The following is a 142,975-nucleotide window of genomic DNA, read 5'->3' as shown; positions in this document are numbered from 1 at the left end:
AGCACATTGATGGCTCACTCCAAGGTCTTTCTCCATGTTTTCCAGATATTTTTTTCTGAAGATGTTTTCTGGCAAGCCCAGGAGGAGTCTGTGTACACTCCCTGTCTGCTTGATCCTCGGTGGGACAGGTGTCATCTACCCTCACAGCACATTGTGGCCTTTTTGCATCATATAATGGGATCAAGAGGGCAAGGGGGGAGATGGAATCAGCTGGAGGCAGTTGGGCATGTCCCACTTTGGTGTTTCCCATCCACCCCATGGAGGAGTGTCCCTTGTCAAACTCATTTTGCTAGATTTGGAGCCCCTAGTACAGGAAGGATCTGGAGAAGTTGGAAGGTGTCCAGAGAAGGGCCACGAGGATGATCAGAGAGCACCTCTCCTATGAGGACAGACTGAGAGAGTTGGGTATGTTCAGTCTAGAGAGGAGAAGGCTCCAAGGAGACCTTCTTGTGGCCTTTCAGTATCTGAAGGGGGCTACAAGGAAGCTGGGGAGGGACTTTTGAGGGTGTCAGGGAGTGATAGGACTGGGGGGAATGGAACAAAACTAGAAATGGGTAGATTCAGATTGGCTGTTAGTCAGAAGTTCTTCCCCATGAGGGTGGTGAGAGACTGGCACAGGTTGCCCAGGGAGGTGGTGGAAGCCTCATCCCTGGAGGTTTTAAGGCCAGGCTGGATGTGGCTGTGAGCAACCTACTGCAGTGTAAGGTGTCCCTGCCTACAGCAGTGGGTTTGGAACTGGCTGATCCTTGAGGTCCCTTCCAACCCCAACAGTTCTATGATTCTATGATTGTGATTGTTCAGTGGAGTAACATGAACAAAGCCCCCCCCCCCCCGAAGTTCCTTTTCAGGAGGTTACCCACCACAAGGTCAGCCTCAGGGTGAGGCTGGGAGGAACACCTCAGCTAAACATGAGAGGAATTTCTGTTAGCCAACCCAGAAAAGTGGCCAGATCTGAACTTTCTGCTTTCCACTTCGCCCTCATTTATTAGCCCAGAGCTCACGACAGAACGTTCTGGTTTATTACCCTGCCTGAGCCTAAGCTGCTAATGAGCAGGGTGTGAGATATGCACCGGGGTGCAGGGTGCTGTGAGCAGCTCTGATTGACGGTGCCGTGCAGTGATGACAGCGCTCTGTTTTGCTTTCATTTTTGGAGCCTAAGTGGCTTACATGTGGTCTCATTTAAAGGATGTCTGGATGGCAGCTGCCTTCTCCTGTGTGCTTACGAGAGGAAAATGAACTTTTCCAGCCTGAAATACGGCAAAAAGGGATTATGTAAATAGGCTGGGTGCAGCTAGTGAAGGGAGGGGGGAAGTATCCTCTCCAGACAAAGTGACTTCCTGTTTACAAGATACAGAGGATTGGGGGTTTTGTCCTTTCCAGAGCAATGTCCAGTCTGGGACCAGAATGGTTTTTATTTTGAGAACACTCTCCTCAGACAATGAGACTTCTTCTTTTGAGGCTGTACATCAGCCTCAAAACAACCCCATGCAGTGCTACAGGCTGGGGTCAGAGTGGCTGGAGAGCGGCCAGGCAGAAAGGGACCTGGGGGTACTGGTTGATAGCAGCTGAATATGAGCCAGCAGTGTGCCCAGGTGGCCAAGAAGGCCAATGGCATCCTGGCCTGTATCAGAAACAGTGTGGCCAGCAGGAGCAGGGAGGTCATTCTGCCCCTGTACACTGCACTGGTCAGGCCACACCTTTAGTCCTGTGTCCAGCTCTGGGCTCCTCAGTTCAGGAAAGATGTTGAGCTGCTGGAAGGTGTCCAGAGAAGGGCAACAAAGCTGGGGAGGGGTCTGGAGCACAGCCCTGTGAGGAGAGGCTGAGGGAGCTGGGGTTGCTTAGCCTGGAGAAGAGGAGGCTCAGGGGAGACCTTATTGCTGCCTACAACTACCTGAAGGGAGGTTGTAGCCAGGTGGGGGTTGGTCTCTTCTCCCAGGCACCCAGCACCAGAACAAGAGGACACAGTATCAAGCTGTGCCAGGGGCGGTTTAGGCTGGATGTGAGGAAGAAATTTTTCACAGAAAAAGAGATTGCCCATTGGAATGGGCTGCCCAGGGAGGTGGTGCAGTCACCATCTCTGGATGGGAGATAGGAAGAGACTTGATGGGGTGCTTGGTGCCAAATTTTAGTTGATTAGATGGTGTTGGGTGATAGGTTGGACTTGATGATTTCAAAGGTCTCTTCCAACCTTGTTAATTCCATTCCATTCCATTCCATTCCATTCCATTCCATTCTATTCTATTCTATTCTATTCTATTCTATTCTATTCTATTCTATTCTATTCTATTCTATTCCATTCCATTCCATTCCATTCCATTCCATTCCATTCCATTCCATTCTATTCTATTTCCCAAATTTCAATCTCCCTCTTTAAACATGGAGACCTCATGTTTAGGTCTCACCTTCCAGAGGTGGGGAACCCATTGCTCTTGTCTGAGAGGCAGCCATACAGCTGTGACTTTTTTTCTGGTCCATTTTCAGGCATTTTGCACTGAAAAAAAATCAATGCAACACCAAAAAAAGATCAAACCCATCAAGACTGCGAAGAGGGGGAAAAGCTATTCTGCTTCTGAATGCAGGAGAAAAGATCAGCCCATTCAGTCTCTGGACACAAAGAGAGGAATGTCACTACTCTGGGAAATGTGAACAGCCATAGTTGTCCCATGAAATGCCTCTTTTCATCAGGGTAAACAGATATTGATCTCTATTCCTGTGTATGGGTGTCCTGAACCCCATGTGGAAGCCAATGGTGGGAGCTATGAACTCTCTACACAGTTCTTCCTGCAGCTGGGTCATGGCAATCTCAGGCACTGATATAGGCTGGGCAGGGCCTGGCTTGAGAGTAGCCCTGAAGAAAAGGACTTGGGGGTGCTGGGGGATGAGAAGCTCATCATGAACCAGCAGTGTGCACCTGCAGCCCAGAAAGCAAACCAGATCCTGGGCTGCATCAAGAGAAGTGTGGCCAGCAGGTTGAGGGAGGTGAATCTCCCCCTCTGCTCTGCTGAGATCCCACCTGGAGTACTGTGTCCAGTTCTGGATCCCCTAGTACAGGAAGGATCTGGAGATGCTGGAAGGTGTCCAGAGAAGGGCCACGAGGACGAGCAGAGGGCTGGAGCTCAACTGCTATGAGGACAGACTGAGGGAGTTGGGGCTGTTCAGTTTGGAGAAGAGAAGGCTCCAAGGAGACCTATTTGTGGTCTTCCAGTATCTGAAGAGGGCTACAGGAATGCTGGGCAGGGACATTTTAGGGTGTCAGGGAGTGATAGGACTGGGGGGGAATGGAGCAAAACTAGAAATTGATAGATTGAGAATGGATGTTAGGAAGTTCTTCCCCATGAGGGTGGTGAGACACTGGAACAGATTGCCCAGGGAGGTGTTGGAAGCCTCACCCCTGGAGGTTTTTCAGGCCAGGCTGGATGTGGCTGTGAGCAACCTGTTCTATGTAGTGTGAGGTGTCTGGAACTGGATGATCCTTGAGGTCCCTTCCAACTCTAACAATTCTATGATTCCTATGAGCCATGCTTGAACAGAGCCTGACACCATCTGTCTCCTTCCCTTTTCTTGGATGCTAGCAAGGGGCACTTTTTCCCCCCTTTTCCTGTTCTGTGGCATGGACTGCCCCCACATTTGCAGAGGGCAGTTGAGGAGCTCTTGCGCTTTGGCACCAAACAGCAGAGCTGAGGAGTGAGTAAGTGAATGAGCCCTGCCAAGACAAAATGGTCAGTTTAAGTAGAGTTGTGGCCTCCAGGAAAAGAGTAGAAGGAGGTTGCCAACAGAGGGCTGACCCAGCAAAATGTTGGTTTGTTTACACATTGCAGTGTATGTCAAATGTGTGCATTGTATTCTATTCCCTGAGGAGAGAGCAGTGTGGAAGGACTAAGAGGGAACTATGTGATGAAGAAATATGCTCTGTATTACACTCATGCTAGGGATGCACATAGAATCATAGAATTGTTAGGGTTGGAAGGGAACTCAAGGATCATCCAGTTCCAAACCCTCTGCCATGGGCAGGGACACTTCACACTATATTAGATTGCTGGGGTCCCTCCCAGCTTTCTTGTAGCCCCCTTCAGATACTGGAAGGCCACAATAAGGTCAGCTTGGAGCCTTCCCTTCTCCAAACTGAACAGCCCCAACTCTCTCAGTCTGTCCTCATAGGAGAGGTGTTCCAGCCCTCTAATCTGAGACCTAGACACTGATTTCCAGTAAGAAAAATCTCCCAAGGGGCACCCAGGGGCCCCTACTTCCCACTTAGGCATCCCAGTCTGACAGGAGTGAGAGCTGGTGTGCAGAGTATTTATTACATCTGGTACCCAGGGGGAGACAGGCTGTAGGCATTCCTTACATAGGCTTCGCATCCCTGGTGCTGGATGTGGGCACGAACCACCAAGCTCCTTCCTGCACCCCCTCAGGGCATCCACAGATGGACTCCACAAGGCTCTCCTCTGCAACTCCAAAGCCAAGCAGCTCTGCTGAGTCTCTCTCATCAGAGAGCACTCATATTTGGGATGAATTTCCTTCCTTTCTAAGCCACCTCTGTTGTACAGTGAGGAGGAGATAGGGAAGAAAATTTAGAATCATAGTATTACTGAAATGTTAGGGTTGGAAGGGACCTCAATGATCATCCAGTTCCAACCTGCTCCAGTGTCTCATGGTACAAAACCTGAAGTTGTTTGTATTCTTCATTCTCATCATGTGTATTTGAGGGTGCCAGAGCACTGGAGCAGGCTCCCCAGAGAGGCTGTGGAGTCTCTTTCTCTGGAGACATTCAAAACCCACCTGGATGACTTCCTGCACCACCTGCTTTAGCAGGGGGGGTGGACTGGGTGATCTTTTGAGGTCCCTTCTAACCCCTAACATTCTGTGATATGATGCACCTCAAATCCTCCTTATAGGACACAAAATTTGCTCTTTTTTATCATTTTTCTTTCCAGCAGCCATGGAGAGGAGGAGACCTCTCTCAGGCTCCTTGCTTCTGTCTGCTCCCTGAATAACACATTAATCACCCAAACAATGTAACTGAACTCCAGGCTGCTGCCTTGAAAACTTCAGTAGTATTTCTGCAATGCTAGGATCTGGCAAGCCAGGCTGTTGTTGTTGTTGTGTTTTCCTGAAGTCTGCCACAGCCTGGCAGTCCTCTCCTCTTGGGAGCGCTGGGTGCATCCCAGGGCTTGTCTGAGGAATGCTTCAAATCTTCCTGCTGATAAGCTGAGGAAGAGCACTGCAGTGCTCTGTCCTCCATCACACCTGACCGGAATGAACCTTATGTTGTGGTGTAGACCAGTCCTGGTTTGGTTCAGAGCTTTTAGCATTTCAATTGTCTTTGGGCATTTTTGACCGCCTGCCCTAGGTGACTGCAGCCTGCCCTAGGTGTCCCTGCCCGTGGCAGGGAGGCTGGCACTAGATGATCTTTGAGGTCCCTTCCAACCCTGACAATTCTGTGATCCTGCTTTGGCAGGGGGTTGGACTGGATGATCTCTGGAGGTCCTTTCCAACCACTAACATTCTGTGATTCTGTGATTTTTGTCACCCTGACCCCACTTCATTTCTACCCATGACACCATTAACACCAGGGAATTTTGAGGGTGCCAGGCAGTGATAGGACTAGGGGGAATAGAAAAAAAATATATAAATGGGTAGATTCAGATTGGATGTCAGGAAGAAGTTCTTCCCCATGAGGGTGGTGAGACACTGTCATGGGCTGCCCAGGGAGGTGGTGGAAGCCTCATCCCTGGCAGTTTTTCAGGCCAGGCTGGATGTGGCTGTGAGCAACCTGCTGTAGTGTGAGGTGATGCTGCACATAGCAGGGGGGGTTAGAACTGGATGATCCTTGGGGTCCTTCCCACCCTAACAATCCTATGATTCTATGATTAAACACTTGAGGGCACGTGAGTTTCTCAAACTGCATGAAATGTCAGGCTGAAATGAGTCCTGAATGTTCCAAGCAGAGCATTAAGCTGTGTCCAGAGAAAATCTCCTTCTCCTGACAAATCCCAGAAGCAGCCTGGTAAGGTAATTGACCCTAAAGTCAAAGCAAAGCACCGACAGTGCTTCATGGGAGGGTCTCAGCCACAGTAAAACATCATGGGGCTGAGTGAGAGGAGGAGACTCATGGCCTCGGCGCACCCCGAAGGACCTTGGTGGCCACAGACTGGCTGCAGACTGACCTGGTGAAGGGTGATCGGAGCTCCTGTGCTCCTCATAGAAGGCGCTGGAAGAGCAAAACTGAAAATGAGTTTCAAAAATCAAGCTTGCATTGAGAAGAAAACAAACAAACAAAAAAGGCAAATGGTGCAAAAAGCTGCCTACAAAATCTGTGCCCTCTAAAGCCCTGCTGGGGTCAAGGAGGCCACCTCCGTGTTGAATATCTGGTGTGGCTCTGAGCAACCTGATCTAGTGTGAAGGGTCCCTGCCCATGGCAGGGGGGTTGGAACTGGCTGATCTTTGAGGTCCTTTCCAACCCTAACAATTCTATGATTCTATGAAAAGGAGATAAAGGTAAAAAGAGAGGAGGAGGCACAGGGGAAGTCTGGAGGCAGACATCAGGCTCTCAGAGGTCCTGTTTGTTTCCAGGTGATGGAGAAGGCCACACAACTCACACCCTCCAGCTATTGGGGTTGCAAATCTTAGTTTAATGTTTAAGTGTCACAGGATGCAGAAAAGAAGAGAAGACTCTGGGAGGACATTGGAGATGCCTTCAAATACCTGATGGGAAGCTGCAGAGGGACTTTTCATCAGGGTGTCCAGAGACAGGACAAGGGGGAATGGTTTGAAGCTGAGGGAGGGCAGGGTTAGACTGGAGCTTAGGAAGAAGTTCTTCAGTAGGAGGTGGTGAGACTCTGGAATACGCTGCCCAGGATGTTCGTGGATGTCTCCTTTGTGGGGGTGTTGAAGACCAGGTTGGATGAAGCCTTGAGCAGCTGAGTCTAGTTGAGAGGTGTCCCTTGCCCATGGCAGGGGGGTTGGAGCAGATGATCTCTGAGGTCCCTTCCAACCTAAGCCATTCTATGACTCCAAGTTCTTGTGTCCTTCAGGAGTGTCCCAGGAGGCAGTTCAGGGATTCCTTGCAGTACTGGGGAGATAGCAAGAGGGTGTGCTGAGGGGAGCATACTGTTCAGATACACAAACATCTTTCAGCAGGGCTTGATTTTGGCAACAGAATCAGTACTAGTGATGAGCTGTGGAAAATCCCCCCTCCACCCTTATCTCTCTGTATTTAAATGACTGGCTGGGCACTGTTGATTTCCATGCTGCTGGTGGGGAGGATCAGGCTGGGAAGGCTGACCAGAGACCAGCAGATTCAGAGGGAGCAAGGAACAGATTTTCTTGCTCATTTCTTGCTTTTAATGCCTCCCAGCTCACTACTTCTTGTTGGAGCATGTCCAGAGAAGGACAATGGAGCTGTTTAAGGGTCTAGAGCACAAGTCTTAGAGGAGCAGCTTGTGGGAACTGTGGTTGTTTAGCCTGGAGGAAAGGAGGCTGAAGGGAGACCTTATTGCTCTTTACAATTACCTGAAAGGAGGCTGGAATGAAGTGGGTGTTGGCCTCTTCTCTCAAGTAACTAGTGACAGGACAAGAGGAAATGGCCTCAAGTTGTGCCAGAGGAAATTTAGATTGGATATTAGGAGACATTTCATAACTGAAAGAGTGGTGAAGCACTGGAACAGGCTGCCCAGGGAGATGGTGGAGTCCCCATCCTTGGGGGCTGCTCAAAACCTGTGTGGCTGTGGCACTCTGGGACATGGTTTGATGGCCATGAGGGTGTTGGACTGGATGATCTCAGAGGTCTTTTCCATCCTTAATGATTCTGTGGTTCTGTTCTATGGCTCCTTCAGCCTTGCCTGTGCTTGTGGCTGAAGCTGGCCCTGCTGAGCAATTCCACTTTGTTATTTCAAAAAGCATAATAATAATAACAATGATGATGATGGTGATGCATGAGGAAGCATGGAAGAAGCCAATCTTTTCCACATTTGATGAAAATGAGATTCTTGCTGTACCAGCAGTTGATGGGCCGGATGCTGATGCTGCTGAGAGAAGTGGGATGGTCCATGTAAGGCAGGTGACTGTGCTGGAAGCTCCTTCTGCACTTAAAATGCATTAATAACCCTCCAGAAAAGATATATATCTCTTTTTTTTTAATCCCCTGCATACTACAGCAAGATGCAATGAGCTGAGAAGAGCTTGGGGAGTATCCATGGAGTATTCACACCCCTATGGCTTTGTGCAGCCAGCTCCTCTCACTGCCAGCATTAAACTGGCAGCACTTCTTGCTTTATGGCAATGCCTGCAGACCTCCTGGTGCTGATGAGCTCGAGACCTCTTGCTGCCTTGCTGGCCAGTGTTTCCCTGCTCTTTTCCCATCTGCTGCACACAGCAGTCACACAAACAGGAATTGCTCACTCTCAGCTTACTTGCCAGCAAGGACTGATGACTGAATGCTCTTCCTGTGGTGTGGGAAGGCTGCAGAGCCACTCAAAACCACCTCTGGGAGAGCTGGAGTTGTTCAGCCTGGAGGAGAAAAGGCTCTGAGGAGACCTTATTGTGGCCTCTCAGTACTTAAAGGGGGCCTGTAAGAAAAATGGGGACAGACTTTTTAGCAGAGCCTGTTGCAACAGGAGAAGGGGTGAAAGATGGGGATAAGAAAGGGGGAAGGAGGGCGTTGGACTAGATGACCTTTAAAAGTCCTTTCCAGCTCAAATCACCCTTTGATTCTACTACTCAGCTGTACTGCTGAGCAGCTGCATGTGTTCATAGAATCATACAATCAACCATGTTGGAAAAGCCCTCAAAGATCATCAAGTCCACCCTATTACCTAACACCTCATGACAACTAAACCATGGCTCCAAGTGCCACATCCCATCCTTTTCTGAGCACCTCCAGGGATGGTGACTCCACCATCTCCCTGGGCAGCACATTCCAATGGCCAATTATTCTTTCTGGGAAGAACTTTCTCCTCACCTCCAGCCTAAACTTCCCCCTGCACAGCTTGAGACTGTGTCCTCTTGTTCTGGTGCTGCTTGCCTGGGAGAAGAGACTAACCCCCACCTGGCTACAACCTCCTTTCAGGTGGAGGTAGATAGCAATAAGGTCTCCCCCAAGCCTCCTCTTCTCCAGGCTAAACAACCCCAGCTCCCTCAGCCTCTCCTCTTAGGGTTTGTGCTCAAGGCCTCTCCCCAGCCTCGTTGCCCTTCTCTGGACACGTTCAAGGGTCTCAATGTCCTTCTTGAACTGAGAAGCCCAGAACTGGACACAGTACCCAAGGTGTGACCTAACCAGTGTTGGGCTCTCCAGCTGCAGAAGGGTAAGGATGGCATTTCCTGCCAATTGCAGGTGCTAACATTGCTTCACTGGCTTGTGTGCAGCCTCTTCTGGTCCTCAGTCCAAGTTTCAGCACAGAGGACTATCTCACATACTGGTTATTATCATCACTATGATTTTCTCTTACAAAGAAACAATGAAGCTTCCCTCAGATGAGTCACAAGATGCTGGAAGTGCAGCTTTTTCAACAGACAACTATGCAAAAATTGGCAGTCTTATCTCTTCTTAGATAACTCTGATTCCCTACAAGACTGATGTGGCTCAAGTAAAATTTCCTGGGGGGAGGAGGGGAAAAATGTACAGCTCCCCCAGTCTGGTATGGCAATGTTTCCCTCAGCTCTGAATCAGAGCCCTTGGGGACAGGGAACCGATGATAATGTCTGGAGCAACGCAATCCAAAGGCTAAGCAGCAGCTGCAGACCAAAGGCCAGCTCAGTGCTTCCAGGCAGAGCACAAGCTCACTGCAGAGCAACTTTCATCATGCTGTTCAAGGGCCAACTGAAATGGAAACAATAAGCCTCAGGGGAGCTGCTCTAGAGAGGATGGAGGGATGCTCAGAGGAAGACATGTAAGATCATTGAGTCCAACCTATCACCCAACACCATCTAATCAACTGCACCATGGCACCAAGTGCCTCATCTAGGCTCTTTTTAAACACCTCCAGTGATGGTGACTCCACCACCTTCCTGGGCAGCACATTCCAATGGCCAATCTCTCTTTCTAGGAAGAATTTCTTCCTCACATCCAGCCTAAACCTCCCCTGGCACAGCTTGAGACTGTGTCCTCTCCTCCACCTCCTTGCCCTTCCCTGGACACATTCAAGTGTCTCAATGTCTTTCTTAAATTCAGGAGCCCAGTCCAAACCCTCAGCATCTCAACATCTTTCCTAAACTGAGGGGCCCAGAACTGGACACAGGACTCAAGGTGTCGCCTAACCAGTGCTGAGTACAGGGCAGAATGACTTCTCTGCTCCTGCTGGCCATGCTATTCCTGATGCAGGCCAGGATGCCATTGGCCTTCTTGGCCACCTGGGCACACTGCTGGCTCACATTCAGCTGCTGTCAACCAGTATCCACTGCTTCATCATCTCTAGACTCTCTCAGCTGCATCCATACTAACAAAGGAAACAGCACAAGAACTGAGCATCCCAAAATGCCTACAGTAGTTTGCTCATCTCAGCTGCTCATGTGTTGCTGTTCTGCCTTCACATGGGCTACCCAATGCTCCTCCAGGAAGTTCAGCATGAGCAGAAGAAAACACAAACCGTGGAGTCTTCATCTCTAGATGAAAACTAAAGACTACCACCAGCTGAGCTGGAGCTAAGGCTGGCAGTGAGAGTTGATGTTCCCCTTTGTCCTGCAGTCCATATTGTCCTAACACCTGAAAGCCTTCCAGGAGAGGAAGGATACAGTCACAGCCACATAGTTCCTCTGGCCCATGCAAAGTCCTTGTGGGAACTTCTGGACCTTGTACAGCTTATAACAGAGTAGTTACATTTGGAGGCAAGAGGAATTTCTGTATGAGGCACATGCAGGTCTCCTCTCAGGTCCTTTTTCTCAAGCATGGATGCTCTCAGATATGTCAGTGAACACTGTGAAGCCCCACTGTGAAGAGATAAGGGATGCTTGAGATATGAAGGGATGCTGCCATGAGGCAGGTCATGGTCCCCAAGTCTTTTACACAGCTCCTAGTGAATTACTATGTTGTCTGCCAGTTACTCAGCCTTCCCCACTCAGTTTGAGCACAGAGTGCTTCTTCACCCTGAGTTGTTGCAGCTCTGCCCCCGGGCTCCCCAGTCTGTGCTCTTCATGATCAGCATTGGGATGATGATCAGAACTGCACGAGCAACCTCTACACTCCCCACTTGTTTACTCTAGATAATGACACCTTATTTGCACCCACTTTGGACTGATGTGCAGGGGAACCTACTAAATTAAGCCAAAACCCCAACAAGATACCACTTACTGTGTTACTAAAGCTCCTTAGGCAGTCCCCTGGAGGTATCAGTTTCGATCTTCTCTTTCTACCTCCTCTGGACTGAATTTAATGCTTCCCTCCAAATACATACAGCCTAGAGAAAAGAAAAGGTCATTCCTTTGAGGCCACTTGGTAGGAGGCTCTGACAAATGCTGTGATGCTAAGGAAATATAAACCAGTCCCAGGTGGTACCATGCTCTTGCCAAACCTCCTCTCTTCCCCTCCAGGAATTTTGCCACTCTGATGCTTGGAGTCAGGCAGGAGCAGATCAAAGGGACAGCCTGGCAGGCTGGCCACTGGCTGCTGTAACCAAGCACCTTCTCCTTCCAACCACTAACAGCAAGGGTGCCACAGGCTTTCCCTATCCTTCTTGCATTTCCTCTGGTTCGGTGGGGGATGACAAATAATGTTTTGAGCTCATCAAGGAAATGACCTCAGGTTTTAAGTCCTTTCCTGGGGCAGCTTTGAATATTTAAATATATGCGTGTGTGTGTGTTTCTGCTTCTCTCTTCTCTCCTACACAGCTTCCCCTCTAGAAAAGGAGCGGGGATGATATCATGGCTCAGTGCAATGCACTTGTTGCTTTACCCCTCCTCAGGTTTCTAAGGGCTCGCTCAGATTTCCCTGGAGTTGGCTCTATTTCAAAGCCTCAGATGATGATGGATCACTGGGCCAGATTTCTCCTCTCCCTTTTACCATTCCAGAGGTATATAAAAGGCAGCAAAATTAATAATGCTGTGATTTTGCTAGGGAATGTTATACTTTACCAAGCCTGCACTCTTGAATGTAGGTATGAGCCTTGGTGGCTCACTTAAGCACTTCCCTCTCTGCAAGGTCTGGGTCCCTACACTAGCTCTGTCAGGTGGAGATCAATTATTTTCTGTTTAATGGAAGGAAGGCAAAAAGCCAAATTTATCAAAGAGACAGGAGTCACCTCACCTACCCATAGCTGCCCATATTAGCTAGCTGCCCTCTCAGTCAAGAAGAGACACTGGCACCTCCATGGTGCAGATCAGAGATGTTCACAATGTGCTCTGGAGCCCTCTTCCTCTCTTCACTGCCTTAGCTAAAGGCCCATATCAAATATTTAGGGGACCAAAAGGAACTAAATCTTCATCTCCCACACCTCATGGAGTGAAGTAGAGGTGATTTTTCCCCCTCTACTCCACTCTGGTGAGACCCCACCTGGAGTACTGTGTCCAGTTCTGGAGCCCCTAGTACAGGAAGGATCTGGAGGTGCTGGAAGGTGTCCAGAGAAGGGCCATAAGGATGATCAGAAAACAAAACTAGAAATGGGTAGATTCAGATGGGATGTTAGGAAGAAGTTCTTCCCTATGAGGGTGGTGAGACACTGGCACAGGTTGCCCAGGGAGGTGGTGGAAGCCTCATCCCTGGAGGTTTTTCAGGCCAGGCTGGCTGTGGCTGTGAGCAACCTGCTGTAGTGTGAGGTGTCCCTGCCCATGGCAGGGGGGTTGGAACTGGCTGATCCTTGAGGTCCCTTCCAACCCTAACAATTCTATGATTCTATGGAGATATTCAAGGTCAGGCTCAACAAGGCTCTGAGCCAGGTGACCTAGTGGAGGATGCTGACTGCTGGAGGGTTGGACTGGCTGACCTTTGAAGGTCCCTTCCAACCCAAACCATTCCATGCTTCTATGATTCTCTGACTCTTCAGAGTCCTTGTGCTTGCCTGTGAGCTCAGCCCTACCCAAAACTCAGTAAAGACCAGATCTCTTGGCCGTCTAGAGAGAAGCTTTTGCAGAACAGAGAGTGAGGGGTAAGGCATCATGTGAATAATGATGCTCAGAATTTCACTGGAGAACAAAATCAACCACCCAGGAAAAGCTAATTTCAAGCTGAACATATTGTAGGGATGTTAGCAGAGCTGTTGGTATTCTGAGGCTCTTCTGTTGCATGAAGTAGGACTTCATTCAGCTCTGCAGTCTTTCATTAGCAGCAGCCCTCCCAGGCCAGCAAGCCAGTACTCTTTAAAGACTACTCAGCACAAACCACTTGATTTCTTCTAATCCTCTCCAAAGTTCTTCTATAAAAGTGAAGATTGTTCAAAACCTCCTTTAGGAAAGCCTGACACCCATAGTTTTCTTTTCTGGGGGGAGAAAGAAGGAAGAGTTCCAGCCCCATTATAGTTTCCCTAGTGTGATCTGCAAGTCCACCATACAACCACCAAAGTAAAAAGAGGGAGACCCACCAGGGGCTTGGTGTGCTTTGTCTCAGACATGTTGGTCCAAGCTGCATCTCAATAGATGAACTTCATTTGTGTGAAGTCTCTGAGCACCTCACACATACCAAAAAAAAACAAGAGAAAAAGACAGAATAACCCTGTTCAAGTGTGACTGTGAAGAAGATGGATCCACAGGAGTGTTAAGGAGGGTTAGGTATCAGGTTTGCATCCAAACCTCAGTCAGTGGAAAAAGGATGACATCTCCACGATTGCACTTCTCCAGGCGTTTCAGTAATCCCTTTGCCACATGGATGTAAAGTGCTGCTCCTTTCTGCCTCTGGAGAATTCAGTCATCTGGTTAGTGCACCAAGGGTGATGAAAAAAAAGTACCATTCATGTCAGGCTCGGGCTGAAGATACTTAAAGACAGGAAGACAAGCTGAGGCAGAGGCAGTTGGTTATGGGAGACTGCTAAAGGCCCACAGATGAGACAGGTCCGCTGCCTTGAGACACGGTGTGAATAATGTCTCAGGATTTGCTTGTTGGAGGTGGTTTTTCCAAGGGCTCCAGTGCACTTTTTGTGTGCTCCCTCCCACTGCTGCACTCACTGCGCCCCTGAGACGCGTTCTGAGGCTACTGAGACCTAAGAACTCATTTCTTATCCAAACCATAGCTGAGGAAGCTTTGCTGCCAAATCTCTGCAGCTGGCTCCATTTGAGTGTTTAGCCCAGGATGAATGTCAGCCCAAGGTGATGGGAATGGAAAATGAGGAGACAGACAAACTAAGAAGAGTTATGCTTAAAATGACACTGAATTATTCCAAGTCTCACTGAGCACAAATAGAGAAAAGGAAATCATATACCTGAGAACTCAAACAAAGCAAAGAGTTTCCAGCCTGCAGCTGGAGAGCCTGGTTAGTTCTGCACCATTTGGGAATTTGGAGTGCAGGAGTCGTCCTACACCTGAAAGCACACACCTGAGAATTTCTTTGAGCACAACTTTAATGAAATACTCATAGCACTGGAATCATAAATCATAGATTCATTAAGCTTGGAAAAGACCTCTGAGATCATGGGGTCCAACTGTCAACCCGACACCACCACGGCCACTCAACCATGTCCCAGGGTGCCCAGTCTCCATGGTTTTTGAACACCTCCAGCAGTGCTGACTCCACACCTCTCTAGGCAACCTGTTCTAATGCCTGACCACTCTGTCAGTAAAGACATTTTTACCTAATATCCAACCTAAGCCTCCCCTGGCACAGCTTGAGGCCATTTCCTCTTGTTCTAGTCCCAGTTACTCGGGAGAAGAAACCAACCCCTGACTAAGGAAGAAACAAACCAAGCAGAAAAGCTACAAATTAACTCTCAGCCCAGGTCAAACCAGCAAAGTCACAAGTGGAAAAGAAGAAGACAAAAAGAGCAGTAGACATCAAAGTAAGAATGATGTGATTTTTGACACACACCTGGGTGTCACTTCTCCCCACTACTCATCATCCATCACAGAATCACAGAATTGTCAGGGTTGGAAGGGACCTCGTGGATCATCTCGTTCCAACCCCCCTGCAATGGGCAGGGACACCTCACACTGGATCAGGATGCTCCCCGCCACATCCAATCTGAATCTCCCCATTTCTGGTTTTGCTCCATCCCCCCTAGTCCTGTCACTACCTGGCATCTGTGTCAGCAGGTTTACATTGGACTCCTCGAGAGCAATAGGAAAAACATGGGAACAGACCTAGTGTGCAGGGAGAGCTATCAATAACCACAGTGATCACAATCACAGAATCACTGAATCACAGAATCACAGGAGTCACTGAGTCACAGAATCACAGTCACAGAGTCACAGAATCACAGTATCACAGAGTCACAGTCACAGAGTCACAGAATCACAGTATCACAGAGTCACAGAGTCACAGTATCACAGAGTCACAGAATCACAGTCACAGAGACAGTCACAGAATCACAGAGTCACAGAATCACAGTCACAGAGACAGTCACAGAATCACAGAGTCACAGAATCACAGAATCACAGAGTCACAGAATCACAGTATCACAGAGTCACAGTATCACAGAGTCACAGAATCACAGTATCACAGAGTCACAGTATCACAGAGTCACAGAATCACAGAGTCACAGTCACAGAGTCACAGAGTCACAGAATGACAGAATCACAGTCACAGAGTCAGAATCACAGAGTCACAGCCACAGAGTCACAGAATCCTAGAATCACAGAATCACAGGTTAGGGACTGAAAGGGACCTCAAAAGATCATCCAGCCCACCCCACCCCACCCCCACCCCCCGCCAGAGCAGGATAACCTATACCAGATCACAGAGGAACACACCCAGGCAGGTTTGGGCTATCTCCAGAAAGGGAGAGCTGAGGTCCAGTGTGCTCAAACCTCGCTTTGGTCCTTTGGGTTTTGTTTCTCGGGTGAAATATCTCACCTCCTCGTTCAGGGAGGACAAGTCATTAGCCACTTTTAGGATCCCAGCTTGCTGGCGTGAGCTGACAGCCCAAGAGCCTTCTCCAAAAGTCGGGCACGACGCCAAGTGTTCATTACAACCCCCTTGTAAACCCCCAAACTGCCGTCCTGCGAGGCTCCATCTGGCAGAGGAAGCCATCTGCAATCCAACAAAACGACAACAGTGTGAAAAACTCTTTTCTCTGGTCGGCAGTGAACTGTAAAAGTAACATTTAGTAATAGCTTCTGCAGGCTCGGGGGTGACAGAATGGACATTGGCTGAGAGAGCGAGCCCCAGCCGCCAGGCCCCGCCGAGCCGCTCGCCTCTTGCCTTCACAGCCCCCTGCGACACCACAGGTCGTAGGCTATAGCCCTCGTGGGCTGGGGCTTCTCATGGCCATTTCACTGAATTATTTCACAGAATGTCATAGAATTTCCCAGAATTCACAGAAGCAAGCAGGTTGGAAGAGACCTCCAAGATCATCAAGTCCAACTGATCACCCAACCCTATCTAAGTGTGAGAACACTGAGCATTGCTCAGGCCACACCTGGAGTCCTGTGTCCAGTTCTGGGCTCCTCAGTTTAGGAAAGATGTTGAGATGCTGGAAGGTGTCCAGAGGAGGGCAAGAAAGCTGGGGAGGGGTCTGGAGCACAGCCCTGTGAGGAGAGGCTGAGGGAGCTGGGGTTGCTTAGCCTGGAGAAAAGGAGGCTCAGGGGAGACCTCGTTACCATCTACAACTACCTGAAGAGAGATTGTAGCCAGGTCTCTTCTTCTAGGCACCCAGCACCAGAACAAAAGGACACAGTCTCAAGCTGTGCCAGGGGAGGGTCAGGATGGATATAAGGAAGAAATTCTTCCCAGCAAGAGAGATTGGGCATTGGAATGTGCTGCCCAGGGAGGTGGTGGGGTCACCATCACTGGAGGTGTTTAGGAAGAGCCTGGATGAGGCACTTGGTGACATGGTTTAGTTGATCAGATGGTGCTGGGTGATAGGTTGAACTTAATGATCTCTGAGGTCTTTTCCAACCTGGTTAATTCTGTATTCTGTAATCAACCAGACTGTGGCACCAGGTGCCTCATCCAGGTTTTCCTTAAACACCTGCAGGGAAGTCATAGGATCACAGGATGTCAGGTGTTGGAAGATCATCCAGTCCAACCCCCCTGCCAGAGCAGAGCCATAGAATCTAGCACAGGTCTCACAGGAACACATCCAGATGGGGCTTGAAAGTCTCCAGAGAAAGAGACTCCACAACCTCTCTGGGCAGCCTGTTCCAGTGCTCTGTGACTCTACCACCTCGCTGGGCAGCACATTGCAATGGCCAATCTCTCTTTCTGGGAAGAACTTCTTTCTAAGATCAAGCCTAAACCTCCCCTGGCATAGCTTGAGACTGTGTCTTCTTGTTCTGTCACTGGTTGCCTGGGAGAAGAGATCAACACCCACCTGGCTGCTACCTCCCTTCAGGTAGTTGTAGACAGCAATAAGGTCTCCGCTGAGCCTCCTCTTCTCCAGGCCATGTTGACACTTCTGAGCAGTGCCTGCAAGGAAACGTCGCAGAGTTGGAGCCTCCTGGCCCCGGCCCCAGCCACAGCCACCAGGCCTCGCCAAGCCTCTCACATGGATTCACATCACCCTTCAAAAGCACAGATCATAGGCAACAGTCCTCTTGGACTCTGCTTCTCACAGCCATGTTGAGACTGCTCTCCTACAGAGCAGTGTCTGCAAGAAAATCAAGGACTTGGGCGGGCTGTTGGATGAGAAGCTCAACGTGAGCCACCAGTGTGCACTTGCAGCCCAGAGAGCCAACCAGAGCCTGGGCTGCATCAAGAGAAGTAGAGCCAGCAGGTGAAGGGAGGTGATTCTCCCCCTCTACTCTGCTCTGCTGAGACCCCACCTGGAGTACTGTGTCCAGTTCTGGAGCCCCTAGTACAGGAAGCATCTGGAGGTGCTGAAAGGTGTCCAGAGAAGGGCTACAAGGATGAGCAGAAAGCTGGAGCTCCTCTGCTATAGAGACAAACTGGTGGCTGTTCAGTGTGGTGAAGAGAAGGCTTCAAGGAGACCTTCTTGTGGCCTTCCAGTATCTGAAGGGGGCTACAAGAAAGCTGGGGAGGGACTTTTGAGGGTGTCAGGGAGTGATAGGACTGGGAGGAATGGAGCAAAACTAGAAGTGAGTAGATTGAGATTGGATGTTAGGAAGAAGTTCTTCCCCATGAGGGTGGTGAGACACTGGCACAGGTTACCCAGGGAGGTGGTGGAAGCCTCATCCCTGGAGGTTTTTCAGGCCAGGCTGGATGTGGCTGTGAGCAACCTGCTGTAGTGTGAGGTGTCCCTGCCCATGGCAGGGGGTTTGGAACTGGTTGATCCTTGAGATCCCTTCCAACCCTAACAATTCTGTGAGTGTAGGATTCACATTGCTCTTCTAAAGCACAGGGCACAGCCAACAGCCCTCTTGGTCTCCACTTCTCACTGCCGTGTTGAGACTGCTCTCCTTCTGAGCAGTGTCTTCAAGGAGATCTCACAGATTTGGAGCCTCTTGACCCCAGCCCTAGCATTAAAAATGATTAACAAAAAAATAAGTGGGGGTTAGGGGGAGGGGTCTGCTTGGTTCTCTGTAAACAAGGTCTGCATTTGCAATTGCGGTTTCACAGAGGAGCACACACTGCACCTAGTGACCTCTGACATCTCTAGCAACAATGACCTGCTGCATTGTGTTTCATGCAGAGCCCTGCTTAAGGAGCCTGGGCTCCCAGCCATCTCACACATATGTTTCTTGGATGCCTGATATTTTCATTTTGCTTCAGATGAGCTGCACTGGTAGGGGGCTCCCATTTATAGCATCTGGGATCTTTCTTTCTTTTTTTTTTTTTCCTTTTTGTTTTTTTCCAGTGGATGTTGTGCTCACCCCATCTGCAAACCTCTGTTTTGCACCCCCCCTCCTCCCTTCAACACCCATGGCTACAAAAATACAAACCCCAGCAGATGTCCATTAATTTATTTATTTATTTTTTTCAATAAATAAATTAAACAGGAAAAAAAACAAACAAAAAAGAGACACAAAAAAAGCACTGCTTTGCTCAAAATCTCTTGCTCAAGAAACTGCTCCCCCAGCTTCCCTTTGTGTTTTAAAGCTTGAGGCCCCTGCTTTGGAGAAATCCTAGAAATACCATTTAAAGGCCTCAGAGGGACTGAGAGGCAGCGAGCTTACTGATGGGGAATGTTTAGAAAAACAACACCTCATGCCACCAAGGTTTCCATTCACACCTCTCCTGTTCTACACGTTCCACAGAGAGCCTGGCTTGCAAGGCAGGAGCTTTTCCTGCGTTATTTAGACAAGTAAGTGACAAAAAAACCACCCTGCACCGTAGCCTGGACTCCTTCCTAAGTGTGTAGACCTTCCCGGTTCAGGCAGCGAGCAAGTTGGGGGTTTCATCAAGCTGAGGGAAGAGCAAAAAAGAAGGTGAAAAAGAAAACCATTTTAAAAAGAGAGAGAGCAAAGGACTCTTGGGTAGCACAAACCTGAGTGCTTGCTTTTGAGCCTCCCCTGCAGCGTGAGTGAATCCCCATCTGTGAAGATCAGAGGTAGCTCTTTGCTGAGTGACGGGCTCCAGGATGAAGGGGATGGACAAAAGAGCACTGATAATGTGCTTTTTGTGTTGTTTGAAAAACATGCCAGGGGCCAAGTGGTCAAATCCAGAGCTGCTGTCAAGGGATGGACCTCTCCAAAGTTCCTCCTACTCAAGAGTACCTGGGAGTTCAATGAAGGAAAATGTGAAAATACCAAAGCCTGCATCTGAGCTGAAGTCATAGAATGGGTGAGGTTGGAAGAGACCTTTAAATGTCCTCTAGTCCTCTGCAGGCAGCAGGGACATCTTTAACTAGATCAGGTTGCTCAGAGCCTCATCCAACCTGACCTGGAATGTTTCCAGGGACGGGGCATCAATCACCTCTCTTGGGCAACTTGGGCCCTTGTTTCACCACTCTCAGAGTAAAGGATTTCTTCCTTAGATCTAATCTAATTCTCTCCTCTTTTAGAATCATAGAATTGTTAGGGTTGGAAGGGACTTCAAGAGTCAGCCAGTTCCAACCTCCCTGCCATGGGCAGGGACACCTCACACTAGATCAGATTAGTTTAAAGCCATCACCCCTTGTCCTGATGCAACAGGTCACACTAAAATACTGTTCACATCTTTCTTATAGTAAGTAATGTAGGCAAGGAGATACTGGGAGGCTACATTAAGGTCTGCCCTGAGCCTTCTCTTCTCCAGGCTGAACCACCCCAACTCTCTCAGCCTGTCCTCACAGCAGAGGGGTTCCAGCCCTGTGGTCATTTTTGTGGCCACCTGTGGACCTGCTCCAACAAGTTCATGTCCTTCTTGTACTGAGGACCCCAGAGATGGACACAGTACTGCAGGTGAGGTCTCACCAGGGTAGAGTAGAGGGGTGGAATTCCCTCCCTCAACCTGCTGCCCATCTGTTGGTGATATTGATGGGGGTTGGTCTGGCCCATCAGATTATGCTGCTCAATGTCTTTGTGAGGTTGTCTCTGCTCCCTCTCTGAAGCTACCTCATTGCAACCCAGGTCTTTGTTCCTCTGCTTGCAAGACTCCCAGGGCCAGATTAGCAAAGAGATTTCTCCCAGCTCCATTTCTTCTGCCCTTCCCTCCTCCTGACAGCCCTGATGCCAGAGGCAGAGCCCACACAGACTGCCAGACTGACTGCACTTCCAAAGCCAGCAGTTGGAGCCCAGGTTGGGATGCTGGGAACTGCCTCTGAATATGCCCTTCTATGGCTATAGTGGCCATTGGCGCTGGCAGCTGGCGTGGTTTGAAGCTCCCACGGGCCCTCATTCTGTGGTCTCTTTCTTGTTTCACTGGCTCTTCAGCATGAGCCTTCAGGGGATGTTCATGGCCAGCTTGCTGGGTGGGAGACAGGCAGTTCATGAGCTTGCTGGAGCTTGTCTGCCAGAGCTCCCAGCTGGCAGTGCAACGCTGCTCCATGAAGGAGAGGTCAATGGTCCCTTTTCAACACCACTGCTGCAGGAGCGTTACACAAGCCTGTCATGAGGCAGGGATGGGTCCCCAGCAAAGATGCCAGGAAAACAGACTTCAGCTGACACAGTCCAAAAATAAAAGGCACCCTCTCCCCAGCACGGCCTGGAGGATGCAAGACTTGAAAGGCTCCAGTGTCTCCTCCACAGCTCCTGTTGAACAATGCCTGTGCTGCTGAGGAGGGACCAAAGCCACCATGAATGCCAGACACTCTCCTTGCCACGAGGACAGCCCAAGGACAGCATTTCTTGGTGTGCCCAGGCAAGCTTGGCGCTTTGGGGAACCACTGGCCAGATTTCTTCAGGCAATGGGGACTCGGGGCTGTCCATCCCAGAGCTGCCTTCATGGTACACCGCCAGAGACCTTTCTTAGATTTAATGTTAGCCTGCAAATCCCTGCCCAGGGAGCCCCCCCAGCCCCTCCAGATCTCACAGGCAGACTGAGAATTAATTCCATAGCCCTGTTAACGTGGGGTCGGAGCTGATTGCAAAAGGGAAAACTATGTAATGCCAGCAGGGAAACAGGCCACAGGAACAGAAACCTGGTCAAGGGTGGTCACTTCCTCCATTTGTATGAGGATTCAGGAAGCCCATTACAAAGTGCTCTATCACTGTCACTTAATTCCAGCTAGGTTACAGAAGATTAATAGTTCAGCTCCTTCTACCCGCTGTCAGCATGTTGCACGGGGTGGTGTTATCAGCCTCTCAGTGTGTGCCAGGCAGAGTTTCCCATGGCTTTGAGGAGCTTTATTTTACTCTGTAATACCTTGATCATCTGAGCCAAATCATCACAGGAGCCATTAATATCCTTCTAGGCATGCTGGTGGAGGAAACATAAAGTGGAAACAGTAGATGACCAGCATTATGTCTTTGGGAGGCAGGAATGAGGCTGTGGTATCTCTAAGTGACCTGCCTGAGCTGCCTGCAACAGGGAGCCTCTTATATTAGGTTGCTCCTCAAGCTGGTGTTAGTGTCAGTGCACATCAGAGGCCATTAATAATTCTGGGATACAGCACTGAGGTGCTAAGTGAGGCCATTACATGCTGCTTTCATGGCTTTGGCTCCAGCCTTGAGGAATTCAACCTGATCTCTAGATCATAGGATCATAGAACTGTTAGGGTTGGAAGGGACCTCAAGGATCAGCCAGTTCCAACCCCCTGCCATGGGCAGGGACACCTCACACTACAGCAGGTTGCTCACAGCCAGCCTGGCCTTAAAAGCTTCCAGGAATGGGGCTTCCACCACCTCTTTGGTAACAACTTCTTTTGCTTTTTTGTTTATCAATCTTTTTCCAGATAACCTGAGCTGGATGTGGATGAGCTTTGAGTAAGAAAGCCATATGACCAGCTACAAGCAGAAGTGGGCATTTATCAGAGCCTTAACACTTTCTCTATACATTTACACACCTTAGACCCAAGCATTGGATAGCCTGGCAGTATTAACTGAGCATCACTAAACTGGGAGGCTTGGACAGCGAGGCCTGGACAGACTGAGAGCTGGGCAGAGAGGAACCTAATGAGGTTCAACAAGGACAAGGGCAGAGTCCTGCACCTGGGAAGGAAGAACAAACTGCACCAGTACAGGTTGTGAGGTGATCTGCCAGACAGCAGCCCTGTGGAGAAGGACCTGGGAGTCCTGGTGGACAACAAGTTCTCCATGGGTCAGCAAAGTGCCCTTGTGGCCAAGAAGGTCAATGGGATCCTGGGGTGAATTAAGAGGAGTGTGTCCAGCAGATCCAGGGAGGGTCTCCTTCCCCTCTACTCTGCCCTGGTGAGACCTCACCTGGAATATTGCATCCAGTTCTGGGCTCCCCAGTTCAAGAGGGACAGGGATCTGCTGGAGAGAGTCTAATAGAGGGCTACAAGGATTATTGAGGAAATGGAGCAATGCCTTGTGAGGAGAGGCTGAGGAGAGACCTAGGGCTGTTGAATCTAGAGAGGAAAAGACTGAGAGGGGATCTAATCAATGTCTATAAACATCTGAGGGTTGGGTGTCAAGAGGGAGGGGACAAGCTCGGCTCAGTTGCACCCTGTGATAGGACAAGGGGCAATGGATATAAACTACAGCACAGGAGGTTCCACCTCAACATGAGGAGGAACTTCTTCCCTATGAGGGTCACGGAGCACTGGAGCAGGCTGCCCAGAGAGGCTGTGGAGTCTCCTTCTCTAGAGACTTTCAAGACCCATCTGGATGTGTTTCTGTGTGACCTGTGCTAGATTCTATGGTTCTGCTCTGGCAGGGGGGTTGGACTGGATGATCTTTGGAGGTCCCTTCCAACCCCTAACATCCTGTGCTGAGCCTGCTCCTGTGATGTGCCCACTGTAATTTCAGCATCTCCTCCATTGTCCCATGGGACAAGGCTACCTGCCATGCAAACTTCAGGAGGGTCTGATAGAGACATTGGCTCAAGGAGGGCAGACCCAAGTGGCTCAGCCAAATCTGCTCCTTGTCTGGGGCAGTTTTAACTACAAAGGATATCAGGAGGAGTTTCTACCATAAGTTCATCCCTCAAAATGGGGCTTTGGGAAGAGAAAGAGTGGGAGTGAGTTTAAATCTGATCAACAGTTTCCATGAAAAGAGGGAATGCTGGCTCTGGAAAATATTCCTTCGTTTCTGTCAGTGTTTCTTAAAGGCAAAAATTGGCCACAGAAAAGCTCCAACATTTCATCTCCTTGTTTGCTGAGTGTTTCAAGTGTTTCAGATCTGGTTTTCAGAGTGTTTTGGTTTCAGAACTGAACTTGAACCCAGGGAAAAGGTTATCCAAAAAGGATTATATTGCCCCCAAATGAAGGCAAAAAAAAATTCATCTCATATTTAGCCAAAAGTTTCTGACTGGTCCACTAATGAAAACTTCTAACATGATTTCTTCTATTTCAGTGCTAAAATGAGTAAGATATGATCACTGAGCTGGACCCAAACTAATGTCCTCCTCCCAATGATCAGTGGAATGAAAGGAGAAGAGAAACAAGCCAAAGAGATGTATTCTTAGTAGAGGTATCAATATTGCTGCAGTAGTAACCACTGGGCTTTGAGTGAAGGAGAAAATCTTGGTGGGAAGCTGGTGGTATCTCTCTGGCCTGGGGTCCATTGTCATGGACCTGTTTCTAACTTCTCATTCAGAACTGGGGTGACTGGGGATGCCAAAATACCTGCTGTCTCCTTGACAGTATCACAGAATGGTAGGGGTTGGAAGGGAGCTCTGGACATCACCTGGTTCTGATCCATCTGCTTGGCTCTCACACAGGGCAGCAAGAAGACAGACAATGAAAGAAAGGGTCAGAGAGCTGAGAAACCAAGTCATAGAACCACAGAAAACTAGAATGCCTGAGGTTGGAAGGCACCTCAGAGATCATCTACTCCAATCTCACCACCATGGGCAGGGTCACCTCTCAACTAGACTCAGCTGCTCAAGGCCTCATCCAAACTGGCCTTGAACACCCCCAGGCAGGAGGCATCCACAACCTCCCTGGGCAGCCTATTCCAGAGTCTCACCACCCTCCTACTGAAGAACTTCTTCCTAAGCTCCAGTCTAACCCTGCTCTCTCTCAGCTTCAAACCATTCCCTCTTGTTCTGTCTCTAGACACCCTCTGCAACATTCCTGTAGGATCCCTTCAGGTATTGGAAGGCAGCTCTAAGGTCCCCCCTGGAGTCTTCTCTTCTCCAGGATGAACAACCCCAGCTCTCTCAGCCTAGCCTCACAGCAGAGGTGCTCCAGCCCTTGGCTCATCTCTGTGGCGCTCCTCTGGCCTCACTCCAACAGCTCTGTGTCCTTCTTATGCTGGGGACACCAGAGCTGGATGCAGGCTTGGAGGTGGGGTCTCAGCAGAGCAGTGTAAAGTCACTACCAAAGACCTTGGACAGAAATTGCCTGCTGAAAGATTTGGGTGCTTCTTTCTCTTCAAGTTCACACATCATCATTTCTGTGTGCTGTCCAGCGTTTTCCTTCGTCACAATTGTCTAAATTTCAGACAAATCCATCTCAGCACTGGCTCAGAATTGTCTTAGTTCAGCCATGAATCTGGATTTTGTGGTCATAAGAAATGCAAGGATAAGCCCTGCACTGTCACGGAAGTGTTGTCCTAGAGCCCTTTTTCCCACATGCTTCTGCAAGGTTTGCCCTTAGCTCACGGCTGGCCAAAAAAAAACAACCCCAAAACACCAAAAAACCAACCCACAAAGGTGGGGTGTTTTTTTTTCTCTTTCCCTTTCTTCTTCCAGAGTTTCTTATTCCACTAAGGACATATTATTGTTTTAAACTTGATGGGAATTTAATCAGAAAGGAGTGACGCAGCGACTAGTCACCAGCTGAGCTCTGCAGAGCCCTGAGGGATGGGGGCCAAGCCCCAGCCCAGCCTGCCAGAGCTCTCTTTTTGGGTTGGAAATCATTCCTGCTGCCTCCCGTGGTCGTGGCAGCTGATACAGTAACAGGGAATTAAAACCCTTCACCTGCTGTGGCTCTTGCTCAGCTTCCCTCCAGCCAAGTGCTATCGTGGCCTGCAGGAGCCAAAGCATCTTAAAACCTTGGCAGAGGTTTAGCTTTAATAGGAGGGAAGGGCGGGGGGGAAAGGGAATCGGTGACAGGCTGTGAAGAAGAAAGGTGGGAGGAAAAAAGCAGAGTGGAATTGTCCCTTCTGCTTTAATCCCTCCATTGGCTCACCCACTGAATGAGGCTGCTGCAAGCTGCTTTATCTTATTCACAGGATCACAGAATGGCTCAGGTTGGAAGAGACCACAGAGATCATCTACTCCAACCTCCCCAACATGGGCAGGGACACCTCTCAGCTAGACTCAGCTGCTCAAGGCCTCATCCAACCTGGCCTTCAACACCCCCACAAAGGAGGCATCCACAGCCTCCCTGGGCAGCCAATTCCAGAGTCTCACCACCCTCCTACTAAAGAACTTCTAAGCTCCAGACTAACCCTGCTCTCCCTCAGCTTCAAACCATTCCCCCTTGTCCTGTCTCTGGACACCCTGATGAAAAGTCCCTTTGCAGCCTTCCTGTAGGATCCCTTCAGGTATTGGAAGGCAGCTCTAAGGTCCCCCAGGAGTCTTCTCCTCTCCAGGCTGAACAGCCCCAGCTCCCTCAGCCTATCCTCAAAGCAGAGGTGCTCCAGCCCTGCATCTTTGTGTCCTCCTCAGGACTCACTGGGGAGGGCCTGTTTAGAAGGGCTTGTGCTGGCAGGATGAGGGACAACGGTTTGAAACCGGGAGGGATGCTATGAGTGGAGAATAAGCTGGATGTATCCACTGAGTCCTTCTCACTCAGTTAGAGTTTTCCAAAACAAAAAATTAAATCATTCCAGGGGGAAAAAAAAAAAAAAAAACGCAGGAAGGTGCCAAAATTGGACACCACCACCACCCCCCCCCCCCCCCGAACTAAACTCAGCCCTGTGTTGTGCCTCATTAATATCAGCCTGATTTTCTACCCTGTTCTCACGTCTCTGAGTCCAGACTGAGACCTTGGTTTAAGTGTCTCTGAAATGTGCAGTTGTTCAGGTCAAGGGTTTTGCTTTGGCACTTGCTGTGCTTTTTTTGCTTTTGCTTTGGCTGTTCCTGTGCCACGGGAGGTCCAAGAGCGTTTCCAGGTTTATCAGCAGCATTTCTTCTGAGGGCTGCTCCTCTAACCCTGCATTTTTGTGTGTGTTGCTGATAACCCATGTCTGAATTAATGATGGGATTGTGTGCTTGGCTGGGATCCACCTGGATGGGGAAAAAAAAAATAAAGAGCACATGCCACAGAGGTCCATTTTTGCCAATTGTGTTCCCACTGAGGAGGCTTCTGAGCTCAGGAAGACATTCAAAAGTAATGAAGCAAATCATCAGTGAGCCCCCAGGGAGCTTCAGACCCAGAGTCCTGCAGCAGTGATTGGTTTTGCTGAGCATTTCTCCTCTGGTGTTCTACACCTCTCAGGTGTCTCTTTTAAGCAACAACAAACTCCACTCCTCCTCCATCCCCATCTCCTTCTCTGGAGGCATTCCAAACCCACCTGGATGTGTTCTGGGTGACCTGTCTTGGGTGATCCTGCTCTGTCAGGGGGGATGGGCTGGATGGTATTTTGAGGTCACTTCCAATCCCTAACCTTCTGTGATTCTGTGAACATCTCTGAAGATGCCCTCTGCTTCCTTCTTCACCTTTTACACTCCCAAGCCAACAGCAACATCAAAGAGATCTGCAGAACTTCTCAAGTTAGCAGCAATGGAAAGGATGCCAAGGTTGCTGTGGTATGGTAGGAAAGTTTTGTCAATCCAGTTAGAAGGAACTGTTAAATATCTGAGGGCTGGGTGTCAAGAGGGAGGGGACAGCCTCTGCTCACTTGCACCCTGTGATAGGACAAGGGGCAATGGATATAAACTACATCATAGGAGCTTCCACCTCAACATGAGAGGAATTTCTTCACCATGAGGGTGACAGAGCACTGGAACAGGCTGCCCAGAGAACATGTGGAGTCTCCTTCTCTAGTGACTTTCAAGCCCTGTGTGGATGTGTTCCTGTGTGACCTGTGCTGGATTCTCTGGTTCTGCTCTGGCAGGGGGGTTGGATTTAATCATCTCCAGAGGTCCCTTCCAATCCCTAACATCCTGTGATCCTGTGAACAAGATAAGGCTGAGCAAACCTTTGGGTGTTTCCAGTTAGAGCTTTGCTGGGGAGAAGGGCAGTGATCAATATTGCAACATCCAATTTCTTTCAGTTAGGAGGTTTTGGTGGATTTTAATGGCGTCTCTCTTAAGCCTGGGGTGGACTCTGAAGGGTGGGTACCAAATCAGAGCTCCTGGCTTTTTCTCAGAGAGAAAAGAGGCATGGGGCATGGAGCCTGTTTGTCCTTGTGTGGAAGAAGAAACTCGATGTGGAGAAAATCCACCTGCTTTTCATTTTTAGGGCATTCTTCCATTCCTGGGCAAGACTGTGGACAGTTGTGTAACCCTATAAAAGCTGATTTATTTCCCCTCCATTACATAGAAAAATAAAAGAAAATGATATGCAGGATTTGCAACTGTCCTGAGGACCAAATGTGTGAGAAGATTGAGTAACCCTCTTGTCATTCACATCTAAGTCTTTTAGCTAAGCTCTTAGTGAAAAAACTGCTGCTGTGAAGAAGCCTAAATGTGACTTGAAGCCTGATGCTCTGCTGACTTGGCAAAGACCTGAAGATGAAGTATGGAGAGGAGCTAACCTATAAAGTCTCCTGTATTTGAACAGCCTGTTTCTCCATTAAGCTCTTTTAGACATCAAGAGAACAAATCATCCTGTATTGGACGTTACATGTCTCTGCGCTGTAAAAACATTAAGGCTCTTGTCAGCTTGCTCCTTTTAACCCTTCAAGGTGCTAGTGCCTGCTGCAGCTCCAGCAAAGTCATCCTCCTCTGGCTTTTGTTGGAAAGCTGCTCTTGATTTTATGGCTGTGCAGCCACATCATCCTTTGTTTTCAAGCCTCAAGAAGATCCAGATACTGGGGGTGATTTTGTTATGGCCACTGTCATTATTTTCTGGTGACTTCCTCCCTGGACCAGGATGTTTTCAAGGTGAAGAAAAGCATAAAGGTCAAGCAACGCCACAGCAAAGGGCTATTTGCAATTTCAGCCTCAGCAGGGCAGCTTCCACAAGGCAGGCACGCCCCCCAAAAGTCTTCTGTAGACCATTAGCTGTACAGCTAAGCTCTTCCCCATGGAAAACTAAAGTAACTCAAACCGTGGCAGCAGAGGGCACAAGCAGGGATGTAGGTGCAGGTGGGGTGAGCCTGCATGCTGTGCTAAACAACAACGGGGTCTCAAGGTTTGTTCAAGGGCCAGCTGCAGGTGGACCTTGCTGCAATGCTGCTGACAAGGGTTGGTTCACAGAATCACAGAATCAACCAGGTTGGAAAAGACCTCGGAGATCATCAAGCCCAACCTATTACCTAATACCTAACACCTCCTGACAGCTAAACCATGACTCCAAGTGCCACATCCAAGCCTTTTTTGAACACCTCCAGGGACGGTGACTCCACCACCTCCCTGGGCAGCACATTCCAATGGCCAATCTCTCTTTCTGGGAAGAACTTTCTCCTCACCTCAAGTCTAAACTTCCCCTGGCACAGCTTGAGACTGTGTCCTCTTGTTCTGGTGCTGGTTGCCTGGGAGAAGACACCAACCCCCACCTGGCTACAACCTCCCTTCAGGGAGGTGTAGAGAGCAGTAAGGTCTCCCCTGAGCCTTCTCTTCTGCAGGCTAAATAACCCCAGCTCCCTCAGCCTCTCCTCGTAGGGCTTGTGCTGAAGACCTCTCCCCAGCCTTGCTGCCCTTCTCTGGACATGTTCCAGTATCTCAGTGTTGCTCTGGCCAGACGCTGAACCTCCTCTCACCAGGATTCTTGGCGCCATCTTCTCTTCTTCCTGCTTTGTTCTGACTCCCTGCGTGTCCTGCCTGACCCGGGAAGCACCGATAGCCCCGCACCAGCAGCTCCCCCTCACACAATATTCATGTTGTCCTGGTTGCTTCCTGATTGTGTGACTTTGAGATAACCCTCCACCCTCTGTGGGGATGGCCTCTTGAGCAGGTTCCCACCAGGCAGGGACGGCGCGGGCTGCTCTGCGGTGCTTGTCCCTGTGCTCACCTTCATCTACAATCAACACAACTTAACTCACTCCAGTTTCACTGACTCATGAGGACCCCCATGTCCCACTGCTGTTCCCCTGGGCCCGTCACTGGGGCAGGGCTGCCATGCTGGAGAGCCCCTCGAGCTCAATCCCACAGCTACATTAACCCCACATCACGCCTCTGAAACGCCTCTTTTCAGGCCATCGTAGCGGCTTTGCTGGCAGTGGAACAAAATCACAAACTCCTTCTAAGGGAGTGACAAACTCCTTTGCCAGGGCATAGGCCTTGCCTGTTCCTCACAGCTCCATGTTGGGCTGTGGAGGAATTATCATCATTGAAACGAATTCTCTCTTTGTCCCACCACAGACCACCTCCAAGTCCAAGCTCACAGCTTGGCTGTATAACTCAGGCAAGGTGGAGGTAAGACCACAGTGAAGGGGCAACTGTTCAAGCTGATCTTGTCTGACAACCAATTTTTCACTTCAGTCATTCACAACACCCTGCTGGGGTGAACACAGAAGGCAGAGGCAAGACCCCTTGGGTGGTGGCAACTAACCACCAACCCAACAGTTCTCAGGCTTTAGATGTTTACACTCTGAAAACCAGTCATTTGATAAAGGAAAGTGGTTAATTAATCTGTGTGAGGCAAATCATAGAATTATTCAGGTTGGAGGGGACCCTCAGGAGGTCCATATTCCAGCCTTCTGCTCCCTGAAGGGAGGTTGTAGACAGATGGATGTTGGTCTCTTCTCCCAGGCAGCCAGTACCAGAACAAGAGGACACAGTCTCAGGCTGCGCCAGGGGAGGTTTAGGCTGGGTGTTAGGAAGAAGTTCTATACAGAGAGAGTGATTGCCCATTGGAATGGGCTGCCCAGGGAGGTGGTGGAGTCGCCGTCGTTGGAGGTGTTCAAAAGGGGATTGGACGTGGCACTTGGTGCTATGGTCTAGTAGTCATGAGGTCTGTGGTGACAGGTTGGACTTGATGATCTCTGAGGTCTTTTCCAACCTTATTGATTCTATGATTTTAAGGTCCTGCTCGAAAAGGTTCCATAAAACTTTAGCTAAAAAAAAATGTTGAGACAAACTGAATGACTCCAATCATAGAATCATAGAATGGTCCAGGCCAGAAGGCACCTCCAAAGGTCATCCAGTCCAACCCCCTCTGCAGTCAGCAGGGACATCACTAACTAGACCAAGTTGCCCAGAGTGCTGTTGAGCCTCACCTTGAATATCTCCAGTGAAAGGACCTCAACCACCTCCCTGGGCAACCTGTTCCATTGTTCCACAACCCTCATAGTGAAGAACTTCTTCCTGATATCCAATCTAAATCTGCTTTTCTCTTGTTTGAAGCCATTGCCCCTTGTCCTGTCACTGCAGCCCTTTGCAAACCATCTCTCTCCACCCTTCTTGTAGCCCCATCAGGTACTGGCAGGCTGCTATTAGGTCTCCCCAGAGCCTTCTCTTCTCCAGGCTGAACCCCCCCAGCTCCCTCAGCCTGTCCTCATAGTAGAGGTGCTCCAACGCCCTGATCATTTTCATGGCCCTCCTCTGGACCCTCTCCATCAGGTCCATGTCCTTCCTATATTGAGGGCTCCAGACCTGCACAGAGTACTCCAGGTGAAGTCTCAGTGGAGCAGAGTGTCAGAATCACCTCTCTGGATCTGCTGGCAATGCATCTTAGTATTTCCTGCCAATATTTATGCCAAGCTCTTCATAAGTGAGGGGTAGCAGCTGCAAGGGTAACCAGGAAGTCACTGAGTAGCCAGCACTTGCCCAGCTTGTGGAAGGTGTCTGTGAGGAGCTGGTGACTGAGCCCCATGCCGTAGGTGGTCCTTTCCAGCCCTATGGAAAGGGCTATTGGAAAGCCCTATTGGAATGGGCTGCCCAGGGAGGTGGTGGAGTCGCCGTCCCTGGAGGTGTTCAAGGGGAGATTGGACGTGGCACTTGGTGCTATGATCTAGTTGTGAGGTCTGTTGGAACAGGTTGGACTTGATGATCCTTGGGGTCTCTTCCAACCTTAGTTACTGTGATACTGTGATACTGTGATGTGCTTGGGAACGGCTGTGGCTCTCTCCCAGGCACCACGAGCACTGAGGTGTTTATATTCCTTGCCCTGGTATGTGAAGCCCTGCCAGAGCCAACAGGTTTATACCTGGAAGTCCCCTAAGTGACTCCCACACACCTCTGAAGAATTCAATGAGCACTGAGAGAGCTCTGCCAGCACTGCCACCGTGTTGTGTGGTGAGGATCACAGGGTCACAGGCTCACAGGATGTTAGGGGGTGGAAGTGACCTCTGAAGGTCATTAAGTCCAACTGCCCTGACAGAGCAGGACCATAGAATCTAGCACAGGTTGCACAGGAATGCATCCAGATGGGTCAGGAAAGTCTCCAGAGAAGGAGATTTCACAGCCTTTCTGGGCAGCCTGTTCCAGTGCTCTGGGACCCTCCCAGTGAAGAAGTTCCTCCTCATGTTGAGGTGGAACCACCTGAGCTATAGTTTACATCCATTGCCTCGTGTCCTATCACAGGGTACAACTGAGCAGAGCCTGTCCCTTACCTCTTGACACCCAGCCCTCAGATATTCATAAACATTGATTAAATCCCCTCTCAGTCTTCTCCTCTCCAGACTAAACAGCCCCAGGGCTCTCAGCCTTTCCTCATCAGGCAGTGCTCCAGTCCCTTCATCATCCTTGTAGCCCTCCATTGGACTCTGTCCAGCAGATCCCTGTCCCTCCTGAACTGGGGCGCCCAGAACTGGATGCAATATTGCAGGTGAGGTCTCACCAGGGCAGAGTAGACGGGGAGGAGACCGTCCCTGGTTCTGCTGGACACACTCCTCTTAATGCACCCCAGGATCCCATTGGCCTTCTTGGGCAATGTGAGGAGAAACTCAGCACCAGGGCACCCCAACAGCTTACACACACCCCCCATCCCCCACCCCCTCCCCTCCCCTTTCTTGTTGGTCTTTTACTCCTGAACACACGGAAACCTCTCTTTCTGCTGGGGGAGCATTGAGCAGAGGAGTAAACAGGTCCTCCTCTCTCTCTCTTTGTGTTCAAACATGGGAGTTCACATCCTCCTCTCTTCCTCTCTGCTGCTGGCCCCCTGGAAGAGCAGAAGCACACCCCAGGGACAGCAGAGGGACGGCGAGAACAAAGAGCCCTTCAAGCCTGTGAAAAGCTTGTCCTGGAAAAGGGAGTCGATCCCAAGGCAGTACCGGTAAGGGGATTAAAAAAGCACCAGGAAAGCAGAACAAAAGGGAAGATAAGGAGGCCTCAGTGGTCTTCTGGTGCAAGGCTCAGGCTTCATGCCTACGTGGGTTTCCAAATATATGTCTTTCCAGAAGGGAAACCTGAGCCTTGTTTATAAAAGTGACAGCCTTACTTCCCACTTTAACCTCTACCCTTGCCACAGCAGCCTAAGCCCAGGGATCGCTCCCTGCAGGGCAAACGGCTCCTCTGGCTCCTTTTGGGTTTGAAAGGAGCAAGCCATTCAAGATTTTCTCACTTCCCTGCTCTCTGCTTTTGTCTCCCAGTGAGAGGCAGGAGCTTTGCAAAGAGCTTCAGGCCTGGCTGTGATTGCATCATTCCCATGCTGGCATCCATACAGCCCTTCCTTTTCCTGTTCGATTCACACTCCCAGTGCCAAGAGCCTGGTACCTACCTCTGGAATTTACCCCTGTAGCTACCTCTTGTACTTTCCCTTGCCTCCACCTCTTTCTTGTACCTTGGACCAGCCTCTGGTACTTGCCCCTGTAACTCCATCCTGTCTCTATTCTGCTCTGCTGAGACCCCACCTGCCAGAGCAGGGCCAGAGAATCTAGCACATGCCACACAGGAACACATCCTGATGGGTCTTAAAAGACTCCAGAGAAGGAGACTCCACAACTTCTCTGGGCAGCCTGTTGCAGTGCTCTGTGAAGCTCACAGTGAAGAAGTTGCTCCTCATGTTGAGGTGGAACCTCCTGTGCTGTAATTTCTATCCATTACCCCTTGTCCTATCACAGGGTGCAAGTGAGCGGAGCCTGTCCCCTCCCTCTTGACACCCAGCCCTCAGATGTTGATAGACATCCCCTCTCAGTCTTCTCTTCTCTTCTCCAGACTAAAGCAGTCCCAGGACTCCCAGCCTCTCCTCACAGGGCAGTGCTCCATTCCCTCAATCATCCTTGTAGCCTTCCAGTAGATCCCTGGCCCTCCTGAACTGGGGAGCCCAAAACCTGATGCAATATGCCAGGTGAGGTCTGTTGCATCAGAGCACCTGATAACAGAAGAATCTAACAGAAATACGAATTTGCCTGCCCTGGACGTGCTGGTTCAGCTTACATGACTCATTAAACCATTTCATTGGAGCCTGTAAATAAATTTCCCCACCTCACTTCCCCTGTCCCATCCTGTCCACCCCCCTCAGCCTCCCCCCCCTGCATTATTACTGTAATAATTCTCCTGAGATTGCAAATGTGTTTATTTTGACTCTGAGATTGTAAAACCACAGGAATAAAACAAAGTTCATGCTGCCAACTCTTTATTTAATTTCTTGTTCTCTCGCTGCAGCTCTGAGAATAACTTCTGTTTCCTGCTGCAGAAGGAAGCAGTGTTTGCCTTGACTTATGTAAATATGACTTCCCCACTCAGACATGTTCCCACTGCTGGAAATTGGCAGGAATCTTCCCAGTGCCTGAAGTTCACAGCCTGTGTATAAGACTTCCAGAATCTGAAGGGGGACTACAAGAAAGCTAGGGAGGGGCTTTTTAGGGTGTCAGGGAGTGACAGGCCTGGGGGGAATGGAGCAACACTAGAATTGGGGAGATTCAGATTGGATGTCAGGAAGAAGTTCTTCCCATTGAGGGTGGTGAGACACTGGAACAGGTTGCCCAGGGAGGTGGTGAAAGCCTCATGCCTGGAGGTCTTGAAGGCCAGGCTGGCAGTGGCTGTGAGCAACCTGCTGTAGTGTGAGGTGTCCCTGTCCATGGCAGGGGGATTGGAACTGGCTGATCCTTGAGGTCCCTTCCAACCCTAACAATTCCATGATTCTATTCCATAATTTCAGGTGGGGGCTGGTCTCTTCTCCCAGGCAACCAGCACCAGAACAAGAGGACACCATCTCAAGCTGTGCCAGGGGAGGTTCAGACTGGATGTTAGGAAGAAATTCTTCACAGAGAGAGTGATTGCCTATTGGAATGGGCTGCCCGGGGAGGTGGTGGAGTCACCATCACTGGAGGTATCACAGTATCACAGTATCACTAAGGTTGGAAGAGACCTCAAAGATCGTTGAGTCCAACCTGAAAAAGGAGCAGCCTGGATGGGGTGCTTGGTGCCATGGTTTAGTTGATTAGGTGGTGTTGGATGATGGGTTGGACATGATGACCTTGAAGGTCTCTTCCAACCTGGTCTGGTCTATTCTATTCTACTCTACTCTACTCTACTCTATTCTATTCTATTCTATTCTACTCTACTCTACTCTATTCTACTCTATTCTATTCTATTCTATTCTATTCTATTCTATTCTATTCTATTCTATTCTATTCTACTCTATTCTACTCTATTTTTTCCCTTCCACCCAATGCACCTTTGGCTGGCTCAGAGGGGTTGGGAGTACTCCTGGGTAGGGATTAAAGCCTTATGGACTCAACAGAGGTAGAGGAGGTACCCATCAGACTTCAGCAAGGATCTGCCTCCTAACCAGAGGGCTCTGACTTCATTTTGACCTCCAGGCAATACTCCTCTGTGTTCATTTTCCACCCCTCCTCTTTTTTATGATTTAAGTCATTTAGCCATAACATATAATCAAGGCTTCCCTTACCACGAAGAACTGCAGCAAGAACAGAGGGAGTAAAATACAGGCTAGGCATGGAATAGGAGCGTGTGAATATGGGGTGGGAAATGCAAAGGGGAAGAGAAGGAGGAGGAGGCAGAGATGCAGTATAAAAGCAGCACTGACACAGGGAGCTACTTCTCTGGGATGCATATAATCAGATGATAATATCCAGTTGGGAGAACGTGGTGGAGTGTTTCAAACAAAGGAAATGGCTGGTGCCTGCAGCTCCTCTGCATATTTATTACATCACCATAATGATATAGAGGAAGAAATGAGAGGCAGAGGCTGGTGTAACAAGTGGGTGAGCACTGCTGCTGCTGCATGTAGCGCCGGTGGGAACGTGCCTGGCTCAGCTTTGGTGTGGAGGCTGGGCTTGGGAGAGGAGGTACAGTGAATTGTTGAGCTTTTAGGAAAGCAGCCCTGAAAAATGATGTTTAGAAACTTGGATGAGATGAGCATCAGAGGTTCAGCCTCTCCAAGGCAAGAGGTGGGTCTGGCACAGGTGGGTGGCCCTCAAAGCAAAGAAAGGGTCTCCATCCCTGCAGATATTCAAGGTGAGGCTGTACAGGGCTCTGGGCAACCTGAGCTAGTGGAGGATGCTCCTGCTGACTGCAGAGGGGGTTTGACTGGGTGACCTTTGGAGGTCCCTTCCAACCCAGACTATTCTGTGATTCTGCAATGGCAAATCAGCCTTTCACTGAGCCTGAAGAAATGAAGCCAGGGCTGGAAGCTCAACCCAGATAAGATCAGGCCAGATGGTAGGTGGAAAGGATAAACCATTCCTAGTCATGACCTTTTGGAGCCACTGTTAAGACTGCTCAAGGTGGCAAGATGCTTCTCAGCGCATCTAGGCAGGAGCTCTTTCTCAAAGACATAGTCCAATGCAATCAGGGAATTACAGGCTTGATGCAAAGATGATATAATTTAATTATCTAGGCTCTGTTATGCAAGAGGCCAGGAAAGTTAACATTCTTGCCAGGTCTTTAATCAATGATGTGGCTGTTCACAAAAGCACTGAGTGATCTGGGGCTCCTTCCCTTTGCAGGGGTCCTGCTGTAAAGAAGCTTGGCTTTCCCAGGAGAGATACCAGCTGCTTCGAGGAATGCAAGCAGCTCCCAAGGTTTCTTCATCTATTTAGCCATTAATTAGGCCACTGAAGACTGCTGTTCACTTCTAAAAATGGTATTTCCATCATTGCACCTACAAATGAACTCCAGATCTAGAAAACTTACACCCCTAGGAACCCCTAAACCCCTCACCTTTTCCATATGGATGATCAAAGAGCTGGAGCTCTTCTCCTATGAGGACAAGCTGAGGGAGTTGGGGCTGCTCAGTCTGCAAAAGAGAAGGTTCCAATGAGATCTTATTGTGGTCTTGCAGTAAGAAAGTTGGGGAGGGACTTTTTAGGGTGTCAGGGAGTGATAGGACTGGGGGGAACGGAGCAAAACTAGAAATGGGTGGATTCAGATTGGATGTTAGGAAGAAGTTCTTCCCCATGACAGTGGTGAGACACTGGCACAGGTTGCCCAGGGAGGTGGTGGAAGCCTCATGCCTGGAGGTTTTTGCAGCCAGGCTGGATGTGGCTGTGAGCAGCCTGCTGTAGTGTGAGGTGTCCCTGCCCATGGCAGGGGGGTTGGAACTGGCTGATCCTTGAGGTCCCTTCCAACCCTGACAATTCTCTGATTCTATATGGACAACAACTTTCTTATAGCTTGGCTCTTTCACACGAAGATTTCCCAGAGTGCTGTCTCCATAAATGAGTCTTCCCTATCTGCTTTCCTACCAAGGCTGTTCCTCTTCTCACTGCACTCCCAGCTATCTCCCAGTTATTTCTCTATTTATCTCTTTTTCTTCTCCTTCTGTTGCTGCTGAGGTGATGGCAATTCCCTGTAACAATATAATCCTCTGTAATTAATCAAGATAAGTCTGTTCCACCAATGCAGTGGAGTCTCTGTTAGCAGTTTACAGACAGGGCACAAAAAAGAATCCATGTAAGCCATACAGATCATAGACAGCAGAGCAGCTAAAGAGCTGAGGGGGGAAAGCTTGCCTGCTGCAGATAATCAGTGCAGTGTATCCCTGCTGTGGTCTACTCAGAACCCTTGAAATGAGGGTTTAATTCCTGAAGCCTTGCACAAACAAAAGTGTTGCAGAGAGAAAGAGAGAGACTGGGGTGAGGGGGAGAGGAGCAGTGACCTTTGCAACTGAACTTGCAATGAAAGACTGAGGACAGACTGAGAGAATTGGGATTATTCAGTCTGGAGAAGAGAAGGCTCTGAGGAAACCTTATTGTGGCCTTCCAGTATATGAAGGGGGCTACAAGAAAGCTGGGGAGAGACTTTTTAGGGTGTCAGGGAGTGATAGGACTGGGGAGGGAAGGAAAAAAAAAACAGAAATGGGTAGATTCAGCTTGGATGTTAGGAAGAAGTTCTTCCCCATGAGGGTGGTGAGACACTGGCACAGGTTGCCCAGGGAGGTGGTGGAAGCCTCATCCCTGGAGGTTTTTCAGGCCAGGCTGGATGTGGCTGTGAGCAACCTGCTGTAGTGTGAGGTGTCCCTGCCCATGGTAGGGGGGTTGGAATTGGCTGATCCTTGAGGTCCCTTCCAACCCTAACAATTCTGTGATTCTATGTGCCTCAGCTTCAGCCTGGCTTTTTTTAATATATTTTGGGGGCGGGGGTGTTTTCTTTTCCTCAGGATGAAGTTGGCTGTTGGAAGGCCAGGAGCCCTGGGTATCAGACACCAGCCAGATCCTGTGTGCTTTGTTATTTCAGTGGTTTATCTCAGACACACTTACATTCAAGACATGACAATGGCATCACGCTCCTCATGGACTATATTGCAGGCTGGCCTCAGCAGCTTGAGGAGTTTTGACCACCCAGAGGTGGCTAAGGTGATGAGCAAGTTTTATCACCAGGGGAAACCTCACCCATGCTCACAGCCTGAGAGGTGACCTCATTCATGTTTATAACGATGTGCAGGGTGAGTGCCAAGAGGATGGAGCCAGGCTCTGCTCAGTGATGCCCAATGACAGCACAAGGGACAATGGTGGAAGGTGAGGCATAGGAAGTTCCATGGAAACAGGAGGTAAAATGTTTTCCCTGTGAGGGTGACAGAACACTGGAACAGGCTGCCCAGGGAGGTTGTGGAGTCTCCCTCTCTGGAGATATTCAAGACCCACCTGGATGTGTTCCTGTGTGATCTGCTCTAGGTGATGCTGCTCTGGCAGGTGGGTTGGACTGGATAATCTTTCTAGGTCCCTTCCAACTCCTAGCATTCTGTGATTCTGTGATCCTTGTAGAGGGCATCAATCTCTTTACAGGATCTCTTTTGTCCAGAAGGCTACAGATTTAAAGGAATAACGATGAGGAATGAGGTTGTTATGCCCCGTGTCTTATGTATATTCATATCAAACATGCAGTATTCTGATGACCACTTTTCTTCTTGATGGTGATGGTCCAGAATCATAGAATCACAAAATGTTTGGGGCTGGAAGGGACCTCAAAAGGTCATCCAGTCCAACCCCCCTGCCAGGGCAACATCACCTAGAGCAGATCACACAGGAACTCATCCAGGCAGATTTTGAGTATTTCCAGAGAGGGAGACTCCACAACCCCCCTGGGCAGCCTGTTCCAGTGCTCTGTCACCCTCACAGGGAAAATATTTTTCCTTCTGTTTCCATGGAATTTCCTATGCCTCAAATTCCACCATTGCCCCTTGTGCTGTCATTGGGCATCACTGAGAAGCACCTGGCTCCATCCTCTCGGCACAATTGATTTCAATAACCCAAATTCACTGCATCTCCTCCAGCTTCTTCCTCTTTTGTCTCCTGCTCAGGCCAATGTGCAGTGCTGTGGTGGGCCAAGGCTCCAATCTGGAGGTGGTTTCCACTTTGTTTTGCTTTTGCCATCTTCTAAAACCCCACGTTATTTCCCTCTTGGTCCCTTTTGTCTAGGCTGCCTGTCACCAGTGCCATTGCCTAAGGTCCTCCCACCTCCACAGGACAAACCACCACCATTTGCTGTTGTTGTGGTGTGAGATCCTGCACTTTGGAGAGCAAGCAGAAAACAGCCAAAGCCGTGTCTCTGGCTCCAAGCTTTTCCCCCATCAGCTGCTTGTCTCCAGTGAGAGCATTTCCATTCCATGGAGCTCCTCGGGGTAGGATAGCGAGCGCCAGGCGGACACATGGTTCCCATTACGCAACTCAGCCTGAGCACAGCCCTGGTGACAACAGAGCCTACAAAACAGCCCTGGGGGGAAAGGGGCCGCAGGTCGGCGACAGGCGCGCTCCTCAGAGGGGCAGAGTCACGGGAGGCAACCCTCTTATTGACAAAACAAGGGGAGCAGGCAGAGGGTGACAGAGAAACTTGCAGCAGAAATAGGCAAAAATGTCAATGATGGTGCTTGTGGACATCTTTGTTTGTTTGTTTGTTCTGAGAAAGGTTGGACCAGCTGACTTTTGAAGTGCCTTCTGGCCTGGGCTTTCTGTGATTCTGTGATCATTACCTTTATATAATGCTCTCCCAAGCTGGCCAGGTCTGAGGGTATGATGCTCATGGCATTTTTTCAGATATCTGCTGAATCATGGGAAGGGAAGGGAAGGGAAAAAGGGAAGGGAAGGGAAAAAGGGAAGGGAAGGGGAAAAGGGAAGGGAAGGGAAAAAGGGAAGGGAAGGGAAAAAGGGAAGGGAAGGGAAAAAGGGAAGGGAGGAGAAAAAGGGAAGGGAAGGGAAAAAGGGAAGAGAAGGGAAAAAGGGAAGGGAAGGGGGAAAGGGAAGGGAAGGGGAAAAGGGAAGGGAAGGGGAAAAGGGAAGGGAAGGGGAAAAGGGAAGGGAAGGGGAAAAGGGAAGAGAAAGAAGAGAAGAGGAGAGGAGAGGAGAGGAGAGGAGAGGAGAGGAGAGGAGAGGAGAGGAGAGGAGAGGAGAGGAGAGGAGAGGAGAGGAGAGGAGAGGAGAGGAGAGGAGAGGAGAGGAGAGGAGAGGAGAGGAGAGGAGAGGAGAGGAGAGGAGAGGAGAGGAGAGGAGAGGAGAGGAGAGGAGAGGAGAGGAGAGGAGAGGAGAGGAGAGGAGAGGAGAGGAGAGGAGAGGAGAGGAGAGGAGAGGAGAGGAGAGGAGAGGAGAGGAGAGGAGAGGAGAGGAGAGGAGAGGAGAGGAGAGGAGAGGAGAGGAGAGGAGAGGAGAGGAGAGGAGAGGAGAGGAGAGGAGAGGAGAGGAGAGGAGAGGAGAAAAGAAAAGAAAAGAAAAGAAAAGAAAAGAAAAGAAAAGAAAAGAAAAGAAAAGAAAAGAAAAGAACCCCCTCTGTTTACATAAATTACTTGATTTAACCCAAGATTCGTTCCCAGTCCTTCTCTCACATGCTGCTGTTCTGTTCCCTCACCCCTCTTGGAAACACTGCCTTGTTTCCAGGGTTGTGTTCCAGCCCCATTTGTTTCTCACTCTAAACCCAGCTCATTACGTGGCTCTTCCCATCCCTGCTGTTACAAGGCAGTGTGCAGTTCTGTACTGGCCTGGGACACAGTCCCAGCAATAGTAACATCAGGGCCGATCTGGTGTTAATCAGCTCAGTCCCCTGGAATGGGAGGGCCATTGGAACCACACTGGAGCTCTGCAAGGGTTATTCATAGCATCAGCTCCCTAATTTTTGCTGGGCTCCATTGGCAGCTGAATGACATGTTTGTTGGAACTTCTTCTGCAGTCAAAGAGAGTTATTGTAGGCATGGGCTCAATGCATTCAGCCATTCTGTTCTGCCAGCCACAGTTAAATGCCAGGCTAGGGTTGACTTGGGCTTGAATGGCCTATCTATGAAATCTCCCTTCATCAGTCACACCAAAATAGATTGGCTGGAGAGTCTACAGGCTACCAGTTTAGTGTATTAGCCCAATGCATTAGGTCTTAGCCTAATTATTAAAATAACAGCAATTATCAGAGGTACAAATGTTGCAGCCAAGCAGAGAGGGCTTGGAAAATGCAGCCCTGGAAGGGAGCAGGGTCATCAGCCAAGGAAAATAAATTCCCTTCTGCTCCCAGCACACCACTTGTAGCTAAAGCAGCTGAAATGTGTGACATCCAGGCTGCTTTTATCTCCTTGGAAGTGGAGGAGGGTTTGTGGTGCCGCTGGGTGGCAGGCAGCTATCTGGGGTGGGGGTTCACTCCTCAGCATCCTCTAGGGACGGCAATCACCTGGCAGGTCAGAAAGCCTTCTCCTCCCTGATCTGCCAGCCCTATCTCCCAAGGAAATCTGCCTCCTCTTGCTTTTTTTGTGCCCATATCAGATCCTAAAGTACTCGGTGGTTGCTTTGCATGACAGTGTGCTCTCCTGCAGCTTTGTCCCTGGCTCCCTGGGCAGCTGCTGGTGCTCCCATCCTAGCTTCCCAACCACCCCCCGAGGTCATCCGTGAAAGACATTCATTTGGGAAAGTAAAGCAACGCAAAGAACCTTTTCTTGTGCTAGTTTGTACAGCTTGAAGGTGCTCTCTCGGGGGACTGACATCTCGATGGGCTCCATCGGAAGAGAGACTCCCAACACTTTCCCACCGTGATGATTTTATTAGGCACATTAGCACCTCCATGCCGCATCCTCCTTCATCGAGGGCCAGCAGCCCCACTCGGGATGGGACTTAATCCCTCTCTCTGCCCTTGGGAGCCGTGTAAAGCAGAAAGCAACGCACGTTTCAGGTTCATTTGGGGCATGAAACTTGGTGAGTCTTGGCACAAAACTCGGTGGAGACACCAATCTGCCCTGGGATCTGCCAGCAAGCCCAGCCCTGCACACACACACACACACACACACACACACACACACGCACCCCACCCCCAGACAATCGCTGCTACACCTCGCAATAAAATGCTCTGCTGCTTCTGCAGGACATAATTCTGCCCCTGTACACTGCCCCTGTACTCAGCACTGGTTAGGCCACACCTCGAGTACTGTGTCCAGTTCTGGGCCCCTCAGTTTAGGAAGGATGTTGACTTGCTGGAACAAGTCCAGAGAAGGGCAACAAAGTTGGTGAGGGGCTTGGAACACAAGCCCTATGAGGAGAGACTGAGGGAGCTGGGGTTGCTTAGCCTGGAGAAGAGGAGACTCAGGGGTGACTTTATTGCTCTCTACAACTACCTTAAGGGAGGTTGTAGACAGGCAGAGGTTGGTCTCTTCTCCCAGGCAGCCAGCACCAGAACAAGAGGACAGTCTCAGGCTGTGCCAGGGGAGGTTTAGGCTGGAGGTTAGGAGGAAGTGTTACACAGAGAGAGTGATTGCCCATTGGAATGGGCAATGCCTGAGGAGGTGGTGGAGTCACCATCACTGGAGGTGTTCAGAAGGAGACTTGATGGGGTACTTGATGCCCTGGGTCAGTTGATTAGGTTGGATGATAGGTTGGACTCGATGATCTTGAAGGTCTCTTCCAGCCTGGTCTATTCTATTCTATTCTATTCTATTCTATTCTATTCTATTCTATTCTATTCTATTCTATTCTATTCTATTCTATAATGAGGGGGCTTCTGAGCCTCCAGGTCAGGTTTGTGAGTCGTGTCTGTGAGTCTGACACCGTTTGCCTTGCTGCAGGCCAGCTGTTTCGGGGTGACAACCCAACAGAAAAGCGAATGGGTGCAAAGCACAGAGCCGAGCGGAGCTGACAACTTGGCTTTTGTTGTGACCCGGCCCCTCCTCAAACGCTCAGCGCAATGAACATAAACCAACCTGCAACGATTAAAGCTGCGAAGTGCACCGCCTTCTTGAAAAGAACCTGGGCTGCCGCTTTTCCTTTTGCCCCTAATTTGCAAAACTCCCTCCCTTCCAGGGACTGTTCCTGCTGTAGTGAAAGAGGCCAGGGCAAACCCAGCCACCAAAGCCTCCACGGAGTCGATTCAGGCAACGGTTGAAGCGAAAGCTGGCGAAAGTTACGAGAAGCAACGTATTTCCATCTGGGAGATCTCAGGCACCAAAATGTGACTCAAAACCTGAAATAACTCGGGAGTCAGTTGGGTTTTTTTTTTGCTGAAACGCTGCACAACTGCAGGCAAAAGCCCAAAGCATTGCTGAGTGGCAACGCAAACGAGTTCATGCCTTAGGAACTGCTCCAGCTCAAGCTTCGAAGAACTGCTCAGAAAGACCCACAATGAGTGGGGCTTTGTTGTTCTGGTTTAAGATTTGCCCTCCCTCCTCTCCCCTCCCCCTCTCTCCCTACCCCCCCCTTTCCTTTTTAAGAAGGCAACATTTAATACTTTAAAAATAAATAAATAAATAAATAAATAAAATCTAAAGCTATTTTTTTCCCCCAGCCCTCAATTTAGGACTGAAACTGGAGTCTGATTAAAAGTGATGTGAGCTGAAAATGTACAATTGGATCATGCACTGCTAATGTCACAGAATCACCAAGGTTGGAAGAGACCTCAAAGATCATCGAGTCCAACCTGTCACCACAGTCCTCATGACTAAACCATGGCACCAAGTGCCACATCCAATCCCCTCTTGAGCACCTCCAGGGATGGTGTCTTCAGAGTCTAAAGCAGAAGATATTTGTCTGAAGGTTTGTTTTGGTTTACTCTTTTTTTTTTTCTCTCTCTCTGCAGCTCCCTGGTTAGAGGCAGTGAGAGCAGAAAGAGCTTCCACGAGGCTTAAATATGGGCAGGAAATTTCCCACATGAGGACGGGCAGAAAAATTTGCTGAGGCATCAAACCTTAGCCCTGCTTGCCGGGAAGTGGATGTGAGACCAACCCCTTTCAACACCCTCAGATAGGAAGAGAGCTCCTGTCTTGTCCCATGTCTGGTCACAATCAGACATTGGGGGATGCAAGCATTTTAAATACTTGCTGGGGAAATAGATAAAGCTTGAGTCTGCCTGCATGGTGAGATCATAGAATCCCTAGAATGGCTCAAGTCAGAAGGGACCTCAGAGATCACCCACTCCAATCTTACCACCATGGGCAGGGACACCTCTCAGCTAGACTCAGCTGCTCGAGGCCTCATCCAACCTGGCCTTCAACACCCCCCAGGCAGGAGGCAGCCACAACCTCCCCAGGCAGCCTATTCCAGAGTCTCACCACCCTTCTTCTCTGGAGATTCCATCTCTGGAGATTTTCCAGACCCATCTGGATGTGTTCCTGTGCGACCTGTGCTAGATTCTATGGTTCTGCTCTGGCAGGTGGGTTGGACTCAATGATCTTTGAAGGTCCCTTCCAACTCCTAACATCCTGTGATCTTATGATCCTAATGAAGAAGTTCTACCTAAGATCCAAGCTCACCCTGCTCTTGCTCAGCTTCAAACCATTCCCTCTCACCCTATCTCCAGACACCCTTATGAAAAGTCCCTCTGCAGCCTTCCTGTAGGATCCCTTCAGGTATTGGAAGGCAGCTCTAAGGTCCCCTTGGAGGTTTCTCTTCTCTAAGCTGAACAACCCCAGTTCCCTCAGCCTGTCTTCATAGCAGTGGTGTTCTGCTGGCAAAATGCTAGGTGTTTGGGATGGAAGAACCATGCTAAATATTTTTTTACAATGAGGGTGGTGAAACACTGGCACAGGCTGCCCAAAGAGCTGCCCAGGTAGATCTCTGGAAACATTAAAAATGAGGTTGGCCAGGGCTCTGAGCAGCCTGATCTATTAAAAGATGTCCCTGGTCAGAGAAGCAAGGTTTAACTAAATTACCTTTAAAGGCCCTTTCCAACCCAAACTATTCTATGATGCTGTGGTGCTTGTGAGTAGCCTGGACCACAACCAGAACGTCATTAAGGATGGAGAGATTTGGCCATGAGGTCTGCCTTTCCATATCTCCACTGAGGGCCTTTGTGGCTAAACACAGACACTTTTGGACCACAAAGTAACTTACAGTGTCAAGAACTCTTTCTTCAGGAAAACTTTGTTAGAAGAGATGGTTTCTATGAAATGAGCTTTTTGGTTGACTGGGGTTTTTTGGGGGCTTTGTTGCGGTGGTTTTAAGAAAACAAATGAAAAATAAGGAACAAAGAAGTAGTTCATCCAAAACTTCCCAGCCCCCTCCTCACCATTAGACCTTGAACAATCTCATGATAATCCATTTGGAGGAGCAGGTCAGCAGCTGTGGTTTCCACTTCCACTTCCCACAGAGCTCCTTATTCCTGCCACCCCCTCCACCTGAAGTAGTTCATCCAAAACTTCCCAGCCCCCTTCTCACCATTAGATCTTGAACAATCTCATGATAATCCATTTGGAGGAGCAGGTCAGTAGTTGTGGCTTCCCCTTTGAATGAGGTCCCACAGAGATCCTAATTCCTGCCACCCCCTCCACCTGAAGCAGTTCATCCACAATTTCCCAGCCCCTTCCTCACTGTTAGGTTTAGGTCAATCTCACGATAATCCATTTGGAGGAGCAGGTCAGCAGCTGTGGCTTCCCCTTTGAATAAGGTCCCTTGGAGTTCCCCATTCTTGCCACCCCCTCCTCGCCTGACCCCTAATTTGGGACAAATAAAGTGTTTACCTGCCCTGACCCTCAATTTCTCTGCTGGTAATAATGGGAAGTGATGATTGCTGCCTGCTTTGATGAAGCCTCCTGTGATCTGTGAATGAAAACTGCAGTGTAAAGGCAAGGAATGTAATTATTATTATCAGCAGAGGAGCTGCCTGCTGACCTCAGAGCCTGGTTTATGGATTCATCATTGGCTTTTAGATCGAAATGGGTGATGAAGCAACATGCTGGAACATGCCATTGCATTCTCACTGTCCCCAATCCAGTCTTGGGGGGCAGTAAATATTGCCAGTGTGGTTAACCTGTGTTCCAAGGCGTTGCAATATCCCTGCCTTTGCTAATCTCCTGAGCTCCAGCTGCCCCACTGCTGCTGGCATTTGGAAATTCCCAGCTGATACTCATTCTGCCCTACGAGTCAGGTTAGTTTTCAGCCTGTGTTTTGCTGCCCTGAATCGTGTGCAGACCTCAGGAATGAGAACCAAATACTGTTTGCCATGGACTGTGAGAGTATTTCATTTCAGAAAGGGCCTTTGTCTGTGGCAGAATCACACCGCACCGAAGAGCCCCTTCCAGCCTAACCACCACCACCCCCTCTGCTATTTAACGTTCTAGAATCACTTTACTCTGCCCTCAATAGTGGAGGGTGAGGATTCGAATGCTTCATCCTGTTAAAATTACAGGAGAAGCCCCTACAGACTGAAAGCCATTTTCCAACTGGGAGTTGAGCTGTAATTAAGGGTCAAACAACCCCTCTTAAGTCAAGAGTCTCCTTGCTTAACGAGGTGACACAGCATCGCTGTAGGGGCTTTGCTTTTCAGCAGGGTTTTTGGTTGGGTTTTTGGTGGTGGTGGTGTTTATTTCCCCCCCCTCCCTACCTCTCATTTATTAAACTAATCTGCCCAGAAGGAGAAAACGACACAACTGTGGGGAGGGCTATAAATCTTCCTGCTTTTGAGCACGACTCAAGCCCTAAGTAAAGAGAGGTTGGGAAGCCACTTCCTCCATCAACAGGTTGTTCCATAATTATCCTCTCCTAGGCTCTCTCCACCTTCCCCTGCAGCCTGGAGCCGGAGTCAGAGCCGAGATGCTGGTCGGGGTGGACGCACCACCAGAGCCCCTGTTTCCCAGCGTTGTGCAATGCAGTTTCTGTTATCGGGTGTGCTCAGGATCTTCCCACAGCTGAGACAAAAGGTCTGGGGTTGTTTGTAGCTGCCTGTAATTTGCTGGGTCCTCCCTTTCGTTTGATTCGGCTCTTAAATATAGGATTGGAAACTCCTGTGCGGAGTCGTCCCTCTTATTGCTTGATGTACCCAGCGTGCTGTCAAAACAAATATTCCCCTACCCTTGTTTACCGTGTTCCAGGCTTAGGCATCTCACACATCAAGCCTGGCTTCCTCCCAGCCCCTTCTAATCGCGATTGCCTAAATGGGAGCTATTCAAGGCTTTTAGCAAGCCTTTTCCTCTCAAGAAAATGGACCTGATCCCTCGGATGTGACATTTGGCTTCTTTTTGTGGAAAAGGAAAAAAAAACTGTGGTTAGGAATCCACTTACCTACGTGGTAACATCAGGATCATCTGTCATTAGCTTCTAGCCTGTCCCCCTGTAGCCAAACTGGCTCCTGGCTGGTTTCCTCCTCGAGTATTTAAGGACTATCAGAGTATTTATCTCTCCTTCCTTTGCTATTTTTGTGCTAGATCCTCGGGCCTGTGTTTCATCACCCTTTGCATCTCTGTCCCCCTGTTTCAGCAACAGGCAGTGCATGTTCCCAAGATCGTGGGTAGGAGACCTGTGCATGAGTTGTGCTTGGCAGGACTGGGACTGTCCCATCTTGCAACTGCATGGGACCTTGGGGTCCCATGAGGAGGCTCAGAGGAGACCTTATTGCTATTTACAACTACCTGAAGGGAGGTTGTAGTCAGGTGGGGGTTGGTCTCTTCTCCCAGGCAACCTGTGACAGAACAAGAAGACACAGTCTCAAGCTGTGCAGGGGGAAGTTTAGGCTTGATCTTAGAAAGAAGTTCTTCACAGAGAGATTGGACATTGGAATGGGCTGCCCAGGGAGGTGGTGGGGTCAAGGTCCCTGGAGGTGTTTAAGAAAAGCCTGGATGAGGCACTTAGTGCTGTGGTCTAGTTGATTGGTTAGGACTGGGTGACCTTGATAATCTTGGAAGTCTCTTCCAACCCGGTTGATTCTGTAAGGTGAGGCTGGGGTTTCCCACAGCTCCAGCCTGCAGGCCTGGCCACTAGACTAGAGTTCAACCTCTGTGATGGAAACTGCTGAGCTTAGGCTGAGCATTTCCCTCCTTTAGGACCACAGGCTGCTCTGGACTGGTGAGCTGCAAGGGGACAAAGCTGATGATTTACCCACTAAGCCACACAGGCCCCTCAAACAGCTCCTTAATGTGAACCATGTGCTGCAGTTAGTTCTCACTTCAGCTTAGCCCCTGCTTGCTCAAACCCGAGCACGTTCAGACACCAGGGATTTTGGGGTAAGGAAAGCAGCATTCCTGGGAGTCCCTTGCTGTAAGAAAGCTCCTTCTCTTCTGACATTTGTTTTGACTGTGGTCTGAGTTATTTACAGAAGGTGAAGGACATTCCAATTGGCTTTTATCTAGCTGTGATGGGCTTGTGCAGATTAAGCACTATATGACTTAAGTTACTTCTGGCAGGCATCATGGGTCAGTAGCAGAGCATGGGTGCAGGAGGCAGGGTTCACACTCAGGACTTGGAGGTCCTTACATCAAAGATGCCTTAGACCCCTTGCTCCCAGTTAACACCAGCTGCTGTTATATTCTCCAGGAGCAAGGCACTTAAACAACCTTGCATCGAGATCTGTGGAGACCTTGAATGGAATCATTAAAGTTGGAAAAGACCTCTAAGATCATCAGCTCCAGCCATCAACCCCATCTTGCCAGGACCACTGAACCATGTCCCCAGGTGCCATGTCTACACAATTTTTGAGCACCTGCAGGGTGCTAGAATAGAATAGAATAGAATAGAATAGAATAGAATAGAATAGAATAGAATAGAATAGAATAGAATAGAATAGAATTAACCAGGTTGGAAAAGACCTTTGAGATCATCGAGTCCAACCTATCATCCAACACTACCTAATCAACTCAACCATGGCACCAAGCACCCCATCAAGTCTCTTCCTAAACACCTCCAGTGATGGTGACTCCACCTCCTCCCTGGGCAGCCTGTGCCAATGCCTGAGCACTCTTCCAGTAAAGGAAATTTTCTTCATTTTCCTGAGAGAGCTAGGGCTGTTCAGTCTGCAGAAGAGAAGGCTTCCAGGAGACCTTCTTGTGGCCTCCCAGTATCTGAAGGGGGCTACAAGAAAGCTGGGGAGGGACTTTTGAGGGTGCGAGGGAGTGATAGGACTGGGGGGAATGGAACAAAACTAGAAATGGGTAGCTTCAGATTGGATGTTAGGAAGAAGTTCTTCCCCATGAGGGTGGTGAGACACTGGCACAGGTTGCCCAGGGAGGTGGTGGAAGCCTCATCCCTGGAGGTTTTTGCAGCCAGGCTGGATGTGGCTGTGAGCAACCTGCTGTAGTGTGAGGTGTCCCTGCCCATGGCAGGGGGGTTGGAACTGGATGATGCTGAGGTCCCTTCCAACCCTAACAATTCTGTGATTCTGTAGTATCCAATCTAATATCCAGTCAGGTCCTTGGCAGGTGCAGCACAATAAAGTGCCTGGGCAACCAGGTGTCGCTGGAGTCATTTTAACCCTCCTCACTTCATTATGGTTGGCACATTAACTCCCATTTCCCCTCCCTGCATTGCCCTAGGCAGAGGAACTGGGTCGTTGCAACAAGGATCACCTTCCCCGGGAGGCTTTAGCACAGGGATGGCTGCTTTGTGTTTAGCATCCACTAAGCCCTCAGGAACGATTAGCTCAAGGTGCCTGCAGAGCATGGTGCAGGGAAGGAGACAGCTAGCCTCTGCCGAGCAACCCGGCAGCTATGCCAGGAGGGCTAAGTTTTACTGAGCTCAGGAGCAAGGCTGCAGGCAATACCTCACAAGCTGGCAAGAAAATGCACCTACACAGATGCTGCCTCACCGCACTTCTGCCACCCTAGCTGCTGAGCTGCCCGAAAACAAGCCTTGCCACTATACTTCCTTCAAAACAATAAAGCTGCTTTTGCTGCTTGTAGCACGTCTTGAAACACTAAAGGAAAGGAAAACAGAGTCCCTGAATGCTTGGAACTTGTAAGTGATGTTGGAGTCAAGGATGCAGAGGGCTGGAGCATCTCTCCTATAAGGGCAGACTGAGAGAGTTGGGGCTGTTCAGTCTGGAGAAGAGGAGGCTCTGAGGTAGACCTTCTTGTGACCTTCCAGTATCTGAAGGGGGCTACAAGAAAGCTGGGGAGGGACTTCTGAGGGTGTCAGGGAGTGATAGGACTGGGAGGAATGGAGCAAAACTAGAAGTGAGTAGATTGAGATTGGATGTTAGGAAGAAGTTCTTCCCCATGAGGGTGGTGAGACACTGGCACAGGTTGCCCAGGGAGGTGGTGGAAGCCTCATCCCTGGAGATTTTTTAAGGCCCGGCTGGCTGTAGCTGTGAGCAACCTGCTGTAGTGTGAGGTGTCCCTGCCCATGGCAGGGGGGTTGGAATGAGATGATCCTTGAGGTCCCTTCCAACCCTGACAACTGGATGATTCTCTGATTCTTTGGGTGCCTGCAGCTATGTGGGGCTGCACTGTAGAGGGGCTGATAGGTTTTGCACAAACTTTTCCTAGTGAGGGTTGTTTGGAATTTCCCATTCCATGGGGGGAAAAAAAAAAGGACCAAAAAAAAAGAAAAAAGAAAAAGAAAGTAAGTTAATATTTTGCTTTTCTTTGTTCCTAAGGAAAACACACAGTAAAATACTGGCATTTCTCAAGGGAAAGCCCAAAGTCAAAGCTGCCTTAAGAAAGTGAGGAACAGCCAGGAGAAACCCCAAATATTTTTGGTAACTAGAAATACCAGCAGATCAGCTTCCTCTGCATCAGCTTACCTACCTTGGCTGATAGTGGAGATAGGGACAAATACCACAGAGATGTCCCTTGAGGTTACACTTCCCTTCTGATTCCAGCCACTTGCCTTGGTTTTCCTGGAGTACCTAAATCCAACCATCACAGATTTTATTTCCATGGGCAGAGCAGGGTGGACAGAGCAGGGTGGTGAGACACTGGCACAGGTTGCCCAGGGAGGTGGTGGAAGCCTCATCCCTGGAGGTTTTTCAGGCCAGGCTGTATGTGGCTGTGAGCAACCTGCTGTAGTGTGAGGTGTCCCTGCCCGTGGCAGGGGGGTTGGAATTGGCTGATCCTTGAGGTCCCTTCCAACCCTAACAATTCTATGACTGCCTTCTTTAGAGCCAAACCCATCTCCGTGCCCCCAACTTCACCCCACTCCTTTCCCCCTTGGCACCATACCACCAGTTTTACCTCTCCTTGAGCTCATTTTGTGTTTAATAACCCCCTTGAGCTGCCTGGCTTTTATCTGAATAAATAAATAAATATATAAATTTATATATTTCCCCCCTCCTAACAAAAAACAAAGTGCCACAGCTGACGTATGAGCATAAACCAGTCCAAAAGGTCTCCCCTTGCAGTGGTGAGTGCAGGGCTATGTGGAGCTCAATCCATGCCATTTTTTTTATGCCCCCCCCCCCCATACTTAAGTAAAAGTAGCTGCTCATAAATACAACCAAATTGGGGGAAAACATCCTGAGGCAAACTAGAAGCTCATTACGGGTGCTGTGCTGGAAATGTTTGTGTTAGCTTTAAAGCCATTAAAGCACAATGTGTATTTTAAGGGAGGTTGGCTACAGGCAGCCTGTTCCCTCCCGAAGGCTCTGGCTCCTTGCGGAGGTGCCAGCCTGTCCCGGGCTGGACCGATAGGTGCTAATATCTTCTCCCGGAGAGGTCTGAGGGGTGGTTCATTAGCCCCAGCGCTAATTCCTGCTGCCTTCTACTTATTTGTAGGGAGACCTGCTCTGCAGGAAAGCTGCTTTCCATGCCCCTTTCTTCTGAACAGTTAATTCACCTGCTCCGGCGGGGAGCTGCTCCCTTCCTTGCAAGATAGAGCACGCATGACTTAATGCCTCTGGTAAGCTTGCCTGCTGCATTCGGCTCCTCCTGGCAGGGCTCAGACAGGCAACTGCCTTCCTCTTTGCAGTGCCACAAAGGGCAAACACGCAGCTATTTGAATGTTTTGCCCTGAATGATAAAACTGAAGAGCAAACCTAGCATCCCTCCTCTTGCCCCTCCGACCTGTTAACACGCAGTGGGTGGCAAGCCTTCTGCAGCCTTTGGTTCAGCTCACCTTCCCTGGTGTCTCTGCAGTTAGCAGTTATCAACCCTGAGAGCTGCTGTTTACTTCCAGCAAGGTCACATCTGCATTTGGCTTTGCTCTGGCTCTACTGGTAGGTCAGCTGCAGTGCAAGAATTTAGCACAGAGGTAACTGCTGGTTCCTTTGTAGCTCCTTCAGAAAGCTTTGAAATGGTTGTAGTTAGTTGTGCTGTGTGGATTTTAAGGTAGGTGTCATTCATAGAATCATGGAACTGTTAGGGTTGGAAGGGGCCTCAGGGATCAGCCAGTTCCAACCCCCCTGCCATGGGCAGGGACACCTCACACTACAGCAGGCTGCTCACAGCCACATCCAGCTTGGCCTGAAAAACCTCCAGGGATGAGGCTTCCACCACCTCCCTGGGCAACCTCTTTGGGTGTCTCACCACCCTCATGGGGAAGAATCAATTTCTAGTTTTGTTCCATTCCCTCAAGTCCTATCACTGACACCCTAAAAAGTCCCTCCCCAGCTTTCTTGTGGCCACCTTCAGATACTGGAAGGTCACAAGGAGGTGTTCTCGGAGCCTTCTCTTCTCCGCACTGAACAGCCCCAACTCCCTCAGTCTATCTCCATAGCAGAGGAGCTCCAGCCCTCTGCTCATCCTTGTGGCCATTCTCTGGACACTTTCCAGCACCTCCAGATCCTTCTTGTAATAGGAGCTCCAGAACTGGATGCAGTACTCCAAGTAGGCTCTCACCAGAGTGAAGTAGAGGGGAAGAATCACAACAGAAATCATCTTGCCAAGACTATTTAATCCTGCAGCTTCACATCACGGAAGGAGTCACCTCCAAAACTCCAAGACTCTATCTCATGGTGGCCCAATTCACTTGCCTAACAGTGTCATACTTCATTTATACCAAGTGGCCTACCCCTCCTCCCACCCAAGCCTGGGAATGCTGCCCACCCATCAGTGTTGCTTGAAGAAATACATCCTGCACTTTGGTACAGAAGTCATTAATGCTCACTTTGGAAAGAGGCCTCTTCTACAGCTATGGGCAGTCCCCACGGGAGGGGATTCTCTGCTTTCCAAAAGTACCCTGAGGTCTAGCAGATTAGAAGCCTGAGGCATCAAAGAGGGCAAGTGCTATCAAGCTGCTATTCTCCCAGGGCCTGGAAGGTGGAGGGGTTAAGACCTGATAAGAAATCTCTCCTCTTGGAGAGCTACAGATTAAATCTGACCTACAAGCAGAAGGTTCTCCTTGTCTAATTGCTTGTACAAAGGAAAATTGGTCCCCAGCTGGCCCCTTCCACAGCAATTTTGTGTTAACTTGAAGCCTGCCTTATATTCTTGTAGGGAAAGGAGAAAACTGAGCAAGCTTTAAAGGCAGAAGCATTACTGAGGAGCAATCTCCATGAGAAGCTAATAAAGGCATTCAGCTATGGGAAAATGGCAGGAGTTGTTAAAAATATTAATATGCTTATGGCTATTACCAAATATCATTTGATAAACAAAAGCAAAGGGATATGGGACATGGGGACACAGAAACAGTTAACAGTGGAAAGCAAGGGAAGTGTTAACAACGTTTTTGGCTGAGGCCAAAGAGTTGCTGGGACAGCTGGCCAAGGGGTGGGGTAAATGCAATATAGAATCATAGAATGCATTAGGTTGGAAGGGACCCTTAAAGGTCATCCAGTCCAACCCCCCTGCAGTAAGCAGGGACATCCCCAACTCAGTCAGGTTGCTCAGAGCCTCATAAAGCCTCACCTTGAATGTCTCTGGGGATGGGGCCTCTGTCACCTCCCTGGTCAACCTGTGCCAGCGTTCCACCACCCTCATCTTAAAGAAATTTTTCCTAACATCCAATCTATCCTTCCCTGGTTTAAAACCATTGCCCCTTGTCCTAGTGCTGCATGCCTGTGTAAACAGTCCCTCCACAGCTTTCTAGTAGACCCCTTTCAGGTACTGGAAGGATGCTATTAGGTCTCCCAGAGTCTTCTCTTCCCCAGGTGAGTGCTGGGAGGCTGGAACCAGGCACTGGTCAGTGATGTCCAATAACAGGACAAGGGGCACTGGGTGCAAGCTGGAGCAGAGGAGGTGCTGCAGGAACAGAAGGGAAAACTTTTTTCACTGTGGGGATACCAGAGCCCTGGAGCAGGCTGCCCAGAGAGGTTGTGGAGTCTCCTGCTCTGGAGACATTCCAAACCCACCTGGAGGTGTTCCTGTGTGACCTGCCCTGGGTGATCCTGCTCTGGCAGGGGGGTTGGACTGGATGATCTCTGGAGGTCTCTTCCAACTCCAAACATTTCTGTAACTCTGTGTAACCCAACTTTCTCACTTTTTCCCTGAAGGGGAGGTGCTCCAGCCCTCTGATCTTTCTTTTTCTCTGGCACCTTTCCATCAAGCCTGGATGTCTTTCTGAAGGCCTTGCAGTTCCTTACCCACAGCCTAGAAGGTTAACCTTCAGAAGAGCTGGGTGATACCTGAGCAAGGGATGGAGCACCCCGTTGTTGTCCTCAGCACTGATCAATCAGTTTATGGTGAGTGTTGGTGATTCTCAGGGATGGGTGAGTTAGAATCAGAGAATCACTGAACTGTCAGGGTTGGAAGGGACCTCAAGGATCAGCCAGTTCCAACCCCCCTGCCATGGGCAGGGACACTTCACACTACAGCAGGTTGTTCACAGCCACATCCAGCCTGGCCTGAAAAACCTCCAGGGATGAGGTTTCCACCACCTCCCTGGGCAACCTGTGCCAGTGTCTCACCACCCTCATGGGGAAGAGCTTCTTCCTGACATCCTCAGTTGGAAGTGCCATGTCAAACCAGCCCAGGCTCACACCACACCCCTGCAAGGAGAGGCTTAGGCTGAAAAAGAATCACAATGCCCGAGTTAGAATGTGATTGGGGTTTTTTTTTTAGCTGCAAACAGCCCAGCATTTAAAAGCAAAACTTCACAGATTCTTTTTTCCTACTTCTTTTTGTTTGCCTTTTTTTTTTTTTTTCCATGGAATGAAACACATTGCCAAGGGGAAAAAAAAAATCAAAGCAAACCCCAATTTTTATTCTAAAGTGAAGGTGGAGTCACCATCCCTGGAGGTGTTCAAGAGGGGATTGGACGTGGCACTTGGTGCCATGGTTTAGTCATGAGGTCTGTGGTGACAGGTTGGACTTCAGGTCTCTTCCAACCTTGGTGATGCTGTGATTCTGTTCTTTCCCCCGCTCCCCCCGCCTCTCTCTTAAGCCCTGTTAGCTATCCCTCCTTTAATTTAAGCAAGGCTTATATCAGTTGAAGTTATACTTGTGCTTACTTGACTGGAGCTGAACAGGACTAATCCTGCTTAAAGCTGAACTAGGAGTATCTGCAGAGTTTAATGAAATGGATTAAAATTTTACCTCATATTAAATATGAACAACTTCTCTTGTTCAGACAAGCTCGGGGAGGCTGCAGCACAGTCATTCACTCACCTCCACCAGCGCTAAAATGTCTTTGAAAATAAGCAAATACCGCTCTTGGGCAGAGGGCAGGTCCCTTTGAAGCCAGGGGGCTCACGGCTCCTTTCCTCCTGCTGATGAATTCAGGGTTTCGTTATCAGGTTGCATTTCATGGCTGTGTTTTATTTTATAGCTTTCTCCTGCATTTCAGATTTTGGGTTGCACTTCAGATTTGATTTTAGTTCTGTGGCTTATGATTTTAGTTTGCATTTTAGGTGGTGTTTTACAGCTCAGATTTGATTTCATTTCTCTCTTTTGTGGGTTTGGTCTAGGTTTTAGATTTTGCCTTACATTTCAGGTTTGGTTTTATTTCTCTCCTTTATTTTAGCATTTTATTCTACATTTTAGATTTTGGGTTGCATTTCAGATTTGATTTTATTTCTCTCTTTTATTTTATATCTTCTTTTAGACATTTGGGTTAGGGTTGCATTTCAGATTTGATTTTATTTCTCTCTTTTATTTTATGTCTTCTTTTAGACATTTGGTTTTGGGTTGCATTTCAGATTGGATTTTATTTCTCTCTTTTATTTTATATCTTCTTTTAGACATTTGGGTTTGGGTTGCATTTCAGATTTGATTTTATTTCTCTCTTTTATTTTATATCTTCTTTTAGACATTTGGGTTTGGGTTGCATTTCAGATTTGATTTTATTTCTTTCTTTTATTTTATGTCTTCTTTTAGACATTTGGTTTTGGGTTGCATTTCAGATTTGATTTCATTTCTGTCTTTTATTTTGCGATTTCATTCTATATTTTAGATTTTGGATTACGTTTCACAGTATCACAGTATCACAAAGGTTGGAAGAGACCTCAGAGATCATCAAGTCCAACCTGTCACCACAGACCTCATGACTAGACCATGGCACCAAGTGCCACGTCCAATCCCCTCTTAAACACCTCCAGGGATGGTGACTCCACCACCTCCCTGGGCAGCACATTCCAATGACGAATGACTCGCTCAGTGAAGAACTTTCTCCTCACTTCGAGCCTAAACTTTGCCTGGTGCAGCTTGAGACTATGTCCCCTTGTTCTGGTGCTGGTTGCTTGAGAGAAGAGACCAACCCCTTCCTGGCCACAACCACCTTTCAGGTAGTTGTAGAGGGCAATGAGGTCTCCCCTGAGCCTCCTCTTCTCCAGGCTAAACAATCCCAGCTCCCTCAGCCTCTCCTCACAGGGCTGTGCTCAAGGCCTCTCCCCAGCCTTGTTGCCCTTCTCTGGACACATTCAAGTGTCTCAATGTCCTTCCTAAACTGAGGGGCCCAGAACTGGACACAGTACTCAAGGTGCACCCTAACCAGTGCAGAGTACAGGGGCACAATGACCTCCCTGCTCCTGCTGGCCACACTATTCCTAATGCAGGCCAGGATGCCGTTGGCCTTCTTGGCCACCTGGGCACACTGCTGGCTCATGTTTAGGCAGCTGTCAATCAGCACCCCCAGGTCCCTCTCTGTTTGGCAGCTCTCCAGCCACTCTGACCCCAGCCTGTAGCTCTGCATGGGGTTGTTGTGGCCAAAGTGCAGCACCTGGCACTTGGACTTGTTGAATGCCATGCCATTGGACTCTGCCCATCTGTCCAGTCGGTCGAGCTCCCTCTGCAGATTTCAGACTTGATTTAATTTCTCTGTTTTATTTTATCATTTTATTCTACATTTTAGATTTTGGGTTGCATTTCAGATTTGATTTTATTTCTCTCTTTTATTTTATCATTTTATTTTAGATTTTGGATTTTGGGTTACATTTCAGATTTGATTTTATTTCTCTCTTTTATTTTATCATTTTATTTTAGATTTTAGATTTTGGGTTACATTTCAGATTTGATTTGATTTCTCTCTTTTATTTTATGTTTTAGATTTTGTTTAACATTTTATTTTACTTTCCATATTTTATTTCACCTTCCATATTTTAATTCACCTTTCATATTTTATGTCACATTTTCCATTTTGTTTCTCATTTTATATTTTGCTTCACATTTTATGTCACATTTTACATTTTAGTTCTCCTTTTACATGTTCTGTCACAGTTTATTTTATATTCTAGCTTGCCTTTTGTTTCTCAGGCCCTTGTTAAACCAGCTCTGTTCTTCCTGTTCCATTCATGATGGTTCTCCAGGGGCAAGACCAGCCCAGCATGGATTAAACTCTCCTTTATTTAATTTCTATCTGGGGCTGACCTCTGCTCTCCTGCACTCCCACCACACACCTGGAAATGAAGATGTCAAAGCAGGCCTTTTCACACCAGTTCCTGCTCAAACTAAGTGATGGCTTTCACAGGATCACAGGATGCTAGCAGTTGGAAGGGACCTCTGGAGATAGAATAGAATAGAATAGAATAGAGTAGAGTAGAGTAGAATAGAGTAGAGTAGAGTAGAGTAGAGTAGAGTAGAGTAGAATAGAATAGAATAGAATAGAATAGAATAGAATAGAATAGAATAGAATAGAATAGAATAGAAAAGAATAGAATAGAATAGAATTAACCAGGTTGGAAGAGACCTTTGAGATCATCGAGTCCAACCTATCATCCAACACTACCTAATCAACTCAACCATGGCACCAAGCACCCCATCAAGTCTCTTCCTAAACACCTCCAGTGATGGTGACTCCACCACTTCCCTGGGCAGCCCATTCCAATGGCCAATCTCTCTCTCTGAAGAACTTCTTCCTAACATCCAGCCTAAACATCTCCTGGCACAGCTTGAGACTGTGTCCTCTTGTTCTGGTGCTGGTTGCCTGGGAGAAGAGACCAATCCCCACCTGGCTACCACCTCTCTTCAGGAAGTTGTAGAGTGCAAGAAGGTCTCCCCTGAGCCTCCTCTTCTCTAGGCCAATGATAAAGTCCTAACCCCCCTGCCAGAGCAGGAACCCCTGTGCTGTTGTTTGTATCCATTGCCCCTTGTCTATCACAGGGTGCAAGTGAGTGGAGCCTGTCCCCTCCTTCTCAGCACCCAGCCCTCAGATATTTATAAATATTGATTAAACCTCCTCCCAGTCTTCTCTTCTCCAGACTAATCAGCCCCAGGTCTTTCAGCCTCTCCTCATCAGGCAGTGCTCCAGCCTGTTTCATTACATTGATTTTTCAGGTGGCAAAGAGCAGTCACACTATTTCCAGTTTTGATATAGCTTTAATCTGAGGGCTGGGTGTCAAGTGAGAGGGGACAGGCTCTCCTCACTTGCACCCTGTGACAGGACAAGGGGTAATGGATATAAAGTACAGCACAAAAGATTCCACCTCAACATGAGGAGGAACTTCTTCACTGGGAGGGTCCCAGAGCGCTGAAACAGGCTGCCCAGAGAGGTTGTGGAGTCTTCTTCTCTGCAGACTTTCATGACTATTCTGGATGTGTTCCTGTGTGACCTGTGCTAGATTCTACAGTCCTGCTCTGGCAGGGGGGTTGGGCTGGATGATCTTTGGAGGTCCCTTCCAACCCCTAACATCTTGTGAGCCTGTGATCCTGTAATCACTTCAAAGACCTCAGGAGCAGGCTGAACTCCCCTCAATTCCCCTTTCTCCCATCCGCTGAGGTTCACGGACGCGTAGTTTGGCGTTCTGCTGGTTCTGTTTCTCAGCCTTCTGCTGACACGTGTCAACACTGAAAGGTGTAGTTACTTGAACAATAACCCATTGTTCCTGCTGGTTATGAACCCTCAGCATAAGGCAAGATCAAACCCCAGAGAGCTCTTGCCTTCCACAGCTGCCGAAGCCTTTGCCCCCAGCGGCGAATCACCCGGCAGCCTCCTGCTTCCTTCACGTGCCCCAAAACCCAGCGCTGAGAGCCACCTGAGGAGAGAGAGGATAACAAAGAAACAAGGCTAGGAGATTATTTGCTGGATTGAAGACAGAAAAGCTCTATGCAGCAGCGTGAGGCTGCGCCACTATATATTAAAAGCTGCGGCGGCAGGCGGCAGCTCTCCAGCAGGGCAGTGACTGGCAGAACAAGACTTTCGAAGGAAATTTTCCCTACACACACACTCTGTGACTTCACTCCCTTCTAGCTACAGATAGGACGGGGTGGGGACTCATCCCAACCAGTCTGAGCGCTGCTACCCAAATACATACATAGGTGCAGTCTGTGCCCTGAGGGAGCTGGAACTCAAGACAAGCTAACACAGGCAGCACTCCCGCGCCGGCTGGTGCCAGTGGGGGTGGCGAGTAAAGGTGATAATTGAAAGGGGTTGGGGTTTGTTGGTGTGTTTTCTTCCCCCCCCATTGAGTCAATGGGAGGTTGTTTTCTACCTCCTGCTTCCCTCAGTGAAGGCAACAGCTGCTGTTCAACCTTGGTGTAGCTTGGTAAGAGAAGCAGTTGGCCATGGGGGTTGTGCCAGGACCATCACCTGGCACCCAGTGAGCAGGGGTAGGTAAGTCTGGTGGAGATGAGTAGTAGCTGGTGTCTGTGGGAAGGTATAGGGACCGTGTTTACAAAAGCTGGGAGGCAAGTGATTCACTTCATTCATAAAATCTGAACCTCTGATCTGGTCTCCAGAGGTAAACACAAGGTAGGGATCAGTTGCCTTTCGGGAGGAGAACATTGGGTGAAGGCAGAAGGTGTGTCAAGAGAATGGGGAGTAAGGCGGGGAGAAATGCAGCCAACCCAGGGTGCTGCACCATAACCATGGACATGGGTTTGGCATCCACCTTCCAGTGCTGCAGGACCTCAGCCCAAGATATCATAGAATCAGAGAATTGTTAGGGCTGGAAGGGACCTCAGGGATCAGCCAGTTCCAACTCCCCTGCCATGGGCAGGGACACCTCACACAACATCAGGTTGCTCACAGCCACATCCAGCCTGGCCTGAAAAACCTCCAGGGATGAGGCTTCCACCACCTCCCTGGGCAACCTGTGCCGGTGTCTCACCACCCTCATGGGGAAGAACTTCTTCCTGACATCCCATCTCAATCTACCCATTTCTAGTTTTGCTCCATTCCCCCCAGTCCTATCACTCCCTGACACCCTCAAAAGTCCCTCCCCAGCTTTCTTGTAGCCTCTTTTAGATACTGAAAGGCCACAATAAGGTCTCCTCAGAGCCTTCTCTTCTTCAGACTGAGCAGCCCCAACTCTCTCAATCTGTCCTCACAGGAGAGGAGCTCCAACCCTCTGCTCATCCCCTGGCTCCACAGCTGTACGCTGCTTAACAAAAACTGCGGACACCCAAAACAACACAGCTTTGGATCACGACAAAAACAGGCCTGGGCTGGCAGGATGAGTCTCCTCCCTCCCCCTTTCTTGACTGAGAGCTTCATATCCAAAACTCATTGAGCAGAAGTGCAACAGCTTCAGCCTCTCCAGCTGCCAAGCATTCCTGCTGAGTGAAGCTGTTTAGGTGCATCGAAACACGGGGCCGAACCTGGGGCTTGCGTAAACCCTTTCTTACCCTGCAACAAAAGACCTGCTCCCATGGCAGTCAGGTGCAGGCACCAAGCCCTGCCTGTGAGAACACGTCCAACCGGTCTCTGTGCTAAAAAAGACAGGTTTGACCAGAATGGCCCCTTGTGCAGAAAGGATCTGCCAGCCTGGCCTCAGCATCAAAGGCAGACTCTGCTGGGCGCTCCACAGCCTCCGATTAGCATCGGTGTGAGCAGAGCTCAGATTTTGCAGCACTAAAGGCCACAACTGGCACCCAGCCTCAGGCTCCAGCAACACTTCTTGTTTACATGGAGGCATCTGAGATTGTTCATCCATCTTCCCTTGGTGGGATGGCTGCAGCTTGCTCCATCAATCATAGAATCACAAAATTGTCAGGGTTGGAAGGGACCTCAAGGATCAGCCAGTTCCAACCCCCCTGCCATGGGCAGGGACACCTCACACTACAGCAGGTTGCTCACAGCCACATCCAGCCTGGCCTGAAAAACCTCCAGGGATGAGGCTTCCACACCTCCCTGGGCAACCTGTGCCAGTGTCTTACTACCCTCATGGGGAAGAATTTCTTCCTAACATTCAACCTGAATCTACCCATTTCTGTTTTTTTGCCATTCCCCCCAGTCCTATCACTCCCTGACAGCCTCAAAAGTCCCTCTTCAGCTTTCTTGTAGGCCCCCTTCAGATACTGGAATGCCAGAAGAAGGTCTCCTTGGAGCCTTCTCTTCTCCAAATTGAACAGCCACAACTCCCTCAGTCTGTCCTCACAGGAGGGGAGCTCCAGCCCTCTGATCATCCTCATGGCCCTTCTCTGGACACTCTCCAGCACCTCCAGATCCTCCCTGTAACAGGGGCTCCAGAACTGGACACAGTACTCCAGGTGGGGTCTCACCAGAGCAGAGTAGAGGGGGAGAATCACCTCCCTCGACCTGCTGGCTCTGCTTCTCTTGATGCAGCCCAGGATCTGGTTGGCTTTCTGGGCTGCAAGTGCACACTGCTGGCTCGTGTTGAGCTTCTCATCCACCAGCACCCATCATCTTTCAATTATCTGTCTCCCCTTAAAACAAATTTCAGCTGAAGAAATCATCTCAGATAACCTCAAATACTGTGTCCAGGTCTGGTGTCCCCAGCTTAAGAAGGATGCAGAGCTGTTGGTGTAAGTCCATGGGAGACTGTGGAGATGGTTGTGGGATTGTGAAGATTGTCAGGGGGCTGGAACACCTCTTCTGTGGGGATGGGCTCAGGGAGCTGGGGTTGTTCAACCTGGAGAAGACTCCACAGGGACCTTCGAGCTGCCTTCCAATGGCTGGGGGCATCCTGAGGGAGGACTGTGGAGAGGCTTTCCATGGGAGTGCCTGGAGACAAGATGGGGAGGGTGGTTTGGGGCTGAGGGAGAGTAGGGTTGGACTGGATCTGGGATGAAGGTTCTCCAGTGTGGGGGTGGTGAGACTCCAGAGTGGGCTGTCTAGGGAGGTTGTGGATGCCTCCTCCCCGGGGGTGCTGGGTGTGTTTAAGGCCAGATTGGATGAGGCCTTGGACAATGAAGTCTAATTGAGTAGTGCAGGGGAAAGGGTTTGGAGTAGATTATCTCTCAGGTGCCTTCCAACTGAAGCCATTCTGTGATTCTGTGATTCAGAGCGTCCTGCAAACCACCAGCCCCCAAACCTGCTGGCTGCTCAGGGTGGCTGCTGCCATGCATTTGCTTGAGGGACCAAGCATCCCAGTGCTGCGAGGTGCAAGCTCCATCTGCACACACCAACGCTGCTGGGGGACTGCCTGCAGAAATGGTTGCTTTGGGATCCTAGCACTTGTTTGGGTTTGGGGTTTTCTTCCCATTTCACCCATTTCTCTTTCACTTCCTTCCTGCCCTGTAGGAATCCACGGCAATAGAATCATAGAATCACAGAATCACAGAATCACACCAGGTTGGAAAAGATCTCAGAGATCATCAAGTCCAACCTATTACCTAGCACCTCATGACAACTAAACCATGGCTCCAAGTGCCACATCCAAGCCTTTTTTGAACACCTCCAGGGATGCTGACTCCACTACCTCCCTGGGCAGCACATTCCATTGGCCAATTACTCTTTCTGTGAAGTACTTTCTTCTCATCTTGAGCCTAAACTTCCCCTGGCACAGCTTGAGACTGCGTCCTCTTGTTCTGCCACTGGTTGCCTGGAAGAAGAGACCAACCCCCACCTAGATATGCCCTGGCTTGTGGTATCTACACCCCTGCTCCTTTGGCTTTGACTTCTCTGTGGGGTTTCATTGAATGCTCATTTAGCACAGCCCTCCTTCCTCCTGGAGCACCTCAACTCTACACTTGGCCAACCCAGAAAGGTCCCATAGACCATACCTTCAGCAATTATCACCCCCTCTTCACTTATTTCCCAAGCAGTTGGCAGGGATGAGCCCCACAAAGCTGCCCCCCCACCATGCACAGGCTGCCCTGGGAAGCTGCCCCCTTACCCTCACAGTCTGAGGACACGGATGGGCTTGAACAGCACTGGGGAGGTGTACAGGAAGCGGAGGAGGAAACAACCATCACTCATCCAGAAATAGGACTTGGCACTGCTGATGCTCAGCCCCACACTATCATCTTCAAGCTTTCCATAAATTTATCCATAGCCTTTTCTCCCTCTTCCCAACCTGACCCACACATCCTGAGTGAGGTCCCATGACTCGTCAGCACTGCGGCCGCCAGCTCTGCCCCGGCTCTTATCGCCTCCTGTGCCGTTTCCCCTCTGACACTTCTTCAAGCCCTCCTCTTTCACCTAGACATCTGTATTCCTGTTTTCTTCCAAGTAGTTGTTGGTGGTGGGGTTCAGATGCAAAGCAAACACTTTTCTGAGCCCAGCTCTTGCTGCAGCCAAGCCAGCCCATCACACGGAGGGGGCTGTGAGGTCAACTGAGCTATTGCCAGGCGCAGGCACATGTGGCAGAGCTTCCTTCTCCCAATGAGGCTATTTGGAATGGGGCAGCATATCTCAAGCTGTGCAGGGGGAAGCTGATCTTAGAAAGAAGTTCCTCACAGAAAGAGATTGCCCATTAGAATGGGCTACCCAGAGAGGTGGTGGAGTCAAGGTTCCTGGAGGTGTTTAAGAAAAGCCTGGATGAGGCACTCAGTGCCGTGGTCTAGTTGATTCATTAGGGTTGGGTGATCAGTTGGACTTGATGATCTTGGAGGTCTTTTCCAACCTGGTTGCTTCTGTGATATGTTGGGGAATCAAGAATCTGTCCTCACATCCATCACCCTAAAGCTGAAGTCTCACCTCTGCAACACACATCCAAGCCCCCAGTGCTTTCCTGTCACGTGGGACACCACGACAGCTCCCTTTGCATTTAGGGCAGGTGTGGGTTTACAAAGCTCTTCCACGCGTAGTAAAATGTTGCTGCTAATTAGGGTAATAATAGCAAGTGCTACATGCCTTCTGCTTGCTTAATTTCCACCTGCTCCTGATTTGCAGTTTGATGTGGTATTTGCTTCCTGTCATGCATTCTTGCAAGCCATTTCTGCGCCGCGTTATCTTGCCAGTGTGGTTCGCCCGAGGAGTGGCCGAAACGCGGCTCTAACCCTCTGTGTCACCGCCAAGGAGTTCGTTTCCTTATCACACAATCACAGAATGTTAGGGGCTGGAAGGGACCTCAAGAGATCATCCAGTCCAACCCCACCCCCACCAGAGCAGGATCACCTAGACCAAGGCCACACAGGAACTCATCCAGGCGGGTCTTGAATATCTCCAGAGAGGGAAGTAAAAGAAAACCCAGTGATAAAAAAAGTCAAATCAGCTCAAGGCTGGGTTGGAACAGGATGCTGGGCACGTGTGTGTATCCAAGCACGAGTTGTTGTGGGCGTCTTTTGCTTCTTTTCCCCTTCCACCCACATCTTTACAACTCAGCAAGCTGCAAGGTTTTTGTTCGGCTGCTGAAGGTGTTAGCGCAGAGAGGAGTTGTGGGGCCTCCTAAGCAGGGCTGGTCAAGGACACCCAAGAGCTGGGCTATGGCTCTTCAGACCTGGCTTTATTTCAGTATTATTCCTTTAAAGCTTATAATATTGCTAAAAGAACATGGGATGCACTCTATAAAAAGCCATTTGCTCAAAAGATGGAGCATAGGCAAGAGCAGTTCAATACAAAGCTGGGGAGGGACTTTTTAGGGTGTTAGGGAGTGATAGGACTAGGGAGAATGGAATGAAAATAGAAATGGGTAGATTCAGATTCAATGTTAGGAAGTTCTTCCCCATGAGGGTGGTGAGACACTGGCACGGGTTGCCCAGGGAGGTGGTGGAAGCCTCATCCCTGGAGGTTTTTGCATCCAGGCTGGATGTGGCTGTGAGCAACCTGCTGTAGTGTGAGATGTCCCTGTCCATGGCAGGGGGGGATTGGAACTGGATGATCCTTGAGGTGCCTTCCAACCCTGACAATTCTGTGATTCTATGAGTCTCTTATTCCAAATTAATCTCCAAAAAAAATTTCCAAAATAATTAGTCTCTTAATCCAACCATCACACCATCTCCAGTAAGGACCTGGTGCAACCCTCTTGTGTGCCCATCAAAAGTGGTATCAGGTATTTTTTTATCCAGGTTCCCCCATGTATCATCAAATCCCAAAGGATCACCCCTTTTTTTGCTGGACTGAAAACTGGTTGGATGGCTTGGCCCAGAGCTGTGATAAAAGGAGTTCAATCCAGCTGGTGGCTGGTCACAAGCGGTGTCCCCCAGAGCCTGGTATTTGGGCCAGTTCTGTTTAGTGTCTTTATTAATGATTTGGATGAGGGGAGAGAGAGCATCATCAGCAAGTTTGCAGATGACATTAAATTGAGCAGCAGTGTTGAGCTGCTGGAGGGTAGGATGGCTCTGCAGGGAGATCTGGACAGGCTCAGTCAATAGGCTGAGGTCAGTAGGATGACGTTTAACAAGGCCAAGACCTGGGTCCTGCACTTTGGTCACAACAACCCCAAGCAATGCTGAAGGCTTGGGGCAGAGTGGCTGGAAAGCAGCCTGGTGGAAAAAGGTCTGGGGGTGCTGGTGGGTGGTGGCTGAACATGAACCAGCAGTGTGCCCAGGTGGCCAAGGGCATCCTGGCCTGGATCAAAACCACTGTGTCCAGCAGGAATAGGGCAGTGATGGTGCCCTACTTGGCCATGATGAGGCCACAGCATGGGTTCAATTGTGGGCACCACAGGATAGGAAAGACTTTGAGGTGCTGAAGTGTGTCCAGAGGTGTCCAGAGAAGAGCAACAAGGCTGTTGAGGAGTTTGGAGGGTGTCATACAAGGAGAGGCTGAGGGAGCTGTGATTGTTTAGTCTGGAGAAGAGAAGGCAGAGGGGAGATCTTGCTGCTCTCTACAGCTACCTGAAATGAGGCTGAAGCTGCTCTCTTCTCATAGGTAACCAACAAAAGGACAAGAGGAAATAGATTGCAGTTATGCCAGAGGTTTAGATTGGACATTGGGAAAAACTTCTTTACTGAGAGAGTGGTGAGGGGTTGGAACAGGCTGCCCAGGTAGGTGGTGGAGTCACCATACCTGGAGGTGTTCAAAAAAGGATTGTATGCGGCACAGAGGGCAACAAAGCTGGTGAGGGGTTTGGAGCACAAGCCCTGTGAGGAGAGGCTGAGGGAGCTCGGGTTGCTTAGCCTGGAGGAGACTCAGGGGAGACTTTATTGCTGTCTACAACTACCTGAAAGGAGGTTGTAGCCAGGTGGGGGTTGGTCTCTTCTCCCAGGCAACCAGCAACAGAGCAAGAGGACACAGTCTCAAGCTGCACCAGGGGAGATTAAGGCTGGATGTTATGCAGAAATTCTTCATAGAGTGATTGCCCATTGGAATGGGCTGCCTGGGGAGGTGATGGAGTCACCATCAGTGGAGGTGTTTAGGAAGAGACTGGATGGGGCACTTGGTGCCATGGTTTAGTTGATAAGATGGTGTTGGGTGATCTGGAAAGTCTCTTCCAACATGGTCTATTCTATTCTATTCTATTCTATTCTATTCTATTCTAAATGACTTGGAGCCATGGTTCAGTTGTCATGAGGTGTTAGGTATTAGATAATAGATTGGACACGATCATCTCGAAGGTCTCTTCCAACCCGGTTGATTCTATTCTATTCTATTCTATTCTATTCTATTCTATTCTATTCCATTCCATTCCATTCCATTCCATTCCATTCCATTCCATTCCATTCCATTCCATTCCAAAAACTTTGAGCCATGGTTTAGTTGTCAGGAGGTGTTAGATATTAGGCAATAGGTTGGACTTAATGATTTCTGAGGTCTTTTCCAACCTTCTATGACTCTATGTGGTGCTTCAGGACACAGTTCAGTGGTCATGGTAGGACTCAGTGATCTTAAAGGGTCTTTTCCAGCCTTAGTGACTCTACGATTGTATGAATGGTCTGTGTGAGATGCAGGTCAACCCTGAAAGGCCGAAGGCAGCTGGCAGCACCAGGGTTATTTAGTTGTGTTATGAGCTTTACTCAGTGATCTTAAAGGTCTTTTCCAACCTGGTTGATTCTATGACTCTACGTGGTGCTTCAGGACACAGTTCAGTGGTCATGGCAGGACTCAGTGATCTTAAAGGGTCTTTTCCAACCCCGAAAGGCCGAAGGCAGCTGGCAGCACCAGGGTTATTTAGTTGTGTTATGAGCTTTTATTTAAAAAGCACATTTATACAGCAATAATTTCGCAGATACAAACTTCCACTTTGTATTCTACAAAAGTCTTTTTGTGTTTCTTTTTTTTTTTTGAATATTCTTCTCTTTACAAAAACAAACCAAAAAAAACCCAAACAAAAAAGGAACATTACAAAAATACAGACAATTTAATATGATTTTTTTTTTATACAAATGTCTCTAATTGTAGTTATTTTCATTAAAATATTACTACCACAGAACTACAATATTTTAGTCAACTATAAAACAAAAAAAACCCCAAAACAACAAACTGAACCAAACCAAAATTAATTCAATGCTTTTTTGTTTGTTTTTTTTTTTTTTTGTTCTTTTTCCTTTTAAGCAGCAAAAAATGTAAATAACACAGGTCAGGACACAGTTTATAGTCATAGTGGATATATCTAAAATTGTTTCAAGAAATAATATTTTACATAGTTAATTTTTTAAGGTTTTTATACATTATTTATATAATATTTATAGATTAAAAAAAAAACAAAACAAAACAAACAAAACCAAAACAAAACCAAAAAACAAAACTAAGAATCATAGCTTGCTAAAGAGTTGAAATGATAGGACGGATTCTGTTAATGAGGATGTGCAAATGGCTGGGATCCCTTTTGCAAAGGTGCTCTGTGAAAGGGCTGCAAACCAAGAACCTGTGGTTTCTGGGCAGAAAAAAATAACCAACACCCCCTCCCCCCAAAAAAAGATCATAAATTCATCATCCCACTCCACATAGCGATGAACTGATTCACCACCGAGCACAGCACGGGGCCTGGGACCTGCCGTGGCACACAACTGGGGTGGCCCAAGGGAAGAGGAAGAGGAGGAGGAGGAGGGATGTAGAAACTGACTTGACAGCCAGGCTGGGACGTGCCGCCCAGCAGCCCGTCCCGAAACTGCAGGATCAAAGTTTCCCCAGGACTCAGCCCTGGGGGGTGGTAGTGCCAAGGCGTCTTCAGCTGGGCCACCGCGACTCCACTTGCAAACCGCCAGCTCCCACGGGCGCGGGGAGCAACTGCCGGGATGGATCTTTTTGGGAAGGAGGATGGCTGGGAAGCAGAGGATGCTCTTTTCCGTGGAAGGGTCATCTGTGGGTGCTGTGCAGGGCCCAGGTGGGTTGGGCAGGATGAACCCACGCGGAGAGGAAGAAATGTGGCTGCGTGGAGGCTGGGAGCTACTCATCCTCCCCACGAGGCTCAGGACTGCTCCTTGGAGGCGTGTAGTGCGAACAGAGACCCTCTGAAGATCTTGGACTGGGCAAGCTTCTTCTAAAACTAAGTCACAGTATGGAACAGAGGAGGCGAAAATAAACCTAGTCTGAAAAAAAGGAGAACAAAACCCAACTCCTCCTAACCGATCCCAGCTCTCGACTCAGTGCTGTCTTTCTCGTCTCTAGCGCTCGACAATTCTACTCAGGAGTTGGGTTGTGGGTTTGTTCCCTTTTTGCTTGCAGGTATTAGAAATCTTCATAGTGAAAAAAAACAACCAAACAACAAACCCAAAACAAACTAAAACAACACAAAACAAAACCAAAAACAAAACAACACCTCAGATGGCCAGCTTTCCAAAAACCCCTTAAGTGTTCATCAGGCTAGGAACAATTTGGCGTTCACTACAACATGAACACTCAAACCAATTGCACATCCCAGAGCTCCGGCACCTCTCTTGGTTTGCTCAGCTTTTTGTGGTTTGTGGTTTTTTTTTTACTTCTTTTCTTTTTTCTTTTTGCCTTTCTCCCTCGTTGCTTTTGCCTTAAGTTGACCACCAACTCCCTTTCATCCAAATGTTGCAAGTTGAAAAGACCACAGAGTAAGACTTTTACTGGTCGGGCAAGAAAGTCTCTCCCTACATTCTACTGTCTGATGAGATTTGAGAGCAGCAGGTAGTTGCTGTCAGCAGTCTTTTTCTTTTTTTTTTTTTGCCAAAAATAACTGGAAAAAAAAAACAACAAAAGCCCAAATAAAATAAACAACAGCCATCCAATTTCTTGAAGGTCTACACCATGTTGTGATGGTTATTCCTCTCAATGATGTCCACAGGTGAAAGGATCTCCTTCCGGATGGGCGGTGGAGGCAGGCAAGTCTTTGTCTTGGGCTTGAAGAGATCTGAGACGTAAAACACCTGCAGGAATAAGTGGGAAAAGGCAAAGTTAGGCAGGCTGGGTGATGATTTGTGCTCAAAGATTTCATGCACAGAATACACAGGTTTGTTTAAGCTGCAAAAACAGCACTTTTTTGGTGTGCTGGTCACAGGATGTTAGCGGTTGGAAAGGACCTCTGAAAATCATGGAGTCCAACCCCCTGCCAGAGCAGGACCAGAGAATGCAGCACAGGTCACACAAGAATGCATCCAGATGGGCTTTGAAAGTCTCCAGAGAAGGAGACTCCACAACCCTTCTGGGGAGCCTGCTCCAGTGCTCTGGGACCCTCCCAGTGAAGAAGTTCCTCCTCATGTTGAGGTGCAACCTCCTGTGCTGTAGCTTACATCCGTTGCCCCTTGTCCCATTGCACAGGGTGCAACTGAGCAGAGCCTGTCCCCTGCCTCTTGACACCCAGCCTTCAGATATTTATAGACATTGATTAAATCCCCTCTCAGTCTTCTCTTCTTCAGACTAACCAGCCCCAGGTCTCTCAGCCTCTCCCCACAGGGCAGTGCTCCAGTCCCTTCATCATCCCTGTAGCCCTCTGTTGGACTCTCTCCAATAGATCCCTGTCCTTCTTGAACTGGGGAGCCCAAAACTGGATGCAATATTCCAGGTGTGGCCTCACTAGGACAGAGTGGAAGGGGAAGAGAACCTCCCTGGACCTACTGGACATACTCCTCTTAATGCACCCCAGGATCCCATTGGACTTCTTGGCCACAAGGGCACATTGCTGCCCCACGGAGAACTTGTCCACCAGGTCCTTCTCCACAGGACCGCTCTCCAGCAGAATGCCTATTGAATGCCTGATTGTAACACTGACAGCAGTGAAATCCCCAAGTGCCTGCTACCACCTTCCTGTGGCTCAGTCCCCACAAAGCACCAAGTATAAAAAGTACGGAGCAAGTTAATTTCTCACTGCCTGATCGCTGAGGGCAATATCCAAACCTCTGCTGAATGGGTTGAAAGGCCAGGAAAGAGGTACACAGCCCACACTGCAATAAAATCACAAAGGTCTCTCCAAAGGGCTGCCCTGACTCAGGGTGAGTGGCTTTAGGGATGGAGTCGGGTGTGAAACAATTCACTCAGGTAAGCAATTAAAAAGCTTTCAGCCCAAAGCTGCGCTAAGTTATCAGCCATGAATCAACTGTGCGTGATGCTCTCCCTCCTCAGGCCCCGCCAAGGCACCAGTACGCAGGCAGGGTCTGGTCCTGAAGCCAAAGCCTGAGGAGAGAAGCTATTCCTGACTGCTCCTTCCTAAGTATCCTGTGATGTAACCCCTCTCCCGGATGTGCAAAACCCAGCGCCTGGCAATTTCGGGAGGCAGCAACACAATAAGAAACAAAATGCTGGAAGGAAACTTCCACATCCTCCCTTGGCAGCCGCTGCACAAAGCTTATCAGCCCTCCAGGATCAGGGCACTTTCTCCCTTGCCAAACCTCAGCCCCGTGCCAGAAGGGGAAAGAATCAGACAGCACAGATCCTCTGGATGGAGGAAAAAGTGGCAAGGAGCAAAAAGGGCTCATCGCGAGAACAGGCTGTCCAGGGAGGTGTTTGGGGCCCCATCCCTGGAGACATGCAAGGTGAGGCTTGACAGGGCTCTGGGCAACCTATCTCGTTGGGGATATACCTGCTGACTGCAGGGGGGATTGGACTGGATGACTTTGGGAGGTCCCTTCCAACCCAGACCATTCTATGCTTCTATGTGGTTAATTGCTACCAAAGCCCCAAACTTTGCTCCTGCCGCTGGCTGCCTCTCCCAGCCCAAATTTGCTGGCTCATTTCAGATCAGCATTGATAATGTGGGTTTGCTGAGCTGAAGCCTTGGAAGAGCCTCAAGTGGTGTAGGAATTAGGCAGCATATTTGAGTCTTCTCCCATAGAATCATAGAATTGTTAGGGTTGGAAGGGACCTCAAGGATCATCTAGTTCCAACACCCCTGCCATGGGCAGGGACACCTCACACTACAGCAGGTTGCTCACAGCCACTGCCAGCCTGGCCTTAAAAACCTCCAGCGATGGGGCTTCTACCACCTCCCTGGGCAACCTGTTCCAGTGTCTCATCAAAGGTTGAAGGGCTTGAAGATAACATTTAAGCAACAAGAGAAATCAGGAGGGGGAAAGAAGAAGACAAAAATTAAGTAATAATAGATTAGGATTTCCAGGCTGTGCAGCACAGGGAGGGAGTTTTCCCCACACTCATCTCCACATTTTCTAGCTACCCAGAGCCCTATGCAGCAAGTCTGCTCGTCCTTGAACACAACTTGTGCAAGTCCCTAGCAGCAGGGGCAGATAAGGAGCTGAGCTGAACAGACAGCAAACTTGCTCTAAGCAGCAATTTACTCCTACAATGATAAGTGGGGACACAGGAAGCTGAGCTATTGTTGTTCAGCTTTTATTGCTTTGTGAAAAGGCAGGGAAGGAGCTGACATAGGAGCCAGCTCATTTTTCAGTAGCGTGCTGGTGTCCAGTTGTGTAACAGAGCCAAGAAAGTTCTTTAGAGGGCATCCTAGTGGCACCTTTGGTTGGTTAAATAACAGGATCCAGCTGATCCTATCGAGGATGGCAGGCTGGAGCCTGGCCTCCTGCTGCAGCATTGCAGCGCTGAACTCCTCTGTGAATGGTTTTCTTTTGGGTCATTAAGAAGTGTTAATCCCCTGATTGGCTGGCTTGGAGCATTTGTGATGCCATCTCACTCACCTACCCACCTCAGAGAGCTGGATTCAATCAAAAAGATGTCCAATTTCTGCCCCAAGTACTGCGTCCCGTTCTGGAGGGCCTCTTACAGAAAGGATCTGGAGGTGCTGGAGCATGTCCAGAGAAGGGCCACGAGGATGAGCAGAGGGCTGGAGCTCCTCTGCTATGAGGACAGACTGAGGGAGTTGGGGCTGTTCAGTCTAGAGAAGAGGAGACCTTATTGTGGCCTTCCAGTATCTGAAGGGGGCTACAAGGAAGCTGGGGAGGGACTTTTTTAGGGTGTCAGGGAGTGATAGGACTAGGGGGAATGGAACAAAACTACAAATGGGTAGCTTCAGATTGGATATTAGGAAGAAGTTCTTCCCCATGAGGGTGGTGAGACACTGGCACAGGTTGCCCAGGGAGGTGGTGGAAGCCTCATCCCTGGAGGTTTTTGCATCCAGGCTGGATGCGGCTGTGAGCAACCTGTGGTAGTGTGAGGTGTCCCTGGCCATGGCAGGGGATTGGAACTGGCTGATCCTTGAGGTCCCTTCCAAACCTAACCCTGTGATTCCATGAAGAATCAGTTTCTGGGAGGAGATTGTGGAGTGCAGGCAGCACAGGAGGATTACACCCAGTCTGCTCCTTGTTTTGGGCAGGAAAGAATTATGGTGGAGTGTCATCTCGGGTATTTTATCTTTTGCTGTGCTGCTTGCTGCTTTTCAGGGTTTAATTCAGAGCCTGGCTAAGAGGTTCCATTTCTCTTTAAACTGTATTTCACTTTAAGATGGCTGGAGGTTATGTAAACACTTAGAGGAATCATGAAACGTGATCTTTGGGGGTTAAAACTGTGTTAAATCCTGCTAATGCTTGAACTGTTGAACACAAAAAAAGCCTAATAAACCTGCAAAGTTTTTCACTTGGATTAGCTCCATTTCCTGTAGAAGGTGCTCTCCACCCATAAAGAAAACTTGATGGCAGAAGACTGAGAGCCTACTACACAAAGTGAGCCAACATCTTCCCCTTCCACTTCATTCTTAACTCCTTTGCATGACACTGAAGAAATCTTTCATCACGTAGGACGAGGTTAAAACAACTCATCTAAGCTAACCAGAGCGACACCAGGAGCACGTCCTCCTGACATCTCTCCTTTTCTCTCTCCCTCAGAGGAGACAAACTACAGGCCACAGAGCAGGCTGCCTACGAGGAGCATAAAAAACTGTTTCCATTTAAGAAATCCTCAGCATATTTCACTCTGGAGCCGAGTCTGAATGTTTCGTCAGCTGGAAGCGCTTGACACTAATGTTTTCTGCTTGTTATTTCAGGCACTGAATGACAAACGTGTCTGCTGCAGCACAACCTGGATTTAAGCTCTGGCATCCCTCAGAGATGAAGCCCACAATTGGTTTCTACTGAGAATTACAGCCTGATAACCATGGTATTTTAACAGCCCTTGCCTATCATCTGAGTGGACCCTTGAAGGCCTTGCTGGGGGAAGAGAGGGGTTGGAGATGGAGTCTCCAGGTCCCTCCCTCTGCTTCAGAGCATCCCGTGGCAAGACAGCTGGATCACAGAGCTGGGCCAGGATCCCCCAGAACATCCCAGGGACTGCTCTGATACAGCAGCAGCATTAGCAAAAAGCTGCTAAACTACACATGCAATGCAAACTCCAGGGAGTCTCAGGGTGACCCCTGCTCTTGTCCCTGGCTGCCATCTCCCAAAAGAGAGGAAGGTCTGTCAGCCCCTCCTAGGCAATCATTCATGCCAGCCAAGCCAGGTTCAGAAGAATATCATACTGATGGTTCTTTGGAAGCTCATTAAATGGGGCAAGAGAAGTGTTTAAACCCTGCTCCAAGTCCTAAGCTGCTCTCTGAGATGTCCCCAGCCATGCCTGCAAAGGCTTTGGAGACAACAGTCCCCTCCACGAGCCAGCTGGGAAGAGCATCGCAGGTTGCCCTGGGCTCACAGGCAGACACAAGCCTGCTTGTGGAACTCCAGGCAGCTGCTTCCTATGTCGGTTTGCCTCAACACAGGAAAACCAGCCCAGCACCACCACAGCCTCCCCTTCCCAGCACAGCTTCCAGCTGCTGGAGGGCCAGGAGGGGACAGCCAGCCCTGCCGCTCGGCCCGGCCAGGAGGCATCCGGACGCCCGTCTCCAGCATCCGGAGAGCTATTGTCTTTCTGAAACCACTGCTGAGATCCAGGGATGGATCTCCTGGTCCCTGCTTCCCCTGTATATTTCTGTTCTCTCACCTCTCAATCAGAAAGAGGTAAGCACCCCCTTGGAAATGCCTCCTGGGGATGTGTACTCCATGTCTCAACAATCCCATGAGAGACAAATTCCATCATCACCTGCAGTGAGCAAAGCTGCTTCACTGCTCCCCTGCATTACCCACGGCTACCTGTGGTGCCACAGCTGCCTGCCAAGACAGGAAAAGTTACCAGGGAGCACCCTGACAATATTGGAATGAAGGAAACAGGACCTTTAATGCCGCTGCTGCAGAGTACAGCACTGGTGGGCACACACATTTCTATAGTTTAGCCCTCTGCATGTGCCAGCCCCACAAGGGACACTGGCACCAGGCAGTGTCTCTGCTCAGAGAGTTCAGAATGCTTCATAAAAACTGCCCAACAATGACATTTTTGTCTTGGCTTTGGCATATCATCAACGAGTGGAAAGCACAGAAATAACCTATTTTCTCTCCTTGCAAAATAGAACATTAGTGAACTTAATTCCTTGCCTCCAAGGTCGCTTTACTTTCAGATCAGCTAAGAGAAGGCAAAAAAAAAGGAAGCGGCAAGCTGTTCAAACCTCGCTTTCAGGAGTTTGTGCAGACACAGGGAACAAGTACAACCCCCAGCCCCTTGTTCCTAGCAACCCAGTGCCCCCCACCCTGGCCTGCTTTAGACATCTGCATGTGTCACTTCGAGTTACAGGGCTGCACAATCATCAGGCCACTCTTTGGGAAGCAAACTGCATGAGAACAATCCCAGCAGCCAAGGACAAGTTGGGGCACAGCTTTTGTTTGCAGCTTTCTCATGGGCCCCTTCTGTGGGGTTACAAACCCACCACCAACACGGGCAGCCTGCCTCCCCTTGCTGGGCAGGCACCATCCCTGCTCCCATTTTGGCTGCAAATGTGCAGGGAAGAGCTACAATCCCAACCACCCCAACCTCCCCACTTGTATGCCTTGCAAGCGAGCTGGTGCTTGCTCCTGAGAGCAGCTGGAGAAGAAAAGGCTGCCCAGAGGGCAATACCCTCCCTTGCCTGAATTCCTATCAGCATCTCAGCACCCCTCTGCCCAGGAGCCTTCACAATCTCAAGGCTGATGGGGAAACTCCCTAAATGTTGGGTTTTTTGGGGCAAAATATGCAGTTTGAGCAAGAGAAAGAAGAGGAACAGCTTCACCTCTTCAGCACAGCAGTGGTGTTTGCTCTTGGGGAGGAGAAAGTGCTGGTGGGTGCACCTTCCTTTGCTAAGCGCCCACCAGAGCACCCATCATCAGACTTGGTAAGGTGCTTTGCTCTTGAGCTGCACACTTCACCCTGCAAACAGGTTGCTCAGGGAAGTGGTGGAGTCATAATGCCTGAAGCATTCAAAAAACACACAGGAATGGAACTTTGGGACATGGTTTAGTGGCCATGGTGGTGTTAGGTTATGGTTGGACTTGGTGTTCTTAGAGGGCTTCTCCATCCTGCGATTCCAAATAAGGTTTGCACACGAGGCCCCATCCTTGGAGATATTCAGGGTGAGGCTTGATAGGGCTCTGGGCAACCTGATCTAGTGGAGGATGTCCCTGCTGACTGCAGGGGGGTTGGACTGGATGACCTTTGGAGGTCCCTTCCAACTCAGCCCATTCTATGATTCCATGCTGTCACACGGACGACACCAGAGTGAGGCCCTGAAGCACATCGCTACTTGTAATGTGGGGGAGAATGAGTTACAGAGTCACAGAAACATTCAGGATGGAAAAGACCCTCAGGATCACCAAGTCCAACCCAGAACTCTACAAGGTTTGCCCCTAAACCAGATCCTCAAGCACCACATCCCAACCACCTTAAACACATCCAGGCTTGGTAACTCCACCACCTCCCTGGGCAGCACATTCCAATCCCTGACTGCTCTTGCTGGGAAAAGTTTTTCTTAATGTCCAGTCTAAACCTACCCAGTCACAGCTTGAGGCCATTTTCTCCTGTTCTATCACTACAACCTTCTTTCAGGTAGTTGTAGAGAGCCATGAGGTCTCCCCTCAGCCTCCTCTTTTCCAAACTAATCATCCCCAGCTCCTTTAGTCTCTCTTCATCAGATTTATTCTCCAGACCCTTCCCCAGCTTCCTTGCCCTCCTCTGCACTGGCTCCAGCACCTCCACATCTCTCTTGGATTGAACTGCCCCAAACTGAACACAACACTCAAGGTATGGCCTCCCCAGAGCTGACTACAAGGGGACAATCCCCTCCCTGCTCCTGCTGGACACAACATTTCTAATCCCAGCCAGGACGCCATTGGCTTTCTTGGCCACCTGGGCACAAGGGTGTTGACTTGCTGGAGTGCGTCCAGAGAAGGGCAATGAAGTTGGTGAGGGGTTTGGAACACAAGCCCTATGAGGAGAGGCTGAGGGAGCTGGGGTTGCTTAGCCTGGAGAAGGAGAGACTCAGGGGTGACCTTATTGCTCTCTACAACTACCTGAAGGGAGGTTGTAGACAGGCGGAGGTTGGTCTCTTCTCCCAGGCAGCCAGCACCAGAACAAGAGGACACAGTCTCAGGCTGCGCCAGGGGAGGTTTAGGCTGGATGTTAGGAAGAAGTTCTATACAGAGAGAGTGATTGCCCATTGGAATGGGCTGCCCAGGGTGGTGGTGGAGTTGCCGTCACTGGAGGTGTTCAGGAGGAGACTTGATGGGGTGCTTGGTGCCATGGGTTAGTTGATTAGGTGGGTTGGATTGGTTGATGGGTTGGACATGATGATCTTGAAGGTATCTTCCAACCTGGTCTATTCTATTCTATTCTATTCTATTCTATTCTATTCTATTCTATTCTATTCTATTCTATTCTGCTGCTTGTCCATTAGCACCCCCAGGTCCCTTTCTGCCAGACAGCTTTCCAGCCACACTGCCCCACGGTGAGCTCACAGCAGCCCAAGCCGAGGGGCTGCCTGCTATTGCCATGAACTGCTCCCCCAGCATCCCAGCTGCTGTTCCCCATGCTGTGGGTGCCACTCACCACGCAGTAAGCCACCAGGGCCCCCTGTGCAAAGCCTGCCAGCACGTCAGTGGGGTGGTGCTTGTGGTCTGAGACACGGGACAGCCCGGTGTAAAACGCCATCATGATGAGGGTGAACTGGAGGAGGGGACGAAGCAGACGAGCTCCCTTCCACGTGAATCTGGCCTGCAGATAAAACTGTGGGGAAGAGAGGAAAACAAAACAGAAAAGGTTGTGTTAGAGGGCAGCAAAGGAGAAGCTGTGCTCAGAATGAGCTCAGGTGGCAGAGCTCTGTGGGGCTGGCTGTAGGGCACCTGCACCCCTTTGTCTGAAGGACAGAGTGGCATTGAAAAAGAAGGATGCTCTGCAGATGTGTGGCCTCCCTCACATTGAGGGGAGAAGAACAAGGAGGGATTTTAGCTCGTGGCAAAAGTGGATGGGTACAGCCCTTCCTTGGGGAGCCAGGACCTTGGGACCACCTATAGCCTTGCTCACACTGCAGCCTTGCTTCAACCTTCACACAACATCTCAGTGGGCTCAGTAAGGAAACTCCTCCTTGCTGTTATTTCATAAAAGCAGAATTGTTAGGGTTGGAAGGGACCTCAAGGATCAGCCAGTTCCAGCCCCCCTGCCATGGGCAGAGACACCTCACACACTAGATCAGGTCGCTCAGAGCCACATCCAGCCTGGCCTGAAAAACCCCCAGGGGTGAGGCTTCTACCAACTCCCTGGGCAACCTGTGCCAGTGTCTCACCACCCTCATGGGGAAGAACTTCTTCCTAACATCCAATCTGAATCTACCCATTTCTAGTTTTGTTCCATTCCCCCTAGTCCTATCACCACCTGACACCCTAAAAAAATCCTTCAGCAGGTTTCCTGCAGGCCCCCTTCAGATACTGAAGGCCACAATAAGGTGTCCTTGGACTGAACAGCCCCAACTCTATTACTCTGTCTCCTTAGGAGAGGTGCTCCAGCCAGTGGAAGCAAGGTCTCAAATTTGGGGCACACAAGACCCATGGCATCCCTCAAAGGAACAACAGAATCACAGAATTTCAGGGGCTGGCAGGGACCTTGAAAGATCATCCAGTCCAACCCCCCTGCCAGAGCAGGATCACCTACACCAGATTACACAGGAACACATCCAGGTGAGTTTTGAATATCTCCAGGATATTCGAACAGGAATCTACACAGCAGTCCCTGCCTCCAGAGCCAGCCCCCAAACAGCATCAACATTGCCACTGCATTCCCAGCCCTGGGGTGAGTAGGAGCAGCCACCCTACCACATGAGCAGGGGGTCACTGCCACCCAGAGAGGGAAAAGCCAGGCCCTGGCCCAGCCCAGAAGGATGAAGCTGCTGTGACGTCAAATGGACATTGTCCCCCTGGTGACTCTTGAGCCGGTTTCCGTTGGGGCTGGTGGGCACAGCCGGTTCCTGTGGGAACCAGGAAGCCAGGCGGGAAGAGAGGGCAGGAAAACAGCAACCTGCTGCCCGCGGCAGTGTGGCCGGGCGCGGCTGGGCGTGGGGCGGAAGGCTGCGGGAAGGGAGAAAGGGAGGGAGGTGGCAGCAGGCTCGGGGAGCTCAGGGGACACTCCATGGCACGAAGAGTGCGAAAGGACCTGGAAAATGCTGCTCAGCTCCAGCCCAGATCTGCTGCCCACAGGGATCAGCCACAAGCTGGCGTTTTCTGCCCGCTCCTAAGCCAAGCGCTGGAAGTCAGAGCCGGCCTGGTTCGTGGGGCTCAGCAACATCAGAGGGCTGGAAAGGGCTTTAATACCTATTTACAATCCCTTATACACACTCAGAGCAATTCACACTGCCCTGAGAGGAAAGGGAATGAAGCTCTTACTGCGTTCTCTGAAACCACAAATAACAACCATTTACTATGAGAGCAGAATGAAGTGGAAAGCTGGTAAGGGGGAAGCACAGGATCATAGAATTGTCAGGGTTGGAAGGGACCTCAAGGATCATCTATTTCCAACCCTCCTGCCGTAGGCAGGGATACCTCACACTACATCACATTGCTCACAGCCAGCCTGGCCTTCAAAACCTCCAGGGATGAGGCTTCCACCACCTTCCTGGGTAACCTGTGCCAGTGTCTCACCACCCTCATGGGGAAGAACTTCTTCCTAACATCCAATCTGCATCTATCAATTTCTGTTTTTTTTTTTTCATTCCCCCTAGTCCTATCTCTACCTGACACCCTAAAAAGTCCCTCCCCAGCTTTCTTGTAGGTCCTCTTAAGATACTTAAAGGCCACAGTGAGGTGTCCTCAGAGCCTTCTCTTCTCCAGACTAAACAGCCCCTACTCTCGCAGGTGCTCCAGTCCTCTAAAAGCCCTTTAAGCATAATTTTGGCCAATTCAGTACATATGGCTGCTGCATAAACATCACATTTCCCCCTCTCTGGAGAGAGCACATACTGGACTCCATGGAGGAAATGAAACATTATGGCATTTGAATGGAGCAGATGCTCCAAATTATCCCAACTGTTAGCCAATTAACATGGAAGAGAGCAGTACCAAAACAGTTCAGTGCTGGCTAAGGCACACTGTGATTTTGGGGAACAGATCCACAAACCAGCCTGAGCCTGGGAATGGAGCCACACCACCACAGCACACACATGCCACACCATGACACCTTCACAAAAAGGCTCAGGTTGGAAGGGACCTCAGAGATCATCTGCTCCAACCTCCCCACCACAGGCAGGGACACCTCTCAGCTAGACTCAGCTGGTCAAGGCCTCATCCACCCTGGCCTTCAACACCCCCACAAAGGAGGCATCCACAGCCTCCCCGAGCAGCCTATTTCAGAGTCTCACCACCCTCCTACTGAAGAACTTCTTCCTGAGATTCAGTCTAACCCTGCTTTCCTTCAGCTTCAAACCATTCCCCCTTGTCCTGTCTCTAGACACCCTGATGAAGAGTCCCTCTGCAACCTTCCTGTAGGATCTCTTCAGCTATTGGAAGGCAGCTCAAAGCTTGCATCTTCTCTTCTCCAGGCTGAACAACCCCAGCTCCCTCAGCCTATCCTAGCAGAGGTGTTCCAGCCCTTGGGTCATCTTTGTGACCCTCCTCTGGACTCTGACCAACAGCTCTGTGACCTCCTTCTGCTGGGCACACCAGAACTGGAGGCAGTATTGGAGGTGAGGTCTCAGCAGAGTCAAGGGGCACAATCTCCTCTCTTTCCCTGCTGGCCACAATCCTCTTGCTGCAGCCCAGCACACAGCTGCCTTCTGGGCTGCACAAGGATACCGCTGGCTCCTGGGGAGCTTCTCAGCAACCAACACCCCCAAGTCTCTTTCTTCCAAGCTGCTCCCAACCCACTCTGCAGCCAGCCTGGAATTTGTGCCTGGGACTGGCCTGACCCAGATGCAGGACCTTGCCCTTTGACTTGTTGAGCCTCCTGCAGTTGTCACTGCTTGTGCTCATGATGCTACAGGACAAGTTGCAGCTCTTTAGCTCTGCACAACAAAACCCAGTGGATGGACCACTGGGCTGGTTCTCTAGTTTGTGATGGCAATTTCTGTGCTTAGGAGCAAGATGAGTCAACAACCAGCACACAGAAAGCAGAGACATGTTCTGCCCAGAAGAAAAAAATATAACAACCCCACCATACTACTGATGAGGTTAAAAACACAGCCAAGTGTAATGCAGCCACCACTGAGCTGGAAAGCTGGAGCTGCACAGCCACTTGCAGTGATTTAACAGCAGGCACTTCATCCTGCAAGCAAATATCTATGTGGTTCATTAGCAGGGAACTGCATTTTCAGTTTGCAGTGCTTAGGCTGCCTGAATTTGCATGGCCATGGTCTGTGTGCACCCAGCGATCTGCCACGGAGAATAAACGGAGCAGGCAGGGAAACAGTCAAGGAAGGTGGTGCTACAGCAAGCTGGAGGCCCTGGTGTGCTTAAATACAACTTCTCAGTGCAGAGACAATGTCCCCTGACAAAAACAGCATTTGTGGACAGCAGTATTTTTAAAGCAAACAAAAGAACAGAAAATATTCTTCCACAACCACAGTTTAGTCTCAAGGTTATTTTCAAGTTCAAGAGTCTCAGCCCAGACCAGGTGACAAGGCAAAACCCAGGTTCCAGCATGTTGCAGAACAAAATCAGCTCCAAGTATTGCATCTGATTAACCATTATTCTTAGTTCAACAAGGCAGACTTGAAACACAACATCTTGAAGCCTTGAGGACCCCTTAAGAAAGAAATTGGCTGCTGGGTAATCTGACATTTGTCCCTTGTGCACAGCCTTGACATCCCCTCAAACCATTCCATCCCATAAGCTTGGCCTAAAATAAGTCATCTACAGGTAAGGAGGCAAAGTATCAATTAAAATGAAGGCTAAAAAGCTAACCCTGAGTTTGAACACGCCACAAAAGGTAACAATTGGGGGGCTGAAGTGATTAAAACACAAACATGTTTGCTTGCCAATTTGCTCCTTCTCAATCACAGCTTCTGAAGCACAGAATCATAGAATGCATTGGGCTGGAAGGGACCTTTAAAGGTCATCTAGTCCAACCCCAGATGAGGAGAAAGACCCAAAAGAGCCTAACCTACATGCTTTGGCCCTGGAGAAGGGGTGCAAAGGCAGCATGGCACTACATGGCATGTGCTGGGTGTCACCCATGTCATAGAATCATAGAACTGTCAGGGTTGGAAGGGACCTCAAGGACCAGCCAGTTCCAACCCCCCTGCCATGGGTAAGGACACCTCACACTACAGCAGGTTGCTCACAGCCACATCCAGCCTGGCCGTAAAAACCTCCAGGGATGAGGCTTCCACCACCTCCCTGGGCAACCTGTGCCAGTGTCTCACCACCCTCATGGGGTGACATCAAATCTCAACCTCCCCATTTCTAGCTTTGCTCCATCCCCCCCAGTCCTATCACTCCCTGACACCCTCAAAAGTCCCTCCCCAGCTTTCTTGTAGCCCCCTTCAGATACTGGAAGGCCACAAGAAGGTCTCCTCAGAGCCTTCTCTTCTCCAGACTGAACAGCCCCAACTCTCTCAGGCTGTCTCCATAGCAGAGGAGCTCCAGCCCTCTGCTCATCCTCGTGGCCTTTCCCTGGACACCTTCCAGCACCTCCAGATCCTTCCTGGACTAGGGGCTCCAGAACTGGACACAGTACTCCAGGTGGGGTCTCACCAGAGTGGAGTGGAGGAGGAGAATCACCTCCCTTGACCTGCTGGCCACACTTCTCTTGATGCAGCCCAGGCTCTGGTTTCTCTCTGGGCTGCAAGTTCACACTCGTGGCTCATGTTGGACTTCTCATCCCCAGCACGCAGCTCACACCCACACCTGGAGGAGGAGAATCCAGCCAGACAGTGCAGTATCAGTGTGAGGACCTTCACTTGAGATCCTTTAACTGCTGCAATAAAAATCTTGGAAAATTTGCTCTTCTTCATAAAGAAAAAAGGGCCAAAAAAAGGAAAAAGAGAGGATAGCAGAAATGTCATATTCTACAGGCATGAGAATGTTGGAAACTGTGCTCAAATACCATGGTGCTGAGGATCCCACTTTAGATATAAGCCTCAGGCTGCTCCAGACTTTGCCCACGGTATGAAAGAAAAGCTAAGTTAGTAAGAGGTGGTCAAAAAGTGAAAGGGGAGTTTGGGGGCTGAAAAGATGTGACTTTCCTGGAAAGCTGAGTCAGTGCTATTACTAACAAATGGGAATTTCCTTGCAATTCATCTATGAAACTGCTTTTGAAATGGTTTGCTTTTTTCTTTAGACCTGGGAGTCAATCTGAAGTGCTGCCTCTTAAGGATTACTAGATTTGGATGAGAACATGGCACTGAATGGAGCCCTTTGTGGGAGAGGATGGAGGAATAATACCACAACCAGGGTTATTTCCACTACAGATCGTCACAGGGCAGTGAAAGTCAGAAGGAGCATCAACGGGAGCAAGGGTGGATGGAATGAAATGGAATCACATGAAGCTTGAGTTATTTGGAGCTCCCATTCACTGTCTCCTGGCAGAGACTGAGTTACCACAAAGCATATGGCTCGAAGGAAGTCACATCACTCTTCCTCTGCCAGGGGACTTCCACAGTGCTGGTGAGGAGAGCCTGTGGCCACACGCAACCCCCGGGGCAAACCCATTGAGCTGGCATAACACAAGGGCTAAAAGCGTCACCTCCAGGCTCTTGGGGCTTTCTGCACCCAGAAATCCCATCCTCTTCACACTCTCCTCACCACAAGGCTTAACTCCACCAACCACATCCCTTAGTCACAGCTCAAGTTTCTTTCTGGGAAATGGTTGGTCCTGTTTCCGACCATCTGACCTGAAGTTACCTCCATCTCTAGCCCGAGCTGCATCAGTGGTACCCATAGCCATAGGAAGGACAACCATCCCCAGCTCCAGCTCACCCCAGTGTAATGCACTGCCCTGGCTGGACAAAGCCAGCTGAGCAAGGGCAACTGCAAAATTCCACTTTTAGCAGCAAGCTGGTCAGAAGAAAAGGTCAAGAGGAAGGCAAAGACCTCCCAGTACCAAAGGTGTTGTTAAGCACTTCTTCCTTACGTCCAACCTAAATGTCCCCTGCTTCAGTTTCAAACCACTGCCCCTCATCCTGTCACCATAACACCTTCTAAACAGTCCCTCCCCAGCCTTCCTGGAGGTCCCCTTCAGACACTGAACTGTAGCTGTAGGTGTTATGCCCCTCCTCTTTCCTCAGCCTGCTATAAATATGTGTGACTGGCTCGCTCGGCCAGCAAGTAACAAAGCAAGGAAAATTAAGACAAAGAGGATCGCCCAAGAGTAATTTCCCCCCTTAAATTTTTTATACAAAGACCTGATGCTAATTGATTCTTCTTGGTGACAAGAAGGCTGCAAGAAACTGAGCCCTGAAGTCTCAGCATTTCAAACTAACCCCCGGGAGATTGTGCTGTGCTGCAGGCACCCTTCTGTGGGAGTTTTCCCCTAAACCCTGCTGGGGCTTGTCATCAATCCCTGTTTTCCTACTGGGAGCCTGTGGCCAAACTGCTTCCCACAGAATCATAGAATTGTCGGGGTTGGAATGGACCTCAAGGATCATCTATTTCCAACCCCACTGCCACGGGCAGGGACACCTCACACTACAGCAGGTTGCTCACAGCCACATCCAGCCTGGCCTGAAAAACCTCCAGGCATGAGGCTTTCACCACCTCCCTGGGCAACCTGTGCCAGTGTCTCACTATCCTCATGGGGAAGAACTTCTTCCTAACATCCAAGCTGAATCTACCCATTTCTAGTTTTGCTCCATTCCCCCCAGTCCTATCAATCCCTGACACCCTAAAACATATAATCCTTCAGCAGGTTTCCTGCAGGGCCCCTTCAGATACTGGAAGGCCACAACAAGGTCTCCTTGGAGCCTTCTCTTCTGCAGACTGAACAGCCCCAACTCTCTCAGTCTGTCAAAAATAATGATCCTTCCACAGGTTCACCTATGGAAGGACACCACAGGTCAGTGCCTCTGTGGCAGGCAATGGGGAAGCTGTGGTCACCCGTCCCCTGGCTACCAAATACTTGGGACAATCCAGCCCTGTGGTGCAGGAGAAGCCCTGTGGGATGCATGGGAACCGTGGTGTTTATTAATAGACCTCCTAAAGCTTTCTGGCAGCATCTACCATCAGGTGAGGCAATGCTTGAAAACATTATAATGGGAATAGGCTTTAAGAGTGAAGACAGGGAAGGCCAGGAAAGAGAGGAAGTGACTTCTCCTTGAAATATGAAGCATTGTTGGACAGGGAATGCGCTCAGGATGCAGCCAATCAGCCAAGCCTTGGCATGACACGCTCAGCCCTGCAAACCCCCAACTCTCCAAAGGCTCCTGGCAAATTCTTGGCACTCAAGAGCGCTGGCAGCAACCTGCTGTGGCACAGCCCTCACTTCCCAGGAACTGCAGAAGAACCATTCTTGGTTTGATTGAGATGATTCCCTGATTAAATCCATCAAACCCACCTCCTCCTACAGGCTCTGGCACGGTGGATGGCACATCTCTAAAGAGGCTTCCAAAAACCTTCATTCATTCATTCATTCATTGAAGTTGGGCAAGACAGTGGGGTTTATTTTGCATTAAATATAATTGCTCTGGGTTATTATAACCTCATTTTATTACATCTTTTTAAACTTATCTTTGGATATTATCAGCCTCTTCACCATGACAGCTTTTCTGCCTCCTTTTTTTGTTGTTTTTATTTCTGTCAGGTTTTTCATTCAGGCTCTGGCCAGGGGGTTGGAGTGATGGAGAGCAGAGGCTTGCTGCTAGGTAAGTTAGAACCATGGAATCATTTCAGTTGGAAAAGACCCTTTAAGATCATAGTATCCTCTTTCTCTGCTATGCACTACATCACACTGTAATGTCTCCATTTATTGTCCCTTCAATTTGTGACCAAGCAACTGAGAGAATTTTTCCCCTGCCTTTTTAAAGCACAAGGCAGCCAAGCAGCTGGTCAGGGAGAACCTGCTACCAGCCTTACCTCAGGTTAGGCACAAGGCAAAAAGTAACATAAAATAAAGTAATAATACTAATAATACACAAAAATAAAATGAAATAAAATAGAATCAAATGAAATAAAATCAAATAAAATGAAATAAAACAGAATCAAATGAAATAAAATAGAATCAAATGAAATCAAATGAAATCAAATCAAATCAGAACTAAAACAGAATAAAATGAAATCAAATAGAATATAAAATAATTCTTAAGGGAGTGGGTGTCAAAACCTCTCCATGGAGAGGGTTAAATAGAGCAGCCTATTGCCCCAGATCAGGGGGCAGAAGGACAGAGGCTGCTGAACGGGAACAGTTCAAATGCTCCCACATGGGGACAGGGAAGGGGCAGCAAAGAGAGATCCAAGGCAGCTTTCTGCTCCAAAGCCATGGGCAGGAGCCAAAAATGCCACTTCTGAAGCCTGCTGCAAAGTTAGAAAGAAAATCAGGCAGCAGGCATTGGTGCAGAGCAATGCTGGAAAATGAGCCATGAAGGTTTTCCATCCATCTCAGCGGAATGTTGCATGCACGCTGTAGTTTTGGGGTCTCCAGTGCACCCCCTGCCACCAGCACTTGGGTTTGTTTCTCTCCTGCTTCATAACTCCTGGATTTTCAGAAAAACATGGGGAAAAAAAGGTGAAGCAGCATGGTCTGACTGGTGCCCTGTGGAACAGGGTCAAGCTCCAGCAGCTTTGGGCAGTCGCTGTCAAAGTGAGTGGGGGGGGAAATGTGGGGAGGGGGTGACTGCTTGCAAAGCTGGGCACAGCCCCCTAGGTTTGTCTGCTGCCCTGAGAGATGCTGCAGAGCATGATCCTGGGCAGAAGGGAAAGCATCAGGCTTGGCTTCCACAAAGGCCACACAGCAGCATCTCCTAAAAAAGTACCTGAATGGACAACCCAAATCTTGATGAGTATTTGGAGAGAAACCTGGTGGCTAAGTCCCAACTTAACAGGGACTGGCAGTCCTTGCTTTTTCAGATGCTAAACTCAAAAGCATCTTGGGGCTGACTTATTTGACAGCCCACAGACCTCCTAGGAGATAAATAAATGCCAGAGTGAGCGATGGTTGCCATAGTCAGCTCAGAAAGCTCTGGGATGGCAGCAGCAGTGGGCTGAGCCTCCTGAGAAGCATCACTGCAGTGGCTCTGCTCTAACACAGCTGGGAGCAAAGAGCCAAAATGTTTCCTGAAGAAATTCCAAAGTTTTCCAAAACTAAAACAAAAAAAAAAACCAAACAACCAAACAAAACCAAAGGGGGGAAACAAAAGGAAATAATTTAATATGCTATCCCAAACAGCCAGGAAAAAACTTAGCAATTACAGAACTTCCTCCCAGGGAAGGGGGATCCAGGGCTGAGGAGGAGGAAGGAGCAGCAGTCACTTATCTTTTCAGAGGAGAAAGGGATGGGAGGGGAAGCACTGCTCACAGAGGAAAACTCACATTTGATATTTTTAACCAAGCAGAAATGACTATCCTGATTCACCCCAAAATGCTCTGAGTGGGTCTAGCCTCTCAGGGCTTGCAGCCCTGGCAGGAAGCATCTTGGCAGCCACCCCAGCCCCAGCACAGGAAGGGTAGAGCCATTTCTCACTGACAAAGAAAAACAAGTCCCAGCCCTCCCCTCCGGATCCAGGCAGGCAGAGGCTGCTCCACCTGCTCCTCTGGCACATTTGGGAACCAGCCTTCACCCCTATCCCAACAGCACATCGTCCCCCTCCAAGTGATGGACCGTGTTGGCTCGCCTCAAACTCTCCTTGGTGGAAACCACAACGTGGGGTGAGCAAAATTGCACAGGTCGTCTGCAGATTTAGCAGGATTTGGACTTAATTGCAGCCTTGGCTCCATCCCAAAGCTTCACACCTCAGTTATCACAGAATCACAGAATGCACTGGGTTGGAAGGGACCTTTAAAGGTCATCCAGTCCAATCCCTCTGCAGTCAGCAGGGACATTGCCAACAAGATCAGGTTGCTCAGGGCCCCATCAAGCCTCACCTGGAATGTCTCCAGGGATGGGGCCTCCAGCACCTCCCTGGGCAACCTGTGCCAGTGTTCCACCAGCCTCATAATAAAGAGCTTCTTCCTAACATCCAATCTAAACCTACCCTTTTCTAGTTTAAAACCACTGCCCCTTGTCCTATTGCTACATGCCCTTGTAAAGAGTCTCCCCTCAACTTTTCTGCAGGCCTCTATCACGTACTGGAAGGCCACTTTAAGGCCTTACGGTCTTCAGGCTGAACAACCTCAACTCAGTTAGCCTATGAGCCCTGGAGCCTGCATCCCCAAGAACCCCACAGGGGCTGAGATTGGACCTTTCCACCACCAGCTTGTTCAGGCTCTTTGTTTTTTTTCAACCAGCCCTCTCTCTGACACTCATCACGCTGTTGCTGCTGCCAAACGTGGGTGAATGCCTCTGGAAATGGGGACATGGGATAAATCAACTCAATCTCAAGCAATGCTGAGGTTACTTACCACCAAATACAGCATGGTGTAGAGGGAGAAGGATGCATGCCCGGAGAAGAAGGATTTCCTGCAAAACAAAGCAGGTACTAAGAACCAGCCACTACAATCACAGAATCACAGTATCACACTACATTAGAGGGTGGAAAGGACCTCCAGAGACCATGAGGTCCACCCCCCCTGCCAAAGCAGGATCATGCACAAGAATGCATCCAGGTGGGTTTTGAAAGTCTCCAGAGGAGACTCCACAGCCTCTCTGGGCAGCCTGCTCCAGGGCTCTGGCACCCTCACTGTAAAGAAGTTTCTCCACATGCTGAGGTGAAACCTTCTATGTTCCAAGTTTGAACCTGTTGTTCCTTATTACTGTGCACCACCAAAAAGAGCTTGGCCCCCTCCACCTGACACGCACCCTCAGATATTTATACACATTGGTGAGATCCCCTCTCAGTCTTCTCAAGACTAAACAGCTCCAGGGCTCTCAGTCTCTCTTCATAGGGGAGAAGCTCAACTCCCCTAATCATCCTTGTGGCTCTCCATTGGATTCTCCCCATCAAGTCTCTGTCTCTCTTGAATTGGGGAACCCAAAACTGGACACAGTATTGCAGGTGTGGCCTCACCAAGGCAGAGCAGAGAGGTAGAAGAACAGAATGGTTTGGGGTGGGAAGGACCTTAAAGATCATTTAATTCCAACCTCTCTTCCATGGGCAGGGACACCTCCCACTAGATCAAGTATTATAATCTTCAGGATTGTAACTTGCCTGCTGTCACCAAGAGGGTGCCAAAGCAGAGGCACCCCCAACCGCCCCCCAGTCATTGGGGTTCTAAAAGCCCTGCTGCTCTCCGCCCTACTTGCTCACAAGGCAGAAAGCAAACGGATGGACAGGATGCTGCATTGTTTGTCCCTTCCTGGTGTACTCTTGGGACAGCAGATATTTCCAGGACAGCCTGACAACTCATCGTCTCGCCTCCCACTAACCAGGAAGCCGTAAGGAAGTGAGAAGGTTCTCTGGTTGCTTCATTGCAGTGTGTGAAACACACCCCTGGAAACATCAAAATTGAGTATCTGATGGATTTGACAAGAGAGCTTGGAAGAGGAGGCACTGGCCTGTGGCACCTCAAGAAGTCCTCTGCTCTGCTGCATGGGACAGCTTGAGCTGCTCCCCACGAGTTCAGCTCTTAGGGTGAATTCCCACATTGAGCAATCACTTGGAGAAACAATAGTGTAGGAGTAAAGAGAAAGGAAAAGAAATACTGCTGAGCCAAGTCCCACAGTTCCCAAGGGAAACTGCCCGCTACTGGCAGCCAGAGTGGCAGCCTCCACAGAAAAAGCACTGTCAGGAGGGAGGGGGCAGGCTCTGCTCAGTTGCATCCTGTGATAGGACAAGGGGTAATGGATACAAACTACAGCACAGGAGGTTCCACCTCAACATGAGAAACTTCTTCACTGTGAGGGTGACAGAGCACTGGAACAGGCTGCCCAGAGAGGTTGTGGAGTCAGTCTCCTCTGGAGACTTTCAAGACCCATTTGGATGTGTTCCAGTGAGGCCTGTGATGGATTCTATGGTCCTGCTCAGGCAGGGAGTTGGACTCGATGATTTTCAGGGGTCCCTTCTGTGGTAGTTCTAGGCTATGCCTTTAAAAATTTTTCACAGATCTTGGACAGAAAAGTAGTAAAATGTAAATAAATCACTATAGGGTGTCAAAAGGAAAATAAAGGTAATTCTAAACAATCCCATTGGAGAGATAAGGAACTTAAACTGCTTGTACCAAAACAATTTCTCTTCTATTCTCATTTCTTGGCTCTGGCAGAGATGCTAACTTGCTTCTGCTTGACCTTGGCTGCACTGTTTTGGTATTAACTTCTCTGCTTCTGTCTCTTCTCCCTTTTGTACAGGGGAGTGGCAGGGGGCAGAGAAGGAGAAGCTAGTAGCTTCCCCTGGTCTGTGACCAGGGGTTGTCCTGTGCTGTTTGTCAATCATGAATACCTGTAGATATTGTACATGCTGGATATTTTGTACATACTCACTGCATTCCCTTGTAGATTGTAGTTTTGCTTGTAAATACAGCTTTCATTTGCTTCCACACCGAGCTGGTCTGGCAAATTTAATGTTAGGGGGTGTGAAATTTCAACCCACCACACCTTTCAACCCCTAACATCCTGTGATCTGTGATCCTACTGCGGGCAGAGAACCCCCAAGACGCATGCAGAGCAAGACACCGCTTCTGTGGCAGCAAGCCACGGCGCTGGGCTCTCACCTGGCTTCCTGGACTTTGCTGTCGCTTCCCCTGCAGGTGTAGTTTTGGATGTAAACTCCCTTAGCGCAGTTGATGGTGGAGAAATCCAAATCACAAACCTCCAGGAAGTGCGGCCGCAAGCGCCCGACGGAGACTTTGGCGATGTCTGTGAAGGACTGGCTGATGGCGCAGCCGAAGACGAAGCAGCCCACCTGCTTGTAGAGAGCTGCCACGTAGGGGTTCTGGATGAAGGAGTGGGACTTCTCCTTCAGGTAGTGGATCCGGTAGAGCTCACCTGTTATGATCTGCAAAGGAAAAGCAACCGGGAGCTTAGAGAGGAGCAAAGGCGCTGTGCGAAACCAGAATGTTAAGGGTTGGAAGGCACCTGGAAAGATCATCCACTCCAGCACCCCCTCGCCAGAGCAGGATCACCCAGGGCAGGGCACACAGGAATGCATCCTGGTGGGTTTGGAATCACACAATCACAGAATTACCAAGGTTGGAAGAGACCTCAAAGATCATCAAGTCCAACCTGTCACCACAGACCTCATGACTAGACCATGGCACCAAGTGCCACGTCCAATCCCCTCTTGAACGCCTCCAGGGATGGTGACTCCATCACCTCCCTGGGCAGCACATTCCAATGACAAACGACTCTCTCAGTGAAGAACTTTCTCCTCACCTTGAGCCTAAACTTCCCCTGGTGCAGCTTGAGACTGTGTGGAACGTCTCCAGAGAAGGGCATTCCACAACTTCTCTGGGCAGCCTGTTCCAGTGCTCTGGCACACTCATAAGGAAAAAGTTTTTCCTTCTGTTCCCACTGCCCCTTGTCCTAGCATTGGACATCACTGAGCAGAACCCAGCTCTGTCCTCCCAACACATCAACATGAATGAGGTCACCCTTCAGGCTCCTCTGCTCCAAGCTAAAGAGCCCCAGCGCCCTCAGCCTTTCCTCAGCAGGCAAATGTTCCACTCTCTTCAGCATCTCTGTGGCTCTGTACTGGACTCTCACAAGCAGTTTCCTGAGGTCCTTCTGGAACTGAGGGGCCCAGAACTGGACAAAATATTCCAGATGCAGAGTACAACATGACAGAGTAGAGCAGCAGGAAAACATCTCTCGACCTACTAACCACTGCCCTTCTAATACACCCCAGGAAGCCCTTGGTGTGGCATGGGGTGAGCCAGCTCGTGGCACTTCAAGCATCTCAAACTAGGAATCTGCTTCTATGGTGAGGAAGGAGGGGATGAGAATGCCAGGTTGGAAAGGACCTCAAGGATCATCTGATCCAACCTTACTTAGTTTAGTTGAAATGAGCTGGCCCAGCACCCTGTCAAGCTGAGTCTTAAAACTGCCTACTCTAGGGGAATCCACTGCTTCTATTGGGATACTATTCCAGGGGAGAGCCTATACCCAGTGCCTCTCCATCCTCCTCCTCTTCCCTCTCAAGAAGAGAATGCAATGCTTAAAATGTTGTCTAAAGGAAAACAAAGATTGCCAAAGGAGAAAAGACAGAGAAGCCAGATTTTGATGTAGCCTGTTGGCATAACTTCACGGGACTGAAACACCACCTCAGATCTGTTCCAGCATAGTGGAAACAAAAAACTAAATCAAGCACAAACCAGATGAAGAATCTAGTCTGTGTTTGGGAAGGAGAGCTCAGATCCACTACCCTCTTATCAAACTGATTTTGGAGGAAAACAAATGAACAATCTCAAAGCCTGCTTATCTTCCTCTCGGAAAACCAGGAACGCAGCAGGAGAAGCCTCAGAAAGCCCCAAAGCTTTTCACATTCTGCCTGAAATTTTGCTGCTCAAAGCCTCTGTAAACACCAGCTGCTTCTGGACATTTCCAGGGGTCACAGAATCACAGAATGTTAAGGGTTGGAAGGGACCTCCAGAGATTATCAACTCCAACCCCCCCTGTCAAGGCAGGATCACCTACGGCATGTCACACAGGAATACATCCAGGTGGGTTTTGAAAGTCTCACCATTGTGTTTCAGCAACTTTAGGACAAGAAGAAGTGACCTCAAGTTGCACCCAGGGGAAGTTTAGGTTGGGTATCAGGAAAAATGCCTTTACTGAAAGATTGATCAGGCAGTAAGGCAGGCTGCCCAGAGAGGTGATGGACTCACCACCCCCGGAGGTGTTCAAAAAATGTGCAGAAATGGCACCTGGGGACATGGTTTAGTGGCCATGGTGGTGCTGGGCTGACAGACTTGATGGTCTTAGAGGTCTTTTCCAACCTTAATGATTCTGTGATGTTTTTCTTGTGTCAGGGTGGCCATAAATCACTGTCAGGGAGCAGAGGACAAGGCCTTTTCATAGCCCTGACTCTTTAGAGGCAGGTTAATGAAAATCAGGCTGTGAAATAACTCCAAATATCTCACTCTCCCAAAGAGGCAAAGGCTTAAATTGTTCTCTGCTACACACCTAGGTTCTGAGCTCCAGATTTACAGCTTTAGGATTTTATTCATTACTTGAAATGTTTTTATACCCAAGTAATAAATCGAGGAAGTGAGGTGGGTTGTTTCTTTCCAGCCCTTGTCCCTGCCTCTCTCTAGTCACCAGGGCCACGAGATGTAAAATTAACTGTCAGGAAAAATGCCTTCAAGTTAATCCCTTTCTGGAGCAGCCAGCAGTATTCCTCCTGGCCTGGCAGCCTGCCAGTGGTGTGCAGGAGACAAGGCCCCTGCCTACCTTTTTTAAAAAGCTTGGCACAACCTTTGGAAAGAAGCAAACTAGAAAAGCATTGCAGTTAGACGGAGAGAAGATGAAGCTGTGTTGTTTGGACTCGGTCGTATCACTGCTGGAAAAAACCCCTCGGCTCAACCTAAAGGCAGCTGAAATTGCAGCTAAGGAGGCTTTACAGAGTACAGAATTAACCAGGTTGGAAAAGACAAGTCCATGTGCCAGGTGCTGCACTTAGGCCACAACAACCCCATGCAGAGCTACAGGCTGGGGTCGGAGTGGCTGGAAGGCTGCCGAACAGAAAGGGACCTGGGGGCACTGATTGACAGTAGGCTGAACACGAGCCAGCAGTGTGCCCAGGTGGGCACATGAGCTGGGGTTGTTTAGCCTGGAGAAGAGAAGGCTCAGGGGACACCTTATTGCTATCTATGACTACCTGAAGGGAGGTTGTAGCCAGGAGAGGGTTGGTCTCTTCTGCCAGATAACCAGCACCAGAACAAGAGGACACAGTCTCAAGCTGCGCCAGGGGAAATTTAGGCTGGAGGTGAGAAGAAAGTTCTTCACAGAGAGAGTTGTTAGCCATTGGAATGTGCTGCCCAGGGAGGTGGTGGAGTCACCATCCCTGGAGGTGTTGAAGAGGGGACTGGACGTGGCACTTGGTGCCATGGTTTAGTAGTCATGAGGTCTTGGGTGACAGGTTGGACTTGATCTTTGTGGTCCTTTCCAACCTTATTGATTCTATGATACAACTAGAGTAAGAAGTCAGCAATACAGATATTTAATATGAGCTAGCAATATGCCCCTGTAGCCAAGAAGGCCAATGGCATCCTGGGGTGGATTAGAAGGGCTGTGGTTAGTAGGTCCAGAGAGGCTCTTCTGCCCTTCTGCTCTGCCCTGGTGAGGCCTCATTTAAAATATTGTATCCAGTTCTGGGCCCCTCAGTTCCAGAAGGGCCTCAGGGAATTGCTTGAAAGAGTCCAGTGCAGAACCCCAATGCTGCTGAAGGCAGTGGAACATCTCTCTGCTGAGGAAAGGTGAGGGAGCTGGGGCCCTTTAGCTTGGACCAGAGGAGCCTGAGGGACGACCTCATTCATGTCTATAAAGATGTGCAGGGCAGTGTGGGGAGGACAGAGCCAGGCTCTGCTCAGTGATGTCCAATGATAGGACAAGGGGCAATGGGTGCAAGCTGGAGCAGAGGAGGTTCCACAGGAACAGAAGGGAAATTTTTTTCACTGTGAGGGTGCCAGAGCCCTGGAACAGCTTGCCCAGAGAGGTTGTGGAGTCTCCTCTAGAGACATTCTAAACCCACCAGGATGCATTCCTGTGTGCCCTGCTCTGGGTGATCCTGCTCTGGTAGGGAGGTTGGAATGGATGATCTTTTGAGGTCCTTTCCAACCCCTAACATTCTGTGGTTCTGTGACTCAACAATAAAGACCAAGCTACAACCCTCCATGGCCATGCACAGAAATACTTTGGGTGGCCACACCACCATTTGGGCAATCACTTCTGAAATTTACTCTTGGAGATCTGGTCATCACCAAGGGCTGTCTGGGGAGCTGCAGCTAACCCACTCCAGCATCATCTTAATCCTCTCTGACTCCCAGAGAGGTTGTGGAGTCTCCTTCTCTGGAGACTTTAAAGCCCTATCTGGATGCATTCCTGTGCAACCTGTGCTAGATTCTCTGGTCCTGCTCTGGCAGGGGGCTTGGACTCGATGATCTCTGGAGATCCCCTCCAACCCCTAACATCCTGTGATCCTGTGACACGGAGGCTCCCAAAAGCCTAAACTCACAAGAAGGAGAGCTACAAGTCTCAAGACTCATGGCTTTTGCAGAGGGGAGAGGAGTTGAATTAAAGATGACATCTGATACTGGCAGATGTGCCGTTACTCCAAGCTCACAGAACAGATCCACGTATGCCTGAGGCTCTTGGCTTGGGCAGAGGCATGTGACAATTTCAAACATGGGAGCAACAAAAGTCTGGGGATTAATATTTTTCTCTCCCCCTTGGTGGTCTGGGTAATTGCACACATGTAGCAGATTGTAAATTGGAGACTCCATTCCCTTTGTAACGTGCTGCTGGGCAGCCGTGAACTCTCCCTGCGTAGTTAAAGCCATGGCTCAACCTTAATGAGAAGCTCAAAATTGGGTAAGCTTCTTTTCTTGGCACTGCTGTCCCAGATAAAGCAAAACTGTGAAAAAACTAATGCAGCACAGATGTGCATGGGCTGAGAGGACATCTTGGAAAAAAGCAAACGAGTCCTAAAGCTATGGAGCTCTTCTTAATGCCTTGTACTTCCTGTGAGCCACCCACGTGGCACCTGTGCCTCACCTATGTGATGGGCAGAGCTCCTGGGGGACTGACACGCACGTTTTAGAAGGATGGGCCTAAAGAGAAGCCAACAGCACAACTTGTCTGTCTGTGAATGCCTTCTGTGGGCTTTTGGTTGTCCTGCCCATTTTACAAGGTATCTCCAGCAATCCAATTAGCCTCTAATTACTTTCAGAGCTTTTCTAATCACTTATGCCTCGGGTGTAATGTTCTCTGTGTCTAATCACATTGAAGTTTATCACTTTACACTGCAGAACAACCAGCTCATCCAGCTGTGTAACTTACATCACCTAAGAAATTCATGTTCTTAGGTGTTTCTCAAAGACTTTCCAGAGCTGTCAGTTGTGGGGACACAGGGCACCATGGCAATGGTGTCACAGAGGGGGAGAATCACCTCCCTCGACCTGCTGGCTATGCTTCTCTTGATGCAGCCCAGGATGTGACTGGCTTTCTGGGCTGCAAGTGCACACTGGTGGCTCATGTTGAGCTTCTCATCCAGCAGCACTCCCAAGTCCTTTTCTTCAGGGCTGTTCTCAATCCAGTCCCTGCCCAACCATGCTGAAATACCTATTGCCCATGCTATTGTCACAGAATCATAGATTTTTTTAGAGTTGAAAGGGACCTCAAGGATCATCCAGTTCCAACCCCGCTGCCATGGGCAGAGATACCTCATACTAGATCAGGTTGCTCAGAGCCACATCAAGCCTGGCCTTAAAAACTTCTGGGGATGGGGCTTCTACCACCATGTCACATGAAGCTCAGGAGAAAGAATCACCTTCCCCTTGCCATCCCAGGGACTATCTTCATGCTTCTGTGCCCATCCAATTAACCATCTCTCAGCAAGAAGAGCAGTCAGGAGAGATGTAAGAGTGCACAGCCCTGGGGGGCATGAGCCTCTCCAGGGTCATCTGCATGGAAATTTGCCTGAAGTCAGTAAATAGAAAGGTATTCAAACCAAATGCATATCCTCTCACATGCTGATGGAAGCAAAGGTCTTCGCCTCTGCCATTTACTTAATGAGCACTCTGGGTGTCCTCAAGCCATGTAAAATATGGCCTGGACCTTTTTACCCCAGGCTTGACTGCCCATGACACCACATAAAGCAAGGGCATGAAATTTTGGCTGCACCAACCCAAACACCAGCCCTCTGGAAGTCCTCAGAACCGCTGCCCTGCCTTCCAAAGGCAAACACTGTGAGCAAAAGGAGTGGAATCAGTGCTTTGTGGATTTGGAAGGAATTCCTATTATGCTATTCTGGTATCTGGGTTGCATCTGAAATAAAAAAGAGAGGTCAGGCTGACTTGAATTTTCCACACAGGCTGCCATAGCAAAGAAATCTGTTGCTTCAATTCCTCGTTAGCCATTTGTATCACTTCACAGCAAATAACTGAGCTTTCGAATTTACCTTATCCAATTACATTTGTTGTGGGCACAGTGAAACCAGGGCAGAAACATCTAAGTCTGTGGGGATTTTCTTTCCCTTTTAATTGACCTGCTGTTTGGTGGCAGAAAGCTGATGGATCACATAGGCGGCTGATTATGTTTCCAGTTTCTCTTCCAACTCCTGTATTTGCCACAGCCTCATTACTGATCAGAAGCACACTCTGCATGGAGCCAGTGTGCTGATAGTTCCAGCAGTAATGTGAAAATGAGAGGCTTTTTCATTTCATTTTTATGGCTTTTCCACACTCAGGGGTAATTCACCTGCAGGGTAAAACTTGGCTGTGTTTATAGAATTGGGGGTCTGGCACCTTTCAGGCTTGTTTTGAGGATGGAGGGAGGGAGAATAGGAACAAGTTTTGGGGGCCTCATTTGCTAAGTGAGTGTGTGCTGTCAGGAAATGATGGAGAGATGAGGAAATGATGGAGGTATTCCCAGCAGAAAGCAGCAAGGTTGAAGATGGGGCATTACCAAAGCAGGCACTGTGCCATGCTAAAATACTTAGTGCCCATGACATTGCTCCTGTGAGGGAAGATGAAAGCCAAGAGAACAAGTGCTCCTCACCTCTTTTTCTTCTCCTCTCCTAGCTGAAGGACCAAAAGCAGGTCTCTGGGAAAGCACCTGAGCCGTACTGGCAGCAGGTAAGAAGGAAAAGGTAGGTACTTTTCACAGGGGAATTTCATCTCCATCTGGAAGTGTTTAACCAACACCCAGGAGACAGCTCTTGCCTTCTGTCCCAGCAGCAGATAAGTGCTGGCATAAGGAGGAGGCTCAGCTCCACGGGCTGGATTCAGCTTTTTTGGCTGCCATATAAATCTCTCACCCTGCAACCATTTCCTAGCACAGCTCTAGGAAAGCTGGCAGGAAAAGAGAAAGGAGGAGGCATTGGAAAGGTGATTCATTAACTACTTTTTATAGCGAGGACTCTGGGAATATGCTCCCTGTGGAAGGTTTTAATTGTCTTTTTTTAATGGCTCTAATATAACAATCTCATAGAAATCTAACACTAACCTGTGAAACTTTTCCAGGCACTGCCTAGCTGAAAAGATGTATCTTTTTGTGTGTGTATCTAAACCTTATAAAATAGGCAAAATTATTTGAATAGGTACAAACCGTGCCAAGTCCTTCCTGACAACTCGAGCCTTTTGGTTTCTACTCTGAACTTGTACTGGAAGGTGAAAAAAACCTCTTGTGGAGCTCACAGACTTGCCCAAACAGCTTTGGGCCTGTTTACAGCCTTTAAGAGTAATCTCATTACTCTCATTACAAACTTTCGTTTGCAAATGTTTATTGCTCCACTCTCACAGGGAAGTCAAACAATCACAGAGGAGATGTGAGCCTTGGCAGATAGGGTGGACGTACCAGCGAGACTGTGTTCAAGCCCCAGTGGCAATAGGATGTTGGTGCCAGCAACCAAAGGCTGTTTCTCAACTCTGGGGTTGTTTAGCCTGGAGAAGAGAAGGCTCAGGGGAGACCTTATTGCTGTCTACAACTACCTGAAAGGAGGTTGTAGCCAGGTGGGGGTTGGTCTCTTCTCCCAGGCAACCAGCAACAGAGCAAGAGGACACAGTCTCAAGCTGCACCAGGGGAAGTTTAGGCTGGAGGTGAGGAGAAAGTTCTTCCCAGAAAGAGTAATTGGCCATTGGAATGTGCTGCCCAGGGAGGTGGTGGAGTCACCGTCCCTGGAGGTGTCAAAAAAGGATTGGATGTGGCACTTGAAGCCATGGTTTAGTTGTCATGATGTGTCAGGTATTAGGTAATAGGTTGGGCTTGATGATCTCTGAGGTCTTTTCCAGCATGGTTAATTCTACAATTAGGATTCTTTCTCAGTTAAAAATGGAACATTTCAAGAAAAGAAAGATACTTATTTTAAAAAACCTGCCTTTCAGCAAAACCTCAGACTCAAGCAGAAGAGGCAAAACTTCTGAGATAAAACTTCTACAATTTTTCAATTTTTTTTAAAAAACAGATTTGTAGAGCATATTATGTGCTGGAATGTGTACAGAGAAGGGCCATGAGGCTGATCAGAGGGCTGGAGCTCCTCTCTTATGAGGACAGACTGAGGGAGTTGTGGCTGTTCAGTCTGAAGAAAAGGCTCTGAGGAGACCTTATTGTGGCCTTCCAGTATCTGAAGAGGGCTGCAAGAAGGCTGGGGAGGGACTTTTTAGGGTGTCAGGGAGTGATAGGGCTGGGGGGAATGGAACAAAACTAGAAATGGGGAGATTCAGATTGGCTGTTAAGAAGCAATTCTTCCCCATGAGGGTGGTGAGACACTGGCACAGGTTGCCCAGGGAGGTGGTGGAAGCCTCATCCCTGGAGGTTTTTCAGGCCAGGCTGGGTGTAGCTGTGAGCATCCTGCTGTAGTGTGAGGTGTCCCTGCCGACGGCAGTGGGGTTGGAACTAGCTGATCCTTGAGGTCCCTTCCAAGCCTGACAATTCTATGATTCTGTGATTCCCAAAAAAGAGGTGACCAAAAAAAGCCATTGGGGATGCCTAAGGGACTCTGTGGTTCTGAACAAAGAGGTGACAAAAAGCCACTGGGGATGCCAAAGGGACAGGAGAGGAGATTTCAGAGGCAGGACTTACTGCAAGGATGGCGATGAGGATGCCTGCAGCACACAGCACTGCGTCGTTGATGGTCTCCATCGCCTTCAGGGGGTACCTGATGCTGTCATCGTCGCAATAGAAGCCCCGCTGGTAGGGCTGGATTGTGCTCGTTTCAATGATGAGGAAGGGCAACCCGGCTGGAAAAGAAGAGACAATAACCAAACCCATCAGCAATCCAGATGAACACAACCATCTGACACCAAAAGAACCCCCTAGCCTAGTTAGAACCCCCCCTGCACACCGTACAGCGCCGCCCCCGATGCTTTTCTTTCCACACTGCTATCTTTCCAAAGGGGATAAGCTTTGGGATTTGTTTTTCCAAGTGGGTCTTGTGGGGGAAAAGCATCTCCACTGTTATGGTTATCAGATGTCTGCGCTGCCTGGTTTCAGTTAAGCCTTGTGCATTGCAAATATTAACTTACAGGAATGGACCCCTGAAGCAATCCCTCTGCAAAAAGCCATGAAAACGAATCTGGCACTTTCCTCCCGGGAGGGCCCAATGCTCTCTGCCCAGTGCCCCAAGGCCGGGCAGCCCCGAGCTGTGCAAACAAACACTGCAGGATCGAGTATCAGGAACAATTTCTCCTACCTGGTCAGCCCAGCTTCACTCCATCCCCATTCTTTTTATGCCTCCGAAGCCTTCCTTGGCTCCCTCTTCTCTCTATTTACAGGGTATCTGTCTGTTTGTACCTACTAATGCCACACAACTATGTGTTTTGAGCAGCTGTGGGACACCCATACTTGACTCATCCATATGCAAGAGAAGGCTGAGCATCAACCCAAACAGCCCACTGTTGACCTCTCATCTGAGCCTATTCACCTTCAATCACCATAAAGCCACCCAAAATATGTCTTTAAATGGTGCTTTGCAGAAGACAAAGGGTAATGAATATAAACTACAGCACAGGAGGTTCTACCTCAACAAGAGGAGGAACTACTTCACTGGGAGGGTCACAGAGCACTGGAACAGGCTGCCCAGTCTCCTTCTCTGGAGACTTTCAAGACCCATCTGGATGTGTTCCTGTGCAACCTGTGCTAGATGCTCTGGTCCTGCTCTGGCAGGGGGCTTGGACTCGATGACCTCCAGAGGTCCCTTCCAACCCCTAACAGCCTGTAATCTGCAGAGCTTGCCTGGGCTGTTGCACCAAGCATAAGGCAGACCTGCTCAAAATCGCAGGGTGATGATGGGTCAGGACACACCTTGGAGGGGACACCTCAAAATTACTGCACATCTGTAACTGTATTCAAAGTTTTCCAAACCCAGAAGGAGCTTTCCCAGACATGATGTTACCTTGGGCAGGGCACCCTTCTTCCATTTGCCTCAGCTTCCCCATCCATCTTTGCCCTTAAGCCCATCACAGAGAGAAGCAGTCCCATCCCCACCAAAACAAGCCCCACATTCCCTGAAACCCACACCCTGAGTAAATCACAAACCACAAGGTACAGGAAACCCTCCTCCCACTCGCAGAGCGAAACCCAGGTAAGGAGAAAACAAATGCACAGTGGTTCAAGCTGTCCTTGGGCCAAGACAACAGGTCTCACACCCATCCAGATCCTACAGAAAGCACTGGGGACTATCTGTCAGCCACTAACTTGCTTAAGTATATGTGGGTTTGTTTACACAGCTAGAAGCCTAAGACATCAGAGGGATGTTCCTTCTGAAAAAAAAAAAAGTACTAAAAAATAACAAGGACATAAATAAGTAAATAAATAAGTGTTTTTGGGTTTGACCTGAACTTGTCCATGGTACCTTTGCAGCAATGACAATCTACTAGATGTAATTAGCAAGAGTACACCATCCGGGTAGCTAAAAGTGGCATCAGAACCATGTTCCCCATTTGCCACGTGAACCACCATCTGTATTTCACATTGCATAATCCAGTTTGGCTCCCTTTAACTGTATACTAATTGGTTTACCTAATCCAGGCCTTTTCCTGCATGCTAATGGGTTTGCTAATCCAGGATTCTTAAGAGGGTTTTGTTAATCCCAAGAAAAATGAAAACATCACTGTCTGTGAGCAATGGCAACCAAACACAGACCTGAAGCCTCCCAAGAGTGGCCAGGGCCACCACTCAGGACCCCTTTCGGATCATAGAATCACAGAGGGTTAGAAAGGATCTTGAAGATCATCCAGTACCAATCCCCCTGACACACGGACAGGGACACCGCGCCCTAGCCCAAGTTGCTCAAAGCCTCATCCAGCCTGGCCTTAAACACTTCCAGGGGATGAGGCATCCACAGATTCTTTGGGCAACCCATTCCAGTGTCTGAACAGCCTCTTAGTAAAGAGTTTCTTCCTAATGTTTAATCTAAATCCACCCTCCTGTAGTTTCAAACCATTGCCCCATGTCCCATCACCACAGGCCCCTCTCCAGCTTTCCTGTAGGCCCCCTTCACGTAGTTCAGGTTTCAGGAGCTACAAATCCTCTCTAAAAACTTCTGGAACTACTTCTTCAGGTAGTTCAGGCTTGAGGAGCTACAGATCCTCTCTAAAACCTCAGGAAACAGGTTAATTTCAAGCACTGGGCCCTACGGTGCTTGGCAGGACAGGACAGTTTCCACCATGCATGTGGACAAGCAAGGAAAGGTTTCAGAAGTGCCTGCCCAGCTCAGATTTGCTAAATAAAATCAGACACCATTGGAGCCCTCAATACAGGAAGGACATGGACCTAATAGAGCAGGTCCAGAGGAGGGCCACAAAATGATCAGGGGGTTGGAGCACCTCTGCTACAAGGACAGGCTGAGGGAGCTGGGGGTGTTCAGCCTGGAGAAAAGAAGGCTCCAGGGAGACCTAATAGTACCTGAAGAAGGCTAGAAGGATGGAGAGAGACTGTTTGCAAAGGCCTGCAGTGACAGGATGAGTGGCAATGGCTTCAAACAAAAGAAGAGCAGATTTAAATTGGATGTTTGGAAGAAGTTCTTTACTATGAGGGTGGGGGAACACTGGAACAGGTTGCCCAGGGAGGTGGTTGAGGCCCCATCCCTGGAGATATTTAAGGGGAGGCTGGACAAGGCCCTGGGCAAGCTGATCTAGTTGGGGATGTCCCTGCTGACTGCAGAGGGGGGTTAGACTGGATGCCCTTTGGAGGTCCCTCCCAACCCAGCCCATCCTGTGTGACTCTGTGATCTCTGGTGACTCTCTCCAGTCTTCATTCCGCTACTTAACCATTTTGACGCCTAGCCAGCTTGGCCCCCAAACAGGCCCCCTGACGCCAACAATCCGATATTAATATGGCCATTTAAAAAAGAAACACCAAAACCCCCCTTAAACTCCCAATGAAAAATGGCAGGAGAAGAGCTAAGGCCGCTGGGCATGCTCCGGTTTCAGGCGCGCTGGAAGCGGCAGCCCCGCAGCTGAACTCGGGGAGCAGCCACGCCACGGTTTACGTGGCTTATTGTTATTTCTCCAGTTCCTCTTGTTAATAGCTTTCACATGACAGGCCTGTAAAACACATGTTCCCACAGACAATAAAAAAAAAAACAAAACACAACACCCCTACATCTGAAAGCTTAAAACTAGCTTTAAATAAAGAAAAAAAAAAAGGGGGAGGGGGGAAGGAGGAAGACAATAGTGTTCCTATAGATCATGTGAACCCAGGACTAATAAAGATCTGCTTCCCCTTCGTTCATTGAACAGCGTGGGGTAGTGTTTCCGTGTTTCCATTCTGCGTACAGCTTGCCACAGCAGAGTTGACCTAGATGCTGTAACATTTCTTAAAGCTCACATAGGCAGAGCTTAAAAAAAAATAAAAATAAATCTAAAACTAATAATAAAAAAATCCAATGGTTTTGTTTTCTCCCCTACAAACTTGTGGTTTAGGGGGAGATTGCCAATCAAGCCTTGACATTTTTCCAGCAAAACACTAACCTCAGATTCCCTTTTTTTGCCTTCCTTCCTTTTTTTTATTGTCTCCCCCCACTTTTTTTTTCTTCCTTTCTTTTTCCTTCCCTTTTTTCCCCTTCCCTTCCTTTTCTTTCCCTTCTCTTCCCCTCCCTTTTTTCCCCTTCCCTTCCCTTCCCTTCCCTTCCCTTCCCTTCCCTTCCCTTCCCTTCCCTTCCCTTCCCTTCCCTTCCCTTCCCTTCCCTTCCCTTCCCTTCCCTTCCCTTCCCTTCCCTTCCCCTTATTCTTTTATTTCCCTTTTGCTTTCTTCCCTTCCTTTTTGCTCCTCCCCCCCTTCTTTTTTTCCTTCCCCACCTCTTCCCTTTTCTTTTAACCTGAGAAACACAAAGATGCTTTCCATAGCTGAATGTTTATTACTTAGAAGATGTCACATGCCTTTGGTTTCATGGGCTGGGCAAAAGGCTCTGCTCTTTCAGGTGTAATTTCCCAAGGAAGAGAAGCCCCCAGCCCCTGATGAATAATAAAGAAATAGTGCTGAAGATGGGCCTTCTTCCACAAGGCTATTTCTGGGACTAAAGGTTGTCTAGGTGACCTACATTTTCTTTCCTTTTCTTTTTTCTTTTTGTTGGCAAGCAGGTTCTCCACAGCAGAATGTGGCAGTGCCAAAAAGGCTGCAGAGAACAGGTTGTGCAGAAAAAAACACCACAGAGGGAACTCTGGAACAGAAAATCAAATGCAGAGAGAGATGCCTTTGGGATCCCCCAGCAAAATGCCACAGAGACATTATTCACATCAGGAAATCTGCCACAGGCAAAGGTTATCCAGAAGTGGGGCTACAGCCCACACACACATGGAAATGAAGGCAAGCAGGGCAGGGTGAAGAGGGTACCATGAAGATGGTACATCTGGACCTCATCACCTCTTCTGCCCCAGTGTTTTAACAGGAAATTTGGATTATGCAAGTCACTGCAGCCAGGGATGTAGCTATGAATGCAATACCTGGACCCCAATAAAGGTGTTAAGCTCTCAAGCTTCAGCGTTTCCCATGCCTGCCCACAAAACTATCCAGGTGCATCTCAGACAATAGCAACAAACAGTGGTTTGCATGGAAGTGAGCTACAGTCACGAACAGCAGGGGAAAAAAGCAACCAAACACTGATTTGGGGGATGGTCACTCTTCTCCAAAAATACTCCCAATTTGGCCACTGTTTGTGACTATGACTCACCTACACGAACAGACCTACTGCAGTGTCTTTAGTAGCACTGTAGGAGGGCCTCACATCCTCCATAATACTGAGAATTACAGAATCACCCAGGCTGGAAGAGACCTCCAAGATCATCAAGTCCAACCAATCACCCAACCCTATCTAATCAACTAAACCATGGCACTAAGTGCCTCATCCAGTCCCTTTCTAGACACTTCCAGAGATGGTGACTCCCTGGGCAGCCCATTGCAATGGCCAATCTCTCTTTCTAAGATCCAGCCTAAACTTCCCCCCGCACAACTTGAGACTGTGTCCTCTTGTTCTGTTGGTGGTTGCCTGGGAGAAGAGAGAGGAGGCCAACCCCTAGCTGGCTACAACTTCCCTTCAGGTAGTTGTAGAGAGCAACGAGGTCTCCCCTGAGCCTCCTCTTCTCCAGGTTGCACAACCCCAGCTCCCTCAGCCTCTCCTCATAGGGCTTGTTACACAGTAGCCTATGGAGCACAGCCCAGGGTGTGGAGTCAAGCCTGGTGCATCCTCAGAAGCTGTTACTGTTACTCCTCTCCCAGGCAGAAGAAATTAAAGCACAGAACAAAGGGACTTGCTTATTCCAATGCTAAAAAAAAAAAGGTGACTGCAGCCCAGACTACCTTCCAAACTGCAACACCCTTCACAAGGTGAAGCATTTTTTCCCCCCCTTTCTATAGAGGGGAATTTTTGCCTTAATAACAGAACAAGGAAATCCCAACCACATGCTTTTATCTAACAAGGCAGTAGGAGATCAAACAGGGCTCCAAACCACGAGCATAGCAGAAATCTCTCGGGGACTGATCCTGCCCCATCCAACTGGGCTTGAGCCCCACTCTGAGCAGGTGTGGACACTAACGAATTGTGTGAAGCACCACGGGATGCCATGGGGCTGGACACTGAAAAATTATCTTGCTTTTGTTGGGAGGAAGTCCAAGTGACTCGGTGACCTCTAAGCCGCTGGTGTCCTGTGCAAAGATATTTCAGGGCAGGCTTTACATTTATTTGTCTTTCCTTTTAATAAAGCAAATGGAGTCTGGAAATCAAGCACCAAGGCAAAAAAAAATAAAAATTCCTTTCTATGGTCAGCACCTTTATTAAGAGCCAATTAATACTCCATAATCCCAAGAAGGCTGGCAGCCTGAAAGCTAAAACCCCACCACCAAGGCTAAACAAAACCCCTCGCAAAACCCCCGTGTGCTCTCTCTCTGACCAGCTTGAAACGTGCATAAAAATTCAAAGGCAGAAGAAAGGGCTCTGTGTGTTGGGCACAGGACTTTTGAATCTTGGGAGTCTTTGAAAAGTCAGTGCTTGTGCAGATTTAATGGGGGGAAAAAACCCCAACAACACTAAAAACGAGGCTACGCTTTCACTTGGCCACCCATCGGAGAAGCTGCAGAGGGAGCGGGAGGCGAAGAGGCCTCTCTGCAGTGACCCATCCATGGAGTTCTCATCTTCCCAACCCAGCCTTCACCTTTGCACTAAATTAAACACCATCACAGCCTTGGGTTTTTTTCATGCTTGGTTTTGATGGAGGTTGGCTTTGCCCCCTCCCCCCCCCCTAAATTTTTCTCCTTTCAACCCTTGCAGGTCAGTGAGATGTTGCTGGCTCATCTCAACAAAGCAATGGCAATCCTCTAGCAAGAACTCTTGTGATGTGCTTGGCTGCCAGTGTCCAGGCCCTGGGTGTGGTTTTAAGGTTTCAGCAGATTAGGCATCGAGCTTAAGAAGTCAAAAAGACCATTAAATAATTTGGCAGGGCTGAGCAGAGGGGGGATCTAATTCCTCATTCAAGACAGGCTCTGTAAATATTTGGGTACCTGCAAGAGAGGAGGTTTCTATTTGAAGTACTTAGTGGCTGATCTTAGGTACATAAAAACCTTACAGGGTTTATGGTATTTGTACATAGTTTAAAATGCGTAAAAATCCAGATTAGCCTACGGTAGGGCTTTTATTGGGGCTTTAGCAGTTGGCTTCTTCACACAGAATCATGGAATTTTAGGGTTTGGAAGGGACCTGGAAAGATCATCCACTCAAACCTCCCTGCCAAAGCAGGATCACCTAGAGCAGATCACAGAGGAATGCATCCAGGTGGGGTTTGAATGTCTGCAGAGAAGGAGACTCCACAGCCTCTCTGGGAAGCCTGTTCCAGGCCTCTGGCACCCTCACAGGGGAAAAGTTTTCCCTTCTGTTCATCACAGTATCACAGTATAACTAAGGTTGGAAGAGACCCCAAGGATCATCGAGTCCAACCTGCCTCCACAGACCTCATGACTAGACCATGGCACCAAGTGCCACATCCAATCTCCTCTTAAACATCTCCAGGGATGGTGACTCCACCACCCCCCTAGGCAGCGCATTCCAATGACAAACGACTCGCTCGGTGAAGAACTTTCTCCTCACTTGGAGTCTAAACCTCCCCTGGCGCAGCTTGAGACTGTGTCCTCTTGTTCTGGTGCTGGTTGCCTGGGAGAAGAGACCAACCCCTTTCTGGCTACAACCACCAGGTAGTTGTAGAGGGCAATGAGGTCACCCCTGAGCCTCCTCTTCTCCAGGCTAAACAATCCCAGCTGCCTCAGCTTCTCCTCACAGGGCTGTGCTCAAGGCCTCTCCCCAGCCTTGTTGCCCTTCTCTGGACACGTTCAAGTGTCTCGATGTCCTTCTTAAACTGAGGGGCCCAGAACTGGACACAGTGCTCAAGGTGCGGCCTAACCAATGCAGAGTACAGGGGCACAATGACCTCCCTGCTCCTGCTGGCCACATGGCCTAATGCAAGCCATGTGGAACCTCCTCTGCTCCAGCTTGCACCCATTGCCCCTTGTCCTGTCACTGGACAACCCTGAGCAGATCCTGGCCCTGTCCTCCCCACACTGCCCTGCACATCCTTATAAGCACGAATGAGGTCACCCTTCAGGCTCCTCCAAGCTAAAGAGCCCCAGCTCCCTCAGCCTTTCCTCAGCAGGGAGAGAGAGGAATTGCAGCACTGCAGACCAGTCTTGGCAGCTGCTTCAAGAGTCAACAACTCTTGAAGCCATGTGACATTTTATATATATACATATTTTTATATATGTGTGTGTGTGTGTGTATATAGACACACACACATATATACATATACACACATTATATATATATATAGAGAGAGAGACAGAAAACAATAACAAAGAATAGAAGTATTTCCACAATTCCATCCTGTCAGGCATATGCTGCCTTTCACACTAAGGCCTGATTCTGCACCAGCACCACCAAATGAGTGGCTGAAGGAGTGGTAGCTGCTTGGTCAGTCAAAGATAGTCCCAAGGCACCTGATCCACAGCCCAGCGTCAGCCACAAGAAGGATCTCACTACAGAATGGATTGAGCCTTTGGGCTGGAATTTTTGACAGTCTTGAAAGCAGTGATGATGTGCCTCTTTCCCAATGGTTTTTGACTGGATCTAGATACTCAGGCCCAGATGTTCACTGGGAACAAGCAAGCTAATGTCAGAAATAAGAGTACCATCAACCCTGTTACGCCATTGCATGCTCAGTCTCACTCATTCCTCACCTTGGTTCCAGCAGTCCAGAAGGCTGCTGTGTGCATCTGCCTGTATTTTGGAAACACACCTAATATCTTTGTTTGCCAAACAGATTCCCATTCAACTCTATTACAGTTCCACTGCTCTCAGCTACACAAACACAAGAGGATAGAAATTCTCCCAAACACACAAACAAATCCCAGACTTTACTGTTGAACAGCTACCTGTGCTTTAAGAGTAGTGACTCCATAAACAAGGATCAGCCTGTGCTGCATTTCTCTGATTTGACCTGCTTGAATGAAGACCTAGGGCACAATGGGCTGATTTCCCCCAAAACAAGACACAAATTCATTTATCAACTTGCTGTAGGTTCTCCCATGTAACTCACATGAACCTTTTTCACCTCCCTATGCCAATCTGTCTGATGCCCTTCCTATCAAGAGGGTGACATTCCAGTCCATGTTGTTATTATTAGGAGTTATATTCCAGCCAAACCATAGGAACTTCAATATAAACCTCTCCAGTTTTAGGCCCACCAACTGCAACAGAATCCTGGGGTGCACATTAGGAAAAGTGTGTCCAGAAGGTCAAGGGAGGTTCTCCTCATCCTCTACTCTGCCCTGCAATACTGTGTCCAATTTTGGGCTTCCCAACTCAAGACAGGGATCTGCTGGAGAGAGCCCAGTGGTGAGCAACGAGGATAACTGCAGGATGTGAACATCTCTCTTCTGAAGAAAGGTTGAGAGTCCTGAGGCTGTTTAGTCTGGAGAAGAGAAGGCTGAAAGGGAATCTGATCAATGTCTATAAATATTTGAGGGGTGGGTGTCAAGATGAAGGTGCCAGGCTCTTTTTGGTGGTGCCCAAGGACAGGACAAGGAAGGCTGTGGAGTCTCCCTCTCTGGAGAGGGATGCATTCCTGTGTGACCTGCCCTGGGTTATCCTGCTTTGGCAGGGGGGTTGGACTCAATCTCTGGAGGTCCCTTCCAACCCCTAACATTCTACGATTCTGTGACTTGCTAGGGGGCAGAGACAGCTTCATTTTGACCTAGAAGATGATGTTTGCTGGGTTCTTGCATATTGGGTATTCTTTTAGTTTGTTTGTTTTGACATAAGAACTGGTTATTCAGGAACGCTGAGCAAAATGCCTTCTCAGGTCTGCAACAGCAGAGAAGAAAGCCAAGAATATTTATTTTCTACATGGAGAACTCTTTAACACTGAGAGCCCCAAAGCTGCAAAAGAATTTGAGAAGTGCCTCTGAAAGGAATCAGTAGTGGTGGCAGGAATGAGGGGTATCTTTACCTGCTGCCCAAACCCACACTTACTGACCCAAAAATCCTGGAAGAACATTATCATAAAAGTCTCTTCTTGGCCACAGATATTTCAAACCAAATGTCAAATTATTCTCACATTCTGCAAATTTCTCTGGATTTGAAATCTGGATAGTAATGTTTCCTCCTGTGGCTGGAGCACAACAACACACCAACCCCGTGCTCCAAGAGCTCCAGGTGAACAGGACTGCAGCCACTGGTTCTGCTGGGAAGAAATGCTGTTTTTAGAGAGTACCTGTTGCCTATTTCCAGAGGTAAACACCACATAGAAAGAAGGAAAGAGGAGAAGGGAATTCTGAGAAGTGTGTGAAGTTGTTCCTCCTGGGAGTCTGGCACGAACTGATGTATTAAAACAGCTTTATATTAAAGTGCACTTGTATTTTTAATACCCCAAAAATGCATTAATAAGAACAAAAGTTCTTGTCCAAGCCACAAAATTCTGCATTTGTGGGGTAAAACAGATTTAAGACAGATTAGCAAAGCTGGAGAGGGGAAATCTAAAAGAGATGAGCAATGGGAAAGGCTGAGGGAGCTGGGGCTCTTTAGCCTGGAGAAGAGGAGCCTGAGGGGTGACCTCACTTGTATTTATAAAGATGTGCAGGATGGAGCCAGGCTCTGCTCAGTGATGCCTAAGGACAGGACAAGAGGCAATGGGTGCAAGCTGGAGCAGAGGAGGTTCCACAGGAACAGAAGGAAAAAGGGACCTCTGGAGATCACAGAGTCCAACCTCCCTGCCAAAGCAGCATCACCTAGGGCAGGTTGCATAGGAAGGCAACCAGGTGGGTTTTGAAGTTCTCCAGAGAAGGAGACTCCACAACCTCTCTGGGCAGCCTGGGCCAGGACTCCATCACCCTCACAGTAAAGAAGTTTTTTCTCATTTTCAGGTGGAACCTCCTCTGTTCAAGCTCATACCTGTTGTTCCTTGTCCTATCACTGGACACCACCAAAGAGCCTGGCACCTTCATCTTGACACCCACCCCTCAGATATTTACAGATATTCATCAGATTCCCTCTTGGCCTTCTCTTCTCCAGACTAAACAGCCCAAGGGCTCTCAGTCTCTCTTCACAGGAGAGAAGTTCAAGTCCCCAAATCATCCTCATAGCTCTCTGTTGGAGTCTCTCCAGAAGATCACTGCCTGTCTCAAGCTGGGAAGCCCCAAACTGGACACAAGGTGTGGTGTCAGTGGGGTAGAGTAGAGGGGGAGGATGTTTCCTCCAACCTGAAGTAAAGGTGAGCCAAGCTGCTGCTCCCCTTCATTCACACCATCCCACAGTGCACATTGGCTGCATGAACACCGAAATTTCCCTATGCAATACCAAACCTCCTTTGCTCCATCAGCCTCTATTCAAGAGGAAAGTTTTGTGGGCTGTAGGCTTTGTTTTCATACAATCACCTGGCTGGAAAAGACCTTAAGATCATTGAACCCCAGCAAGAACGAATGGAAATACGAAACTGCAGCCAACACAATGCAGTCAACTAAATCACCTCAGTTATTGTTAGAGACTGATAAAGGTGCAAAGCTTTTGAAACAAAAATAAAACCAGTTCACCTGATCAGCATCAAGCACCTTACCAAAACAAAAAAGTATCTGTTGAACTTCCCAAGTTTCCTCTCCCTCTTCCCAGAGCATCCCAGCCAGGCACTGCAGCTGTAATGAAGCACATTTCGGGAAGCAACTGCCCCTGTCCAGGAGGTGGTAGAAGCTGCATCCAGAAGCCTGTTGTTTAATAGCTTCCTGACCCAGTTCTGTCAATGCACCCTATTGTAAAGGCAAAAATCCTTCTTCAGATGTGAAGCAGCAGCCACCTGCACAAATATGGCCAGGTTGTAACTCTGAAACCAAATACAAGCACTGAAAGCTCAGAAAGTTTGTAGACCAAAAGCACTTCTGACCTCTTCCTTAAAAGTTCACTAATCACTTATAATTCATAATTTATTTCCTCTTAATATACTTGCTTTATATAATAGACCCCTTGCCATGCCCCCACCCACCCCCCTTCCTTTCATTTTTCTCTGGAAGTTCCCCAGGAGCAAATGGTATTACACAACTCCCTTGATTAACTGGAAATGAAACTTTTCCCCCTCACTAGTCAGGATTTGGTGGCATTTCCAGGATATAACGCACCATGCACAGTGCTGAAAGGCAAGAAAACCCCCCTGAGCACAGGTGGAAATGACTCAAAGGACCTTCAAGCAACAGGGGTTTGATCTCTGTAGTCCCTAGAGCAGAGCTTTAGGGACTTTGCCTATGCACCAGGGGGTTAAAAAGGTGTAAGATTATCACTCCTCTCCTCCTCCTGGACTTTTAACAGCAGTAGAGTGGCACCTTAATGCCTAACAGTGCATGATACACAAATCACAGAATGGTAGGGGTTGGAAAGGACCTCTGAAGATCAAGTCCAGATGCCCTGCCAGAGCAGGAACTCACTGGCAATATTTAAAACAAATAAATCATAGAATCATAGAATCAATAAGGTTGGAAAAGACCTTAGAGATCATCAAGTCCAACCTGTCACCCAAGACCGCAGGACAACTAAACCATGTCCAATCCTTTTCTGAACACCTCCAGGGACGGTGACTCCACCACCTCCCTGGGCAGCCCATTCCAATGGCCAATCTCTCTTTCTGGGAAGAACTTCTTTCTAAGATCAAGCCTAAACCTCTCCTGGCACAGCTTGAGACTGTGTCCTCTTGTTCTGTCACTGTTGCCTGGGAGAAGAGACCAACCCTCTCCTGGCTACAACCTCCCTTCAGGTAGCTGTAGAGAGCAATACAAATCAACCATGCTCCTCATTAAAACACCTTTGTACTACAGGGAGGGGAGGATTTCCTGGGGAGGGCAGAGATCCATCAGCTGCTGCCTTAGCCATGCTGCCGCCTCGCTGCCCACAGGGCTACTTCGGTGGCAAGCACCTTCAGTGGCACAGCCACCTCATCAAACCCAGTGTCACAACAGCCTTTCCCACGCATGGCCCAGGCTTCCCCACAGTGCATGCAGTGGGCATTTCCTAGCCCACTTTCCTTAAGGGATGGTGTAAGCCAGGCAGACACCCAAATGCACAGGCAATGGCCAAGTCTCTATTCACACTGACTTAAGGGGCACAGAGTGTACCAGGCTTTTTAGAACCAAAACTTGCTAACTCCCAGTTTGTCTTTCCAGCCTCCCAGTAACTGTGCCCTGCTGTCAAAGAACATGTGAATAAATTGGGGGGTGGGAGGGAGGAAGGTTAAAGAAGCCCAAGGGAATAGCAGTCCCTTTTTTTCCTTTATTGTGGTTAATTTGGACAAAGGCTCTTCTGTTTCCCCCTTTTTTTCTGGGTTTGGGCTTTGTTTGGGTTTGTTTTTTGGTTCAGGGCTTCATGCCAAGTTGCATTATTCCTCTTCACCATGGCACTGTCATGAAACCCACCTGGCATGTTTGCCTGAAAAAAAAATAATCACAGGTTTTCATGGCAATTGGCTTTATTTCAGCCACAACTCCTCTTGTCACCTCAAGATGTAAAAAGAGGAGGAGAATGGCTTAGGCTCGAAATCAATCCTAGCAACAAAGCATCCACCAAAAAAAAAACAACCAACCCTAAAAAAAACCAACCCAAATCCACCAAAAAAAACCCAAAAAACACCCCAAAACAAACACCCAAACAAAAAACTAAAACAACAACAAAAACCCCCAAACCCACCACCAAAAAAAAAACACACCGAAAAACTCCCAACCCCCCAAACAAAAACACACACAAAAAAGCCAACCCTAACAAAAAACCACCACAGCCTTCCAAAAACACCATCATTAAAACCTGCCTCCCCCAAAATCATAGAATTATCAGGGTTGGAAGGGACCTCAAGGATCACCTAGCTCCAACCCCGCTGCCATGGGCAGGGACACCTCACACTACCACAGGTTGCTCACAGCCACATCCAGCCTGGCCTGAAAAACCTCCAGGGATGAGGCTTCCACCACCTCCCTGGGCAACCTGTGCCAGTGTCTCACCACCCTCATGGGGAAGAACTTCTTCCTGACATCCCATCTCAATCTACTCATTTCTAGTTTTGTTCCATTCCCCCCCCAGTCCTATCACTCCCTGACACCCTCAAAAGTCCCTCCCCAGCTTTCCTGTAGGCCCTCTTCAGACACTGGCAGGCCACAAAAAGGGGCAGAAACCCTCCAAAACCCCCTCTGGCTACCCCCCTCACAACACAGAGCCACGCAACTTGCTGCATCCCACCCTGCACAACCTCTCTTTTGAACACTTTGAGGCTTGGGAAAAAGCCTAGAGCATCGGTGGGGTTGTTTTGAAGGCCTTTTTCTTCTTCTTTTTTTTCTAATGGAAATAGTTTCTTTTCTTGCAGCCCGTCGTGGCAACTGGAGCCCACTGGCTCCGGCCAGCGGGGCAGGAGCTCAGGCAGAGCTCGTAGGGGGGTTGTGTCCTCTGTTTTCCAGCCTATTTACTGCTCTGCTGAGAAAGGCGCCTATAGATGCTCCAGTTCTCAGCTGGGACTTTGGAGGGAGAGGAGTTATTCATTCAACAAGCCAGCCCCCTTTTTCTGCAGGCTGTCAAAGGAGTGATTGGATGCCTTTTCACAGGGCTCCCCTACACAAAAACGCTGAAAGCCCAGCGGACTTCAAAACCTCCGCAGAAGCGGAGCCAGAGTTTGGCAGGAGTTCATTAGCTGCCTGTGTCCTTCTGTGTGTGGCTTGTAATTACATGCAGGGCCGAGGCCAAATCCTCAGCTACCAAGGGATACCAATTAACGTGCTGCAGGTAGCTCACGTCGAGATGCAGACAATGACCCTGCCAAATAGGCCATGCTGTGGGATTTTTTTAGTTTTAAAGCTGTCCCTTTTTTTCCCTTCCACCACCACCCCTCCCCGCCTCTTCTCTCCCTTTTCAAGTGAAGTTTTGGCAGCAAAGCTGGGATTGTCCAGCCTGCTCCCAGGCCACACACTGGTGGGTCTGATCACAGAATCAAACAGGTTAGAAGAAACCTCAAAGACCATCAAGTCCAACTGACCACCCAACCCTATCTAATCAACCAGACCATGGCACTAAGTGCCTCATCCAGGCTTTTCTTAAACACCTCCAGGGACATCAACCCCACCACCTCCCTGGACAGCCCATTGCAATGGCCAATCTCTCTTTCTGGGAAGAACTTCTTTCTAAGATCAAGCCTAAACTTCCCCCTGGCACAGCTTGAGACTGTGTCCTCTTGTTCTCTTGCTGCTTGCCTGGGAGAAGAGACCAACCCCCTCCTGGCTACAACCTCCCTTCAGGTAGTTGTAGACAGCAAGAAGGTCTCCCCTGAGCCTCCTCTTTTCCAGGCTAAACACCCCAAGCTCCCTCAGCCTCTCCTCATAAGGCTGTGCTCCAGACCCCTCCCCAGCTTTGTTGCCCTTCTCTGGACACATTTGAGCATCTCAACATCTTTCCTGAATTGAGGCCCCCAGAACTGGACACAGTACTCAAGGTGTGGTCTAACCAGTGCTGTCTCTGTGTGCATCAGCATGGACATGTAAATCTCTTGGTGTAGTAGGGTTTACAAGTTGAAGCACCTCCTGTATTTCCCTTTCTTATAAAGCCTTACATTTTTGCTCCAAGAAGAAAAACTCTAGAATAGAGGCACAATTTGGGCTCCAAACTTGCTGGTCCTGCCACAGGTTAACTCCTGTAGGCAGTAAAAGAACAACAGCAGGAGCTGAAACAGCAGGTGGAGAAACTGAGGAAGCAAGTACCTAAATATGATAATTCACCTTTAGAGGGGAAAAAGTATTATAAAGCTGCATCTCCCACAGGAAAGTATCAAGAAAGGGGATAAAAAGGCAGCCCTTCTTCTCTTCCTCGAGATCTGTATCCTTTTGCAGCCAGCTGGCTCCCAGGGCAGCTCTTGGCAATTAAAACCCTGGGAAGTCAAACACAAGGGCACGGAAGCGAGCCTTTTGTTTCCCTGCTTTTTCATTCTTGTCTTGTGTTTGATCCCCAAACAGATTTCTCAAGCTATGAAGAAACCAGAGGCCCAGTGGAGCATCTTGGCACTGACTTGGACACTGGTTCACCATCTCTGTTGGTTTTCCCATGGAGAGCAGGAGACGGAGACCTCATTTCCTCCTTCTGGGGTGGTTTAGCCTGGAGAAGAGGAGGTTCAGGGGAGACCTTATTGCTGCCTACAACTACCTGAAGGGTGGTTGCAGCCAGGTAGGGGTTGGTCTTTTCTCCCAAGCAACAGTGACAGAATCAGAGGATGCAGTCTCAATTTGTGCCAGGGGAGGTTTAGGCTGGATGTGAGGAGGAAGTTCTTCCCAGAAGGAGAGACTGGCCGTTGGAATGTGCTGGCAAGGGAGGTGGTGGAGTCACCATCACTGGAAGTGTTTGAGAAGAGACTGGAGGAGGCATTTAGTGCCATGGTTCAATTGATTAGATGGTGTTGGGTGATAGGTTGGACTTGATCTCAAAGTTCTCTTCCAAACTGGTTAACTCCGCAGTTCTGTGATTCTGCTCGACTTCATGAATTCCAAAAGCCAAGGTGAGTCCACTGAACTTCTCCTCCCCTCATTCTGCAGCACCTTAGTGGCCTCCTGTCCACAAAGCCCCCACAAAAGAAGTGGCACGAGATGGGCGCGATTCCAGATTTGCTGGAGGCCTGATGCTCCTGGGCAGCAATGAGACTGGATACAGGGGCCAGAAGAGAGAACTTGCAAAAATGGTCATGTCTGATGTAAGGCATCACCCACAGGGCAACTATGCACTCAAATTATCACAGGTTTGGATAGGGTATGGATACAACACCCAGAGACCTTCATTAGCAGTAAGCTGATTGCTTTTACTCTTCTTCCTTTACCTTTGTCATACAGTTTTCCACAAACAGACAGTTTGTGTTACATTTTCAGACACCAGTGTCTCCCACTCTCCCCTCCAGAGACCCCCCACTTCCATACATTTGCTTCTTTCCAGAAGAGAAGCACTCTTCTTTTTTTTCTGCTCTGTCCCATTTTTTACTTCCATACTACTGCAAAACACCTTCAGCCCTGGGGGGATAAGTTGGCTGCAGGAGGGCTGTGAGCACAACCTCATGCTCACACCACTTTATCCTTCTAATAAACCCTTCACTGCATTTGACATGATACAGGTCTGGTCCAGCCATGAAAGCTTGCTTGCTTATCAGGAGAATTTTTAATCAACTAGAAGAGAAAACATGGCCTGACATTTTATTGCTTCCTCGAGCTTTGCTTTCAGATGTTTCAGTTTTCTCCAGTTTGTCCCCTTGCCAATCTGCTCAGCCAGGGATGGGTGGAAAGCCTCAAGTCTTTCATGCCCAGCAGCTTCCCCCAGATAATTTGGAGGCACAGCAGGCAGAGGAGCATGGGGGTAGTCACAGGGAGGGACTCCTGGTGGGGTGGGAGAAGGACCAGGCAACAAGCTCTCATACTCGCTGCAGGTTCTGGGACATGGTTCTGTCCTGGCCCCAATTACAAAACAACAAACAGAGTCTGTGGGGAAGGGTCATAAGAAGTTCAGCTTTCCTCTATTAAAACCATCTGGTGCCTATAAAAAAAGAGCCCAACTGGTTGGTTGGGATGATTGGTATCACCTCCTCCCTGCTTGGCTCTTCTCAAAAGCATGGTGGCACTTAAGAGATCTCACCACGAAGACCAGGGATGCTGTGGGAACCAGGAGCCCTACTGGACACACACCTCACTTTGCAACCCTCCTGCAGTGAAAAAGGTGCCCCAGCATCCATCTCTCTTCACTTCTCCTTACTGAGCCAGCCTCTTCTTGATGAGATGCCTGTCCCCTCAGCAACACAGGCTCCTGCCAGGGTGCCTGCAGCAAGCCTGTCAGAGGGCTGTGCTTTTTGAACACATCAAAATGTCCCTGTGAGGCTGGTGTGGGACCCAGCAAAAAGTTTCTCCAGGTCACAGGCACCAACAGGTCCCACATCCAGCATCGACAGCAAGAGGCATCGCCAAACCTGGAGGAACCTTTCCTTTTCCTAAGCCTAAACTTCTTTTTGTTTCCAATAGAAATAAAAGGAGAGAGGATAAAAAAGAAAAAGAAAAAGAAGGAAAAAATAAAAGGAGAAAAAGAAAAGAGAGAAGCTTAGAGCCAGCTCCCCAGCCTGTAACACAAAACCAGGCTGTGCTGGGAAACCTTACACCGTGCGGCATCCAGCTCATGGACTCCTGCTCCACTCCTCCCGGATGCTTCCCCAAGCCCAAACTGCCCTTGAGAGAAGCCAAGCCTCAGCCTGTGCTGAAAAGCCTCTTTGTTTGGATTCCCTTTCCAAATCAGCGTATCCTGAGATTGAACTCCCTCCCACCCCTCTGCAAGGCTTTTTAATGTTCGGATGCCTTTGGTAGCAGCCAGATTTGCCAGCAGGTTTGTGGTCCTGTAATAGCAATTCAAAACCTCGGTGCTGGGGCACAGAGGGTGCCTAGGAGCTTGCTTCATGTTCAAGAAGGAAGGGGAGGGAGGGGGAAAAAAAATAAAAAAGAAAATATTGCAGAAATACTTCAAACAATCCTTTCATCAGGGATTTTGAATGGAGGAGCTGAGTTGCCCTTAATTAAACAATGGCTTTAATCAGCCTTTAATAGCCTACAGAAAGGTACAGCAGTGAGCTGGAGAGGCACCACTTTTCCCTCTTAAGCTGGCATAACTAAAGACAAGGCATGGTGGAAACTCAGGCCTGGTGTCTATTTCATACATGCATCACCAAGGGGATTTGACTCCTCCACTGCTGCCATGAGCTTTTTCCATGCAACTTCAAGTCCATCACTCCTTGAACTCAGAAATTAAAGCATTTTCCTTCACTGCCCACTCTGCATGCCATGTCCATGCAGCCCTGGCATGCAACAGGGCCCCACATCTGCTGTGGGGTTTGCAAGCAGCCCAGAATCCCACAGCTCCACAAAGGGCAGGTGATGCTCCCACCACATGGAAGAGAGCTTATTGAGGCCTTCAGGTAGTTAATGGAGGCCTAGAAGAAAGATGGGGATGAATTTTTTATCAGGACCTGTTGTGACAGGACAAGGGGTGATGGTTTGAAATTCAATGTGGGGAGATTCAGCCTAGATCTAAGGAAGACTTCTGGGTTTTTTTACACTGAGTGTAAAACACTGAAACACTGGCACAGGTTGCCCAGACAGGTGGTAATGCCCCATCCCTGGAACCATTCCAGGTTAGACCACACAGGGCTCTGAGCATCCTGATCTAGCTGAAGATGTCCCTGCTCGTCACAGGAGGTTTGGACTATATGACCTTTAAAGGTCCCTTCCAATCCAAACCATTCTGTGACCCTATGATTTGATGAGCTGTGATCTAGGACAGATTCACCCAAGACCCACAAGTAGCACCCAAGCAATGATCTGTTACCACTCAAGGAGAAAAGCAGGAGACTAATGAGAACATCAGCCCTGCACTAAAGGGGGAAAAAAACATAAATCAACACGAGGAGAAACTTCTTTAGAGTGAAGGTGACAGAGCACTGGAACAGGCTGCCCAGAAAGGTTGTGGAGTCTCCTTCTCTGGAGACTTTCAAAACCCACCTGGATGAACTCCTGTGCAGACTACCCTAAGTGATCCTGCTTTGGCAGGGGGGTTGGACTCCAATGATCTCCAACCTCTAATGTTCTGTGATACTGTGTCCTGAAGCAATGTCACTGGGGGAAAGCAGCTTTTCATTCACAGTTAGCTTTTCCATCAAGCTCAGAGTTGTATCTTTGCCTGCGAAAACAAAACGCTGAGCATTTATTGAAGCAGGTGGATTTTCAGGCTGTGGGCCCAATCCTGCATTCAGAAAGCAATGTCCACTTTTGCAGACAGCTTCTGTGACAGCAAAAGTGATGCCCCACCTTGTTATACCCACAGCCCAGCCTCTTGTTATAGCCACAATCCAGCCTCTTGTTATAGCCTCACTATCAATACAGACTGGGGGGAAGAGGTGTTAGAAAGCAACCCTGAGGAAAAGGACTTGAGGGCGGCTGATCGATGGATAGAATAGAATTAACCAGGTTGGAAAAGACCTTTGAGATCATCAAGTCCAACCTATCATCCAACACTATCTACATGAGCAGGCAGTGTGAGCTTGCAGCCCAAAAGGCAAATCACATCCTGGGCTGCATCAAAAGCAGCATTGGCAGCAGACCCAGAGGTCCAGTGATTCTGCCACTTTGCTCTACTCTGGTGAGACCTCACCTGGAGTACTGTGTGCAGCTCTGGAGCTCTCAATATAGGAAGGACATGGAGCTGATGGGGCAGGTCTAGAGGAGGGCCATGAAAATGATCAGGGGGTTAGAGCAGCTCTGCTGCAAGGACAGGCTGAGGGAGCTGGGGGTGTTCAGCCTGGAGAAGAGGCTCCAGGAAGACCTAATAGCAGCCTGCCAGTACCTGAAGGGGGCCACAAGAAGAATGGAGAGAAACTGCCTGCAAAGGGCTGCGGTGACAGGACAAGGGGCAATGGCTTCAAACTAGAGAAAAGCAGATTTAGATTGGATATCAGGAACAAGTTCTTTATCATGAGGGTGGTGGAACACTGGAACAGGTTGCCCAGGGAGGTGGTTGAGGCCCCAGCCCTGGAGATATTCAAGGTGAGGCTGGACAAGGCCCTGGGGCAACCTGATCTAGTTGGGGATGTCCCTGCTGACTGCAGGGAGGTTGGACTGGATGACCTTTTGAGGTCCCTTCCAGCCTGGACCATTGTATGATGCATCCCAAACTCTGTCCCACTTCTCTGGGCTGTTTAAAAGATGCTACACCCTGCAGAGCTTTAAGCACTGGAACACTTCTCTGTGCCAATGCACACAGCAACTTATCAAAACAGGGTTTGACTTTTTTTTTTTTTTCCCCACAGGGTTTTGCTTTTGACAAGGATTCATACCAGCTCAGTTAGGAGAAATGCATGCCACAAAACTTCTCCTTTAAGGAAGAAAAAAAAGCCCCCAAACACCACTCCCCCCCCCCCCCAAAAAAAACCCACAACACTAAAATCACAACCAAAAAAAAAAAACCCAACAAACCCACACATGAAAAAAAAATCCAACAAAAACCACCCAGCCCTCCCAGCTCAATGCTTTAGAAATGCTTCCACATGCTAATCAGCCTCCTATTCAGCCCCAGACTGAATAGGACTCCAACAATGACAAAGAAATACGCTGAACCTATTCCACATTTCATCCCCTTCACTCAAAATGTTGCTGTTACCTTGGTTTTTCTACCCCTGCTTTGTGGGAGCTGCAAGCAGAATCACAGCTGCATGCTAAAGCTGCAGGGATGGTCAAGAAATGAGGAGGGCTAGGTTTAAAAAACACACCAAAGTATCCCAGGTTATGGAGGGGAAAAAAAAAGCATTATTTGATGAGATGGTCACTGAAGCTACACATTTTGATATGAGTAAAGAAGAAAAACAAATAAATGCACAAACCCAAGAGCTCTACTGAAGATACAGACTCTTGTGGCCATGCAGCAAAGAGATTTTTTTTTCTTAGCTTGGTAGATATGAAGAGGTTAGAGCCCCCTTCAAGCCCTTCCTTTGAGAATGAGCCATTTGTATTATATGCTGCAGTTGATGATGTATCTTAGATGCAGAGGCAGATGGCTGGAGCCCTCAATACAGGAAGGACATGGACCTGATGGAGAGGGTCCAGAGGAGGGCCACAAAAATGATCAGGGGATTGGAGCACCTCTGCTACAAGGATGGGCTGAGGGAGCTGGGGGTGTTCAGCCTGGAGAAGAGAAGGCTCCAGGGAGACCTAATAGCAGCCTGCCAGTGCCTGAAGAGGGCCACAAGAAGGATGGAGAGAGACTGTTTGCAAAAGACTGCAGTAACAGGACAAGAGGCAATGGCTTCAAACTAGAAGAGCAGATTTAGACTGGATATCAGAAAGAAGTTCTTTACTATGAGGGTAGTGGAACACTGGAACAGGTTGCCCAGAGAGGTGATTGAGGCCCTAGCCTTGAAGATATTCAGGGTGAGGCTGGACAAGGCCCTGGGCAACCTGACCTAGTTGGGGATGTCCCTGCTGACTGTGGGGAGATCAGACTGGATGACCTTTGGAGGTCCCTCCCAGCCCAGCCCATTCTATGATTCTATGCCTTGGTGCACCTGTCTCCCCATATCCCTAACCAGAACAACTTCAGCCCTAACTCTGGGTACAGACAAGCCAGCTTCCCCTGCAGAGGGTATTGCAATGTGGGTTTGCTTTTCTGCAGAACACAGAAGCATGGGAACACAGCCACCTTGGGAAGCTCTTCCAAGAATCTACGTGGGAAACTCTAGGACAGGTGTACACGTGTCCTGGGGACACACTCTGGGCCAAGCCCTGAGAGAGGCAGCCTTCCTCCATGGTCGCATGTCACTGAAGATCCGCTTTCAAAAGGTATCTCTGGAGGCCGGTGATGGCCTGGCATGACTGGCAGAAGCACTGAAGTTTGCAGCTTCACTGAAGTTCCTAGGAATTATGAGGTACCTCAGGAGCTTTGATAGCTCCACTGGGCACCTGGGTGCATCCCCACTGGAAATGCTGCCTTCAAAGCGTGCCCTTGCCCTCACCAGGCTCCAGCTCCCTGCCCACGCATGAAGGCGACGCTCCTGCACGCTCCCTGTCTCCTCAGATTAGAAATTCCCAGAGGCACAAACCTCCTATGTGACACGCCTGAGCAGAACCGAGGGCAAAAGGGCTCAAACCCAGGCACTAGACTTCGCTGGGGCTTCGACCCAGCAACTGGAGGGAGAAGAGGCTCCCCCAAAGGAGTCAGCTGATGAGTGATCAAAGAGCAGCTTCAGAAGCCTGCTAACACCGAACCATTCACAACTATCAACTTCAAAGGAGTTTTGCTGCCTGCCATCAGCTCACCATCCATCCAAAATTATGCCCTGAACATCACTCAGAGCATTAATGGATCCAGCATACAATGAGCACACCTGCTTCCCAGCGTTTGGCCATGCTATTTGCAACTCTCCCTTTGGAAACTAACTCCTTTAAAGAGCAGAGGGCTTTGCAGAAAAGCCTTGGAAGCCCTCAGGATGCTTGGGGAGCAAGCCTGGTTGCCATGGCCACTGCACCCCTGTGAAGACCCAAGCAAAGACTTTGCTGTCAGCACTGGTGGGAATGACAACCAGGGCTGGGCTGCACACTCCAACCAGCCCTAAAGAAAACCCCATCACACCACCCCAAAACCAGAGATCATAGCTAACTTGCTGAGCATCAAGAAGGCAGGAAGGCCAGACCATTTCTGGCACACTGGCTTTCAAATTCAGTAGCTGAACATTTTGAGGCACACAATGTCTCAGCCTTACATGAGTACCTGCTGAATTAATAACCAGGTTGGAAAAGACCTCAGAGATCGTCAAGTCCAGCCTACCACCCAACACCATCTAATCAACTAAACCATGGCACTAAGTGCTTCATCCAGTCTCTTTTTAAACACTTCCAGGGATGGTGACTCCACCACCTCCCTGTGCAGCACATTCCAATGGCAAATCTCTCTTTCTGGGAAGAATTTCTCTCTCACATCCAGCCTAAACCTCCCCTGGTGCAGCTTGAGACTGTGTCCTCTTGTTCTGGTGCTAGTTGCCTGGCAGAAGAGACCAGCCCCCACCTGGCTACAACCTCCTTTCAGGTAGTGGTAGACAGCAAGAAGGTCTCCTCTGAGCCTCCTCCTCTCCAGGATAAACAACACCAGCTCGCGCAGTCTCTCCTCACAGGGCTGTGCTCCAGGCCCCTCCCCAGCTTTGTTGCCCTTTTCTGGACACATTCCAGCATCTCAACATCTTTCTTGAATGGAGGGACCCAGAACTGGACACAGGACTCAAGGTGTGGCCTAACCAGTGCTGAGTACAGAGCACAATGACTTCCCTGCTCCTGCTGGACACACTACTCCTGATACTGGCCAGGATGCCGTTGGCCTTCTTGGCCACCTGGGCCATTTAATGTTAACAGCCATGCTGACAATTTCTGCAGGCAGTCTCCAGACCATGCACAATCAGACACGAGGGCACTGCTATAAAAACGTTCCAAAATGGTTCCAAGATCTCACTGACTGGCAGTACAGCCAAGCAAGACGCTGCACAGCTTGTGGCTTTCTTTGCACAGCACCAGGCTACAAGTCTGACCCTGCTCTGGGAGGAGAGAGCTCTCCAAGGGAGCATCGTTTGGTTCAAGAGGGATGACTGCCCAAAACCACTAACCAGTGACTTTCACTTCTCCTGTTTAAACCCACGAAGGAAGAACCACACTGCTCTCAGCTCCTCTAGCCAGCAAAAGTGAAGTGGCTCCAAGCACAAGCCCTATGGGGAGAGGCTGAGGGAGCTGGGGTTGTTTAGCCTGGAGGATGCTCAGGGGAGACCTTATTGCTCTCTACAACTGCCTGAAAGGAGGCTGTAGACAGGTGGGGGTTGGTCTCTCAGGCAGCCAGCAACAGAACAAGAGGACACCGTCTCAAGCTGTGCCAGGGGAAGTTTAGGCTGGAGGTGAGGAGAAAGTTCTTCCCAGAAAGAGTAATTGGCCATTGGAATGTGCTGCCCAGGGAGGTGATGGAGTCTCTGTCCCTGGAGGTGCTCAAAAAAGGATTGGATGTGGCACTTCGAGCCATGGTTTAGTTGTCATGAGGTATTAGGTAATAGGTTGGACTTGATCTCTGAGGTCTTTTCAACCTGGCTGATTCTATGGTTCCATGAGTATAACCTGCCACCTGTGAACTCCCAAAGCAGTGAGGGACACCTCTGTGCCACAGCTACCTTCAGCATTCATTCAGGGCAAGGTCTGGGTTAGCCCATCAATGCCAATCCAGCCTCAGTTTGCTGTGTCTCTCAGGCACTGTAGGCTGCATCAAGTGATGTATCAGTTACCCACAAAGGTCATGGATGCCCCCTCCCAGAAGGTGTTCAAAGCCAGGCTGGATGAGGTCTTGAGCAACATGGGCTAGTGGAAGGCGTCCCTGCCCATGGCAGGGAAGCTGGAACTAGATGGTCTCTTCCAGTCTAAACCATTCTATGAACCAGAAAGGCTTAGAGGGATCTCCCAAGCTCTTCTATACTGTGGTCAACACATCTTTCATGTCTTTTGGGGCAACAGGCCAAATAAAAAATCGCAGGAAAGTACTAAAAACTTGTGAAAGCTCCCTGCTGAGTGTCCGTTATGAAAGCCCTCTGCTGAGCGTCACCAGCAGTGGCAGACCAACTGCAGCTTCATCTGAGCTTTGTCTGGCAGCCCCAGCCTAAGCCCTGTAGCTCCTGACTGAGGGCACCATGTGCTGAGATAAGACAAGCTCAGCTAAGGGTGTGAGCTACGGGCAACACTGGAACCACAACACAGGGCACAAAGAGCGCAGGCATTTGCAGAGCATCAGAAGCTCTGGAGTTAAATTACATGTTCTCCTTATAACATTCACTTGATGCAGGGAGTCAGTTTTCAGCCCTCTTGTCTTCAAATCATCCAGCCCATGTGAAAAACAAGCCCACTGACGTGACCAGCTTGAAAGGATGGAGCTTATAGGAATTTCTGATACTTAGCCACCAGGACAAACCTCATTTTCCACCTTGTTAATACATTGCCTTGGTCATGAACTTTATGCTTAAAAGGGAAGTTTTCCAGTGGCTTCTGTCAAAAGCTGTAGGGAGGCTCCTCAAATTCAAATTGGTGACATTCTGCCTCCTCAGACCTAACTTGAGAAGCAGCTTCTGCTGCTGGTGATCCGACTGTGACAGCTAAGCCATCGCGTGCAGCTGAAAGGCAAGAAGGGATTCTTGAGCCTATGTTCCCAACAGCTGCTCCAACACAACCCTCTATGCAGACACCTGATCTGAGCTAAGGGACTTTCCACCTGCTAAAATTGTGGAGCAGGTAGTGCTTCTGGAACAAGTTGCTCATGGGGGTTGTGGAGTCTCCCTCTCTGGAGATATTCAAGACCTGCTTGGATGCGTTCCAGTGTGATGTGGTCTAGGTGATCCTGCTATGGCAGGGGGGTTGGACTGGATGAGTTTTAGACGTCCCTTCCAGCCTCTAACATTCTATGATTCTCCAAGGTAGATGTCGTAGGAGAGCACAAAATGGGGACAGGTGGGGTGGTATTGAAAGGGATATAAACACCCTTCTGAGAATGGGGCTACACTGATCCAACAAGGAGATGAGACAGACAGGGCAGCCTCTTCCCAACTTTTGGTGAGAACTCCACCAGCCAAGGTATCTGCAGAGCCAGACCACAGGCTGGGTGCTGGCAGGACCCCTTCACATGCAGTGGTTTTAGCCTGAAGCACCATCTTAGCCCAGGGGGAAGCTCAGAGGCTGCTTTAGCTTCTGCCATACCAGAGGTCCCACAGCTCTGCCACACCAGGCAGTGAAAAACAGTCATACCAAAGCACAGGCAGAAAATTGACCTTGGACTTTACAATTGCAGAATAAATACTGAATTGCTTTAATGCACCTCTTTTTTGAGGTTTTGCCATTCACTTGACTCTCATTTCCAAGCCTTGTTTGGTTTTGTTTTAAGTATGGAGCCAGGCCCTTCTCAGTGGCGTCCAGTGACAGGACAAGAGGCAATAACTGGAACACAGGAGGTTCCACATAAACATAAGGAAAAAAAGTCTTTACTTTGAGAGGTGGCACAGCCCTGGAACAGGCTGCCCAGAGAGGTGGTGGAGTCTCCTTCTCTGGAGACATTCAAAACCCACCTGGACACCATGTCGTGTGACCTACTCTAGGTAATCCTGCTCTGCCAGAGGGGTTGGACTGGATGACCTGCAGAGGTCCCCTCTATTCTGTGATATCTAACTTACCAAAAACCAACCCCATAAACCACAACACAACTGCAGAAGCCAGAACAAAAATAATCAGTAATATGACAGCACTTGAACTAACCCCCCCCAACTGGCATCCAGCTGCGCAGGAGGGAACGCTGCATCTGGGGAGGGGGGTTTTCCTTGCTGACCTCCACCCCAGGGATGCACAGAGCTAGGAGAAGCTGGGAGAGGAAGGTTTAAAGGCTGCTGCCTTTCCCCCCATGCTGCCTACAACAGACATGCCCTTGTTTAAGGCACAGGCAGACCGGGCAACCACAAGGGTCCCTTCTGGATTGCCATGGATGAAGCAGGAGCATTGTACTAATGAAACAGAGGATGGAGTCTGCTCCACCAGAACAAGCTACGCAGCAGGGCTCAGGCTTTGCCCTCTCCTCTTTTTTAAGCCCTTTCAGGCAGAGATGGAGGCATGCAAACTCCCTTCCCATCTCCCAAGCAGGTCCTAAAGAAGAGCTTGGGTTTGCAAGGCTGTGCCCGTGCTGTGCAGGTTCCCCAGCTGTGGTATGCAAACCATCTCCAGGCAGCACACAGGAGGCACCATGCATCTGGAGGATGTACCAGCAGCCTGTACCTAGACAAACAAAGTTGAGACCAAAGCAGCCTAAGAAAGGCATGCATACTAAGTGGAGATTTAAAAGGGTATAAAAATAAGCTGTTTGATCTGGCAGCAATGTTTATGTTCTCTTCCGTGCTCACTACAAACAGATAATTAAAAAAAACAGAAGGAAAAAAAGTGTCATCTGCTGTAATTGTGATCCCACCTCCTGCCTGTCTCAGCAGCAGGTACACAGGATTCAAAGCACTTCTGGCCATGAAGCACCTCATGTAATTCTGCTTTCCTGGAGACACATCTTCAGGCTGGCCAAATTCCACCGGCTGGAGAAAGGCAGTAGGTTTATACCCCCCCAAGGACTCAGCCTGCCATAGCTACACCATTTCCTTGTTCTGCAATTAACACCTCCAGACTAATTGTCACTAATGACCTGCTCTTGATAGTTGTTTGTTTGTTTTTTCCCCTCCTAGTTTTCATAAAGTTGTATTTTAAAAGGACTGGCTTGAAAGCAGCCCTGAAGAAAAGGACTTGGGGTTCGGGGCGGTGGGGCACGGTGAGAAGCTCAATATGAGCCAGCAGTGTGCACCTGCAGCCCAGAAAACCAACCAGATCCTGGGCTGCATCAAGAGAAGTGTGGCCAGCAGGTTGAGGGAGGCGATTCTGAGACCCCACCTGGAGTACTGTGTCCAGTTCTGGAGCCTCTATTACAGGAAGGACCTGGAGGTGCTGGAAGGTGTCCAGAGAAGGGCCACGAGGATGATCAGAGGGCTGGAGCTCCTCTGCTATGAGGACAGACTAATAGCGTTGTGGGTGTTCAGTCAGAGAAGAGAAGGCTCCAAGGAGACCTTATTGTGGCCTTCCAGTATTTGAAGGGGGCTACAAGAAAGCTGGGGAGGGACTTTGTAGGATGTCAGGGAGTGACAGGACTGGGAGGAATGGAGCAAAACTTGAACAGACTAGAAGTGGGTAGATTGAGATTGGATGTTAGGAAGTTCTTCCTCATGAGGGTGGTGAGACACTGGCACAGGTTGCCCAGGGAGGTGGTAGAAGCCTAATCCCTGGAGGTTTTGAAGGCCAGGCTGGATGTGGCTGTGAGAAACTTGCTGTAGTGTGAGGTGTCCCTGCCCATGGCAGGGTGGTTGGAACTAGATGATCCTTGAGGTGCCTTCCAACCCTAACAATTCTATGATTCTAAATGCCTCCAAAATATCTCTCTCTCCTGTCTTTTCTTCCAGACATCTTTGGCTCCTTTGGCCTCTCAAGAGAAGAGTGAAACTCCAGATGGGTATCATGATTAGAGACTGTTGGTTTAATAAGAAGCTTATCAAGGCTCAAAAAAGCTCCTTTAGTCCCAGATTATGCTGGAGCACAACCACCCAACCCCATGCCAAGCTGCCACCACCTCTGCAAACCTGCCTTTGCTAAACTATTTCTAGGCCAGCCATCCCCAAGACAGACCCTGCTGCCTCATAGAGAGCTCGCTGCTGCCAAGAGATCCTACAGGTATTAAAATAAGTGATACATAAACATTAACAACCAAACCCCATCTAGGGATGCTCAAAACATGATGACAGCTCTCCACCCACACAGCTTCTCGCGTGTGGTATGGACTCAGTCCTCCTCCCCAAGACAAAGACGACGCAGCACGGAGAAGACAACAGCAAGGTGCTGGGACTGCCTGGTTGCTTTAGTGCAGTCAGATCCTTTGCTGAAAGCAAACAGTTGGCTCAGCAGCTTCCTCAGGAGCATGCAGAAAGGTGGTACCTATATGACAAGTGAGCTTTGCACAGCAGGGTAGTCTTAAAAATGAAAGAAAACCCAAACACAAAAAAAAAGCCCCAACAAACAAAGTCAAGTTGCTTAGCTCATCAAATTCAACTTTATGGCATCCAAATGACTCTAACCTCATCCCTCATCTTTAATTCCTCCCACTCTTTGCACTTAAATGACAATCCCAGCCCTGTTTGGGCCAATTTTCATGACAGAGAGCCCAGACACCAGCAGAGCTCAAATCCTTTTTTTGGTGTGTTGTTGTTTCTGAAAGCTGGATGCCGACACAATTTGCTATCCAGAAGAGGAAAGTTAAGAGTAATCTAAACTGTTAGCCCAAATTACAAGATTATGTCCCCACTTACATAAACATGTCAAGGTCCTGCTAGTGCAAATATTTACTTTCAAAGTTCATTTCAGCATCGAGTTCCCTCCAGAAGAGGAGATGTCAAATTGGTGAGCAGGCTGCAGAGATAGCAAGGTTGTAAGAGGCCCCATCCATCTGTTGCTTCCAAACCTCCCACAGGCAGTAAAACTTGTGTTGTGCAGACTAATCAGGATTGACAGGAGAGGGAAAATTAAATTAGAGACAGAAAATAAGAAAGGGCAGCAAATTAGGTGCAGTTCACATCTTGACAGCCTGAAACATATGCTCCCATAAACCAAATTTCCACCAGCCTAGGCCACAGGTGAAACCCCTCCACTTTATAGCATGAAAAGGACTTTCTGGATGCTGTTCTACCTGCACAAGCTGCACAAATACAAGCTACTGAAGACCCTCATCTGCCCTATCACCCTCGCTGACACAGCCTTCCCCTCTTCTGAGGGCAGGTGGCCACTCAGGGCTTGCTGAGCACAAGAAGTCTCTTCCAAGGGAAGAAAAAGCAGGTCTGAGAGGACTGTGCTTAAGTCTAGGTGCTACATCTGTGGAGCCAGGCACCAAACCATCCCACCTTCAGGGTCAGTGCAGGAGGCTTTTCCCAGCTGGCCCACATCTCCTGCAGAAAAGTGGAGGCTGGTTGCAGCAGCTCCACGCAGAGGTGTATCTGGACAGCACCCCCCCCCCCAGCAACAAGGAAAGCTGCCCCATGGGACCTGCCCCAGCCAGTGACACCAGGTCACACCAGCCCCCACCAGTAAACAACTCTCTGCTCCAGACAGCAGGTACAAGGTGCTCCTGGAATAAGAATGGAGCTGTGACTGGGCTGAGGATGATTAGATGAAGGTGGGAGGAGGTCCTCCCATCACATCTCTTACTTTACTGCTTGTAGAGCTTCCACACAGCTCCACAATGCAAAGACACTGTGAAGCCAACTTCACCTCCCCCAGCTCAGCTCCTCAATCACATTTTCAGATGTCTTGACACCAGCTAGACAGGGATGGGGCAGCAGGGACTCTTCCACCCTACCAATCAAGCCTGTAGGCCCTAACAATTTCAGGAAGCATCTCCTAATTCTCTAAACAGAACCCTCCTGAGAGGAGGAAGCAGATGGAGAAAGTTATTTTCCCCACCCCCTCAGATGACCTGCTTTAAATAAATGCACACTCAGTTCTTTTCTGCCTCTTTCACAGAGTTAAGCACCGACATGAAGTTTCTGGGAAGTTCACAGTGTCGGTAATGAAACCTTTTGTTCATGCAAGAAACCAGAGATTTGCCAGTGCCAAGTGCACTCATTAGAGGAGTGGGACATTCCAAAATATTCAGCTCCCTGCCAGCCCCAACACAAGTTGGAAATGCAGGAGAAATGAGGGAGTTTGGGTTCAGCGGGGGGGGGATCTCCATCCGACCTACTCCACCAGCAAGGCACTTCTGCAAACGGCTTGAAGGTCCTCAAGGAGCAAAGATACAAATCTCCCCCTTATGCATTTACTATCAAGGTAATCCGTTGTACTTAAGGATGAAAGACAGAAGTGGATCTTCTCAACGACTCACCCCATATGAAAGCTACAGGAAAAGCTCCTGATAGCTCTGCCTTCCTTATTCTGACTTTCTTAGATGTTCAGGATAATTGTCTTCTGAGCAATTTGTTTAAATTTGTATGTAAACAAAGAAGGGTTTGTACACATCTACCACCTCACACAGAGCTGAAGCTGTGTCATTTCTGAGAAGCCATTCAATCCAGAGTTTTTTCCTTTTCATTTTCCTCCCCTAAAATCCCAATCCAGCTCAGAATTAGGGCAGTACCCGCAGCAGAGGCCAACGTGGCCGTCGCAGACCCCTGCAAATCAAAGGACCGGTTTAAATACTCCCCAAAAAGTGGTCCTCGAACGAGAGGAAGCCTTCTGCTGCTCTGGATGTCTTTGGGCAGCCACTCCAGAGGTGTAACTCCGTTTTAACCGTACTGGAAGCTACTGGCCATGTACCCACACGCACCACCAGAAGACCTCTGGTGAGTCCCTCTACAGTAAAACTATCATCTCACCCCATTCTGCTTCTGGTTGTCTTCCATAGGACCCAGGACTTTTTCCTTTTGTACTGAATGTGTCAACAGCCATCAAGTTGTATCTGTCCAACTTTCTCTTACAGGCTTCAGCTACAGCACCTTTTTAGCTGTCCCCCCCACCTTCAAAGTGTTGGGAGGGTTTTTTACAAGCTCTGGAAGGATGAAAATAGGGATCAGGTGCTTGGAAACTATAAGCTCATAGTTCTCCCTAGCGAAAGGCAGCAAGAAGAGCAAGCCAAGCCTCCTGTGAGTAGGGCAGCTGGCTTGCACAGCATCTCCTTGCCCAGTCATCCACCAGCAGGTCTGGGTGTATTTGAAAAAATACGTTGGAAAAAAGCCCATCCCCAAACACACAGCACAGGGAATCCATCCTATCACAGAAACATTCAGGTTGAAAAGAGACCTTCAGGATCACCAAGTCCAACCCAGAACCCTACTCTACAAGGTTCACCCCCAAACCAGGTCCCAGGGCACCACATCCAAACCACCTTTAAACACATCCAGGCTTGGGGAGTCCACCACCTCCCCGGGCAGCACATTCCAATCCCTGACCACTCTTGCTCTGAAAAAAAATTTCTTAATGTCCAGTCTGAACTTACCCAGTCATGGCTTGGGGCTGTTCCCTCTTGTTCTATCACTAATTACCCGTGAGAAGAGACCAGCATCAGCCTCTCCACAATGTCCTTTCAGGTAGTTCTAGACAGCAATGATATCTCCCCTCAGCCTCCTCTTTTTCAAACTAAGCAGCCCAAGCTCTTTCAGTTGCTCTTAAAATTTATTCTCCAGGCCCTCATCACCTTCTTCACCATGTCCCACCCATGTTCTTTGCCTGCTGGGGTTGAGCTAGATCTAAACTGTCCTTCAGCTGTTGAATTCAGGATCTTGCTTTTAAACGATCCTCATAGTTAAAAGACAAGCAAACAAAACCCATACAAACAAAAAACAACAACAACCACACCAACACCACAAAACAACAAAAAAGGATGACCAAAACCTCCACAACTCTGGTGTTTACTTTCTGATTTCCACCTGTAGTAACATGGAACAAAGCAACAATCACAGCTCTCTGCTGGCTCATGTTACTCCCAGCTAACAATACCTTCTAGTGATGCTTGCTAAGTTCTGTTTACCCAAACTATCACAAGTGGAACACCACATGTCACCTAATTGCCTTTTTCATTTAGGACCCCTAGGCCTAGGGAAGGGGAAGAAAACCTCTTTAGCCAGGCAAAAGAAAAACAAAACACTTACTGAGGGCCAGGGAACGCCTGAAGTTAAGAAAACTTGGGTAAATACAAAAAGTTTACAACTCCTAGGAGTTGTTTTTACTAGGAATCCAACTTTCTGGGTTTAACTAAGTGAGGTAAGTCAAGCAGGTCGCGTTTCTCCTTTTCCTCGTTTCATACACGGGAATATCAAGCATTCCCCCCCCCCTTCAAAAAAAAGATACCAGAAGATGAAGCTTTCTGTGCTGGCCTTTATTCTTGTGGGAATAGCAAGAAAAAACCATGCCTCTCCTTCTTAACGGATTAGTGCCTCGTAATAGACACCAGATGATCAACAAACTACATTAAAAAAATAAAAATAAAATCAAACTGACAGTCTTTTAAAAAAAAAGGGGGGGGGGGCGCTAAGCAGAAACAATTGTTTTAAAGGCTGTGGTGTCTGGAGTATTAAACTCATGTGCTGTAGCGTTATTAATCTCTTTGTTGGAAGCCAGTTGATTTCCCCTGCCCGTGTGTCGTGTCAATTAAAATATTTAGCATCGCAGCCACAATAGGACGGTTGATGTTTTGGCATGCGAAAAAGCTTTCGGAGACAGGCTGTTGACAAGTTTCCTTACATGCCGTAATAGCATTTCCAACAGCCCCGACGGGCCAGCAAACCCAAGACTTCTGCCAGTGACTAGGGAGATGCCTACGGAGCACTTCAAAGCGAGCTTTGAACGGAGGGACTTTAAGCGAGATGCCTGCGCTGGGTGCAAGAAGCGGAGAAGGGCAGACAGACAGATAAAGGAGACCTCCGAGCAAAGTAAGAGGGGTGGCTGTTTTATCACTTTTCCCCGAGGAGCAGACATCTCAGGGCGCCCAACTGGCTGCTGGCTGCAGCCGTAGAGCACTACCTCCACCTGGAGCTAGCCCTGGCTGGCTGGCTGGCCGGCCGGCGGGGTGCGGGGCCCGGCCTGGGGAAGGGGCACCTCCGGGGGCGCATCCCCGAGCCCACAGTGCCCCCTGCGTCCCGACGGCGGACGGGCTCCGTGTGTGTGCGTGTGTGCCCCCAACCACACCACCACAGCCGGGTCAGGCCGTGGCAATGCCGGAAAGCGATAAACACGTAAAACAAAACTACTACTAATCGGTGAATCGAGGGGTGAGGGGGGTGCTGTGCCGAACTCCGCTGGCGGGCAGCCGTCCCCGCTCCCTCCCCGAAAGGGCTGCGTGACCCCGGCGGGACTCGCTCCCCACTCCCCGGCTCGCCTCGGCCGGCGGCCCCGCTCCGCGCCCCGCTTTTGTTTGGGGAAACGGCGCGGCCGGGACACGGCCGAGTTCTACCCGCTCGCCCTCCCTGCCTCCACCAAACTTTCCCAAAGTTGGAGGCCGGGGGCCGGGGGTATGCGCGGAGGGTCGCGGAGCTCACCCATGACGAGGCAGAGGAAGTCGAGGCAGATGAGCAGGGCTTTCTTGCTGCTGCTCTTGGCCGGGTTGTTGTTCAGCGCCGGGCTGCCCCCATTCTTGCTCTCCGGCGGGATCGCCTTATCGTACTTGTAGCTCTGCATTATCGGGGGCGAGCGCCCGAGCCGTGCCGTGCCGAGCCGGGCCGCGCTGAACCGAGCCGAGCCGCCGGGCTCACACACGCGGTGCGCCGGGGAGGTGCTGCCGGAGCCGCTCCCGGCCTCTCCGGTGGGGCACGGGAGGCGAAAAAACAGGCGGGTCTTCCAGAGGAGGGGAGGAAAAAAAAAAAAAAAAAAAAACAGGCAAAAAAGAAGCAGCAAAACCCAAACCAAAACAAGCACAAAACCACCAGCAAAGGAGGGGCGGGAGGGAAGGGGGGAGCGAGGGAGAAGTTTGCGGGTGTCCCAAGGCGGTGGAAAAAAAAGTCCTGGAGGAGAAGTCGGGGGAAGGGATTTAAAAAAAAAAATAATCAAAATAACAATAATAAAAAATATAGGTCTATAAGTATCAAGATCTCAGTACGCGGTGGGGGGGAAAAGGTGCGGAGCGAGGAGCCGGGGCGATGCTGACTCCCGGAGGCAGGTGGGATCCGCGGTGGGTTCGGTGCTGGGTTCCGCGCTGCGCTGCGCTGCTCTGCGTTGGGGGCTCCCGCCGAGCCCGCCCCGGCCGCTCTGGGAGCCACCGGCTTGTTTCTGCACTTTTATTTCGCGAGGCCCTTTCCACCCCTTAGGAAAAAAAAAAAAAGAAGGGGGGGAGGAAAAAAAAAATCGGTCACTTCGCCTCGGATGGGATATCCAAGTAAGCACAGCCCCTTTCCTGCATCTGACATTTTACATAGATAATTAACTCCACATTTTTTTCCTGAGGGAAGTTTAAAAAAAAAAAAAAAAAAAGTCAGGAACTAAAAGTTTTTCGCAGCCCAGGAGGAGGAGAAGGCGGAGGAGGAGGAGGAGGCGGAGGAGGGAGCCTCTAGCGTTCACGAAGCAGAGCGGGGAGCGCAATGCGAAAGGGAGGGGGAACGAAAACAACCAGGCTGGAGGACGCCGGAGAGGTGCTAACGGTGTGAAAGAGGGAAAAAAAAAACAGCAACAAATAACTTTTGGAATATTTTTCTCCTGGTTTTTTGTGGGGTTTTGTTTTGTTTTTCTTTTCTTTTTCTTGCAGCCCTCCAGCTCTGCTCCATGTGCTGAAACAGATCCTCTTTGAGGGGACGCAGTGTGCGTGGTACCCACAGACCCCAGTGGGGCCACCAAGGCAGGACTGGACCCTGCCCTTCTTGCTCTATGGCCGTGCCACCCACCTGCCAAACCGTAGCAGCTTTGCCCTCCTGCCCCAGCAATGCCACCTTCTTAAAGTGAGCGTAACAAAAGCATTTGGAGTTGGCTGAGGGATTATTATGTTGGTTAATCGCTCCTTTGGTCTAATTAAAGGTCACCAAGGAATTAAACAAAAGGTTTCCCAGGAACCCAGGCTGGTGGGATGGTGATGCTAGCAGCTCTGAGCAGGGCAGCCGGGGTGCAGGTGGTGGGAAGCATGTGTGGTACCAAAGGAAACTGCTCAGGACAGCATCTAACCACTTTGCTTCTCTTTTTCGGTCTTGTATCTGACCTCAGCCTTCCGTCTGTGTGCTGGCAAACCACCACCAGGCCAAATTCTGTGCTGAGGCACTCATGTTGCTGGGTCCCTGGTGTTTCCCTGCCTGCAGAGGAGGGTGGGCAGGGAGGGAGGACAGGTAGGACACACACACCCCCCAGCAAGGATACACTGCCCCTGTGGCTGCAGACTATAACCCAAGCACTAGAGATTCCGCCTTGGCAAGGGCAGGTTCTCCTGGAATCTGTTTAGACACATACCTGGGCATATTGGGGCCAACCTGGGAGGAAGAAAGCACAGTGACTATTGTTTGCATATTTTGCTTTTGTATGTGTGGTGTACAAAAGAAAGGGGAAAACAGACCTTGGACTTTCCACCATTTTTTTTCATTACACCTCAGTAACACACACTCAGGTGCCATCTCCCACCTTAACTTTTTCCTGTCGTTGCCCCGTGGCACTGAGCACAAAATCATCAGTTTTGGCCCAAAATGCTGCCCTACAGTGATGGTCACCCACCCAGGATGGGGGCCAGGCCGCCTCTGGAGGACATATGTCAAGGTCTCTCTCTCTCTTTCTCCTGACCGTGGCAGAGGTGTGGGTGCCTAATTTAGGCTGCTTGGATGCCTGAAGTGAGTGGAAAGAATCTTCACGAGGGAATTCTCCCCGAGCTGAGGGGGGCCAGCCCCACACCAGCTGCGGGCACTCTGCCCAGCCCAGCTCACCACCTCTCTGCCGGGCCAAGCATCCACCCATCCCCACACCCTTCAGAGCCTGGCCCTTGCAAGGGGAGCCCATGGCTTTCAGCAGTCAGCTTTTCCATCCCCAAATCTGCTGCCTGAAAAGAAAGGTTCCCACTGAAATTTCCTGGGTAAAATTTCACTTTGCATGTAAAGCAAGCCAGTAATGAGAAGATGGGACTCCTCATTGTGACAGCAAACAAAAGCAAAAGAGCCTTTCTTGTACTTAGAGGGAAGTTGAAATTATAGTCTTTATATTTGCATTTACAAGCCCCCCCTCAGGCTGCCAGTGTTTGCATTTTCATAACAAAAAGATTGTGCTGTTAATTGCTGCAAGCCAGGGCACACACAAATGAGCCTGAATCTTGGACAACTGCTTTTAAGGCAGCAAGCCGCTACAATTGCTCAGTTCACGCTTGACAATGGGTAAGTCAGCAGCACCAAAAAGCAGCTTCTGTGCCTTCCCTCCCCCCCCCCCCCCCCCCATAATATGCAAGAGATGAATTGGTAATAATGAATCATAATTTTTTGTATTCATTATTGCAATTATTAAATACACCATGCAGCAGCTCTCCTCTTAGGGCTCAGTGTTTCCTTTCAGTAGACTCTAAAATTGCCCCCTATGGATTGAGGTTTTTCTTTATCTAGACTCACTGAGCCAATTGAGTTTATGCTGCAAGTGAATTTTGTCCAGCTTTTGTTTTGGGTTTGGGGTGGGGTTTTTTTTTTGAGTCTGACTGATCTCATATTTGCACCACCTTCCCATCTCAAGCTGGACCAGACCTCTGGTGAAGGAGGAGTGTGGCACTGATATAATCTATGGGAAGTTAAAGCATTTGAAGTAACCTTGCCCAGATCTAAACGTTAACTGAGGTATTTCAGAACCCAACAATATTAAAACAGGAATTGTGTTTTAGTCATGCAGCCTTCAGGGGATGGTTTAGTGGCCATGGGGGTGCTGGATGATGGTGGGATTTGGTGACCTTAGAGGTCTTTTCCAAATGTAATGATTCTGTGATCATGTTATCTTAAAAGAATGAGCTCTTTAAGACTACTCCGGGAACAGCCAAACAGGCAGGAGCTGGATGCTGCCCCATGCACCTTTGTGTCTGTGGGACACAACTGCATGGAACTCTGCTTGTTACATGGCAATAATTTGAGAGGAGCTCTTCCTCATTCAGGGTGGCCAATCATCATGATCTAGGCCAAAGGGTATGGCTTCTGTCAAAAACTAAAATAAGAGTAAAATAGTTTCTGGTTTTACTTCCCCCCTGTTTTCCATAGAAGAGCATGTCCAAGGGAGACAGTAGAGTCCTGTTTAGGGAAAAAGGAGTCTTATGAGAGCTTGTGTTTCCACCTGATACACAGGGTGGGTCTAGGGAGAGAGAAGGGAAGGGAGGCATCTCTGATTTCTGCTCTGAAGCTCATGGGGGTAATTTATCCCACACATTATTTAAGATAAAATGACTGTTTGATGGAGCAGAGAGCAGATCTGTAGCCTGCCCTTACACTCCTGCTTACCCCATGCCATTTCCCTCAGCTCAGCATGACTCTAATTTGTCCCTATGATGTGCTTCACTGGTCCAGTGTCACTGCAGTGACACCCCAGCAAACTGCACTGCCCTTCACCAGCATGGCCCCCAGGGCTGCTCCTCAGCCAAGCAGGATGAGGGCCTGGAACTCAGGGCTACTCTGCTCGCAGGAGTAGAAAACCTCTCCTGCTCTTCTTGATGTGCTGCAAGCACAAATGACCTTGCAGAACAGTTTGATGTCTAAAGCTCATGAGGTTGGACACTCATTTTAATGGGCAGCCCAGCAGCAAGCCACTGATGCCCCTGCAGCCCCAGTTTTATATAGGAACCCACTTTGCTTTGCCTTCAGAAGGAAAATTTGGCAGCAGCTCTTCTGGAGAGAGGACATGCACCAGGGCAGGGGGGAGGGAGGACCAGGCCCTGCCTATTGTGTTTCTTGAAGCTGTTTAATGACCATATCTATAGCAATCCTAAAATAAGAAAGTGAGCTGTGCTCAGTGCACTGATTGTTATCCTTAGGTTATCTGAGATTGTTCACCATCAAGCAGGGAAATCAGAGCAAAGTTACGTGCTCAGCATCAGGTGGCCCAAACTGGAGTCATGAGGCCAAAATGCCACTAAGCTTCTGGGAAGTCCAAAGCTGAACCTCCACCACCACTACCCTGTTCAAGACTATTTTTAGCATCCTCAGCTGCTGCTGGAGAAAACACCCTGAGAGGGGCTGTGAAGTGTAGGATGTGAGCTGGGGGCATTGCCAAGCCCCACCAGGAGGCAGGAGGAGGTTAAGGGCAGGAGAGTTGCCATGTGCCCTGCCTGCTTTCACCTTCACCAGTGCCACGTTGTCCAGCCTGTGCAATCACTGCTGCCCCGTTAGGAAATGTTTGCTGAGGCTGGACTTAGACCTGTCACTGCAAAGAGGAGCAAATAAGAGGGAAATCTGAAGGGGGCCCAGTTCTGCCCTCTCCAATGCCACTGGGAAGAATCAAGCCTCATAAATCTTTGAGTCATCTTGAGACAGCATTTGCTGCTGTTCAAGAAATTGCGTCTCCAGATTGATGCAGGCCAGGAGGGTCACCCTCAAGCACGTGCCTTGGTGACCCATGGGACAGCCCTTGTGGTCTCAGACCCATTCCTGGCATCCCAGATCACTCAGGGTCAGATGCATTTGATTTGCCAACAGCCTTCCAGTCCACTCCGTTTTGAAACCAGCAGCTGCGCTGCCGCCAAGTTTCACAATCCTGGTGTTTCATCCTCAATTTCATTTAGTTCCCCCTAAATCTTGCTGGCTCCTGACACAGTTAGGGGATTCTGGGAAGTCCAAAGCTGAACCTCCACCACCACTACCCTGTAGTGATCCTGCTCTGGCCGGGGGGGGGGGGGGGTGGGGGAGGGGGGGGGGTTGGACTCGACAATCTTTTGAGGCCCTTCCAGCCCCTGAAATTCTGTGATTCTGTGCCTCTACTTCACATTATTGCAAAGAGGAGGGGGGAAAAAAAAAAACCACCCTAGAAAAAATAAAGAAGTTCCATTTCAAATGACATGATTGTGACAAAATAAAATACAAAGCTTGAAAATGTGACCTCCAGCTCTCATCTGAAAGATTAAAACCACAGCAGCTGGAGAAAAGGGCACCGTGTGATTTAATCTGAAAGTTTCTCTGAAGGCCAAATCCCACCACTCGCAGTAGGCTGATTTATGAGCGGGGGGCACTGGGGACCGGTAACACCTTGTGAGGAGTCGTAGCTGCGCCTCATGTCTTCAGCCTGCCCTCCGCGTCCCGACAAAAGAATCACAGCACCATCTACTGCCCTTGCTCAGCATCGGCTTGGACAAACCAGCCCCTTCAGCTCCAGCGACGTCCCTCAGCTTGCTGATAAAGCCCAGCCTCGCTGGAGAAACTGAAACAAACTTCACCTGCAGAAAAATAAGACCCAAAACACAAAGCAAGAGTCTTAATTACAAAAGACTCAGGTTCGTTATTACAAGTCCCAGCCCTGAATAATTCACCTTCTCCCCAACTGGTGACATGGAAAAAACCAAAACAGGATTTCAGTAGACCAGTATGTTCACATAGTTTCCCTCAAACTCCTTTCATGTGTTTATTAGCAGAGCTTTCAAGGGCTGCCTGCATAAGTCACAGCTTCTGCTGGGGCAGGCATTTCCACCGTCAACAGCAGCTAATGAAAGAGGTGGGGAACGCTGCCACTCGTTCCCAACCTGGTGAAATCTGGGTCTGTGCTCTGCCCCTGGCCGCCTCCCAGAAGTTTGTTTGCAAGTCAAGAATGTGCCACGGGTTTAATTACACTTCTAGGGCAGGAGCTTAAATGAAAGCCCCGTTATAAACAGCCGTCTCAGAGGAAAGGTCCACGCTGGAGTTTGGAGCTCCAAGTTGATTGCCGGTTAACTTGAGGGTAGTTAACACATTGGTAATGTCTGGTCTGGACACTTCCCAGGTGTTTGTTGCAGGATACAAACATTTGTGGTTTATAATGTAAACAGGTACACCTACATTTGTTTTCTTCCTTTCTCCCTTTCCCCCTTTCTTCATCTTTCTTTCTTTCCTTCTTTCTTTCTCTCTTCCTCCCTCCCTTTCTTCCTCCCTCCCTTTCGTTCTTCCTCCCTTTCATTCTTCCTCCCTTCCTCCCTTTCTCCCTCCCTCCCTTTCTTCCTCCCATTCTTCCTTTCCTCCTTTCTTTTCTTCTCTTCCTTTCCTCCTTTCTCTTCTTCTCTTCCTTTCCTCCTTTCTTCTCTTCCTTTCCTCCTTTCTTCTCTTCCTTTCCTCCTTTCTTCTCTTCCTTTCCTCCTTTCTTTCCTTTTCAGCCTGGATGGATTTCTAGTTGCAAACTATCTCAATAACCTGCTTGAGAAGGCTCAGCATCCAAATGAAAAATGAAAGATTTTTTTTAACACAATCTCTTCCCCCCCCCCCCCCCCCCCCCCCCCCCCCAGACCAAATGATTTTATAGGCCACCAAATAGCTTTTGACATTGCCTTCAAAGTGCCAACTCCCTAACAGTGAACACAGAACTGATGGGGTAGGTGTGTGGCTGGCCACCAGACTGTGGGGCAGCAGGAAAGGTGATGCTGAGCTGAAGAACAGCCTTGAGGGTAATGTGTATGGGTTTGTGCCTCCTGAAGGTAAGCCAAGGGGCTGCTCTGATGGGTTGGGACTGGAGGGGCCTGGGTGTATAACCCTCAGGGAGAGGCTTAGAAAGACATCTTTATAGAATGGTTCAGGTTGGAAGGGCCCTCAGAGATCATCTGCTCCAACTTCCCCACCATGGGCAGGGACACCTCTCAACTAGACTTGGCTGCACAAAGTCTCATCCAGCCTGGCCTTGAACATCCCCAAGGAGGAGGCATCCACAACTTCTCCTGGTGTATTGGGTTGGACTGACCTAGAGTTAATTCTGTTCACAACATCTTTCTAGTGCTGTGTTTTGCAGCAGCAGTTGATAACACAGCAGTGTTTTGGCTACTGTTGAATAAGTATCCAGGCTGTGTCCTGTCAACATTTCCCTGCCCCAAGAGTACATTGAGGGGTGGGCAAGATCTTGGGAGGGGACATAGCTGAGCCAGCTGACCCAGACTGGCCAAAGAGGTATTCCATACCATATGAGGTCAGAATCAATTGGAAGAAGGAAGTGTGTGGATTCATCCATGGTGTCTATCCTCCCAAGTAACCACCAAGCTTAGGGAGCCCTGCTTCCCAAGGCCAACCATCGTCCTGGGCAGTAGAGACTGACCTCTCTCTCTCTGATTTTGCTTCCACACCATCTATTGCTGTTTGCTCATTATTGTTATTAAAATTGCTCCTATCCTATTACTGCCTTTTGTTATATTTTTCCCCTCTCCCCCTATCCACTTAAGAGGGGGAGTGATAGAGTGGCTTTGGTGGGCATCTGGCCTCGAGGCCAGGGCCAAACCACCACACTAGGGCAGCCTATTCCAGAGTCTCACTACCCTCCTACTGAAGATCCTAAGATCTATTCTAAACCTACTCTACCTCTGCTTCAAACCATTCTCCCTTGTCCTGCCTCTAGACACCCTCATGAAAAGTCCCTCTGCAGCCTTCCTGTAGGATCCCTTCAGCTATTGGAAAGCAGCTCTAAGATCTTCTCAGAGTCTTCTCTTCTCCAGGCTGAACACCCCCAGCTCCCTCAGCCTGTCCTCATAGCAGAGGTGCTCCAGCCCTTGGACCATCTTTGTTGCCCTCCCCTGGACTCACTCCAACAGCTCTGTGTCCTTCTTATGCTGGGGACACCAGAACTGGACACCATTATTCAAGGTGGGGTCTCAAGAGAGCAGAGTCAAGGGGCAGAATCTTAAGCAAAACATTGTAAGCAAAAGTGAAGCACATGGCCCCACAAGTGGGGGTCCTTCTATCAATCCTGTCTTGAACAACTCTATGACATGAAAATGGAGAGCTGCAGTATCTCTCTTGCTGCTGCTGCCTCCCATGAGATGTGAGGGTCATTGCACACAATGCACAAGGCCCTGGGCTTATCTCCTCCCCACTCTCTATCTTGATAATTCATTGTCAGCAATCCTGACAATGTGATTGTGAGGGCCAAGCTGGACCCACCCCAAATATTTGCTTCAGCACACAAATTAGGTGTGCTGCAACCCTGGCTACCCATGCTTTGATCCCTCTGTGCCATCCAGGTCCAGATGGGGCATAAAAGGATTGTACAGCCCAGTTTTGCTGTGGAGGAACTTTCCCCCACCTGCACTGAAACTGCAAAGGAAGGGGAGAAGAAAGGAGTTTTTTTCCCCAGGGATAATGCTGTGGTGCTATGTCCTGAGAATGTTTGTGCTGCAAGCTGACAAAATCTAAATGGTTACAGTGCAGCAGTCCAGGAGCACAGAATCACACAGAATCACAGAATCAAGCAGGTTGGAAGAGACCTCCAAGATCATCAAGTCCAACTGATCACCCAACCCTATCTAGTCAACCAGACCATGGCACTAAGTGCCTCATCCAGGCTTTTCTTAAACACCTCCAGGGAGCTCGACCCCACCACCTCCCTGGGCAGCCCATTCCAATGGCCAATCTCTCTTTCTCTGAAGAACTTCTTTCTAAGATCAAGCCTAAACTTCCCCCTGCACAGCTTGAGACTGTG

At 49.2% G+C, this 142,975-nt stretch overlaps 1 protein-coding gene across 1 annotated transcript; it reads right to left on the bottom strand.

The window, feature by feature from the left end:
• Positions 1 to 69,079: 69,079 nt before the first annotated feature.
• On the bottom strand, positions 69,080 to 134,274 carry PLPP3 (phospholipid phosphatase 3). The gene is made up of 6 exons (XM_054165134.1): positions 133,954 to 134,274; positions 99,830 to 99,987; positions 90,805 to 91,088; positions 88,561 to 88,618; positions 77,636 to 77,812; positions 69,080 to 69,720 (listed from the first exon to the last, which is right to left on the bottom strand). The coding sequence occupies exons 1-6, from the start codon at positions 134,090 to 134,092 to the stop codon at positions 69,595 to 69,597; spliced, it is 942 nt and encodes a 313-aa protein (XP_054021109.1). The 5' UTR covers positions 134,093 to 134,274; the 3' UTR covers positions 69,080 to 69,594.
• Positions 134,275 to 142,975: the final 8,701 nt, after the last annotated feature.

This window comes from Dryobates pubescens, chromosome 11 (genome assembly GCF_014839835.1).
Source record: "Dryobates pubescens isolate bDryPub1 chromosome 11, bDryPub1.pri, whole genome shotgun sequence".
Classification (NCBI taxonomy): domain Eukaryota; kingdom Metazoa; phylum Chordata; class Aves; order Piciformes; family Picidae; genus Dryobates; species Dryobates pubescens.
The sequence above is the reverse complement of the archived record's forward strand: the minus strand, read 5'-3'. Positions and strand labels throughout refer to the sequence as shown.

Coding starts and splice junctions, on each gene's coding strand:
- PLPP3 (XM_054165134.1), bottom strand. CDS start 134,092: ATGCAGAGCTACAAGTACGATAAGGCGATCCCGCCGGAGAGCAAGAAT. Junction 91,089..99,829: donor TCCTCATCGCCATCCTTGCA/GTAAGTCCTGCC, acceptor TTTCCTTTGCAG/ATCATAACAGGTGAGCTCTA. Junction 69,721..77,635: donor CCCTGGTGGCTTACTGCGTG/GTGAGTGGCACC, acceptor TTATTCCTGCAG/GTGTTTTACGTCTCAGATCT.